This window comes from Tachyglossus aculeatus, chromosome 16, assembly GCF_015852505.1.
Source record: "Tachyglossus aculeatus isolate mTacAcu1 chromosome 16, mTacAcu1.pri, whole genome shotgun sequence".
Taxonomy (NCBI): domain Eukaryota; kingdom Metazoa; phylum Chordata; class Mammalia; order Monotremata; family Tachyglossidae; genus Tachyglossus; species Tachyglossus aculeatus.
Genome location: NC_052081.1, coordinates 22,111,180 through 22,243,055, shown reverse-complemented (window position 1 = coordinate 22,243,055; position 131,876 = coordinate 22,111,180). Strand labels below are relative to the sequence as shown.

The 131,876-nt window shown below is 44.0% G+C and overlaps 1 protein-coding gene across 1 annotated transcript; it reads right to left on the bottom strand.

Annotated features, from left to right (window-relative positions):
- Nucleotides 1–29,141: 29,141 nt before the first annotated feature.
- Nucleotides 29,142–83,777, bottom strand: GPR26 (G protein-coupled receptor 26). Its single transcript, XM_038758424.1, is given in 6 exon segments — nucleotides 29,142–29,365; nucleotides 47,098–47,102; nucleotides 49,072–49,089; nucleotides 50,460–50,558; nucleotides 83,111–83,594; nucleotides 83,597–83,777. Coding segments are annotated over 6 exon segments (1,011 nt in total).
- Between the last annotated feature and the right edge of the window lie 48,099 nt (nucleotides 83,778–131,876).

The following is a 131,876-nucleotide window of genomic DNA, read 5'->3' as shown; positions in this document are numbered from 1 at the left end:
GCCACCCTCAAACAAATAGTTAACACACTTTATTGTGGAGTATGGATCTCATTGTTGGGAAAGTTAGTTCTCAACTAGTTAAGTGTGAAAATGTTAAGGAGGTAATTGGGAGAGGAACCCTTAGAACTGGCTTTTCAGGCTAGGAATGCCTGTAGAGGTGGTGATTTAATTACTGTATTAGAAATTCTACTGCATCAGCTGTAGATTTTGTTGAATTGCTAAAAGAGGTATATTAGTGAGTTGAATACAGCTGTCATCTTTATATCTGGCAGGTATAAACATGATGGTTTGAACAAGGAAACTTGTCTTGATATGTTCACTATGAAACTAACAATGTGTGGTGAAAAAAGGGAATATAAAGGAAATTTACAGGTCCCTTTCTTGTATAATTTTGGATAAATAGGAATATGGAAATTTGGTGTAAGTAATTGTTGTTCTGGGTAAAAGTTAATACAAAAATTGGAAAAGAAAATTTGCAATGATAACTGAATCTGGATTTTTCATAATGGGAATTAAAGGAGAACCTAAAGAATCTGTGGTAGACACCAGCAAGCCTACCAGATTACACAAAATACTTAGGGAAAGGAACTGGGAATGGGACATCTCCTTATTTGACATGGGACTTTAGGTCCACCTAAAACCCCAGCTCTCAAAATGGCTATTAAGGGTTAACTGAAACAGAATTAGGCAGAGGAACTTTGTCAGTCATGAATCTTCAAACGTCTGTGATAAAGGGGCAGCTGCACACAAAGGAGAGATTTAATTTTTGATCATTACAAATTAAATGTATTAAAGTGGGGTTTATCTGTTCATCTTTGCTTGTTACATTGATCTTTTGGTTTAAGACGTTTTTAATATAAAATTTCCACTATGTTAAGTGTTAAAACAATGCAAGCCCTGCATGCTGTCTCTACTATAGCCTGGCAAATGGGCTAGAAGCAGATAAATGTTTCTCACTCTGTATGATGTATGATCATATGTAAAAGGAAGGGTCTGGATGTTTGTTTATTTTTGACCTTTCAATTGTGTTTCCTCTTAAGGGACTGGGGAAAGGTTCCAGGCATCATAACCCAAGGATTTTTATTGCTGTTATTATTGTGGTACTTGTTAAGCACTTACTATGTGTCAGGCACTGTTCTAAGTGCTGGGGTAGATTTGGATAATTGGGTTGATCACAGTCCCTGTCCCATACAGGGCTCACAGTCTTAATCCCCATTTTACAGATGAGGGAACTGCAATACAGAGAAGTTAAGCAACTTGTCCAATGTCACACAACAGACAAGTTGCAGAGCCGGGATTAGAATCCATGACCTTCTGACTCCCAGACCTGAGCTCTATCCTGTAAGCCATGCTGCTTCTCTTGAAAAGTAAAAGAAGGATATTAAGTGGAAATATGTGCCATTGTTAAATTTTACTGGGAAAGAGCAATTAGTTATCTGCCTAATAATTCTATGGTTAAGATGTATCTTCCTAAATTTTTGTCCAATAGGACATGTTGGCTTCCAGACAGGTCCAGAGAAGGAATCATCACTCAACTGCCTCCCAGAGAGTACATTTTCAATTTGAGTCTTATTGTGAAACATCAGGGAGGGGAACTTAATCCCACCAGACCACATAGTCCAGAGATTTTGGGCATCATCTGGATAACATAGGGATTGTCTCTATTTGTTGCTGAATTGTACTTTCTAAGTGCTTAGTATAGTGCTCTGCATACAGTAAGTGCTCAATAAATACAATTGAATGAATGAATGAATGAATAAAGATGGGGATTTCAAAACCTTAAGAGCATTTTTCTTTGATGGATTTTTTTTTGTAATGTTGGGATGATCTTTACTGGTAATTGTAAACAGAGACCAACTGAACATCCAGTGGGTAATGGAAGCAATAAGTGTATCAGTTGGAGCCCTTCCTCTACCCCATGGTAGTTCTGGTTGCCTTGCAAGTCCCCCTGCAAGTCCCCATGTTACTGATATGTTACTATTAGATTAATAGATCTAATGATTAAATCTGGATGCCATTAGATATGGATGCTTACCTATAGTTATGCCCTTATGTACTCTGGGACTCATTCCCATGGCCTGTAAGTTTAAACCATGCATGACCTTTAGCAAGTGAAGAGCCCCAGAAAAAGAGTAGGGGTGGTATATTACTGATAGCATAGGAAATGGAAAATCCGGGTCCATGGTTGTCACCCATCACCCTGATCCTCTCCCCTCTGTCAGTGCTCTGGCTAACCTGCTCACCCACATTTATGTCTGAGGGTTAGGGTGAGTCACCATGGCATGTTAGAAGGCTGGTGTGGTGGGGAGTGAAGTCAGGAAAGCACAGTTTCCCGAGGGCATGGATCAGTGGAGAAGACTAAAGGGAAAGAGGGTGGCTGGTCAGGCCCTGGTCAGAACAGCCTCTGTCTTTATGGCAAATCATTAGTTCTGAATAAACACAACACATACCTCTTGGAACCAACTTGGTAAGTGTGGATCCCTTAATCTGAAAGCCCACAAGGTCACTAACCCCAGAGGGATGGTGATGGGCAATAAGGACCTGTGGGCCCCTTAAGGTTGCTGACCTGGAGGGCTGGCAGTGAGAAAATTCTGATAGGTCTTGTCAGATGATTCCCCCTCCAACTATGGCCATGGAAGGGAAAACGATCAGGAAGTAGCAGGGTATATCTGGGGACGGGTCTCAATGAACTCTCTGTAGTAGGTTGGAACTCTGTCACACTGATGTGGCAAGTCACCTCTACCTAGAGTCAGGGATGTCCACTCTATCATACTCTATGTGGTTCTGAGTGACCGATAGCGCCTCCTCTCTGGAGCAAGGAGAAGTGAGTATCCTCTTGTGGAGGGAGTTTACTTGCCAGGTGATTTGAAAGGTAGCCCCTGGAGACAGCTGGTGTCTCCTTCCCAATTCCACCAGCTGGTAGAAGTTGGGCTGCATAAGTGTATTCCTCCTCCTGGCTGGGAAGCATTCATGGTGTTGGAGATAGGTGCCTCACTGCATGTAAGTAACTAAATAAGCATATTCTTCCCTAAAGGGAAGTTCAATTTGCCATGTGGAATAACTCTTGCATGACTTAGCCTTTCTGACTCCAGTCTGTCACTCTGGCCGCACTGATCCTTGAACTCATCCCTACGTAGACACTTGTGTCTACTCCAACACTTAACACAATGCCTGGCACAAGTAAGTGCTTAACAAATATCATAAAACAGTTAAAGGATAAGAGGAGGGAGATCAAACAAAGAGTATAGTGGAGTAGTCAGAGACATAGGAAGAGAGACAAGAGAGTGCTCTGTGGTCAAAACCAAGGCCAGAGACACTGTCTAAGTCAGGCCTGGCCAGCTCCATGAATTGAAGAGTTGCAAACCTTAATATGAATCACAACATGAAGGTAATATTTTGAAAGGGCAGAGGGAGTGTCTATGGGTGGGACAGAGCAGTTGTTCCAAGGAGGGTTATTGAAGTGGCAAGCAGAGGCCGTAAGCAAAAGAGGTGAGGAAGGAGCTGGAGTTGGGGCAGAGGGAGATGCCAGACCCCTCCCGAACTGAGCCTGCTAAAGATGGGGCCACTGTTGCTACAGCAAAAAGGCTGGAGCAGCACCACACTGCACCCTTCCACAATAGTAGTGATGTCAAAACAAATGATAGAGCACATGGGAAGCAGCAGTGTGTAGTGGATAAAGCACGGGCCTGGGAGTCAGAAGGTCAAGTGTTCTCATCCTGACTCTGCCACTTGTCTTATGAGTGGCCTTGGGCAAATCAATTCACTCCTCTGGGCCTCAGCTACCTCATCTGTAAAATGGGGATTATGACTGTAAACCCCATGAGGGACAGGGACTGTGTCCAACTCAATTTGCTTGTATCCACCCCAGTGCTTAATACAGTGCCTGACACACAGTAAGTACTTAACCAATGCCACAGTTATTATTATTACATATGTGTAAACTGCACAGCAACTGACGAGGAGATCCATGATGCTTAGGAGCCTCAGTTTTTTCTAAGAGAAGAAACTAATTGATAGGGTCAGTGGCTATTTAGAGATAAAGTAAGGCTGGAGCCCTTCAACTGTGGTATTTCTTTAATGCTTACTATGTGCCAAGCAGAGTACTAAGCACTGGAGTAGATAAAAGATAATCAAGTCCCACATGGGGCTCAAAATTTAAGTAGGCAGGAGAACAGGTATTGAATGCCCATTTTGCAGATGAGGGAACTGGGGCACAGAAAAAGTTGAGTGACTTACCCAAGGTTACACAGCATGTGAGTGGCAGAGCCAGGAATAGAACCCAGGTCCCCTGACTCCCAGGCTCATGCTCTTACTACTAGGTCACATTGCTTCCCCTTAGGCTTAATTATGAGGAAGCCACTGTTGGCTTTGGAGAGTATTGTTTCATTTGAGACCAGAAGCAAGAAGGGAGTTAATGGAGAAGAATCAGGCCGTTCAAGTTGGGACAAGAAAGGGTGGAGGAAGATGGGTGTGTTTGCTGGAGAGTGTGAAAATGTCAACGGAAAGGTTTTTGTTTCGTTTTGTATATTAGAGATGAGCATGTTTAAAGGCAGAGGGGAAGTAGCCTGATGGAGAGTGTAACTAAACAAGCATTTAAACAAGCAAGGGTGGGAGCAAGCATTTTTGGGAGGGTGAGAGAGGAAGGGGTACATGGCACGGTAGAGGGGGTAGATTTCATTTCATATATGAACTTCGGTACTCATTTCTCCCCTGTACCTGTAGCACGTATATACCTATGTTTAAACTTCATTGCTTCCCCCTGCTTTTAATATATTTTAGTGTCTGTCTCCCTTGAGGGCAGGGATCATGTCTAATAATTTCATTTTACTTTCCCAAGTGCCTAGTATAGGTGCTTCACGCAGAAAAGCCACCCAATAAAAGCTATCCATTGATCAATTTATTTTAATATCTGACAGGAAATATTGAGGTAGCTGAGAAGAGGAGAATATTTTATTTAGCATGAGTCACATTAAAATGCAATATTGTCAAGCATCAGTACTAAGAGCTAAATTAAATTCTGAAAATTTGGAGCTCATGCACACATTTAAGTCAAATTCCTGAGTAATGAATGATGGAAAAAAGAATTTAAATGAATTTGTGAATTACAATCCTGGTTCCAACAAGTAAAAAATGTATTATTCATTGAGTAGTGCATTGCAAATAATCTTACATTACATTTATTTTCTGAGTTCAAGTTATGATAAAATAAAATACAATTCTATAAAATGATGTGGTTTTCAACAAGCCCAATTGGCTAGAAGAGTATTTATAAACTCATATAAACTCATATCATCTGTAAAATTGGGATTAAGACTGTGACCCTGCTGTGGGACAGAGACTGGGTCCAACCTGATAACCTTGTATCTTGTGTACTTGACACATAGCAAGCATTTAACATAAACCAATATTATTATTATTATTGTTATTGTATCACTGTAGAATCCACCACTCCCTCTTTATCCAAACTGCTACCTACTTCAGGTCCCCACTTGACTACTGCATCAACTTCTTTGCTTACCTCCCTGCATCCAGTCTTTTCCCTCTCCACTCCATACTTCACTCTTCTGCTTGGATAATTTTTCTTAAAAAAGCTCTGTCCACAATTTCCCCTCTTCCCAAAAACCTTCAATGATTGCCAATCCATTTCTGCATCGAGCAGAAACTCCTTACCATTGGCTTTAAGGCTCTACCTTAAATCAGCTCTAACCAGCTCTACCATTCCTGACTCACCTTGCATGCAACCTGACCCACATTGCCTCTCTTCTAATCCCAATGTACTCCCTGTACCCAAATCTTTTCTTTTTTTGCTGCTGACCCCTTGCCCAACTGGCCTCTTTGACCATTTATAGATCCATTTATTCAATTTTTTTTGTACATTCAAAGTAAGCACTCAATAAATTTGATTGATTGATTGATACTGCTACCACTATTGTTACTCCTACTGCTACAGTTACTACTGTTACTACTACTAGTACTACTGATTCTATTCCTACAAATACTCTTGATACTATTACTCCTATTCTTGCTACTACTACTGTTGCTAACTTCACTGTACCTTGATCTTGTCTAACTTGCAGCTGACCCCTCACCCACGTACTGCTCTGGCCTGAAACGTCCTCCCTTCTCCAATCCAACAAACAATTACTATCCTCCCCATCACAACTTTATTGAAGGCACATATCCTCCAAGAGGCCTTCCCTGTCTAAGCCCCCCTTTCCTCTTCTCCCACTCCTTCTGTGTCTCCCTGACTTGCTCCCTTTGTTCTCCCCTCCTCCTAGCCCCACAGCACTTATGTACATATCTGTAATTTATTCATTTATATTAAAGTCTGTCTCCCCACATTCTAGACTATAAGCTCGTTCAGGGAATATGTCCATTTATTGTTGTATTGTATTGTACTGCACACAGTTAACACTCAATAAATATAATTGAATTGAATAGTACTTATTGAGTATTTACCATAAGCAGAGTTTATAGAAGGAAACAGGCAAATCCTCATATGATTCATACAATTTTTAATGGTATTTAAGCACTTATTTTTTAATGGTATTTAAGCACTTATTAATTGATTGGCTACCAATCAATCTGCGCATCAGGCAGAAACTCCTCACCCTCGGCTTCAAGGCTCTCCATCACCTCGCCCCCTCCTACCTCACCTCCCTTCTCTCCTTCTACAGCCCAGCCTGCACCCTCCGCTCCTCTGCCACTAATCTTCTCACCGTGCCTCGTTCTCGCCCGTCCCGCCATCGACCCCCGGCCCACATCATCCCCCTGGCCTGGAATGCCCTCCCTCTGCCCATCCGCCAAGCTAGCTCTCTTCCTCCCTTCAAGGCCCTACTGAGAGCTCACCTCCTCCAGGAGGCCTTCCCAGACTGAGCCCCTTCCTTCCTCTCCCCCTTGTCCCCCTCTCCATCCCCCTCATCTTACCACCTTCCCTTCCCCACAGCACCTGTATATATGTATATATGCTTGTACATATTTATTACTCTATTTTACTTGTACATATCTATTCTATTTATTTTATTTTGTTAGTACATTTGGTTTTGTTCTCTGTCTCCCCATTTTAGACTGTGAGCCCACTGTTGGGTAGGGACTGTCTCTATATGTTGCCAACTTGTACTTCCCAAGTGCTTAGCACAGTGCTCTGCACACAGTAGGCGCTCAATAAATACAATTGATTGATTGATTGATTATTATGTGGCAGACACTATATACTAAATGCTGGGGTAGATGCAAGATAGCCAGGTTGGACACTGTCCCAGTCTCACATAGGACACACAGTTTTAATCCCCGTTTTTCAGATGAAGTAACTGAGGCACAGATAAGTTAAATGTCTTGCCCAAGGTTACATAGCAGACAAGTGGTAGAGCTGGGATTTACTAGTCAGTCAATTGATCAAAAGTATTTGAGTGCCTGCTCTGTTGAGAGCACTACACTAAATGCCTGGGAAATACTTTAAAATTAATAGACATGATCCCGGCCCTTAGGGAATATACAGTCTAATACACAGCACAGACTCTAAAAGAAATTATCAGTCAAATAAAATGAATAGAGTGTGGAGATGTGTAGAACAGTGCTCCCAGAGTATGAGTACACAATTGCTTTGGAAGCATGGAAGAGTTGAAGAGGCAGTAGGGGTCCTATAAAATGGGGAGATTAGAAATTTTTTGGTGAAGACTCCTGGTGAAGATGTGACTTCAGAAGGGCTTTGAAGATAGGGTGAGAGGCAGTCTGTCAGCTATGAAGTGGGAGGGGGTTCCAGGAATAAGGGAGGTTAGGAGCAACAGCTGCAAAAAAGATGAGAATGAGACACAGTGAATAGGTGAGCTGTAAAGAAACAAAGGGTATGAGCTGGGTGTAGTGGGATGAGTGGATAAGAAGTGGGGAGATAATTGGGTGTCTTAAAACCAATGATCAAAAGTTTCTGCTTGATGCAGAGGCAGATGGGTAACCACTGGAGGGTTTTTTTTTTTATATGTGGGGAGATTGATGGTTTACAAAAATGAGTACTGTGGCAGAATGAAATATGCAGCAGCCATGGGATTCAAAATTCTGGGGGAGGCAGCTCCAGGGCTTCCAGTTCTGGGTGGACTTAGAAAAATGTCTAGCTCCCAACTGTCTCAGCTACTACTTACCCCAGGCCTGGCTGGATCACAATGAGGATTCCCAGGAGGGTCTTTGAGCTATTCAGCCTAGTTAGGGGGTATGAGGTTAACACAGCTGGTACCCTGGGATATTGATTTAAAGCCTCCCTCACACGGCCTCCTTCTAAAAACATTCAAGGCTAATGATTAGTCCTGTAAGTTTTCTCTTATCCAGCTCTCTGGTTAGGGGAAACAGTAAGGTGTAGCAGATAGAGCACGGGCCCAAGAGTCAGAAAGTATTGAGTTCTAATCCCACTCCACCACTTATCTACTGTGTAGCCTTGGGCACGTCACTTCACTCCTCTGTGTTTTAGTTACCTCAGCTGTAAAATGGGGATTAAGACTGTGAGCCTCATGTGGGACAGGGACTTTGTCCATCCTGATATGCTTGTATCCACCCCAGTGCTTAGTACATTGCCTGGAACATAGTAGGTGTTTAATAAATACTACAATTATTATTATTATTAACTCACCATCACCCTTGACATGAAGACAGCAATCAATAAAAGTGGCATCATTAAGACTCCTCTTCTTCCTCCATGTCCTCTCCCTCCTCCTCCCTTCCCTAGACTGTGAGCAAGTCTCACGGCTTTGGTTTTTAACCAAGAGCAGAGGTTTGGAAGTTTGGGTACAGAGGAGAAAAAGTGAGAAGAAGGAAACTGGGGGGGGTGGGAGAGTGTTTTCAGTTAGGGAAAGAGAGGAGAGAATGGGCTGGAGACCCTCAGTGCTATGTGATGACATCATTATGTCACATTGACATAGTATGTCTGCTGTGTAGTGTCATCTGAGGGGCAGAGCGAATTGCTTTGGTTGTTTCAGTCTTGTCAGGCAAGCAGAAATGTGAGATCGCATATGTGTGGAGAGTTTGGGTTTAGCAAAATAAATTTGGGAGTTAGCCTCATAGGGTTGATAGCTGAAGCCATCTAAGTGGACTATCTTTCAAGTGAGTGACTAAAAGGTGATATAAGTAGGTGTCCCAGGGAATGAGTCTGTCAGACTCAGAAAGAATGTCCAGAGGGGTGGAGGGAAATGAGGAGAACATGGTGTTGGGAAGCCTAAAATGAGATTAACAGCAGGAGGGGATGGACACACACAAAGAAACCTAGGGGACACCCACACCAGGAAAGTGGGACGCAGAGAGAGAGTTGGCAAAAAAAGCCTGAGAAAGATTAGCCAGAGAGATAGGAGGAGAATCTTGAGAGAAACTGTCAGTAAAACTAGTCATCCTAGGAGATAGTCATTCTAGGAGAAGGGAGTGGTTTCTCCCCACTCAAGTCCATAATTCACTTTGCTGCCTAGATCATCTTTTTTGTAGGACATGTCAACCCCCTACTCAAAAATCTCGAGTTGTTGCTCATCCATCTCCATATCAAACAAATACACCTCACCATTGGCTTTAAAGCACTCCATTGCACTCCACTGCATCCCCCTACCTCCCCTTGCTTTTCTCCTTCTACAACCCAGCCCACATACTTCACTTCTGTGGTTCTAACCTTCTCAGTGTGCCTTGATCTCGCCTGTCTCACTGACAGTCTCTGGCACACATCCTGCCTCTGGCCTGGAATGCCCTCCCTCCTGAATTCTGACAGACAATTACACTCCCCACCTTCAAAGCTTTATTGAAGGCACATCTTCTCCAACAGGTCTTCCCAGACTAAGCTTCACTTTTCCTCATCTCCCACTCCCTTCTGCATCACCCTGACCTGCTCCCTTTGCTCTTCCCCAATCCCCACCAGCCCCACAGCACTTATATATATATATGTATAATTGTACTTATTTGTATTGATGTCTGTCTCCCCACCTCTAGACTGTGAACCTTTGTGGGCAGGAATGCCATTATTTATTGTTATACTGTACCTTTCCAAGCATTAGCAGTAAGTGTTTAATCAATAAGACTTAATGAATGAATGAATGGTCCTCAGAATCAAAATCAGCCAAGAGGCAGAGGAGCATTAGGAAAGAATAGAGTCTGTTAGATTTAACTGGCAAGGAGCGGGCAATTGCTGATCTCTGCAAGAGAATTCTAATCAATCAATCATATTTATTGAGAACTTACTGTGTGCAGAGCACTGTACTAAGTGCTTGGGAAGTACAAGTTGGCAACATATAGAGACAGTCCCTACCCAACAGTGGGCTCACTGTCTAGAAAGGGGAGACAGAGAACAAAACCAAACATATTAACAAAATGAAATAAATAGAATAGATATGTACAAGTAAAATAAATAAATAAATAAATAGAGTAATAAATATGTACAAACATATATACAGGTGCTGTGGGGAAGGGAAGGAGGTAAGATGGGGGGATAGAGAGGGAGACGAGGGGGAGAGGAAGGAGGGGGCTCAGTGTGGGAAGGCCTCCTGGAGGAGGTGAGCTCTCAGTAGGGCCTTGAAGGGAGGAAGAGAGCTACCTTGGTGGATGTGGGGAGGGAGGGCATTCCAGGCCAGGGGGATGACGTGGGCCAGGCATCGACGGTGGGACAGGTGAGAGCAAGGCACAGTGAGGAGATTAGTGGCAGAGGAGTGGAGGGTGCGGACTGGGCTGTAGAAGGAGAGAAGGGAGGTGAGGTAGGAGGGGGCGAGGTGATGGAGAGACTTGAAGCCGAGGGTGAGGAGTTTCTGCCTGATGTGCAGATTGATTGGTAGCCACTGGAGATTTTTGAGGAGGGGAGTAACATGCCCACAGCATTTCTGGACAAAGACAATCCGGGCAGCAGCATGAAGTATGGATTGAAGTGGGGAGAGACACGAGGATGGGAAATCAGAGAGAAGGCTGATACAGTAGTCCAGATGGGATAGGATGAGAGCTTGAACGAACAGGGTAGTGGTTTGGATGGAGAGGAAAGGACGGATCTTGGCAATGTTGCGGAGCTGAGACCGGCAGGTTTTGGTGACGGCTTGGATGTGAGGGGTGAATGAGAGAGCGGAGTCGAGGATGACTCCAAGGTTGTGGGCTTGTGAGACGGGAAGGATGGTAGTGCCATCAACAGTGATGGCAAAGTCAGGGAGAGGGCAGGGTTTGGGAGGGAAGACAAGGAGTTCAGTCTTGGACATGTTGAGTTTTAGGTGGTGGGCAGACATCCAGATGGAGATGTCCTGAAGGCAGGAGGAGATGCGAGCCTGGAGGGAGGGGGAGAGAGCAGGGGCAGAGATGTAGATTTGGGTGTCATCAGCGTAGAGATGATAGTTGAAGCCGTGGGAGCGAATGAGCTCACAAAGGGAGAGAGTGTAGATCGAGAACAGAAGGGGACCAAGAACTGAACCTTGGGGAACCCCCACAGTATGGGGATGGGAGGGGAAGGAGGAGCCTGCAAAAGAGACTGAGAATGAATGACCGGTGAGATAAGAGGAGAACCGGGAGAGGATGGAGTCTGTGAAGCCAAGGTTGGCTAGCATGTTGAGGAGAAGGGGGTGGTCCACAGTGTCGAAGACAGCTGAGAGGTCGAGGAGGATTAGGATAGAGTATGAGCCGTTCGATTTGGCAAGCAGGAGGTCATTGGTGACCTTTGAGAGGGCAATTTCCATGGAATGTAGGGGACGGAAGCCCGACTGGAGGGGGTCGAGGAGAGAGTTGGTGTTGAGGAATTCGAGGCAGCGCATGTAGACAACTCATTCAAGGAGTTTGGAAAGGAATGGTAGGAGGGATATGGGGCAATAACTAGAAGGTGAGGCGGGGCCAAGAGAGGGCTTTTTTAGGATGGGAGAGACATGGGCATGTTTGAAGGCAGAGGGGAAGGAACCAGTGGAGAGTGAGCGGTTGAAGATGGAAGTTAAGGAGGGGAGAAGGGATGGAACGAGAGAGTTCATGAGATGAGAGGGAATGGGGTCAGAAGCACAGGTGACCAGAGTAGCACTTGAGAGGAGGGAGGAGAGCTCCTCTGAGGATACTGCTGGGAAGGGTGGGAGAGTAGCAGATTGTGTTGAGAGTCGAGGGGTTGGAGAAGCGGGTGGAGTGACTTTGGGGAGGTCGGACCTGATGGATTGAATTTTGTTAATGAAGTAGGAGGCCAGATCGTTGGGGGTGAGGGAAGGAGGAGGGGGAGGAACCGGGGGCCTGAGAAGGGAGTTGAATATACGGAACAGCTGACGGGGATGCTAGGTGGAGCAATGAGGGAGGAAACCTGATTTTTGAGAATCAAGAAAGGATTTGGAAGAGAGGATGTGAAGGAAGTAGGTTTATACAGCCCTTTAAATGAGATGGGACAGGGCCAGTAGGAGGGAGATGGAGGTGATAGTTGAATGGTGCAGTGGGGTCAAAAGAGGGTTTTTTTAGAATGAGGAGTCATAGCCTTAATTAATCTGGAAGAGTGTCCTTTCAGAACTGCTTCCATTCAATGAGTGGAGGTTTCACTGTGAGAATAAGTTTGTTCACCTGCACAGGAGAGGATCCTTGCCTGACTGGGAGGAGATGGACATTTGATCAGTTAACTGGCTGGAGAAGAGCTCCTGGCAGAAGCAACATTGGCCTTAGAGTAACAGCTTTGTTTCTGGAGATCTACTCTTTCTTTTCAACATTTCCTAAGAAGTTCCCTTATGTGAAGCTCTAGGTCTGATGACCAGAGACTTCCCCTCAGAACGGGAATGCAGCTAACCCCATTCACAGTCCTGGAGGTTGGGCCACCAATTTGTGGCAGAGGAATGTCAAGGAACACTCCTCTTAAGACAGTGAAGAAATACAGCAATAAAAGGCAGGAGTAGAGCCCCGGCCTGGCTTCTGTCCCTCTTCCCCTCTCTCCTTCCCCCAAACCCAGTCCCTTAAACAATTACACTGCCTTCCCAAGAACCAGCATCAACTCTCCACTGCACCATCAAGGAGACTTCAACCCATCCTGCCTTCAACCACGGAGGCAGGAAAAAAGAACAACACCAACAGCATGAGGCCTACATAGGACCACAGAAAGACGGGGGGGAGTGATCACAGTGTCTGTTGGTCTGCCTTGGACTCTGAGCCACAAGGAGCCTGAGTTTCTTCTCCTCTAGCCACAGCACCATACTGATTTTGGTTTTTAATTTGTGAAATCATTCCTGGCTTTTATGTTGTTTCATTGTTTTACTGCTTCATTGCTTCTGAAATATCTGTCACAAGTCCCCTCTACCAGTTATAGTTTTAGATTGTGAAGGACAAGGATTGTGTTTAATTCCCCCTTTGTGTTCTTTCCCAGTGCTTGATAAAGGCTGTACATATGGTAAATACTTAATAAAAATTATTTCTACCACATGATGAGCATGATACTTTGCGACTCCCCCCACCCCCCCGGCCCCGGAAGTGGGATTAGAACCCATGATCTCTTGCTGAGTGCTTTCGTAACTCCTTAAAATCAGTCCATTTACTGAGCGTGCTCGGAAATCCGTCAAATCACAGATTTGACGATTGAACGAAATCAGCCTATTTACTGAGTGTCCCTAAATCCGTCAGATTCTCCTATTTACTGAGCGCTTTTGGCAATTTGTCAACGGTGGTATTTGTTAAACGCTTACTAGGTGCTGAGCATTGTTGTAAGCGCTGAGAAATCGTCATGACTGAACTCCTTAAAATCAACCTATTTCCTGAGCGCTCTTGTAAATCTGTAAAGTCAGCTATTTACTGAGCGCGCCTAAATCTGTAAGATCCTCCTGTTTACTGACCGCTTCCGGAAATCTGTCAAATCGTCCTATTTACTGAGCGCTCGTAAATCCCTAAAACCGTAATGACTGAGCACTTTCGTAACTTTTTAAAATCAGCCCATTTACTGAGAGGTCTCGTAAATCCCTAAAATCAGCCTATTTACTGAACGCTTTCATAAATCCGTCAAATCGTCCTATTTACTGAGCGCTCTCGTAAGTGTTTTGTTGTCTGTCTCCCTCTTCTAGCCTGTGAGCCCGTTGTTGGGTAGGGACTGTCCCTATATGTTGCTGACTTGTACTTCCCAAGCGCTTAGTACAGTGCTCTGCACACAGTAAGCGCTCAATAAATGTGATTGAATGAATGAATGAATGAATGACTGTCTACGGAAACTGGAATTTCCTGCAGAAAGAGAAAGTTGCTGTTTTTTTTTTAAAAGCCACAATGGCTTTTCGGGTAGAATATTTCTTTCAACATTCTAAAAATTTCTCCATTTGTCTTCTTACCATACTTCTCAGAGAATACACTTCCTTGTAGATAGGAATAGGAGATGGCATCCCTAAGGAAATATATCTCATTTTTATCCCAACTTCCTTTGATAGTAGTAAATAAATTTTCCTCACCCTGCTCCTAGGAAATTATTAAATTGGAAAACATTTTTGCCTTCACTCTTCTGAGGTGTAATGAATTTTTATTATTCTTGAGCATGATTGTGATTGCACAGCCATGATTACTTAAATAGAATAATTGGCTATTACTGGCCTGAAGGAAAGTCTAAAATAGATAGTGATGGATCTTATATATTTTAATACAACTCAAATATGGTGTAGACATGCTTTAGATAATAACAGTGGTATTCATCAAGTGCTTCCTGTGTGCTAAGCACTAAGGTAGGTATAAGACAGTCAGATCAGACAGTCCTTATCTCATATGGGTCTCTGTCACCCACCATCTGAGGATGCGTTCAGGAACCAGAGAGGCGAGAGAAAGAAGCCAGAGACAAGGGCTGAGCCGTCCAAAATTTACTACACGTTGTGAATTGTATTTCCCTTTGGGGATAGATATAATTATTAATTATTTTGAAGATGGTGGATTGAACTTCCCTTTCAGGAGGAATATGATTATTTAATTATATTGGAGCTTCCCTACTGGGAAGCTGTGTACTGGGAACTGTATACTTATGCATTACTCACGCATGTTGAAACACCTAGCTCCTGCCCGTGAATGCTTCCCACACAGGAGGAATCCCCTTATGCATTTCTCGCCTGTGGTGAAGGACCTAGTTCTCACCCATGAACACTCCCCACTCGGAAGAATTCACCTATGCATCACTTGCTTGTGGGAGGTCGGTGTTTCACCACATGCAAGTGATGCAACACTGACCTCCCAACCATGAACACTTCCCACTCAGGAGGAATCCATTTATGCTTTACACACCTGTGGTGAAGCACCATAGCTTCCAGCCCCATGAGGGTTCAGTGGGACACTCATCCCATAGCTCCTCACTTGGTGCAGGCAGAGCAGGCATCCCATGCTCTGGGCAGAAGTGACACACAGCCGGCTGTGACAAGTTTTGATCCGCTGCCTGTAAGGTCAGAAGCAGCAGGTGTTACCTAAACCCTCAGGCCATTCCAGATTCCAGCCTCAACTTGTCCAATCTCTGCCATTCCCTCCTCCTTCATACCTTATTTGATTGTAATTGGGGTGAGGGACACCTTCTGTATTCCTGGCCTGGGATGTCCACCTAGCAGTTTCAGTTGCAGGGGCAGTGTCCCATCTGCACTTCTGGGTTCCACTTTTCTAGCTCAGGAAATCATGGTTAGGGTTTTGACCTTGAGATGGCCAGTGCCCAGCTTCACCTTGGCACAGACTCACTGGCTAAAAGGGAGAGAATAGGTATTTTCTCCTTATTTTACTGATGATGAAATTGAGGTTCAGAGAGTTTAGTATCATGCCCAAGGTCACACGACAGGCAGGTGGTGGAGCCAGAACTAGAACCCAGGCAACCTTAGTCAGGTACTCTTTCCGCAGATGGATATTATCATCCAGAAGTACATATTCAGTGGTAATAGTCATGTTGGGCTGAAAGATATGAGCCTTAACTTTGTGTAACTTAACTTTAAAGCTTTAAACCCTTTAAAAGGTAATCTCCAGAGGGGCAGAAGAAAGGTTTTACTCTATTTGTAATCTCTTGAAATTGATATGCACCTGTGTTCTTTTATTCAGAGAAGTAACTTTATAGTAATGACACTTGGTCCTGGGCATCACTTAGAGAAATCCTTAACACAGAAGAAGAAGCAAGATTGTATGGGAAAGCTTGAGATAGTAGGAAAGCCACAAGGGAAAGAAAGACTTTGTAAGATACCCAGCTCATTGGGAGGGCTCAATAATAATTTTGGACACGATGGTAGTTGATGGGTGAGATGGCTACTATCAAGATGAAAGAGGAAATGTCAGGGAATTTGGTATACAATTGGAGAGATCTTAATATCAGGGAAAAGTGCTGTTTGTAAATTATTGAAACCATAAGGATAGCTAGTGGTTATTCCAATAATGAGCAAAGCTTTTCCTTGATTTTGAATTGACAATGATCAGTTTCATTACATTTTTTCCTTAGATGTAGGCACCATCTGCTGCTGTATTTTCTCTATCCTTCTGTCATAGTCACAAGTACGTAATTATCATACTCCTACTCATTTACACACATCTTGTTGGGGAAAGGCCAACAGGACTTAACAAGACTGGATAGAGACAGGAATCAAGGATAAGATCAATGTTACAGGCTTTGGAGACAGGGAGGATAGTAGTGGGGTTTTTTGTTCATTTGTTTTTATGGTATTTGTTAAGCACTTACTATGTGCCAGGCATTACACTAAGCAATGGGTTAGATACAAACAGGTTGGATGCCTGCCTTCTGCCTGCCAAACAAAAATAAAGCAACCTGGATATCCATGAACCAAACAGTGGCCTCTTACTTTCTGTGTCATGGAGTGACATAGGAACCCTAAGGATGTATGGATCATGGCTGCCATGATCCACATAAATAAATGAATATATATATATATATATATATATATATATATATATATATATATATATATATATATATATGTAGACATAAACACAGTAAGTGCTCAATCCGAAACTAAGCACAACAGATACTCTGTAATTCTGTAATTTATTTTGTTTTAGATTGTAAACTCCTTCAGGACAGGGATGGAGTCTTATAATCCTATTGAATTCTCCCAAAGGCTTAATACAGTCTTCTGTACACAGTAGGTGCTTAATAAATTTTACTGATTGATGGGTTGGTTCCTTAATGAAACTGATTAAATATTTTTTGAACCAGAGCCCTGTGCTGCAGCTCTGTTTGTAATGGCTTGTGTCTTGTGAATTCATATCAAATGTTGCAGTATATTTTTATGATAGAATTGATGGATAATACAGAAAATAAATATTGTGAATTTGTTTAATAAAATCTCCTGTTTTAAAACGTGATCCTATAATTCAATGACCCTGTGTGGGCAAGATAAAAGTTTAGATTTAAACATGTTTCAAGTGCTGAAAAATCAAGATGTTTAAGAGAATCAAACACACACACACACACACACACACACACACACACACACACACACACACACACACACGTGTATTTATGCTTTTCACCCAGGACAGTGTTCCCACTAGACTCCATCCCTGTCCTTAAGGAGTTTACAATCTAAAACAAAATAAATTACAGAATTGCAGAGTATCTGTTCTGCTTAGTTTACTGTCACATAGTAAAGCTTTAGTAAATTTTAAAAATCTAAATATTCTTTAAACAACAAATTAAAATGATAAATTCAGACTCATTCCGGACTTTCAAGTTTTAGTTCAAAATGTATAGACCATTATGCTTATGCATTAACATTAACAGATAAATGGATGTGTAGAGAAGCAGCATGGCATAGTGGATAGAATATAGGCCTGGGATTCAGAAGGCTCTAATCCAGGCCCTGCCATTTGTCTGCTATGTGACCTTGGGCCAATCACTTCACTTTTCTGTGCCTCACTTACTTCATCTGTAAAATGGGGTAGAGACTTTGAGCCCTACATGGGACAGGGACTATGTCCAACTTGATTTACCTGTATTTACCTCAGCATTTAGTACAGTGCCTGTCACATAGTAAATGTTTAAAAATATCATCATTATTATTACCTAGGCAGCAAACATATTTTATGCCAGTTGTATTCAATGAAACCAATTCAAAATGTTTTGGTCTTTGTAAATAAATAGTTTGAAATTTCATTTTCTCATTCAAAAGGTGCACAGGTAAAAATTTTCTGAAAGTAAAATAAAAAAATGTTAAAAAAGTTAGGGTGCATTTCAGTGATCTTTCAGACTCTGCTTAGCACATTTACAGTATATGCTATAGTAGCTGGGAACACCAATAATGCAATTGCAAATTCCAAACGTTCCATAAATTTGAAGTGCTTATAGTTTTGATTTAGGAACACTCTAAGGGTTAAGATATCAGATTTCCTCTGGGGAAAAAACTCTATCTTTGATTTATATTTGATGGGTTAAAATTCAGTTTAAAATTTAAATCCTCAAAATTATTAGCCAAGTTTTGCCTCTACACCTGGTTTGGTGCAACAAGTAAATTTGAAAATATGATAGTGGGTTCTGCTCCTGAAGAAGAAGTTTCTTCCTCAAAATGCTGAGGAATGCCCACCTTGATAGCAGTATCTAAATTTGTCCTTCTGGATGGTTCTAATAAAACAGAAATAGCATTCTAGACCCTTATTTTTTAAAAAATCCCAAGAATGAATAAGGGCAGTAGAAGGCACCTTTATTAATCATTTCTGTCTGTCAAGGAACAGTGATCTTAGATTTCTCAAGTTATCCTATGGGAAACCCCTCATTAGTCTAGCAAAACATAAACTGCACTTATGTTGCCAAATTCTGGATAACAAAGTATTTTGTCATGAAATTATACTTTTTATGTATGGAAAGATTTCATTTTGAGATTAAATTTGGATGACAAGATTTCAAATTGATTTGGGTTAATAGTTTTTCATATGAATAATACATTTAAAATACATCTAGCAATCTAGCAATAGGGATACATGAAATGAAAGATGAGAACACAAGACGTTTTTGTCTATTATGTTTTCAAAAACAGTTCTGTAAACTATTCTTCAATATTTGGACTCTGGGTTCTTTGATACCAAATGCAATAATACCTCTTTACAAACTACATAAAATTGCTATGCATGCATGATATAATGTTGCAGTGATGCTGTACATTGGCTTTTCAAAACAAATGTGAATGATGGTGTAATTACTATCAAATGAATTAATAATCTTCATTATGAAAAGTCCCAAATTATGGAGGTGCATGAAAAGCTTTTAAGAATGTTAGCTAGAATTATAGTATTGAATATTTTTGATGCTAACATATTTACATATTCATAAGCACACATTTGCATAATTTGTTTATCAATCAATCGATTGTATTTATTGAGCACTTACTGTGTGCAGAGCACTGTACTAAGCACTTGGGAAGTACAAGTCGGCAGCACATAGAGACAGTCCCTACCCAATAGCGGGCTCACAGTCTAGAAGGGGGAGACAGAGAACAAAACCAAACATACTAACAAAATAAAATAAATAGAATAGATATGTATAAGTAAGATAAATAAATAAATAAATAGAATAATAAATATATACAAACATATATGCATAAATACAGGTCCTGTGGGGAAGGGAAGGAGGTAAGATGGGGGGATGGAGAAGGGGATGACGGGGAGAGGAAGGAAGGGGCTCAGTCTGGGAAGGCCTCCTGGAGGAGGTGAGCTCTCAGTAGGGCCTTGAAGGGAGGAAGAGAGCTAGCTTGGCGGATGGGCAGAGGGAGGGCATTCCCGGCCCGGGGGATGACGTGGGCCGGGGGTCGATGGCGGGACAGGCAAGAATGAGGCACGGTGAGAAGATTAGCGGCAGAAGAGTGGAGGGTGTGGGGTGGGCTGTAGAAGGAGAGAAGGGAGGTGAGGTAGGAGGGGGCAAGGTGATGGAGAGACTTGAAGCCCAGGGTGAGGAGCTTCTGCCTGATGCGCAGATTGATTGGTAGCCACTGGAGATTTTTGAGGAGGGGAGTAACATGCCCAGAGTGTTTCTGGACAAAGACAATCTGGCCAGCAGCATGAAGTATGGATTGAAGTGGGGAGAGACACAAGGATGGGAGATCAGAGAGAAGGCTGATGCAGTAGTCCAGACGGGATAGGATGAGAGCTTGAACAAACAGGGTAGAGGTTTGGATGGAGAGGAAAGGGCAGATCTTGGCAATGTTGTGAAGCTGAGACTGGCAGATTTTGGTGACAGCTTGGATGTGAGGGGTGAATGAGAGAGCGGAGTCGAGGATGACACCAAGGTTGCGAGCTTGTGAGATGGGAAGGATGGTAGTGCCGTCAACAGAGATGGGAAAGTCAGGGAGAGGGCAGGGTTTGGGAGGGAAGACAAAGAGTTCAGTCTTGGAGATGTTGAGTTTTAGGTGGTGGGCAGACATCCAGATGGAGATGTCCTGAAGGCAGGAGGAGATGCGAGCCTGGAGAGAAGGGGAGAGAGCAGGGGTAGAGATGTAGATCAGGGTGTCATTAGCATAGAGATGATTGTTGAAGCCATGGGAGCAAATGAGGTCACCAAGGGAGTGCGTGTAGATCGAGAACAGAAGGGGACCAAGCACTGAACCCTGGGGAACCCCCACAGTAAGGGGATGGGAGGGGGAGGAGGAGCCTGCAAAAGAGACTGAGAATGAACGACCGGAGAGATAAAAGGAGAACCAGGAGAGGACCGAGTCTGTGAAGCCAAGGTCGGATAGCATGTTGAGGAGAAGGGGGTGGTCCACAGTTTTGAAGGCAGCTGAGAGGTCGAGGAGGATTAGAATAGAGTAGGAGCCATTGGATTTGGCAAGCAGGAGGTCATTGGTGACCCTTGAGAGGGCTGTTTCCTCTCAAGCGCTTAGTGCAGTGCTCTGCACACAGTAAGCGCTCAATAAATATGATAAATAAATAAATACGATTGATGATGTTTCCGTGGAATGTAGGGGATGGAAGCCAGACTGGAGGGGGTCGAGGAGAGAGTTGGTGTTGAGGAATTAGAGGCAGTGCGTGTAGACAACTCGTTCAAGGAGTTTGGAAAGGAATAGTAGGAGGGATATGGGGCCATAACTAGAAGGTGAGGTGGAGTCAAGAGAGGGTTTTTTTATGATGGGAAAGACATGGGCATGTTTAAAGGCAGAGGGGAAGGAACCAGTGGAGAGTGAGAGGTTGAAGATGGAAGTTAAGGAGGGGAGAAGGGATGGAGCAAGAGATTTCATGAGATGAGAGGGAATGGGGTCTGAAGCACAGGTGGCCGGAGTAGCACTTGAGAGGAGGGAAGAGCACTCCTCTGAGGATACTGCTGGGAAGGATGGGAGAGTAGCAGAGAGTGTTGAGAGCCGGGGGGTTGGAGAAGGTGGCGGGAGTGACTTTGGGGAGGTCGGACCGGATGGATTTAATTTTGTTAATGAAGTAGGAGGCCAGATCATTGGGGGTGAGGGAAGGAGGAGGGGGATGAATTGGGAACCTGAGAAGGGAGTTGAATGTACAGAAGAGCTGGTGGGGATGATGGGCATGGGTGTCAATAAGGGAGGAGAAATAGTTTTGTCTGGCAGAGGAGAGGGCTGAGTTAAGGCAGGAAAGGATAAACTTGAAGTGAACGAGGTTGGCATGGTGTTTAAACTTTTGCCAGCAGTGTTAGGCAGCTCGAGCATAAGAGCGAAGGAGGCGGACAGTGGCAGTGATCCAGGGCTGCGGCTTAGTGGTAGGAGAGTGGCAAAGGGAAAGTGGAGCAAGTGAGTCTAGCTGAGTTGAAAGGGTAGAGTTGAGAGCAGTAATCTGATCATCAAGACTGGGCAGAGAGGAGAGGGAGGCGAGGTGGGGTGTGAGGCACTCAGAAAGATGGATGGGGTTAAGAGAGTGGAGATCTCTGTGAGGGAGTAATATAGATTTACAGGGGAAAGGAGTGTGAGTGAGGAGGCAGGTGAGAAGATTACGATCAGAGAGAGGGATTTCGGAGTTGGTGAGGGTGGACACAGTGCAGCGATAGGAGATGATGAGGTCGAGGGTATGACCAAGTTGGTGAGAGGGTGAGGTGGGGTGGAGCAAGAGGTTGGCAGCATCGAGGAGAGATAGAAGGCAGGCAACAGAGGAGTCATCAGGGATATCCATGTGGATGTTGAAGTCTCCGAGGATCAGAGTGGGCATGGAAAAGGAGAGAAGGAAGGTGAGGAAGGGGTCAAAATCGTTAAAGAAGTTGGAGGTGGGGCCGGGGGGTCAGTAGATGATGGCTACAAGAATCTGGAGCGGGTGGTAGAGGCGAATAATGTGGGCTTCAAAGGAAGGGAAGAAAGGGGGAGGAGGAATAGTGTGAAAGCAACATTGGGGGGCAAGAAGGAAACCGACACCTCCTCCTTTTCTGGTGAGTCTGTGGGAGTGGGAGAAGAAGAGGCCTCCACCGGGGAGAGCAGCAGAAGAGACCGTGTCGTCCGGAGACAACCATGTTTCAGTTAGGGCGAGGAGGAGTAGAGAGCTGGAAAGGAATAGGTTCAGGATGAAAGGGATCTTACTTAGAATGGAGCGGGGGTTCCAGAAGCCACACTTGGCAGTAGCTGCCGAGAGAGGGGAGGGAGGGGGAAGGGTGCGAGGGGTGGGGAGGGTTTGGATTGGGATGAGTTGGCGGGGGCCTAGGCAGGGAGAGTGGGAAGAGGGGTGGCGATGGGAAAGGAGAACTGGGATGGGGTGGGGGCGGGGAGAAGGGGAGGGAGGGGGCTAGGAGGGAGGAGCGGAGGACTGGCGCTGGTACAGAGGGATCCTTGGTAGGGGGTGAGGGGGAGTGGTCTTGGTGGGGGAGAGGGAGGGAAAAAGCTGGGTTTGAGAGGGGAAGGGGAAGGTGAGGAATGGGAATGGCAGTTGGGAGCAAGGGATTTGAAAGTTCACGGTGAGGTCAGCAGGGTGAGTGACAGTACAGCGGGAGGTTAACAATTGAGATGCAGAAGCGATGAAACAGTAGCAATGATAGAAGTAGCCATGGCATCACAGGGGGTAGTTAAACAATTACCATGGTACAGCAATAATGATGATCATTGGGAGATATAAAGATGTATAACTGAACAGAGCTTAGTGCTTAGAACAGTGCTTGGCACATAATAAGAGCTTAACAAAGAACAGTGCTTTGCACATAATAAGTGTTTAGTAAATGCCATTATTATTATTATTATTATTATTATTATTATTATTATTATTATCAGTGATGGCAACTTTTTCTAAAATTATTTTTTCCCCTACCCTGAACATTTTCACTCACTTCCTTTGTGGATATATGCTAGTACTTGGCATCAGCTACATGCATGGGATCAGTGTGTAGCAAAGATTATCTTCATTGTCCTCACAGGAAAAATACATTTATTGTCATCTGCAGCAGCAGTGACAGCAACCAAAAAACATTTAATAAGCACCTATTGTGTTCACAGCTCTGTGTTAGGTGCTTGGAAATACATATTAGAAGTAAAACATGCCATCCCTGCCCTGGAAAAGCTTACAGTGTAGTGGGTGAGTCTGATTTAATTGCCAATCTCATAATAGGTTAAAAAAGAGTTTAGATACACATGATAAAGAGAATAGTAAGCAATTCAATCAATAAATAAATTATATACATGAGTACTGAGGAGGCTGACGGGGAGACATGACCTGGAAGGGGAAAGAAGAAGAATGTTCATTGGGAAATGCCTCATGGAGGAGATTCCATTTAAGGCAGGCAATGAAGTTTGGGGAGCGTCTTGGTTTGATGAATTTGGGTGGTACAAGGGAGGGGTTATTCCATGCAGGGGAGAATATGATCGAAGGGTTGAAAACAGGAGAATCTGATAAAGGTACAGCTAGTATTATGAACATTATCAACAATAAAATGGTGACCCCATTTGGTCTAATGGAAAAAGCATGGGCCTAGGAGTCAGAGTCAGGTTCTAATTCTGACTCCACCACTTATCTGCTGCTTGACCTTGGGCAAATCACTTAACTTCTCTGTGCCTCAATTACCTCATCTGTAAAATGGGGATTAAGACTATGAGGCCTACATGGGACAGGGACTGTATCCAACTTGTTTATCTTGTATCTGTCCCAGCACTTAGTACAATGCCTGATAAAGATGAGCGATTAACAAATTACCATAAAAGTATCAATCAAAGGTATTTACTGAGTGCCTCCCATTCTAAAACTTTGTGTACACAGAGTAGTAGGAATAGTGTTTATTGAGTGCTTATTGTGTGCAGAGCACTGTACTGAGCATTGAAAAAGAAATCACAGGTGGGAATTAAACACTATCCCTATTCCTCAAAGGGAAGACATGAATCCTACCCTCAAATAATTTACAATCTAGAGGGGGAGACAGACACTAAAATGATTTGCAGGTATGAGAGAGAAGGATAAGTGTATACATATACACTTATATGTATGGGTAATGGGAATGGGTAATGCCTTAGGTAATAGGGTATGGTTATATAAGATGTGGTATAACAATAATGATAATGATAATAATAAATATAATAATAAAAATAGTATTTGTTAAATGCTTATTATGTACCAGGGACTGTACTAAGAGCTGGGGTAGACACCAGCAAATCGGGTTAGACACAGTCCCTGTCCCATGGGTGGTTCACAGTCTCAATCACCATTTTACAGATGAGGTAGCTGAGGCACCTAGAAGTGAAGTGACATGCCCAAGGTCACACAGCAGACAAGTGACAGAGCCTGGATTAGAACCCATGACCTACTTACTCCAGGGCCTGTGCTCTACCCACTATACCATGAAGATATATATACAACAGTATTGTACTCTCCAAAACACTTAGTACATTGCTCTCCCCACAGTATACGCTCAATAAATACCATTGATGTGTACATATGTACTACAGGTGGTTTTGAGCACACAAGTTAAGAGGAGGCACACAATAATGAGGCGACAGGGGGTATAAACAGGGGAGATGTGAAATCGATCAGGAAGGCTTGGGAATATGAAGGAGGTAAGAGCTCAAGGCAGGTTATAAAGTATGAGCAATAGGTTTGCATACTGAGTAGGTGAGCTTGAGAGAAACAAAGACTGGGAATGTAAGAATGTAGTGGGAGAGGAGAGTACATAAGTAGGAGGGACAGAACTGATTGAGTGCCTTAAAAAGACAATGGTCAGGAGTTTTAGTTTGATGGAGGGAGGAAAGAGTAACCACTGAAAGTTTTTGAGGAGTGAGGAGATGTGTAAAGAATGACATTTTAGAAAGGTAATCTGAACATCAGAGTGAAATGTGGCCTGTAGATGGGGAAGTAGTCTGGAAAAATTCTGTTGGTTCTTGAATCATGTACCCTTCTGTCCTAAGAATGGTTAATACAAATACATCCTGTAAATAATGGAAATCCATGCCTCTTAAGAGTGTTGCCTGTAATCTTGTTTTGTTTATACATGTGATATTCCACTTTGTTCATGATTGCCAAACCTCATTTCCTGGTCCCATCACTTTCAATACTTGACTCTGTTTCTTTGTTCTTTGTAGATATGGAAGGAGTCAGAGAAGTGGAAAATAGAAACATCTGCTTGGCTTGATAATAGATCCCCTTGGAATAGAAAATTTGGGAGCTATTATACTGGAACATCTGACTGATGCTTTGACCACCAAAAGTGGTCATCTTTTCTTCATTTCTACATTTTTGGTTGGAGGGACAAAATTAAAGAGATAATAGATTCATAATATGAATGCTCTGGAGAGTAAAACCCTAGCATTTAATTTCATGCTGGATAAACTTTTCTGACCTCACACATCAGGTGGGTTAAGTACTTGTAAATTACCCTTCATACTCATTTTGTTCAAATGGACAAAAAATGATAGTGGATCAGAGCATCTGAAGTTATCCTTGTTATATAATTCTGCTGAAGAAATCAAAGAAGAAATCCAACAGTAGAACTAGACAAAATAAACAGTAATCTGAAAGTGGATGAATGTTCTCTGGTTTTAATTTGTTTTCATAAACATATTGTACAGGATAAGAAACGGTTTTACTCAAAGTCCACTTCTGAAATTATTTCAGTATCCTCCTGCCAACAGTTTGGATGGGATAATGCAGTATGTGTTTCAAGAAAATCCATTGCAGTTCCCATTTAGAGCTTTATCGGAGCCTAAAAGTCTAAAGCAAAAATTTAAAGACTAAGCTAGTAGTTCCACCCCTAAAATCAGGTTATAGTTGAATAGAGGTCAAAATCTTTTAAACTAGGCTTTGGGATGGAATTCTTCCCTCAGCAGAGGATAAGAAATGTTTAGCTGTGGCCATAACCCTGTGCAAGTGAGTCATCTCCTTCAAGCCTAAACCCACTGGAAACATATGATCAGAAACAGATAGAAGCCAAAAGTAAATTAATCTTTTAAAACATTGCTGTATTTTCTTTAAAAATATAATTACCACTCTCGAGTCCCAAATTATAGAAGGCAGTCTAATCATCTGCCTTGAATTAACATGACAATTTTGGAACTCTATGGGAGCTGCAGTATTTCAAGAAGTTTCTTTAAATCTTTAAAATAATTTCCATTGAGCTAAACAGTATATACAGATGCGTATTTAGAATGTAATACAGTGATCAATTTCAATCTGCAAAATGCATAATTAATGTACTCTGTATGAAACTGAAATTTGTAGGATTTGTGGAAAGTCTTTTCTTGGAAAAAAAAAGGCAAGCTGTAGTTAGTCAAAATTGCAACAAGCATCCTTTTCATTGTTAGATGTAACTGTCTCTGCTTTATTAAACATAGTAAAAGCTCCCAAGAACATAATCAGGTTAAATAGTTTACCACACAAACGTTTACTGGTAAGGTCCTATTTAGCTTTCCCTTGGGATCCTAGTAACTGCTAGTGTTGAGACCAAAATTGCAGAAGCTACAGAAGTTCATTCAGCCCTGGGGGTTATTTTAAGCTATCTTGAAAAAGAAATGTGTCAAATAATTAAAAATGCATTAATATATACAAAGAGGCCTATGGGAAATTGAATTGTCAACAATATCATCACTTTCTCTCTAAAAAACGCAACCAAAATGAGACAACTAATATGAAAAAATGGAGAATGGCTTATTGCTCACAATGACAAGCCACTGAGGACTGAGAATGATGTACATTTGCTGCAAAATTAAGCAGTTATCTGTTTCCTTCCTTTCTAGTAGTGTTTGTAAAAATTCTTTGGGTAGCCAGCTGACCATGAAGAAACAAAATCACAACACTTAGTTAATATACCCTATTGACTTCACAGACAGCTCCACAGCTCCACTGCTAGAGTAGCATGATAATCAAAGAACAAATGGATTTGTGCAAAACTCTGAATAAATGAGTAACTGTGGATGACTATATAAAGTTTTGGAGATTTTACAGTTTAGCCCTTATGGATCTTAAACCTATGAGTAGACTTTTTTTGTCTCTTAGTGCTTCCTTAATGACCTTTTTAATCACGATCTATTCAAGCCTTTAAATCAAGTCCTTTAGATCAATCAATCAATTGCATTTATTGAGTGCTTACTGTGTGCAGAGCACTATACTAAGCCCTTGGAAGAGAATAACACAGAAATATAGCAAGACACATTCCCTGCACACAACAAACTGACAGTAAAGAACAGGATGCTTCTATATGCTATATTTGAGAAAAGTATGAGATTGATAAATTAAATTAAAATGAGGTAGACAATTCAACTGGTTATTTAGAATACATACAAGGTTTTTTTTAAATAAATTGTAATGACAACAATTAAGAATGGCTGATCATTGTTAATACAATTATAATTTCCCATTTCCTGTAGGTTTAAATGAATCATTAAAAAGATATTGAATAAGTTATTGGGTACCCTTAGGGGCTTGGTGTCATCAGTTTGGTCTCTTGCCTATCAGGACTTTTGATAAATTTCTGATGCTGTCAAATCAATCAATCAATCAAAGTCCTAAACAGGAATTTCTCTTCTTGCAAAGCTAAGAGGAGCTCTGAGCTTATTATCCAACTAATTCAGGCTACTTCCCCTTATTAAATAGAGGATTTTTGACCTAGATTATCCAAATTGGCTGTTTACAAGGATCCAGGTCCTAGAATAATTGCTCCCCTCATCACTTAAAAATGATGATTGCCAGATTATCCAGACAATGGAAACCAAAACATAGAGTTTAGCTTTCATTATTCCAAAAAACCTTTTGTCTGAATCTGGATAACTGAGACCTAAAGATATTTTGGGGTCTTAATTACTCAGTTACTTGACAGCTTTCATCTGCAGACGGGTAACCTATCTTTTGGCAAAGACAGTTAAATGACCTGGACTGCTTCTCTGGAAACTATCGTTTGAGGCCTGGCATTTTAGTCAGCCAGTGACTGACAAACAGGATTGTGTTGGGATATGAAAAATCTTATTGAAGCTACATAAACCTTTTCAAAATTTAAATTGGGATTTCAACCCCAGTGATTTGGAGCAGAACCAGGGGCACTGGATCTCTTTTCTGGGCTATTAAAATGTATGCTGGTCTTTTGGGAAAAAGGCTACATTACCCGTTTTCTTCAGAAATCCCTAGACTAAGCCACCAAGATATTTGGAGTCACTCTACTGGGTTAACACTCTACTGGGATAGTCAACCCAAAAGGGTTTGATGAATAATTAACCCTGAACTATCAAGTAAGCATGATTCAATCACATATTGCTCCAGTATTCATGCATTCATTCATTCATTCATTCATTCATCACTGTCACTGATATGGACATGTAGGCTTGTAAGAGTAAAAAAATGCCACAAAACACTAACATACTTTTACAACATCTTTAAAGTTTGTTAAAAGCTTATAGTAATTTACAAAATCTCTTCTAGTAATAGTTTTCAATCAAAAACCTATTTTCACAAATTTTTCCTATACATATATATTTTCTAAGGTTGTCATAGTTTGCATATGTATATGACAAACTTAGAAAATGTATATGACAATTTTAGAAAATCTATCTTCTTTTTATTACTTAAGACATATATGAAGTCATCAAAAATTTCAAAACTTGAGAAATTGGCTTTTTAAGATTATGTACTGGTCAATCTATTCCCTCTCAAAACAGTTTTAGAAAGTACTAGGCACCAACTGAGTGTTGAAAAAGTGGGCAAAAGTGGGCAACAGGAAACCACTAGAACTTCTAACCTCAAGTAAACCAAAGTTTAGTAAATTGATGTTCCCAGTGTAAGTAGGTGAACTGATGATGATTAGTTAGCATAGGTCAGTTACTTTCCAATCCTTCAATTATTTTCCTGACACACTGGTTCCTCTAGGACTTCTTCAGTTACTCACTGATTTGTAAAATATTCTGACTGTAGGCTTTACCTGGGAGACCTGAAGAATTGATGGAACTCTTTTTGAGGATCCTGTTCAGGATATCCTTCCAGGTCTTCTTGTGCTGATATCGCAATCAAGAGTACACAAAAGGGTCTGATGCGGCCTTGCTGTAAGTCAAGCACTTTGAGAGTATTCCCCAGTAAGAATCATTGTGGATGGTGGATACCAATCCTATCAGTCAGACAAGATAAGGGAACAATATTAGTGCAGGAGAAATATATTGAGAAAGCAAAATATTTCACTTGACCTCAAACCCAGGCAAACTACAGATGTTCCCAATTATGGAGAAAAATATTTTTATTGTTCTTCTTCTGTAGATTTATAATTCAGCAAGAGATATGTTTATAACTGAATAGCCTTCAGGGTACAGGTAGGTTGTAAGTGGATCAATTTGTAGGGATGCAATAACTTCTTCAGACTGCTAACTTCTATTTGTTTTTAGAAAGGATTAAATATTTTTTGTCTGTAAGCAAATTTGGTAACTGTACTATGTACTTGGTGCCTTGAGCATATCTACTTATGTGTTTGGCACATAGCAAACACCTAACAAATACCAAAATTATCATTATCTAATAAAACAATCATAATACACTTCCAAAAAGTTAGCAATTCACTCTTTTTTCATTCCTAGAAAGATTTACCCATTTCCTATAAGGCTGCACTTTCTCAGACTTTCATTTATTCATTCATTCAGTTTTACTTTTTGAGTACTTACTGTGTGTGGAGCACTGTACTAAGTGCTTAGGAGAGTTCAGTATAACAATAAACAGAAACGTTTCCTGCCCACAAGGAGCTCACAGTCTAGAGGTGGGGAGACAGACATTAATACAAATAAATAAATTACAGATATGTTCCAAAGTGCTGTGGTGCTAGGAGAGGGAATGAATAACAGGAGCAAGTCAGAGTAATGCAGAAGGGAGTAGGAGAAGAGGAAAGGAGGATTTAATCAGGGAAGATCTCTTGGAGGAGACGTGTCTTCAGTGAGGGTTTGAAGGGGGAGGGGAGAGTAATTGTCTGTCGAATCTGAGGAGGGAGAGTATTCCAGACCAGAGGCAGGACATTGGTGAGGGGGTGGAGATAGAGGTTCCATGAGAAGGTTGACATTAGAAGAGTGAGTGTGCGGGCTGGGTTGTAGTAGGAGAGTAGCGAGGTGAGGTAGGAGAGGGCAAGATGATTTAAAGCCAATGGTGAGGAGCTTTTATTTGATGTGAAGGCTCATTCATTCAATCATATTTATTAAGCACTTACTGTGTGCAGAGCACTGTACTAAGAGCTTGGGAAAGTACCATACAACAATAAATAGTGACAATCCCTGCCCACAATTAGCTCACAGTCTACATGGGGAGAGACAGACATAAATACAAATAAACAGACATCAATACAAATAAACAAAATTACAGATATATACATAAGTGCTGTGGGGCTGAGGGTGGGGAAGAGCAAAGGGAGCAAATCAGGATGACACAGAAGGGAGTGGGAGATGAGGAAAAGTGGGGCTTACTCTGGTAAGGCTTCTTGGAAGAGATGTGTCTTCACTAAGGTGGCCAGACTATTTGTCTGGCAGATTTGAGGAGGGAGGACATTCCAGGCCAGAGGCAGGATGTAGGCCAGGGCCAGGCTCGAGATAGGTGAGACAGAGGCCCAGTGAGAAGGCTAGCATCAGAGGAGCCAAGTATGTGTGCTGGGTTGTAGGAGAGAAGCAAGGTGAGGTAGGAGGGGTTAAGGTGTTGAAATGCTTTAAAGCCAATGGTGAGTAGTTTTTGTTTGATATGGAGGTGTACAGGCAACCACTGGAAATTTCTGAGGATAGGGCATGACATGTTCTGAATGCTTCTGTAGAAGTGTGATCCAGGCAGCAGAGTGAAGTTTGGACTGGAGTGGGGAGAGGCAGGAGGTTGGGAGGTCGGCAAGGAGGCTGATGCAGTAATGTAAGTGGGATAGGATGAGTGACTGCATTAACGTGGTAGCAGTTTGGATGGAGAGGAAAGGGTGGATTTTTTGCAATGTTATGAAGGTGGAACCAACAGGATTTGGTGACAGATTGAACGTGTGGGTTGAATGAGAGAGGAGTGAAGAACAATGCCAAATCTTTGGGCTTGTGACACGAGAAAGGAGGTGTAGTCATCTACAGTGATGAAAAAGTCAGGGAGAAGACAGGGTTTGGACAGGAAGATAAGGAGCTCTGTTTTAAACTTGTTAAGTTTGAGGTGATGAGAGCACATCCAAGTAGAGATGTCTTGAAGATAGGAGGAGATGCAAGCCCAGAGAGAGGGAGAGAAATAAGGGGATGAGATGTAGATTTAGGTGTCATCTTTACAGGGATGGTAGTTTAAGCCATGGGAGCAAATGAGTTCTCCAAGGGAAGGAGTGTAGATGGAGAATGAATAAATGAACTTGTCATAAGACTAGTTGAAAGGCAAACTGTTGGTTCATAAATGACACAGATGAAAGAGTTTAGGTTGCCTGAACTGTTTGTGTCATTGCTTAGGCATTACTAAATATGTGGGAACAGGGATTGGTTATTTAAAATGCTTTAAAATCTGACAGTTCCCAAAACTGTAAGGAAAATTCATTTTTCAGAAGAGGTTGAATAATCAAAAGTCAAAATTATTGAAACTGAAACTTTTTTCATATGGTATGGAGACCCTTGAACTGTAATGAAAAACTAGCCTGAATGGAAAGAGAGTGACACTGAATGACCTGAAGGGTTTTCCTAGATAGAGGAAAGAAGGGAAGTGCTGAGAACAGGATGTAAATTGGGGTTTGGTTGGGAAGAGGTTAGTAGCTCGCCTGGGCAGGCCAGGCAAAGGTGTTCTCAATCATGCTCCATGCTGGAGAGTACATTCTTTTCATCCCTCTATTATTTTCAATGAATTAATCATTCAATCAATCAATCAGTAGTATTCACTGAATATTTCACTGCATGTAGAGCACCCACTAAGCACTTGTGAGAAAGACATGACCTCTGCTCTCAAGGTACATAGAATCGAGCAGGGAAGGCAGACAGGAATTAGAGAAAGCAGGAAGAGAAGAATGAAAAGATGGATGAGGATAATTTATGCATATAAATTCTGAGAGTGGTTGTGGGAACATAAATCTGGAGGTGACCGAGATTGAGAGAAGAAAAATTAAGTCATGAAGGATGTGGTATTTCAGAAAATTTTTTAATACGGCTAGAGTTGTAATCTAGTCGATTTAGATTACAAAATCTAATTTTGTAATCTAGCCAAGGGAGGGACTTACAGGTGGGAGTAAGGGGTAAGCAGGAGATCCATAAAATTAGAACCATTATACATGGTCTCCCTAAATTCTCCCCCTGCTCCTCTATAGTCCCTTCCTCCTCCAGTCTCCTCTTTGACTCCCAATCTTCCCAGCAGTATCTCAAGAGGAGATCTCCTGCCTCCCCTCAAAATCTTCCCCTCCATCTGAGCTTCTGAACCCATCCATTCCTACTTTAACAAAACAACTGCCCCTCCCATCTTGCCTCCCTGACTTATCATCTTCAATCATTCACTTTTTCCACTGCTTTCAAGCATGCCCGTGTACCTCTTTCCTAAACAAAACCCCTCCTTTGACTCTACAGCTCCCTCCTGTTATTGCCCCATCTCCCTACTATCAATCATCTCCAAACTCCAGTCCATACTTCACTCTGCTGCCTGGATCATTTTACTGAAAAAATGTTCAGACCGTATCCCCCCACTTCCCCTCCAGTGGTTGCCAATCCACCTCTGTATCAAATAGAAACTCTTTACTATTGGCTTTAAAGCACCTGATCAGCTCTGTCCCTCCTACCTAACCTTACTGATCTCCTACTACAATCTAACTCGAAAAGCTGCTGTTTGAACACCAACTTATTCTCTCTATCTTGGACTCATCTATTCCTACAACTGACCCTAATGCCCATATTCTTCCTCCGCTGTATATCCTACAGTTCATTACTGTCTCCACCTTCAAATCTTTCCTAAAATCACTTCTCCTCCAAGAGGCCTTCCCAGAAAATGCTCTTTATTTCCCCTATATTGCCCCTCCCCCACGTGTCAACTATGCACTTCTCTCAAAATCCACCCCTCCCACCTGTTCATTAAATGCAAGACTTTAGAGAAAGAGAGAGATCAGGGCTGGAGATGTAGATTTGGGAATCAGCTGTAGAGATGGTAGTTGAAGCCATGGGAGCAAGTGATTTCTCCATGGAATGGGTGTAGATGGAGAATAGAAGGGGATGAAGAACTGAACCTTGGGAAGAGGGAAGAAGGGAAGGGGCAAGTGTTTTGATAAGGTGCAAAAGGATGGGGTTGGATGTGCAGGTGGAGTAGTAGTAGTAGTAGTAGTAGTAGTAGTAGTAGTAGTAGTAGTAGTGGTAGTAGTAGTAGTAGTAGTAGTAGTAGTAGTAGTAGTAGTTCAGAATGCAGATGTTCCTCATTCCCATGCCAACCAAATAAGGTATAGAGGAGCAGCGGGGAGGGGAAGAAGAAGGACAGGTAATAAGTACCTGCCACCTCTGATGTTCTGTACAGTGGATTGAGAGTTACAGCAGCTGGCTGTGGGTCATCCCGGCCCAGACTGTGGGATGCCCACTCTTTCTGCAACAAGTGAGGAGCCATGGGACAGGTAAGTGTCCCGCTGAATGCTTGTGAGGCTGGAATCTAGGGTGCTTCACCACATATATGTAACAGATAAATGAACTCTTCCCAAGTGGGAAGCATTCATGGGCAGGAGCTAGGCACTTTTCCACGAGCAAGTAACTAAATAAGTGTATTCCTCCTGAGAGAGAAGCCTTCAGTTTGAGTGGATGCAGGGCATTGTAAGGCTCAGGATACCAAACTAAAATAAGTGTATTGCTATCTATAGGGAAGTTCAATTTATTAGGTAGAATAAATTTTGCACAGTTCAGTCTTTCTGACTCTTGTCCTTAACTCCCACTGTGCCAATCTTCAAACCTGTCCCTGCGAGATGGGTGAGACAAATGAAGACTAAGAAAATAGCCATTGCTTCTTGGAATCTAACAATTTTACATAAAGAGGAAAACAGTCATTGATTTATAAAGAGGACAGCTTGGCCAGGTTAGGAGACGATATCGTAGCACACACTAAGCAAGAGTAGACTAACTGATGGTTTCTCATAAGTAGGCACTGGATTCAGGAGGTCTTCCCTCTTCATAATGATGACTATCAAGAGTTAGATTTGCAATATGACAATTACTAATATCAGACCTCCCAGCTCTGTTCTGAGGTATAAGTGAAAAAATCTCCGATGGTGCCCGTCAACCTACGAATCAAGCAAAAACTCACTCTTGGCTTCAAGGCTCTCCATCACCTTGCCCCCTCCTAGCTCACCTCCCTTCTCTCCTTCTACAGCCCAGCCCAAACCCTCCACTCCTCTGCTGCTAACCTCCTCACTGTACCTCGTTTCTCACCTGTCCCGCTGTTGACCCCTGGCCCACATCCTTCCCCTGGCCTGGAATGCCCTCCCTCCACACATCCGCCAAACTAGCTCTCTCTCACCCTTAAAAGTCCTACTGAGAGCTCACCTTCTCCAGGAGGCCTTCCCAGACTGAGCCCCCTTTTTCCTCTCCTCTTCCCTTCCCCCCCCGCCCTACGTCATTCCCCTCCCCACAGCACTTGTAAATATTTGTACAGATTCATTACTCTATTCAGGCAATGGAGTGCTGCTGGCAGAAATCCAGACATCAGGACAACCTCGTCCATCTCTAACCCAACCTCACCCGCTCTAACTGGAGGCCTTCCCAGACTGAGCCCCTTCCTTCCTCTCCCCCTCCTCTCCCTCCCCACCCCCCCGCCTTACCTCCTTCCCCTCCTCAAAGCACCTGTATATATGTATATGTGTTTGTATGTATATATTACTCTATTTTATTTGTACATATTTATTCTATTTATTTTATTTTGTTAATATATTTTGTTTTGTTCTCTGTCTCCCCCTTCTAGACAGTGAGCCCACTGTTGGGTAGGGACAGTCTCTATATGTTGCCAACTTGTACTTCCCAAGTGCTTAGTACAGTGCTGTGCACACAGTAAGCGCTCAATAAATACGATTGAATGAATGAATGAATGAATGAATTTTGTTAATGAGGTGCATATAGCTTTAATTCTATTTGCTCTGACGATTTTGACACCTGTCTACATGTTTTGTTTTGTTGTCTGTCTCCCCCTTCTAGACTGTTGTTGGGTAGGGGCCATCTCTATGTGTTGCTGATTTGTACTTCCCAAGTGCTTAGTACAGTGCTCCGCAAACAGTAAGCGCTCAATAAATATGATTGAATGAATGAATGAATGAATGAATGAATCTAATAATGCCAGACCTGCCTTTGAAACAAAAGCACTTTGCTACCATTGCAATGACAAACTGTGATGAAGAAGAAGGTCTCTAAGCCTATAAGCAATAAGAAATAAGCCGTAACTTATTATTAGAATATCAACATCAGATAAACCAACTTTAAAGGATGAGCTCAATATCAGAGTTGAAAGTGATGCCCACATGGAGGAAAGTCATTAGGCTTCATGAGATTGGCAAAGTCAACAGCACTGGTCTTCTTTTACTGAGTGAATGCACCTAACACCACCTCAGAATCACAACTACTGTCTTACACCAGCTAAACAAAAAAAGGCATCCATGATCCAAACAATGGCACTTTATTGATTACATAATAGCACAGCAGGAGAAGTGCAAGGATCAACATTAAGACTCCTAAAGAATTTACATAGACTTTCAAGAAAACATTTGATTGTATCAATAGATCTGGGCTTCCCTATAAAGTTCATCAATGTTCTGATACTATTTCATGACAGCATGACTATCTAGAATAGAGCTAAGTGTATTCTGTCTGATCCATTTCCATGGCCAACTGAGTAAGGCCAAGTAGGTGGAGTTGGAACAGTCCTGTTCAATTCATTCCATAGAGCCATGCCGGAAGATGCAAGAGACCTGGATGCAGATATTAACCTTTTTCATCTCTGTGGAAAATTAACATCCTCCAAGCATCAACCAAGATTCCATAGACAGTCATTTAAGAATTACTGTATGCGGATGGCTGCACTCTCAAGTCACACACCTAAAAAGTTACGCAAATATCTGTAAACCATATCAGCAAATCTGTCAGGTATTATCTAGCTCCCACCCATGAACACTTCCCATTTGGGAGCAGTTCATTTATGTGTTACTTCAATGTATCAAACCACCTTACCTCCTGCCCATGAATGCTTCCCACTCAGGGGGAATTCACTTATGTCTTACTTGCACATAGTGATGCTTCCCATTTGAGGGGAGTTAACTTATATTTTACATGCATTTAACTCCCGCCTATGAATGCTTCCCGCTTGGGAGGTAATGCATTGGCCCGCAGTAGGATAGCCACACACACAAAACTAAAAATTTTTATTGGCAACAGGAAGCCAAAACAGTCACAGAATTCTATGTAGGAAGCTCACTAACAAATGATGCAATGTTATATGTTAGACAAAGGAGAAAGCTGAATCAAGAAGACCAACACACCTTTGGAAGACTATCAAAATGTGGAAGATGTATTGAACCAGTTCCTAAGCCCAACTTTCTCTATGGTTGTGAGAGCTAGATCACACACACAGGTGCCACATCCTGCTCTTTGAGTAGTTCTACTGGCTTCTTTCGTAGGCCATACTCTGCTGCTGAGTAAAACAAGATCACCAACAACTATGTTCTGGAAAGAAGTCAGCCTCCTAGAAGCTATGTTCACTTAAATACAGCTGCACTGTGAGAAGAATGAACAACAAGCAGGATATCCAAGTGACTGATAAATGGAGAGCTGAAACTGGGAAACTGAAACAAGGAGGATGGAGGAAACATTTTAAGAATAGAGTGAAACAAAAGGCTCAGATAGAATGTATCCCAGTTGAAAATCGGGAGTCAGTTCCTGAGAATAGACCAGTATGGTATACTGTTATCAAGAAAGGAAGCATTCTTTTTCAGCAAAAGCTTTATAAGGTGTGATGAGCAAGAGTGAATCCATCTTGTAACTCAGAAGCCATTTTATAAGAGACTGTTCTTGTGGCCCCATGAACAACAACATCGAAGAAGGAATTTGAAGGTGAACTGAATTGTCCTGCTGTGAGGCAGAAGAAAGACTACTGGAAGTGACATGGTATAAGCTACCTTGCAAAAACAACCTGCAGAGTGGGAGCTGGAGGGAGGAGTAGCAGTCCTCCCTGTCTTTACCCAGTAATGGGCTTGAGTAGGCAGGCAATCAAAGCAGTGAATCAGAACACACCACAACCCCCTGAAACATGAGTGGACATCAGCGCTTAGTACAGTGTCTGTTAAGTAATCACTGAACAATGACCATAATTATTATAATAATAATTACTATTATTAATAAAAGGGGGAAAGAACCAGACTCGGGCAGCAACAAAGCCACCTAAGACTTACACCAAGATACCTACAAGATACCTATGGTTTAGCCGCCAGGAACCATCTAAGACTTGAACAAGGAAGCTTCACTGTAGGCATCTGGACTCCGGGAACTCCTCCGACTTAGGACTATCTGTATGAACTTGGGGCAGATATTCGGATGGGTAGCTATATATATATATATATATATATATATATGCATTGTGTATATGCATTTTCCCTCTCAATTGGACCAAGAACTGAATAAAACTTCAATAAAACTCAATAAAACTTCAAATAAAATAAAATAAATAAGAATTTAATTTAAAAAATTGAATAGAATTGAATAAAAGAAACAGCATGGCATAGTGGATAGAGCCTGGGCCTGGGACTCAGAAGGACATGGGTTCTAATCCAGACTCCTCCACTTGTCTGCTGTGTGGCCTTGGGCACATCACTTCACTTCCCTGTGCCTAAGTTGCCTCATCTGTAAAATGGGGATAAAAACTGTGAGCCCTATGCTGGACAGGGACTGTCCAACCTGATTTGCTTGCATGCAGTGCTTAGTACAGTGCCTGGCACACAGTAAGTGCTTAACAAATACCATAATTATTATAAAACTTTCCACTGTATATAGTGGTGATTTGGTTTCACTTTGAACTTGTCTCAGAGTTTGTGACCCAACGGGAACTATCGATTAATTAGGGCTGCACAGTAGGTGAGGTGCATCCTTGGATCTCATCTCAGGGCCTGGTTGAGGTGCATCGTTAGATCTCAACCCAAGGGCTGGGTGAGGTTCATCTTTGGATTTCATCCCAGGGGAGTAGGAATCTGGGTGTGGTGAATCCGTAGAAGCCTGTGTGAGGCCCAGCAAAGCAAGGATCTCAGTCAGGACTCATGACACAAGATATGACCAACAGAGAAACAAAAGAGAAAATCATGCCAGGCATTGTAAACATCACACATGACAAAACAACAGTGGACAACCTTTTTGTGAGCACTACGTGGCCAGGACAGGATGGTCCCACATTGGTCTTTTCAGTAACACACACACTTGTTGTTGAATTTCACCATCAGTAGTCTCTTCTTCTATCAAGACAACTATATTTAGAGGCATTTACATGCAAATGATTGTGATACTCTTTGCAGCTTCAGTGCACAATTCTTTCCTGACAATCAGTTTGAAGAAAGCACAAGGTATGTGCCATCCTACACTTGGAAAACCCCACACACATCAAAGTTTTTTTTTTTTTTAATCAGCAACATAGAACTTTAAAAAGTCACCAAAATCTGCTCCCAGGCCATGTACCTGAGCTTAATACAGTGTTTTGCACATAGTAAGCACTTAATAAATGCCATCATTATATGTACTATGCACTGTTGTACAGAGAGATACAAAGAAGGATAAAGAAGGCCAGCAAAGCCCAGGAAGACTGCAAGGCAGAATGTAGCAACAAAAGGACATCAAGCTCTATACCTAGTTGAAATTCTAGAAGTCTGCCATTGTATCCAACCTTGTATCCTACCTCAGACCTACAACAGAATACACATCCTGTTCTTAAAGCCATTGGTTCAGAGTCATGAATGAACTAAAATAATAATAATAATAATAATGGTACTTATTAAGCACTTACTATGTGCAAAGCACTGTTCTAAGCACTGGGGTAGATACGAGGTAATCAGGTTGTCCCACGAGGGGCTCACAGTCTTAATCCCCATTTTACAGATGATTTAACTAAGGCACAGAGAAGTTCAGTGACTTGCCCAAAGTCACACAGCTGACAGGTGGTGGAGCTGGGATTAGAACCCACGTCCTCTGACTCCCAAGCCCATCCTCTTTCCACTAGGCCATGCTGCTTCTGATCATGATCACTATACTCATCATGATAGGACAAAATAACCAACAATGAGATACTGGAATCCAATCAGTTGATCAACACTGAAGCAGTGGACAGAGCAACACACAGAGTGAAGACACACACTCTGGCACATAGTAAGTGCTTAAAAAGTACTATAATAATAGCTATTGTTATTTTTAAAATATATGACAGCAAGATGCCCAAGTAAGTGCTGTGCAGAAAAATGAAAGGAGGCACACAAAACTCTGGATGGTAGAAAGGCAGAAAAGTAGAAAGGTAGAGAGGTAGTGTGGTCTAGTGGATACAGCACAAGCCCTGGGGTCAGGAGGGCCTGAGTTCTAATCCCAGCTCTACCACTTGCCTGCAAAGGGCTGGGGTTTAAGTTGCAGGGGGAGGGAGTGGATTTTGAGAGGAGGCAGGAGATCTTGAGGTATTGCTGAAAGTAAGAAGCACAATAAGGAAGAGTAGCATAACATGACCTAGTGGAGAAAATGCAGGCCTGGGAGTCAGAGGACCTGAGTTCTAACCTGATTCTGCCACGTACCTGTGTATGACCTTGAGCAAATCACTTAACTTCTCTGTGCCTCAGTTACCTCATCTGTAAAATGGGGACTCAGTACCCATTCTCCCTCCCACTTAGACTGTGAGCCCCATGTGGGAGAGGGATTTTGTCCAACAATTCATTCATTCAATCATATTTACTGAGTACTTACTATGTGTAGAGCATTATACTAAGCATTTGGGAGGTAAAATACAACAATAGACAGACATACTGCCTTCACACATTCCCTTTAATAGTCTGTATCTATCCAAGCACTTGATACAGTGCTTGGAACAGAACAAGCCCTCAACAAATACCACAATTACTATTGTTATTTTTATTCTAGGCAGTTGGGGGAGCCAGACAGAAAGTAAAGACTTCCTCATTGCAAATCTGACACTTGAATTGTTTTGCTCAGAAGCTGCGAGACCTCTCCAGAAGAAGTGTCTGTCTCTGGGAGCTCTCCTTCGTCCGTTAGTCTAATTCCATTCATTGCTACAATATGGACTCCATATCTGGCCAATTCACAAACTACAAGCACTGTGCTTTTTAGGGAACGATTGACATTGTCATTGACCTGTAGTATCCTGTATGCCATGATTTAATGGTTGTGGTCTCTCTCTGTTAATGTTAATGCAAGATTAAAGATAGCCAGGCATGGCTATCTAATTTTGAGTTTGGTGAGGTATACTATGTTTAGGATATCTCTCACCCCTCCCTCATTCAAAGTGAGATGTGCATCCCTAAATAGGGCTCTTCAAAAACCCAGGAAGTCTCTGAGTGATGCAGCTGCTTCATCAGTGATTGAACAATCCATGACCTGAATCACATAGCTGCATGGAATTTTTGCTTAGGGGTGGAGTAGGAGTTGGGGTGCTTTTTCTGTAGTGGTGATGATTTGCTGAAAACCATCCACACTCTCTTACACAAACTTCTGGTTTTCAACAGGGAGCTTAGGGGACATTCTGTAACTGTGGAACAGAAATCTACTGCACCCTTTACAGAAGTAGACACTATTGTGACATATTTTGCTTTTTACACCATTTTTGAGTGTTGCTCTCACATCTGCTGTGTAAACCATTGGGATGTATTTTATTTCCTTCACTAATTTATACATTTACATATTATATCTTATTACAGTTATAATTCTTTAAACTACTTAATAAAGGACTATAAAAACTGGGCCATTATGGAGGCCTTTTAAATACTGGAAAAATGGGACAGTGAGATTGTTGTATGTTATTTATAATAAGGGGGAAGAAAGATGTAGAAGTTCAGAGGTTGGGGGTTGGGGAGTGGGGAATGGGCGAATGTGTCACTCTTACTAGGAGACTGGACAGGAAAATCTGTCTCCATCCTTCCCAGTCTAGAATCCCAGAACCCCAGAATCCCACTGTACATCTTGGTCCCCAGAACTTCTTTTCCATCCTCTGTAGCACAGGGGTTTTAAGGAATAATTTTTACAGTTAAAGTCTGAATAAATGGAAAAGCATTTGGATCTTATTTCTTGCACAAATCTATAAGCCTGGAGGGAATATAATGCTCAAACATCTGCTTGAGACTTTCCTCAAAATTAGGAACAGTGAGAAAATGCCATGGATTTCTGAGATGTCACTGTGAAACCATTTCCAAGATGAAAGAGGAAAGAACTCTCTGTGAAACCTTTGTGGAATTTATCTAATAAACTCATTTTCAGGAACGAAGATAATTATCCAGATCAACAGGCTATACCAAGCACCAAAGACTTTGAGACAATAGGTTAGGCACTGCTAAAAGCAGATAACAAATGTTTTTGAGACACATATTCAAGAAAATGGACAAATGATCATGAATTGCTTTAAATTTCAGCATAGTATTATAGCTGACAACAAATCAGAACAAAATAAAAAAAAATACATGCCAGCCTACACTCGAGAAAACCAGAGATTTTCAATGGTAATACAGAACCCAAATCTATCAAGTAATTCTGCTGCAGAACTGTGGACTCTCCAATCATGCATAGATGGACTGAGTTAGAAAATGGACTCAAAAAGACTTTATTGGCAATCTACAGTATTGAATAAGGAGACAATGATGGATCAAGCTCCAGACAAAATTGAAAGTTAGAAGTGAATTATGTCACTGTGCTTAACCTTCTCCATGGCTGTGAAACCTGTACATACTACAGAACAGATCCAAATTACTGAGTAGATTCACAAGTGTCACATGTCCATCCTACTCAACACAAAATGGAAGAGCAAAATTACCCACAGTGAGACCCTGGAATGCAGGATGCCCACCATCACAGCAACCCAGCTCCATCAAGTAGGACATGTAATGAGAAAGGATGGCAGCAGGATCCCCAAGCAGCCTCTGTATGGAGAACTGAAATAGAATGTTCACAAAGTGGGCATGCACAATATACGACAAAATAAATGTCTCCAATAATGTGACACAGAACTGGACTTTTAGGAGACAACCCAAACCAACCCAACAGCCTGATGGGCAACAATCAGGAAATGGCTTTATCTTCTTGAGCAAAGTTTGTGAAGATTGTATACTGAGACACAGGCTCACAAATAGACACTGACCTTGTAGAGGCAGCAAAAACATTCTTTATGGACACCAAATGTGAAGGAGAGTGCTGATATCTCATTGAAGCTTCATAGCCTAATGGAAAGAGCATGAGCCTGAGAGTCAAAGGACCTGGATTCTAATCTAAACTCTTTTAATCTGTCTGTGTAAATTACTGTACACATTTGGGGGAAGAAAACAGAAATAGAGACTTCATATGCTTAGTCAGTACCACAGATGGGTTGCTTCTTTCTGAGCTATTCTGGGCAATGATTATTTTGTCCAGATTTCTCAGGCCACCATCAGGATAGCTCTCTGTTCACCTTAAAATATCACTAGTTTAAAGCTATCTTGAGGATGCCCAAATATAGTTCAAAGTAGCTAATGGAGACTATCTCACACTGAATTTTCATGTGTCTATATACATATCTGGTCAGAGAGCCCACATTAACTAGTGATGTCAAATATTTTGTAAGGCTAATCAACACTGGGTAGAGGTCTTAATGGTGTCTGAGGGATCTGATATCCTACAGAGAGAAGCTGTGTGGCTTAGTGGAAGGAGCACTGGCATGGGAGTCAGAGGTCATGGGTTCTAATCCCGGCTCTGTCATTTGTCAGCTGTGTGACTATGGGCAAATCACTTAACTTCTCTGCACCATAGTTATCTCATCTGTAAAATGGGGATTAAGACTGTGAGCTCCACATGGGATAACCTGATTATCTTGTATCTACCCCAGCACTTAGAACTTAGTACTTAGTAAGCTCTTAACAAATACTATTATTATTATTATTATTATGCCTGTTGTCCCTTGCTGTAGTATAAAGCCCTATTGTGATTCTTTGAGCTTAAAGAAAATGATGTTCTTCAACAGTCAGTATTTAAGGACTCCAGCTAGGAGCTTGCCATCAACAGAAAGAAGTGAGATGCCACAATTGTTTTCAGTCAGTTCTTTCCACTGCCTGCATACCTGTAGTCTTTCCTCTTGTTTTCCATATGTATAGAAAAGAGTTTGAGTAGCATGATCTTTACTTTCTGGTATCTCAGTCCATATACCATCAAATCTAGGAACTTTGCCATTCTTCATAGCTTTGACTGAAGTAGAGGCATCATATGTTTTGGAGTGAAAATTTAGTTTTCACACTTTGAAATTAAAATCATTCTCCATGAATTATCCTCATAAATGGAAGAAGTATTCAAGAGATCATTAAAATGTGTCTAGAGTTTCCCATTTGTCTTTTTTGAGGGTGGAGTTATATCTACTTTTAACTGATGCATTGGGAGTGTGGAGTCATATGTACTCTTTAAGAATATTTAGGAGACCTTGATTTAGCTTTGCATCTTTTTATTCTTGGCAATCTTCCACTTGTCACCCATGCTTCTCAGTTTGTTCTTATTTTTGCCACAGACTTTGATAAGCATCTCTAGTCAGAAACATGAGAACTTCAAGATTTTTGCTGATATATAGTTTGTTTCACTGCAATTTTATTGGCATCAATGTTACTCACACCAAACCAGTCTTTGTTTGGATACTGGTCCCCATAATTCTTTTAAATTTCCATTCCTGCAATTTACCTGTGGTCCCTACCCTTAAATCTGTTGGGAAGATGGGACAATGGAAGAGACATTTCCCTCCTAGTTCCTTTTCCTTGCTTGATTCCAACCTATACTTATGAGGTAATGTATCTGTCTACAGCACAGAAACCATATAGCCAATGTAAAGTCTACATTGGCACACAGAGCTAAGTGCTGTCTCAGAATTCTTCTAACTAAGCAGTACATTGATCAATGATGCAGCAGTAGACAAGGAAGTAGAGAGACGAATCATGCAAGCCTCCATATCCATCTGGAGAACATCAAGCAGAGTTTGGTGGCAGAGTAGTATTAAGTTTTAAAACAAACTAAGAATTTCTTAGCTACGGTGCTCTAGTCTTTTTTATGCCTGTGAGATCTAGCTGCCCACCCCCTACTCTTCACCCCCTATAAGTGCCATATTTGCCTTGAGCTATTCTCCTAGTGTCACTTTTGAAAACACAACATCAAATGAAAAGACTATGATTCCAACAATGAAATTATGGCATGAAGCCAATGTATAAAAGCTGAACTATGCTCACCTCACCATATCTTCACTGGGCTCACTGGCACATGTGAGAAAGAATAGGATAAAGTAAGATATCCATATAGCTGCTGTAAGGGGAACTGAAATTGGATAAGCCAAAATAAGGACAGAGAAAACATTTTAAGTTAGTCAGTAAAACAGAGCCCCAACTGGAAACCAGGAGACAACCATGGCAGATAATCTAGCATGTTGCACTGCAATCAAGGAAAAATCAGCTGTTTTTGAACAAAAAAGGCAAAAAAGAAACCAGGACCAAGTGCTGCACAACAAAGGAGAGTCTGTTTATGTGCACAGCTATGTGACTTTGACCAAGTCACCTAACTTCTCTGTGCCTCAGTTACCTTATCTGTAAAATTGGGATTAAGACTGTAAGCCCCATGTAGGACAACATAATTACTTTGTATCTACCCCAGTGCTTAGAACAATGCTTGTCACATAGAAAGCCTGTAACAAATGCCATTATTATTATTATTATTATTATTATTATTATTATTATTATTATTATTATTACGATCAGGACTATGAGTCTCCATTGGCCTTTGTAGCCACATATGTACCCAAAGATAATTGTCACAGTCACTGATATTAAGGAAACACAGTAACACAATGATATCTTATTATGTGGACACTTCTGGGAAGGGTCTAGCCAGAATAAAATTGGTATATGTATCTGTCCAATTGTTAGAAAAAATACTTCATGAAAGACGATGTAGCTTTTGACCTGGACATGGTACTATGGACATGATTTTGTAGATAGAAAGTTTCAGGAGAAATGCAGAAAGTAGATCCAAGACTTGTGCCAAGTCTTCATTGACCTGCCAGAGACTTTCAGCTTAGTAAATCATACTGGCCTGTAGGTTGTTTGAAACAGCTTTGGCTCTTTGAAAAATATCCAGACAACATGCAGCCGCTCCACAGTAGAATGGCAACCAGAGCTCTGGATCAAGGCTCTTCTCTGAACACTTTGCTTTCCCAAATGGCATCAAACAAGGTTGCAACCACTCACTGACACTGTACACAGTTATGTTCATGGCCTCGCCGATAGATGCACTTCCAAGTGTGCAACACCAATATGCAATATCACTTAGATGGTGGACTTCTGAATTTGCAGCAACTTTGTGCAACAGCAAAGGTGACAAAATCATCCATGAGTTACAATTTGTAGTTGATTGCACTATAGTGACCAACACTCTTGAAAAGAGACAATTGCTCACTGTTTAATTATCATAAGCTGTTATTTAATTAAAGTCATTCTGCTGTCAGAAACAGAGAACTGTACTGGCACAAAATATCAAGAATCTCATCACAAACCCCAAGGTTCTGCTACATTACTGGATCATAGGCAGTGAGATGATGATGATGATCAGAACTCAGCTGCAGTGGGATGTTCATCTGGCTTGAATGAACAGTAGAAGAAGGCCAAAGATGATTTTTAGGCAATCCTAAACTTGGAACATGTTACAAAGGTAGACAGAGGAGAGGATCCAAGGCTCTATTAAGGCTATCCCCCATTGACTCTTGTGCTTGAGAACTGCACACTGGGCAGATTCTTCCAGGTATCTGATCTGCCATTTAAGCTATTCTGCCTTAAGAGGATAAAACACACTGCTTCAGTAAAGGTGAAAAGTTGAAGATGAAAGATAGCATTAAAAGCTGCACAGCAACTAATGCCAACCTTCAGGCTCACAGTTGTTGGTTAGTTGTGGGCAGAGCCTGGACTCTATGTGCACTGTGAAAAAAACAAAAAGTGACAGGACCAAGGAACATCATTCATCTTCTGCATCAAGTCTTCATCAATGTCATCATCATCATCATCATCATCATTTGGGCCCAGCCTGCAGATATTTTGTAGAGTAACCTGAACACTACACACTATTTATGATTGTATGGGTAAAAGAGATCAATTAATTAATCAGTCAATCAATCAATAGTATTTATTGAGCATTTACTGTGTACAGAACACTGTACTAAGTGCTTGGGAAAGTACAATGTAACTATATAACAGACACATCCCTTGTCCACAACAAATTAACAGTCTGTAGGGAAATATAAACATCAATATAAATAAATAAATTTTGGATAGGTATGTAAGTGCTGTGGGGTTGGGAGGGAGAGTGAATAAAGGGAGCAAGTCAGGGTGACACAGAAGGGAGTGTAAGAAAAGGAACTGAGAGCTTAGTCAGGGAAGGCCTCTAGAAGGAGTCACACTTCTATTTTCTGGTGGGGAAAATAATTGTCTGAAGGATATGAAGAAGGAGGGCATTCCAGACCAGAGACAGGTCACTGGTGAGAGGATGGCAGTAAGATAGATGAGATCAAGGTACATCAATAAGGTTGGCATTATAGGACAAAGTATGTGGGCTGGATTGTAGTAGAAGAATGGCAAGATATGTTTTGTTTTTAATTATTCAGATTCTTTCTTCTCCATCCAAACTCTTACCATGCTGATCCAAACACTTACCCTGTTCCTCCTTAACTACTGCATCTGCCTCCTTGCTAACCTTCTGGCATCCTGTCTTTTCCCACTCCATTCCATACTTCACTTTGCTGTATGGATCATTAAAAAAAAAAACCCAAAACCCTTCAGTCCATGTCTCTCCATTCTTCAGGAATCTCCAATGGCTGCCCATCCACCACCACATCAGACAGAAACTCTTTACAATCAGCTTTAAAGCATTCAATCAGCTCTCCCCATCCTACCTCACTTTATTTATCTCCAACAATAGCCCAGCCTACACTCTCCACTCTTCTTCACCATTTTACTCTCTATGCCCTGATCTCATTTATCTTGTCACTTACCCCTTTCCCACATCCTCCCGCTGGCCTGGAACTCCCTCTAATTTCATATACACCAGACTGCCACTCTACCAATCTTCAAATCATTATTAAGGTCACATCTTCTCCAAGAGCTCTTCCCCAGTTAAGCCCTCTTTTTCTCAGCTCACTCTCCCTTCTGTGTCATCTATGCACTTGGATCTGTGACCTTGCAGCTTTTGATGTTCACCCCACCCACATTCCGACAGCACTTATGTACATTTCTTTAAATTGTATATTATAAATTACTTATCCATTCATATTAATGTCTGTCTCTCCCTCTAGACCGTAAACTCATTATGGGCAGGGAACATTGCTGCTAATTCTGTAGTACTCTCCCAAGTGCTCAGTACAATGCTCTGCCCATAGTAAGTGCACAATAAATACCACTGATTTGCGTGTAGGGCTATCAAGGATAGATTTGTCATTTTTCCCCCAGAAATTTTCTGTTTCAAATATTTGATCACAAGTCTCTTGGGGCAAACTTACTTCTGAGCTGCTATGGGTATATACAGAATCCTGCCACATGAGTCTCTACTATGTGATGAGGTGCTTAGATAGTTAGCAAGGAGGAAACTACAGTGGAGAAATCTACTTCTAGGGCATCAACACTGAACTAGCTTCAGAGAATAAGCTAAGCAAGGCATCACCTCAGGAACCATGTAGAAATTTCCAAAGATGGCTGCCTGGAGCTTCCAATAAATGGTGGCTGCATGTTTTCTTTTAAAACTGATAATGCCACTGCCCTTCTCAAAGATGGGATGGCTATGCCACTGACTTTCTTAAAGATAGTGTGAGGAGGGACTTGGTTAATTGATGGGGCCCAAAATGGAACCTCAGAACCAAGATGCTCAGAACACCCTGTCAAAAGGTGGCTGAAGAGAAGCACTCCACAGCAAAACGTCATTACATTATGATGTGATGGTGACATGCAGCATGACAGATGCCTAATGTCTACAGTGAGCCTACAACAACCTCCTTTCTCTTCAAATTCCCTGCCAAGAGAAGCTAGAGAGATCTGGCCTGCACACACTCTGCTTATTCCTCCCCAGTGATATGTTAATCATCAGCAGTGTTTTGAATACTGAACTTGAATTTCAAAATTTTAATGCATTTTCATGTGGTGCATCAAATTACATTTTGATCTTAAAGTTTGTTAAAATAGGTCATTTGCAGAGTTTCTTATAATAAGTTTTGGAATTTGGAGAAAAAATATAGCATCAGCTTTGAAAAGATGGAATATTCTATCATTAGGGTGTTGTGCAATCAACTTAAAATATACCTAACCACGTCTATGCTCTTCTTCTCCTCTTCGATGTGCAGGGGGATTGTGCTGTAATAAAGTATTACCTGTGTTACACCATAAGGAGAAATACCCCCACTTGTCACTTCCTGAGAAACACAGCCCTCAGGAGCTTCCAACTACAGTCTGGAATTGCCAGGACTTGACAGCAAGACAACTCATACTCCTTGTACACAGAGAGCTTCCCTTCTAAAGGGGGAAATGGAGATAGACAATTTATCATGGAGTGGAATCAGAACAAATACATTTGAATGTTAAATGGAATTAATATAGGAGCCATTAGTGGGGCTGAAGATTATAGTAGAGGATGGGACATTTTGGAGATGATGTATCTCTTGGAGTCACTATGAATCAGACATGACTAGACAGCATTCAAGAGAGAGAGATAAACTAACATATACACATAAGTCCTGTGGATGAGTATGTATAAATGCATAGATTATAGTAACAGTATTTACTAAATGCTTTCTATGTGCCAAGCCTTGTGCCAATCCCTGGGATAGATTCAGGATATCAGATCCTACTCATCCCCTGTCTCATAAAGGTCTCACTATTAAAGGGGAAGGGAGAAACAGGATTCAATCCCCCTTTTTACATATAAGGAAACTGAGACACAGAGAAATTAGGTGACATAGGTACACAGCAGACACATGGCTGAGCTGGAATTGGAATCTGGGTCTCCTGAATTCCAGACCTGTACTTTTTCACTGGAGAGATGATCAGAGATTGCTTTCTGACCTCCTAAACTCCTGCCTCTCCCCGCTCCAGTCCATACTTCACTTCGTTGTTCAGATTATCTTTCTACAGAAACATTCAGGACATGTCACCCCTTCTTCAAAAATCTCCAGGGGTTGCCTGTTCACCTTCATATCGAACAAAACCTCCTCACCATTGGCTTTAAAGCTCTCCATCACCTTGCCCCCTCCTACCTCACTTCCCTTCTCACCTTCTATAATCCAGCCCACACACTTCACTTCTCTGGTGCTAACCTTTTCACTGTGCCTCGAGCATGCCTGTCTCACCACTGATCCCTGGCCCACATCCTACCTCTGACCTGGAACATTCTCCCTCCTCAAATCTGACAGACAATTACTCTCTCACCCACCCCCGCTTCAAAGTCTTACTGAAGGTGCATTGCATCTCCTCCAAGAGGTCTTCTCAGACTAAGCCCCACTTTTCCTCATCTCCCACTCCATTCCATGTCAACCTGACTCACTCCCTTTGCTCTTCCTCTCTCTCCCCACCCCACAGCATTTATGTATATGTCTGTAATTTTATTTATTTATATTGATGCATGTTTACTTTATTGATGTCTGTCTCCTCCCCATAGACTGTGAGCTTGTTGTGGGCAGGGATTGTCTCTCTTTATTGCTGTATTGTACTTTCCCAAGCACTTAGTACAGAGCTCTGCACACAGTAAGGTCTCAATAAATATGAATGAATGAATGAATGAATGAATCCCTCTCCAGCAGTTTGCTATTCAAACACATCACTCTGCCACTGGAGAGATTCATATTCTGGGTTCTCCTGAGTGTAAAGCTGAGAAGGACATTCTGTGCCATTCCATGAGAGAATCTGACATCTACTTAGATGTCAGGATCAAAAGGAAAGTTAATCATTGTGTAGTTAGTAATAAAAGATAAAGTGTAAATATCTTCAAGATCTCAGTCATACATTTTGATTAACCTTGTAAATACATAACAGTGCAGAACACAAAACAAATGTACCAATAAAGATACTGATTTTCTTGGTTGCTCTTTGCCTCCGCCTCTTTTGTTCATCTCGGCAGCATTCTCTCACACTGTGTGATATTGAATATGAACAAAAATATGATCTTGTAAATAATGCCAATACTATCAGAGTGCGTAACTATTTATTCTATGTATAGAAACCCCATGATCAGTTTATTCAGTACATGTTGCAGAAGCAATCAATCAATTAATCAATTATTAAGTGATTTCTATATGCAAAGCACTGTATTAAGTGTTTAGGAGAGTCCAGTGCAACAGTTAGCAGACATCTTCTCTTTCCCCAACAAGAACTTCTCCCCCATGATCTCAAATTGTTTCCTATTTAAAAAAATATTTGCTCGTTTGCCTTTTATAAATCATTCATTTCCTGTAGGTCAAATTCTTAAGGCCTTTCAATTATTCATTCACTCATACAACACTAATCTTGGCTAGTAGATAGCTTCATTTCACTGCTTAGGAACTCAGTTCATACAGAAGTTAAATCACTTGTCCTGTGGCAGGGCTGAGAATAGAACTGGAATCTTGATATCCAATTTTCTGGCCAGTAGCACCAGAACTGGCACAAAGGACTTTAGGATGAATCATAAAATTCCAGTTAACTGCAGATGACTTCCTGTTTCTTGAAGTGACAGAAAAGTATATGACCTACTTATGATTACATATTAACATAATTAAAAATAATCAAAAGAAGCCATAAAATTGTTGTCATCCCTAGAATTTAAATTTGTATAGTCTCATGCAATAAATCATATGCACATTGTCTCTGTCTCCATTCTAAGTTTCTTTATACATAATTCCAAACTGAGAAGCAGGAAAATACAGGATTGCAATATGAAGCATAGAACATCAAGTTTTTTTTGTTATTGTTGTTGTTTAGCTATTAATGGTACTTGTTCATTGATTCATTCAATCATATTTATTGAGTGCTTACTGTAAGCAGAGCTTAGTACAGTCTAAGCACTTAGGTGAGTACAATACAAGAATAAACAGACACATTCCCTGCCCACAACTTGAGTACAGTATTTATTATGTGCCAGGCACTTTACTAAGTGCTGGGGTAGACACAGTCCATGTCCTACATGGGTCTCACAGTCTGAAGCCCCATTTTACAGATGAGGTAACTGAGACACAGAGAAGTTAAGTGATTTGCTTAAGGTCACACTGCAGACAAGTAATGGAACTGCTATTAGAACCCAGTTCCTCTGACTTCTAGGTTCATGCTCTTTCCACTAGACCATGTTACTTCAGTTAAAGTAGGAGAAACAATACAATGTGAAGACCATATTTTGAAATTATCCAGCAGTAAGAATAACACTGCCTGTCTGAATAGAGAAATGGTTAAGTTAATTTGTAATACTTTATTTCAGAATGACATTTGCCACTGTAATGCATGAATACTCATAATTTTCAATTTAGTAAATTGATTCTCAATAATTACAATAATAATAATGATAATGGTACTTAAGCACTTACTATGTGCCAAGCACTGTTCTGAGCACTGGGGTAGTTCATCAATTGTCATCAATTGTATTTATTGAGCGCTTACTGTGTGCAGAACACTGTACTAAGCGCTTAGGTTGTCCCACGGGGTGCTCACAATCTTCATCCCCATTTTCCAGATGAGGGAATTGAGGCCCAGAGGAGTGTGCCCAAAGTCACACAGCTGAGAAGTGGCGGAGCTGGGATTTGAACCCATGACCTCTGACTCCAAATCCCAGGCTCTTTCAACTGAGCCATGCTGCTTCTGTAGTTACAAGGTAATCAGGTTGGACACAGTCCCTGTCCCACATGGGACTAACACTCTAAATCCCCATTTTACAGATGAGGCAACTGAGGCCCAGAAAAGTTGTAGATTGCCCAAGGTCACAGAGCAGACATGTGGCAGAGCCAGGATTAGAAATCACATCCTCTGTCTTCCAGGCTTGTGCTTTATCCAGTGTGGCTTAGTAGATAATCATATTTCTTGTTGCAAATGGACAATTACATTTTAATGAAAGCCTCTGAAATGCTTTGAGTTCATTTCTTCTCCAATTTATTTCCATCATGTGTCGGTGTTTGAAGGAACTGTTCTGAAATATGTTGTCTCAATACTTTTTTTTCATTTTATGAAAATGGATTTAAAAAGCAAAGTTCAAATCTGGTTATCTAAACTAATGGGAATAGATAATATCCTAGAAATAGACAGTTCGAATGGCCAAGTCTAATATTATTGGTCATCTTGATTGGTCAAATTGGTCATCATTGGTCATACTGGTCTGCCCAATTTTATTCAGTTATCTGATTTTTTTAAATTTTAATTATCAGAACAATCTTGGTTCAGGTGAGCAGTTAATTGGGATAGCCACTATTTACATAAGGAAACGGCACCTTACCTTTTGCTTTCAAATATGTCCACTTCTTCCTTACCCCCTCAAAACCCTCTCTTGACCCCACTGCACTACCTAACTATCAATCAGTTCATCTCCATCTTCCTATTCTTGCCCAAACTCCCCCCTCCTCCCCCTCTCCATCCCCCCGGCCTTACCTCCTTCCCTTCCCCACAGCACCTGTATATATGTATATATGTTTGTACGTATTTATTACTCAAAATCTCCAGTGGCTACCAATCAATCTGCGCATCGGGCAGAAACTCCTCATCCTGGGCTTCAAGGCTCTCCATCACCTCGCCCCCTCCTACCTCACCTCCCTTCTCTCCTTCTACAGCCCACCCCACAACCTCCGCTCCTCTGCTGCTAATCTCCTCACCGTACCTCGTTCTTGTCTGTCCCACCATCGACCCCCAGCCCACATCATCCCCCGGGCCTGGAATGCCCTCCCTCTGCCCATCTGCCAAGCTAGCTCTCTTCCTCCCTTCAAGGCCCTACTGAGAGCTCACCTCCTCCAGGAGGCCTTCCCAGACTGAGCCCTTTCCTTCCTCTCCCCCTCGTCCCCCTCTCCATCCCCCCATCTTACCTCCTTCCCTTCCCCACAACACCTGTATATATGTATATATGTTTGTACATATTTATTACTCTATTTATTTATTTATTTACTTATTTATTTATTTATTTATTTATCTCTCACTCCATCCCTTCTCCCCTCCTTAACTTCCATCTTCAACCGCTCACTCTCCACTGGTTCCTTCCCCTCTGCGTTCAAACATGCCCATGTCTCTCCCATCCTAAAAAAACCCTCTAAAAAAACCCTCTCTTGACCCCACCTCACTTTCTAGTCATCGCCCCATATCCCTCCTACCATTCCTTTCCAAACTCCTTGAACGAGTTGTCTACACGCACTGCCTAGAATTCCTCAACAACAACTCTCTCCTCGACCCCCTCCAGTCTGGCTTCCATCCCCTACATTCCACAGAAACTGCCCTCTCAAAGGTCACCAATGACCTCCTGCTTGCCAAATCCAACGGCTCATACTCTGTCCTAATCCTCCTCGACCTCTCAGCTGCCTTCGACACTGTGGACCACCCCCCTCTCCTCAACACGTTATCTGACTTTGGCTTCACAGACTCCGTCCTCTCCTGGTTCTCCTCTTATCTCTCCGGTCCTTCTTTCTCAGTCTCTTTTACAGGCTCCTCCTCCCCCTCCCTTCCTCTTACTGGGGGGGTTCCCCAAGGTTCAGTGCTTGGTCCCCTTCTGTTCTCAATCTACACTCACTCCCTTGGTGACCTCATTCGCTCCCACGGCTTCAACTATCATCTCTACGCTGATGACACCCAGATCTACATCTCTGCCCCTGCTCTCTCCCCCTCTCTCCAGGCTCGCATCTCCTCCTGCCTTCAGGACATCTCCATCTGGATGTCTGCCTGCCACCTAAAGCTCAACATGTCCAAGACTGAACTCCTTGTCTTCCCTCCCAAACCTTGTCCTCTCCCTGACTTTCCCATCTCTGTTGACGGCACTACCATCCTTCCCGTCTCACAAGCCCGCAACCTTGGTGTCATCCTCGACTTGGGTCTCTCATTCACTCCTCACATCCAAGCTGTCACCAAAACCTGCCGGTCTCAGCTCCGCAACATTGCCAAGATCCGCCCTATCCTCTCCATCCATACCACTACCCTGCTCATTCAAGCTCTCATCCTATCCCGTCTGGACTACTGCATCAGCCTTCTCTCTGATCTCCCATCCTTGTGTCTCTCTCCACTTCAATCCATACTTCATGCTGCTGCCCGGATTATCTTTGTCCAGAAACGCTCTGGGCATATTACTCCCCTCCTCAACAATCTCCAGTGGCTACCAATCAATCTGCGCATCAGGCAGAAACTCCTCACCCTGGGCTTCAAGGCTCTCCATCACCTCGCCCCCTCCTACCTCACCTCCCTTCTCTCCTTCTATAGCCCAGCCCACACCCTCCACTCCTCCGCCGCTAATCTCCTCACCGTACCTCGTTCTCGCCTGTCCCGCCATCGACCCCCGGCCCACGTCATCCCCCGGGCCTGGAATGCCCTCCCTCTGCCCATCCGCCAAGCTAGCTCTCTTCCTCCCTTCAAGGCCCTGCTGAGAGCTCACCTCCTCCAGGAGGCCTTCCCAGACTGAGCCCCTTCCTTCCTCTCCCCCTCGTCCCCCTCTCCATCCCCCATCTTACCTCCTTCCCTTCCCCACAGCACCTGTGTTTATGTATATATGTTTGTACATATTTATTACTCTATTTATTTATTTATTTATTTACTTTGCTTGTACATATCTATTCTATTTATTTTATTTTGTTAGTATGTTTGGTTTTGTTCTCTGTCTCCCCCTTTTAGACTGTGAGCCCACTGTTGGGTAGGGACTGTCTCTATATGTTGCCAATTTGTACTTCCCAAGCACTTAGTACAGTGCTCTGCACATAGTAAGCGCTCAATAAATACGATTGATGATGATGATGATGATTTATTTATTTTACTTGTACATATCTATTCTATTTATTTTATTTTGTTAGTATGTTTGGTTTTGTTCTCTGTCTCCAACTTTTAGACTGTGAGCCCACTGCTGGGTAGGGACTGTCTCTATCTGTTACCAACTGTACTTCCCAAGTGCTTAGTACAGTGGTCTGCACACAGTAAGCGCTCAATAAATATGATTGATGATGATGGTGATGATGTGGAGCTCCCAGTCTTAACCCCCATTTTACAGATGCGATAACTGAGGCTCAGAGAAGTTAAGTGACTTGCCCAAGATCACACAGCAGACATGAGGCGGAGCCAGGATTCAAACCCATGACCTCTGACTCCAAAGCCCATGCTCTTTCCACTGAGCTCAACTCTCTCTCTTCTGTACTTTTGCATCATCTGCTTCTATGACAATTTTACATAGATGACCTACAGGCATCACAAGTTCAACATATCCAAATTCTCTCTTCCACCTATCCTTCCTATGACTGTTGACAATACCACCATTCTTCCTGTCTCTAAGGTTCACAACCTTGGCATTATCCTTGATTATTCTCTTTCAACTTTCATTTTCAATCTGTCACCAAATCTTTTTAGCTCTTCCTCCATAACATTTTCAGAATCTAATCTTTCCTTTCATACAAACTTCCACCATGCTGGTCCAAGAACTTGTCATATCCCATCTCAACTACTACATCAGCCTCCTCCTAGACCTCCCTGACTCCAGACTTGCCCCTCTGCAATTCATTCATTCAGCTTCACTCAGTAGCCCAGATTATTTATCTAAAATATCTTTCCCCACTCCTCAAGTACCTCCAATGGTTGTCTATTCCACACTGCACTGAGCAGAAACTCCTAACTACTGGCTTTAAGGCATTTAATTAGTTCTCTTTTCCCTATTAGCCTCATTCCTCTCCCAACTTGGCTGCTTCACTCTAATTAAGCCAACCTACTCACTGTGCCTTATTCTCACCTCTCTAGCTACCAACTTCTTGCTCAATTCTCTCCTTTGGCCTGGAACTCTCCTGAAATAAAATCAAGGTGAAGTAGTAGTAGTTGTAGTAGTAGCACCAGCAGCAGTAGCAGTAATAACATTTAGTGAGCACCCACTTGGTGTGGCCCACTATACTGGGCCCCTGGGAAGAAAAGAATAACAAAGTGACTAATTACCTGCCCACAAGGAGTTTAGAGAAGGTAGTTGAAGTCATGGAAGCAAATGACTTCTCCCGGGGAGTGAGTGTAGATGGAGAATAGAAGGGGACACAGAACTGAACTTTGACAGACTCCTGTAGCTAGGGAGTGGGACACGAGGAGTAATCTGCTAAAGAGACTGAGAATAAGCATTCGAAGTGATAGAAGGAGAACCAGGAGAGGATGGTGTCAGTGAAGCCAAGGTTTTAATGACAGGAGAAGGGGATGGCCCATGGTTTAGAAGGCAGATGAGAGGTAGAGGAGGATTAGATGGGAGTAGAGGCCATTGGATTTAGCAATGACTGAATAGACTCATGATCTCTCTCTCTCCTCTCTCCTCTCTTTGGAGTATTCCTCTCACACTTCAGACTTTATACTCCATTTCTGTCCTACCCTTATTTGTCACTGTAGTGTGTGTTCTTACTAAGTGACTTGGGTTATTTGGCAGAAATGGAAACCCTCACAGAAGAGTACAGGGAGCTCATGAAGGAAAATGGGTGGACCATCATTTGCTGGGGTAGTGAATTGCTATGGGGAGCATGGGAAGATCAGAAAGCATTAGATGCAGAGCCGAAGGTGGCCAAGATTAAGCCTGGAAAAAGAACGGAAGTCATCATCAGCCTCCTTTTGTTTGCCTTATCCATAGGAATGACAGGAACCCTTACGAGAGTCTGTGGTCAGAGCCATGACTGAAGTTCATCCAGAAGACCGGAGACCCCCATGTAGTGTCTGGTCTCCCTTGGAGGACTTAATAGGAACCATCGAACTGTGGAGTTTACACAATATGCTCATGATGGGAGAAGGAACTCCGGATCCCCTAGGGGAAGTAGTGACATAGATTGTTTGAGCGGCATCCTGCAGTGGCCCCCAGTTCCTTGTAATGGTATTAGCTTATACCTGAGGAGCAGACTGGACAGAAACATCCTCCCAGAGCTTATTGGTGCAGTCAGAGAAAGGCTGGAGTATTCACGTGGGGGACCCTCAGGCGCTTCTTAATTTGATGGCAATGTTGATGGGAAAGAATGACTTCCCTCATCCCCCCACAAGGGGTTTTCCCCTGGACCACCCACAGGGAAAGCCCTGGACAAATTAGATCATCAAGTAGAAACCTCACAGCCCCTGATTTGTGGGCTTGAATCCCATCATTGCCCTCTGGGTTGTATGGCTTAATGCTGTCCGGAGGATTAACAATTTGTGTGTGCTCTCTTTTAAGGAGCAGAACAGGCTGTAGAAATGTGTTGAGTGCATCCTTAAATGCTTGTGTCTATGTAAGAGCTTGTGTGGAATGAGTAATGTTTCAATGAACTGGCCAGTGGTATGAAAGTGGTGTTTAATAATAATGATGGCATTTATTAAGCACTTACTATGTGCAAAGCACTGTTCTAAGCACTGGGGAGGTTACAAGGTGATCAGGTTGTCCCATGGCAGGTTCACAGTCTTCATCCCCATTTTACAGATGGGGTCACCAGGGCACAGAGAAGTTAAGCGACTTGCCCAAAGTCACACAGCTGACAAGTGGCGGAGCCGGGTTTGTTGGGTTTAGCGGAGAAATTCCTAAGAAATTCCTACCCTAAATTGGGTAACTCCATAGTTTGAGAGCATGACTGGAGCTATCACTTTAGAAGGTCAAAAGGGAAAATTTGTTGGAGGTAGGGATCCCCCCTCTAGTGTTGTGCCGAGAATCAGTGAGTGAGACCCAGGTAGTAATTTAGAAGTGGATTTTATTAGCGCGCGGCTGCAAGGGGCCAGGAACCCAGATCAAGCAGCACCGATCCCATTCTCACTGTGTCTTTTATTGAGTTACAGCAACATGGGAGGGAGCATTTAGGAATTTCAGGAATCCAATTAGGACCGACAGGATGCTGTAAATTCTCTGTTTTTACTGCCTTGTAAAGGTTGTTGTTATCTGCCATATGGCCTTGTATAAATAGGTGTGTAAATTCTGTTATCTTCTGTTGTCACTGTCTTGTCAGGATGTCATCTGACCTGCGACCTTACATAGATAAGTGTTACTTGTTTAATGGCCTTGAAGGCATCTGTTGCAGACAATACAAAAAGGAGTTGTTCTCTCAGCCTGCACAAAATGGAGTCAGTCATGTCAAGTCCGCTAGTGGACAACAGGGATGGCTTTTTTCAGGCAGGTCAGGGTGGGGGAGGCCTTTGTTAGGCAGGTTTTGTGGCGGGAAGTTTTGGCGGGCATTCTTCTTCCATGAAGAAGGGTGTACAAAGGGATGGGAGGAAGGGATGGGAAAACAAAATGGAGATCAGACAAACCCGATCACAACATTCCCCACTTCTTATGGACAGAGTGTCAAACCCTTGACACATTTTTGGCGACATCGTCATACCGGCCAAAGGGCTCAGTTTGTAGGGATTGATAGTGGAGATCCCTAATGAGGAGCAGCTTAACAGAGTTGATGTGGGACTTAACAAATTCTAGGAGGTGATTCACTAAGCAGGGTCCGGCGAGCAGGGCAACTACGAGGAGAAACAAGGGGCCAGCTAGGGCAGACACAAGCGTGGTTAACCACGGAGATGTCCGGAAAAGACTCTGGTACCAGGTTAAATTTTTCCTCACCCGAGAGAGGCTCTCCTGAACAACTCCAGAGTTATTCGCATAAAAGCAGCAGGCCTCTCCCAGGGCGGCACAGAGGCCACCCTGTCTCAGAAACAATAAGTCCAAACCCCTCCGGTTCTGGAGGACCATCTCCGCTAGGGAGTCAACCTGTCGCTCCAGAGTGGAAATGGAGTGCTCAAGGTGGGTGAGGTCAGTATCCACCTGGGTGCTGAGTTCTCTGTAGCTTGCCTCCCCCCACACCAGTGCGGTAGTGTCCAGGGCGGCAGAACCCGCTAAACCCAACCCCACTAGAATGGGGATGAACAGTGGGGCAACCCGCTTATGACAGAGGGACCAATCCTCCCGCAGGGAAAAGTGGTCCCACCCATCAGCACCAGGCAACAAGGACACTCTGGGGACGATGGAGACTAGCACACAGAGAGGGCCACTGGGGTGAGCAAGGAAAACTCGGGCTGAAACACATCGAGTGATTCCGTCCAAACACGCCCATCAGGTGCCCGGTGGGGCGGGGAAGTAAGCAGAACCGGAGGAGGACCGGACCATCACATTGAGGGAGCAAACAGGCGAGTATGGGGAGGCATGGAGGTTCGTGTTATCCGAGATTAAGTAAACCCTAGAGCCCTGGACGTCCCCTAGAGTCAACCCTGGCTGGTCCCATTCACAGTTGTCAGAATCGGAGGTGGTAGACACAGGGTTATTGATAGCCACTCCAACATAGTATGGAGGCTGGGCATCCATGCATAGCCAACAGCTTAGGCCCAGGTCCGGTTGAGTGGAGTTGATCACCCCCTAAACGGCCTGTAAGAGGCCCATGACTGAAGGATGAGGGGGTTTCTGGCTGGAGGACCCCCCCTCACCTGGCTCTGGAGAGACAATTTCCCCGGCGGGTGTCTGAGGGGGTGGGACAGCGGAGGACGGGGCCCGAGGTAAGGACTGGGCAGTGGAGGACGGGGCCCGAGGTATGGACTGGACAGTGGAGGACGGGGCCCGAGGTAAGGACTGGACAGTGGAGGACAGGGCCCAAGGACTAGGGAAGATTTTGGGAGACAGAGCTGATTTCCCAAGGGGGCCGATTGGCAAGTAGGACGTTATGGGGGATTGCTTAGCAATGGTAAAGATAATCCCAGGGTCCGCCCAGGCCCTATTTCTGCCATCTAATCTCATGCCCCCCGAATGGGGAGTATTCCAGAACCTACTCTCAGGGTCGCGAAGGGTGAGAAACAAGGTTGTGGATATGGGGGTTGGGTCCTTTTGGATAGTCAAGTGCGGATCTGTCCCCACGCGGCCTTCTTTGGCCCCACAAGCCGCCCCGTGGAACGAAGATACTACAATGGCAGTCACACAGGCGCATTTCGGGCAGAAATGGGACGACCTATCCAGGAAACTGGCATCCCAGCCATCTGTAAGGAACCCCGGGCACATTCTTACTTCAGAAAACGGATTACTACAAGGGGAAGCGCCTCCGATCGAGGTGGGGAAGAGGGAGCATAAATCCAACCGGAAATACCGGCCATCATTCAAACCTTGGTCCATGGGTCCATGTACCTTCTTCTGCATAGAATGTCCAGAGTACCTGATCCCCCTTCTTCATCGTCCAGGTGTTTTTGGGTTTTGGGACATGAGGGTTGAATGACATCGAGGGAGAGGGGGTCATTAGGGAGACAAGGAGGAGGAAATGCGGGAGAGTCTTAGCTTTAGGGGGTCGGCCTGTGCCTCCGCCTTCCATGTCGGGGCCGCAGCAGGTTTCACTCGACTGTGATGGAGCCAGACAGGAACGGAGTCAACCTTGACGGCTGTTGGCGTGGTCAGGATGACGGTGTAAGGGCCCTTCCACTTAGGCTCCAAGTCGGACGCGGTGAATTTCTTGACCAGGACCGAGTCCCCGGATTGGAAGGCATGTGCGGGTGCAGAGGTGGGAACTGGCAGGGCGTTTTGGACAGATTTCAGGAGTGTTCCCTGTGTTTTCTGGAGACCCTGCAGGAACTTAATCTAGGAAGAATTAGTAGCGTCCGCCCTGAGTTCCTCCCTGATTAGGGGGAGGATTGGCGGGGGTCTACCAAACAGAATCTCAAAAGGTGCGAGACCCGACTTATTGGGGGTACATCGGCTTCGGAGTAGGGCCAGTGGGAGGAGCATGACCCAATTTTCCTGAGTTTCAAGGACCAGTTTGGTGAGGAATTCCTTAAGAGTTCGGTTGGTCCTTTCTACCTGACCTGAACTCTGTGGTTGATAGGCACAGTGTAATTTCCATTCTATTCCTAAAGCTTTGCCTATGCCTTGGGACACTTTGGCTATGAATGCTGGACCATTTTCAGACCCGAGTCCCAGTGGGAGACCAAATCAATCAATCGTATTTATTGAGCGCTTACTATGTGCAGAGCACTGTACTAAGCGCTTGGGAAGTACAAATTGGCATCACATAGAGACAGTCCCTACCCAACAGTGGGCTCACAGTCTAAAAGGGGGAGACAGAGAACAGAACCAAACATACCAACAAAATAAAATAAGTAGGATAGAAATGTACAAGTAAAATAAATAAATAAATAAATAAATAGAGTAATAAATATGTACAACCATACATACATATATACAGGTGCTGTGGGGAAGGGAAGGAGGTAAGACGGGGGGATGGAGAGGGGGATGAGGGGGAGAGGAAAGAAGGGGCTCAGTCTGGGAAGGCCTCCTGGAGGAGGTGAGCTCTCAGCAGGGCCTTGAAGGGAGGAAGAGAGCTAGCTTGGCGGATGGGCAGAGGGAGGGCATTCCAGGCCCGGAGGATGACGTGGGCCGGGGGTCGATGGCGGGACAGGCGAGAGCGAGGTACAGTGAGGAGATTAGTGGTGGAGGAGCGGAGGGTGCGGGCTGGGCAGTAGAAGGAGAGAAGGGAGGTGAGGTAGGAGGGGGCGAGGTGATGGAGAGCCTTGAAGCCCAGGGTGAGGAGTTTCTGCCTGATGCGCAGATTGATCGGTAGCCATTGGAGGTTTTTGAGGAGGGGAGTAATATGTCCAGAGCATTTCTGGACAAAGATAATCCGGGCAGCAGCATGAAGTATGGATTGAAGTGGAGAGAGACACGAGGATGGGAGATCAGAGAGAAGGCTGGTGCAGTAGTCCAGACGGGATAGGATGAGAGCTTGAATGAGCAGGGTAGCGGTTTGGATGGAGAGGAAAGGGCGGATCTTGGCAATGTTGCGGAGCTGAGACCGGCAGGTTTTGGTGACGGCTTGGATGTGAGGGGTGAATGAGAGAGCGGAGTCGAGGATGACACCAAGGTTGCGGGCTTGTGAGACGGGAAGGATGGTAGTGCCGTCAACAGAGATGGGAAAGTCAGGGAGAGGACAAGGTTTGGGAGGGAAGGCAAGGAGCTCAGTCTTCGACATGTTGAGCTTTAGGTGGCGGGCGGACATCCAGATGGAGATGTCCTGAAGGCAGGAGGAGATGCGAGCCTGGAGGGAGGGGGAGAGAGCAGGGGCAGAGATGTAGATCTGGGTGTCATCAGCGTAGAGATGATAGTTGAAGCCGTGGGAGCAAATGAGGTCACCAAGGGAGTGAGTGTATATTGAGAACAGAAGGGGACCAAGCACTGAACCTTGGGGAACCCCCACAGTAAGAGGATGGGAGGGGGAGGAGGAGCCTGCAAAAGAGACTGAGAAAGAACGACCGGAGAGATAAGAGGAGAACCAGGAGAGGACGGAGTCTGTGAAGCCAAGGTCAGATAACGTGTTGAGGAGAAGGGGGTGGTCCACAGTGTCAAAGGCAGCTGAGAGGTCGAGGAGGATTAGGACAGAGTATGAGCCGTTGGATTTGGCAAGCAGGAGGTCATTGGTGACCTTTGAGAGGGCAGTTTCCGTGGAATGAAGGGGACGGAAGCCAGACTGGAGGGGGTCGACGAGAGAGTTGTTGTTGAGGAATTCTAGGCAGCGCGTGTAGACAACTCGTTCAAGGAGTTTGGAAAGGAATGGTAGGAGGGAGATGGGGTGATAACTAGAAGGTGAGGTGGGGTCAAGAGAGGGTTTTTTTAGGATGGGAGAGACATGGGCATGTTTGAAGGCAGAGGGGAAGGAACCAGTGGAGAGTGAGCGGTTGAAGATGAAAGTTAAGGAGGGGAGAAGGGATGGAGCGAGAGATTTCATAAGATGAGAGGGAATGGGGTCAGAGGCACAGGTGGCCGGAGTAGCATTTGAGAGGAGGGAGGAGAGTTCCTCTGAGGATACCGCTGGGAAGGATGGGAGAGTAGCAGAGAGTGTTGAGAGCCGGGGGGTTGGAGAAAGGGGGGAAGAGACTTTGGGGAGGTCGGACCTGATGGATTTAATTTTGTTAATGAAGTAGGAGGCCAGATCGTTGGGGGTGAGGGAAGGAGGAGGGGGAGGAACCGGGGGCCTGAGAAGGGAGTTGAATGTACGGAAGAGCTGGCGGGGGTGATGGGCATGGGTGTCAATAAGGGAGGAGTGTCAATAAGGGAGGAGAAATAGTTTTGTCTGGCAGAAGAGAGGGCTGAGTTAAGGCAGGAAAGGATAAACTTGAAGTGAACGAGGTTGGCATGGTGTTTAGACTTTCGCCAGCAGCGTTCGGCAGCTCGAGCATAAGAGCGAAGGAGGCGGACAGTGGCAGTGATCCAGGGCTGTGGGTTAGTGGTGCGAGAGCGGCGAAGGGAAAGGGGAGCGAGCGAGTCTAGCTGAGTAGAAAGGGTAGAGTTGAGAGCAGTAATCTGATCATCAAGACTGGGTAGAGAGGAGAGGGCGGCGAGGTGGGGTGTGAGGCGCTCCGAAAGATGGGTGGGGTCCAGAGAGCGGAGATCTCTGTGAGGGAGTAATACGGATTTACAGGGGAAAGGAGTGTGAGTGAGGAGGCAGGTGAGAAGATTATGATCAGAGAGAGGGATCACAGAGTTGGTGAGGGTGGACACAGTGCAGCGGTAGGAGATGATGAGGTCGAGGGTATGACCAAGTTGGTGAGTGGGTGAGGTGGGGTGGAGGAAGAGGTTGGCAGCGTCAAGGAGAGATAGAAGGCGGGCGGCAGAGGAGTCGTTAGGGATATCCATGTGGATATTGAAGTCTCCGAGGGTCAGAGTGGGCATGGAGAAGGAGAGAAGGAATGTGAGGAAGGGGTCAAAGTCGTTAAAGAAGTTGGAAGTGGGGCCCGGAGGGCGGTAGATGACGGCTACAAGAATCTGGAGGGGGTGGTAGAGGCGAATAATGTGGGCTTCAAAGGAAGGGAAGGAAAGGGAAGGGGGAGGAGGGATAGTGCGAAAGCGACATCGGGGGGCGAGAAGGAAACCGACACCTCCTCCTTTTCCGGTGAGTCTGGGGGAGTGGGAGAAGAAGAGGCCTGCACTGCAGAGAGCAGCAGAAGAGACCGTGTCGTCCGGCGACAGCCATGTTTCAGTTAGGGCGAGGAGGAGTAGAGAACTGGAAAGGAAAAGGTCCAGGATGAAAGGGATTTTACTTAAAACGGAGCGGGGGTTCCAGAGGCCACACTTGGCATCAGCTGTCAAGGGTGGGGAGGGAGGGGTAAGGGTGCGAGGGGTGGGGAGGGTTTGGATTGGGATGAGTTGGAGGGGGCCTGGGCGGGGAGAGTGGGAAGGGGGGTGGCGATGGGAAAGGAGAACTGGGATGGGGTGGGGACGGGGAGAAGGGGAGGAGGGGGGCCGGGAGGGAGAAGGGGAGGACCTGCGCTGGTACAGAGTAATCCTTGGTAGGGGTTGAGGGGGAGCGGTCTTGGTGGGTGAGAGGGAGGGAAACAGCTGGGTGGGAGAGGGGAAGGGGAAGGTGAGGAATGGGAATGGCAGTTGGGAGCAAGGGAACTGAAAGTTCATGGTGAGGTCAGCAGGGCGAGTGACAGTACCGCGGGGGGTTAACAATTGAGATGCAGAAGCAATCGCGGGAGAAGTTCATTTAGAATCTTTTTCACCACTACCATGGCTGTTTCGTGTTTAACTGGGAAAGCTTCTACCCACCCTGAAAAAGTGTCAACAAATACCAGGAGGTATCGATAGCCTGCCGCGGGGGGTTTCACCTCCGTAAAGTCTACCTCCCAGTTTTCTCCTGGCTGCAATCCCGGCAATCTGACTCCTGAGGGAGCAGCCTTCCCCTGCTTCACATTTACCTGTGCACATGTTCCACACCAGGTGGTTATGCTAGCTAAGGGGCTGTCCAAGTGTGGGATAAAGTACCTATCTCTCAACAACAAGCCCATCTTTCGTGCCCCCAGATGGGTGATCTGGTGTAGCCGTGTGATCCATTCTCTCCCTACCACCTCAGGGACAAAAATTCTTCCTTCTGGAAGGACCCACCATCCTGACCCGTCTCTAGTCCCCCCTTTTTGTTTTGCGAAGGAATCATCCAAGGGGGAGTAGTGAGGGGCCGGTGTATCATTAGGGTCAAAAATGGGGCATAAGGGGGCAACGCCGGGAGGGGACTTTGCTGCCTCTCGGGCAGCCTCATCCGCCGCCTGATTGCCAATGGCCTCGGGTGAGTACCCGTGCTGGTGCCCGGGGCGATGGATGCTGGCCACCCGGGCCAGCATCCAGACCGCGTCTAGTAAAGACAAAATCTCCTCCTTATTTTTAATGGTTTTTCCCGCCGAGGTTAAGAGCCCACCCAACAAGTTTACCCCGGCTTTGGGTATAATCAGGAATTTTCCCGAGAAGTTTGACCCTAGGTATTCTAGTTCTAAGGTCTCTGTAACAGGGACCGGGAAGTTCTCCCTCTGCACCCCTGAGATCCCAATGATTTCCCTCTCGATTCTGGCCCCGATCGGCAGTCTGGTTAGAGACGATCGGGTAGCGCCCGTGCCTATCAAAAGGATATAATATTGTTAATCTTGTTTTTCTCTGCCCACCCTCAAATTTGTCACGGGCTCAGGGTGGGCTTGTTCTATGGGCTCCTGATCCCCCTAGTCTTCCCCCTCCACGAAGGAATTACTAAAATTATCTCCTGTCCCTTCTCTTTCTTCTTCACACACACTTACTCTAACCTTCATACACATACGATTTCCTTCAGAGGCAATCTCTCCACCCCTCATTCCCCCCTTATGGGACACCTGCTTCACAGGGTGTAGATGCCTGAGCAGACAATTTCCTTCAACTGCAATTGCTTCACTTTCCCTTTTCTTTCTTCCCTTTTCCTTCATATACCTAGAACTCTTTTCTTTTTCCCGCTGAGGACACCCTCTTTTCTTATGCCCCTGCCGGATGCAGGCGTAATAAGTCATGATCGACTTTGCGGCCGCCTGCACGATTTATATCATAATCTTTCTTTGCTTTTCCTTTTGTTTTGGAGTCTGCAACATCACTTTGGCGTGCCGGGTTTTCTCTTTCTTCCCCCTCTATCTTTCTTCTCATCTATTTCCTTCAGCACAAATTTACCCACCGACGGCCGCCAGACTGCGGCATACACAAATTCCCCATCATTCCGGGGTTCCCTCATAATTACATAGATGTTCAATTCTTGGCAAACCCAGTCCTTGGAGGATCCGTACTTTGGCCAGAAGACGTTCCCTCTGAGGTGGGCACCAGCCCAAGTTAGGCAGTAATATGTAATTATTTAATAATAATTTTTATAATTAATTTCTTCTCTTTTCTCTTATACTTTGGAAGTTCATCGGACTGCTTTCCGGAATTTCTGGGAGGGACTTCCCACCACTCGGTTTTGACTGAGATTTTTCCTTTTCCCACCTTCGTTTCCTCAAGTCAAACAGACACTCCTGTCACTTTCTAATATCTAGAAAACTTTAACCGTGCACCAACCACGGTACCAAGCGCTTATGGAACCACGTACAATGATAAGTATCCTCCCCCGTCCATATTTTGGAGGTCCATCCCAATACTCAAATCTGGGTACCTTTAATGGGGCCTACGCCACTCGACTCTCTCTGAGAGTCCAGGGCGGGCCCTCAAACTGCGGGACGTCTCGAAGGGCGCCTGGGCTACAAGGAGGGGGAAGATCATTCTCCTGGGACTCCTGGAGGACTTTTTTTGGGGGGGTGTCCCTGGAAGGGGGCCCTTTTTTAGGTTGGGCAAAAAGAACTCGGATGCCCCTTTTCAGGGAGCAGTTTTTCAACCAGGGAGGGGGGTGGGTGATGAGGTCCAGCCAAACGTCAATATAGGGGAACTGATCAGGGTGGCCGGGGGTCCCAGTCACAATTCTCCAAACCTTGTTTACAATTTGCTTATCAAAACTACCCTGAGGGGGCCACCCCACCCCGAGGGTGGGCCACTCATTCATGCAAAATAGAATGAGCTTCTGTATCTTTAGGGTAATCCCATAATCATACCCATCCCGGTATCCTTTTTTTAAAGTGACTGAGCATACAGTTCAAAGGCGTTTCTGGCGCGCTGGCTGAACCTCCCATTCATACAGCACAGAGACACAAACAAACAACAACCTGGAGGCGAACACATCCTTCCAGTAGACATTGGAGAAGTTGCCCTGAAGATATTCGTCCCCGATCCAGGTGGAAACCTGCCTGGCAGTCTGTGAGCAAGGAGGTTTCAGACAGAGGATCGTAAAACAGAATTTCCTAAAGGCAACGCTTCCACATATAGAACAGATTCACAGACAACCGCGGAACCTGAACCAGAACCAGAATCGGGCAGTGACCCAACGTCTTGGGGTGCCCTGGGAATCGAGGCGCAAAGCGCTAACTGCCGCATCCAGCACTCGTTCCCTCCAGAAAACAGAAACCAGGTTACCTCCGGAAGTTGTTGATCGTTGCCGATCCCAGGATCCACCAGGCTGAAATGAGGATCAGTCGGCGTCAGGGGACAGTTTAGACCTCTCAGCCTTGAGTTCCGGGGCCCTGGAACGTCTCAGGGGCCGGCCCTCCTAGAAGTCAGAGCAGAATGGTCTCCTTCCCCCGAGGCCGAGGTCCTCCCAGGTTGGATCTCCACGGTGACACGGGACACCGTGCATCTCACTGGGGCCTCCAAATGTTGTGCCGAGAATCAGCGAGTGAAACCCAGGTAGTAATTTAGAAGTGGATTTTATTAGCGCGGGGCTGCAAGGGGCCAGGAACCCAGATCAAGCAGCACCGATCCCATTCTCACTGTGTCTTTTATTGAGTTACAGCAACATGGGAGGGAGCATTTAGGAATTTCAGGAATCCAATTAGGACCCCCAGGATGCTGTAAATTCTCTGTTTTTACTGCCTTGTAAAGGTTGTAGTTATCTGCCCTATGGCCTTGTATAAATAGGTGTGTAAATTCTGTTATCTTCTGTTGTCACTGTCTTGTCAGGATGTCATCTGACCTACGACCTTACATAGATAAGTGTTACTTGTTTAATGGCCTTGAAGGCATCTGTTGCAGACAGTACAAAAAGGAGTTGTTCTCTCAGCCTGCACAAAATGGAGTCAGTCATGTCAAGTCCGCTAGTGGACAACAGGGATGGCTTTTTTCAGGCAGGTCAGGGTGGGGGAGGCCTTTGTTAGGCAGGTTTTGTGGCGGGAAGTTTTGGCGGGCATTCTTCTTCCATGAAGAAGGGTGTACAAAGGGATGGGAGGAAGGGATGGGAAAACAAAATGGAGATCAGACAAACCCGATCACAACACTAGCAACATGACTAAGAATTTTACAGCTAGACCTTCTCTATTAAGAAGCACTCCCTCATCAAGATGGGAGGTGTGTGGGTCACCAATAGCAAGGAACAGTTAGGTACCATTGTTTTCCTTTATGATGTAGCACTTGCACTGAGATGGGTAAATAAACTGGCTAATCTGATAAAGGAGTTAGTTAAACTAACCAGCTAGAGACTAGAAGTCTGCACCATCAACTCATCACCTTGCAGAATGAAGGGGTCTGGGCTTCCTTTGGTGCTATTGGAACTAAGTGCTGTAAACTAGCAAATCCTGCCTGCCAGTTATGGAGCCCGCGACCTCAGAGGGGTCTAACTGGTGGGACTGGCCCGAATTGGGTACCTGGGGCTTGGGAAAATTGGGACCCACATCGCAGTTAATCCTATCTGTGTTCCTGTTGTTGTTTTCCTTGTTTTGTGTAATCTGCTTAATTTCCTGCTGCCTGCCTCTATGCAGGGGCTGCCTGAGATCAAAAGATAACCACACCCCCAATACTAGTACTAATTCACAAAAATCTGCATACTTATGGGCACGGGGTGGAGTGAAGCGTACAGTTTGCACTTGGCAAACACTGTGTTTAATTAATGCCTTTTGCCATATCGCTTCCTGTGATCATAGGTGAGCCACACTGACTTAGCAAAGATCTAAATGTTGATACAACAGCAGGGGTCCAGGCGAGGAGTCTTCTAAGAGCAGAAGACAATGGAGCTGTAATTAGTTGATTAGGGCCATTTATGCAGAAGAAGCTCGATGACCCCTAATGGTCAACCAGTATTGTATAAACTCCTGTCTCTGCTGCTTGCTGTTATCCAAAAGATCTACAAAGACATCCGGAGCAGAGGGGGCCTTCCGAGGGGATGCCTGCTCTGGTCTCACCCCGTTCTTGGCTGCTTGCTGTCCTCCAAAGAAAGGGTGGAGACAGCCCGGCAGAAGACCTCTTGGCCGGGGATGCCCCTGCCTGTCTGACTATTAAGAACCTGAACACTGGATGGGACTGATCATCCCATGGTAGGAAATTCTCAATGCCCCTGGGCTGAAGACTTAACAGAAGCAGGATCCTTAACTATTGATGTTTTTCTGTATGCTAATACATGTTTTCTTTCTGTGATACTGAATATCAAGGTTTTTTCAGTGTATAAAGCTGAGTCACAAATCCCATTGTCCCTAATTGGTTCTATTGGGATGTAACGACACACCCATAATTTATTTATTCATATTAATGTCTATCTCAGTGGGGAAGAAGTCATTGGAGAATAGCCAGTTGAAGGTGTCAGTCAATGAGGAAAGAAGGAAGGATCAAATGTCTGTTAAGTTGAGAAAGGTTGGGATTTAAGGCGCAGGAAGAGGGGATAGATTTTGAGAGGAGGCAGGAGATCTCCTAATGAGATATTGCTGCAAGTAAGAAGCACGCCAACACAACAAGGTAAAGTAGTGGAAAGAGCACAGGCCTAGGAGTCAGAGGTCCTGGGTTCTAATCCTGGCTCTGCCATGTACCTTCTGTATGACCTGTGCAAGTCTCCTAACTTCTCTGTGTCTCAGTTTCCTCATCTACAGAATAGGGATTAAATAATTGTTTTCCAACCTACTTAGTCTGTAAGATCCACTTGGTAATGATAATAATTATGGTGGTATTTGTTAAGCACTTACTATGTGCAGGGCACTGTTCTAAGTGCTGGGGGGGATACAAGGTGAACAGGTTGTCCCACTTGGGTCTCACAGTCATAATCCCCATTTTACAGATGAGGTAACTGAGGCACAGAGAAGTTAAGTGATTTGCTCAAGGTCACACAGCTGACAAGTGGCAGAGCTGAGATTCGAACCCATGACCTCTGACTCCCAAGCCCGTGCCCTTTCCACTGAACCACGTTGCTTCCCCAAGGTACCTGATTATCTTGTATCTACCCCAGCGATTAGTACCGTATTTGGCACACTGTAGGTGCTTAACAAATATCACGATTATTATTAGTATCATTTTCATTATGATTTGAACCTGAATATCTTGGAAAATCTCTGCTTTTGGAGATTCAGTACATAAGCATGCTTTGGAAATCTGTTAAAATGTTGATATATTTCCTTTGGGATTAAGAAGGGAGAATAACATGGTTAAAATTGAAATAATGAAGGCTAATGGAGTAAAGCTTCTGTATGTTACTTCATTCAATCGTATTTATTGAGCACTTATTGTGTACAGAGCTGTGTTATGTTATGGTACTGCACTTGGCAATGTGCTTTTATGGTAGAGTTGCAGCAGTCCATCACATTAAAATGGTAAAGGAAACCTGACCCAGTGTTTATGAAAAGACCTATGACGTAGCTGACAGATGTGTTGTCTGGAGTGGCTATTCAGAAAGATATGAAAGGAAGTAGGTAATAAAACTAATTAGCCTGAAAAAAGCTTTGATTCAATCATATTTATTTAATGCTTACTGTGTGCAAAGTAAGCTTCCTTTCCTTAAAATGAAGGAGTGAGGAGCTACCACCTCTATGCAGATGATTCCCAAATTTTTCCACCCCAACCCCTCTCCCCATCTGTAACATTGTATTTCCTCTTGCCTGCCAACATCTCCATATGGATGCTCCACTGAGACCTCAACCTCAATATGTTGAAAACTGCTCTCCACATCTTCCCTTCCTATTCCAATCTGCCACATAAATTTCTCACCTTGGCTGACAATGCCAGATTAAGCTGCAGCTATGATTTCCAGTTCTGCACTCTTTGGACAATCACTCTCTGCCAAGCCTCCTTGGACTTCACCATATTCCACTCAATTCCTCCCTGTACTCATCTAATTCCTCCTCTTTCTTCCCAACACCACCCCAAGCTCCTTTCTCTTGCACTGCACCCTGTCAACTCAATCCCATCCATCTCCACCACATTCCTCACACCTCTCCCTTTCCCAACTGACAGCCTCAGTCAGTTGCAGCCTGTGGCTCCTCCTGTATTGTGGGTAAACTTCTCTACATCCTCAACCTGTTCCTGACTCAGCCATGGCTCCTTCTCTCCATCAGTGAAAGCTGGTTTTCCCCAGATAACATCATCTCCCCTGCTGCTCTTTCCCAAGAGCTCCTCATCTTCTCCCACTCCCAAAAGCCCATTGGAAAGGAGGGGAAGAGTTGACATACTGGACCTTCTTGCTTCACAAATGCCATGTTCACACCATTCATTCCCCTCCATCTTCCCCTCTCTTTTCCTTCCATTGAAGCCCATGCCATCTTCCTCTAATACCCACTTGTAATACTATTTGCCACCATTAGCATTATTATTATTAATAATAATAATAATAATGATGATGGTATTTGTTAGGTGCTTACTACGTTCAAAGCACTGTTCTTTGGGGAGGATACAAGGCGATCAGGTTGTCCCACGTGGGGCTCACAATCTTAATCCCCGTTTTTTAGATGAGGTAACTGAGGCACAGAGAAGTTAAGTGACTTGTCTAAAGTCACACAGCTGACAGTTGGTGGAGCTGGGATTTGAACCTATGACTTCTGACTCCCAAGCCCATGCTCTTTCCACTGAGCTAAACTGCTTCTCTACTTATAGCTTGTGAATCTATGTCTCACACATCAAATGAAAAGTTTGGGGGAAAACTTTGTTTTGGATTCTACTAATCAAAACACTGATTTATGATCTACTCCTCCTGCTTCCTCCTCTGATTGGTTTCCTCCAGGCAGGATCTGGTTGGTGGATAACCAACCCCTCTAGGCTGTAAACTCATTATGGGCAGGGAATGTCTGTTATATTGTTATACTGTACTCTCCCAAGCACTTACTACAGTGGCTCTGCACACAGTAAGCACTCAGTAAATATGATTGACTGACTGACTGACTGACTTACCTGCCTATTGAGTGCTTACCATGACTAGGCCAGATCTGAATGGTAAGAAAAATTGCCTGTTGAGTCTGAGATGCCAGTGATGCAATCCCCTTTAGTTTTGATCATCGGAGGGTGGGGACTGTGGGCTTTCAGTGCCCAGTATATCTTGCTTCTCATGGCAGCAGGCACTCTGTTTCCCAGGTCTCCTGACTACCAGTCCAATGCTCTTTCTGTAGCAAAAGCAGAAACTCTGGCAAAGGAGATAACAGAAACGTAGGGAATGGGAGTGGGTAGCATCACTTGGGTAGTATTGCTGGATTTTTGGATAGGAAGAAAAAGATCCTGACAAAAATTCAATACCTTCTGAAGTAGTCCAATAATCAGCTGCAAACAAGTGAGAAGAAAAGCATAAAATATTAAAATGCCTGTTCCCCCTCCCACTTTGACTGCGAGCCTCATGTAGGACAAGGACTACATAATAATAATAATAATAATGGCATCTATTAAGTGCTTACTATGTGCAAAGCACTGTTCGAAGCGCTGGGGAGGTTACGAGGCAATCAGGTTGTCCCACGGGGGGCTCACAGTCTTCATCCCCATTTTACAGATGAGGTAACTGAGGCACAGAGAAGTGAAGCGCCTTGCCCAACTGGCAGAGCCGGGATTTGAACCCATGAACTCAGACTCCAAAGCCCGGGCTCTTTCCACTGAGCCACGCTGCCTGATTATCTTGTATCTACCCCTGTGCTTACTACATTGCTTGGCACATAACAAGTACCTAACTAATATTGTTATTATTGTTCATAATAAATATTAAATATCCTCAACCCCCCTGCCCAGAGATTGGATCTGGTAGATTTTTTGCTGCTTGCCTGTAAATCCCCATGAAAAACCTATGGCTTTTTTCTTTTCTGGGGGCAGGGCTGGGGAAGGGGAGAAGTGAACAGTCTGCCACCCAGGCTTCCAACTCCAGGAGAATTGAGTTAAATTGGTAGCCTCTGGTCCCATGAGAAATGGGAGTCAATATGTTGTCTCTGGGGGCACTGTTCTGCAGCAGAGGTAGTCCCACTCTACCTCCTTCTTCACCTTGGCCCCTCTTAACTTGAAGTGATGAAACCTAGGCTTCGTAGACCTGAGAAAAGGAATAGCATTTGGTGGAATCACCTATAAAATGTTCAATCCTGGGCGATTCTCCCAATAGAAAGGTCTCTGTTCCTACAGTTTAGATTAGCTTCATAGTACTCCATCATTTACCACCCCACCAAACCGCCTCAAATTTTCTGAACTATTTTGAATCCCTTCTCAAATTCCCTCTCTCCATCACCATCCCTACACTACCTTCAGTATCCATGTGGACGTTCCTGACAATCTTTCCACCACTCACTTCTCATTCCTCAACTCTGCTGATGTCCTGCTTCACTCTACCTTGCCCATTAACTAACTTGGTCTCACACTAGAGCTCATCATCTCTAGTTGTTATGCAATCTCTAACCTCACCAACCCTAAAATCCCACTCTCTCCTACTATCTCACATACCTCTTCGCTAATTAGAAACTGCCCTTTCCCCCCACAGTGAGACCTCTGATCTTTTTATCTCCTCCAGTTATCCCAAATCATAATGCCCCATTTGGTCTCACTATCCAACCTCTCTCTAGGCAGAAGTCCACACTCTCAATTCTGCCGAACTCAACTCCCTTATATCCCTGTCCCTCCATCAGTTTTAAACCATTAACCTACTTCCCTGGATCACCCCAGCAGCACACTTCCTCTGCTAAAGTGTGCACCTTCAAAGCAGTGTTGGCAGATATCCAGGCAACAGGCTCACCATGTCCATCTCAAATTCATCTTCACCAACTATAACATTACTCTCTCCTTTATCCAGCAACACTACTTCTCCTCCCATATTGCCTCCCATTCCCACTGACTGTGTTCTTTCTGACTTTCAACTGCCTCTTTAAATCCCCAGTGACCCCACCTCCCCCATCTCTTGCTCCTGGTGACCTTACCATGTATTTGATTACAAAGATTGAAACCAATAGGCTTAAACTCCTTAAAATCTTCTCCTGTCCTCCCCAGGATCAACACCCACCAAATCTTCCATCCACTCTCTCATCCTTCCTATTCAGGTCTCAAGAGATCACCCGCTTCTTTTCAAATTCTGCCCCTCATCTGCATCTAATTCCTTTGCACTTTATTAAATAATTTACCTTATTCCTTCTTCACCCCAACACCTGACTCCCAAGCTGCATGGCCTAATGGAAAGAGTATGGGTCTGGGAGTCATAGAACCCAGGTTCTAAGCCCGGGTCTGCCACATGTCACTTGTGATCTTGGACAAGTCACTTAACTTCTCTGTGCCTCAGTTACCCATCTGTAAAATGTAGATTAAATGCTACTCCCTCCTAATTAGACTGTGAGTCCCATGTGAGACAGGGACTGTGTTGAACCTGATTAACTTGTACCTACACCAGTGCTTAGGACAGAGCTTCGTACATACTAAGAGTTTAACAAGTGTTTTATTATAATTATCTTTAAAAAACTTTCTTAACCTCACTGCACCCCCCCCCAGCTATCCTATCTCAGTCCTATCGTTCCCTTTCAAACCCCTCAAATAATTGAGCGTCTTACTCCAAGTACACTAATGTTCTCCTTTTTGCCAAATTTAATGGACTCTATCCTAATTTTTTTCCCTCTGATCACCCATTGACACCTCTTCCTGACTTTCCCATCACTGAAGATGGCACTATCATCCTTCCCATCTCACAAGCCCACAACCTTGGTGTCATCCTCGACTCCGCTCTCTCGTTCACCCTACCCATTCAATCCGTCACCAAAACCTGCCGGTCTCACCTCCACAACAACGCCAAGGTCTGCCCTTTCCTCTCCATCCAAACCACTACCTTGCTGGTTCAGTCTCTCATCCTATCCCGACTGGATTATTGCATCAGCCTCCTCTCTGATCTCCCATCCTCCTGTCTCTCCCCACTTCAGTCTAAACTTCACTCTGCTGCCCGGATTATCTTTGTACAGAAACGCTCTGGGCATGTTACTGCCCTGCTTAAAAATCTCCAGTGGCTGCCTGTCAACCTACGAATCAAGCAAAAACTCCTCACTCAAGGCTCCCCATCACCTCGTCCCCTCCTACCTCACCTCCCTTCTCTCCTTCTACAGCCCAGCCCGCACCCTCCGCTCCTCTGCCACTGCTAACCTCCTCACTGTGCCTCGTTCTTGCCTGTCCCGCCATTGACCCCCAGCCCACGTCCTTCCCCAGGCCTGGAATGCCCTCCCTCCACACATCCGCCAAGCTAGCTCTCTTCCTCCCTTCAAAGCCCTACTGAGAGCTCACCTCCTCCAGGAGGCCTTCCCAGACTCAGCCCCCTTTTTCTCTCCTTCTCCTCATCCCCCCCATCCTACCTCCTTCCCCTCCGCACAGCACTTGTATATGTTTGTACAGATTTATTACTTTATTTTACTTGTATGTATTTACTATTCTATTTATTTTGTTAATGATATGCATATAGCTTAATTCTATTTGTCCTGACGATTTTGACACCTGTCCACATGTATTGTTTTGTTGTCTGTCTCCCCCTTCTAGACTGTGAGCCCGTTGTTGGGTAGGGACCGTCTCTATATGTTGCCAACTTGCACTTCCCAAGTGCTTAGTACAGTGCTCTGCACACAGAAAGCACTCAATAAATATGATTGAATGAATAAATGAATGAATTGTAGATCACCCCCTACTCCTAGAAGCCCTATCTAACCTTGGTTTCATTGTCCTTTCTGATCTCCCTCCTACATCTCTGGTAGCTCTATCTTAGTCCCTTTCACTGGATCTTCCTCTGCTCCTTGCCCTCTAACTGTGGTGATCCCTCAAATATCAGATATAAGTCCCCTTCTCTCCTCCATTTACTCTCTTAGGGAATTCATCTACTCCCTTGACTTCAACTACTATCTTTTCATGGATGATTCCCAAACTTACTTCTTCAGCCCTGACCTCCCTCCTTTTCTGCAATCTTACATTTTTCTCCTACCTTCAGAACATTTCTACTTGGATGCCCCAATAGCACCTCAGACTCAACATGTGCAAAATTGAACTCCTTACTTTCCCAACCAAATCCTCACCTATTCCTAACCTTCCCATCACTGTTGAAAACACCACCATCCTGCTTGTCTCACAAGTCTGCAGCCTTGGCATTATCCTTGACTCCTCTTTCTCCCTCGACCCACAAATACAGTCAGCAAATGAGTGCTATCTTAACAACATCTCCAAAATCAACCCTTGCTCTGCATCCAAACTGCTTCTATGATGTTCCAAGCATGCATCATATCCCATCTTGACTTCCACATCTGTCTCCTCACTGACCTGCCTGCATCCATCCTCTCTCCTTTCCAGTCAATATTTCATTCTGATGCTTGGATCAGCAGAGAGAAGCAGCTTGGCCTACTGGATAGAGCATGGGCTTGGGAGTCAGAAGGACCTGGGTTCTAATCTTGGCTCTGCCACCTGTCTGCTGTGTGACCTTGGGCAAGTCACTTCACTTCTCTATGCCTCAGTTACCTCATCTGTAAAATGGGGATTAAGACTGTGATCCCCATATGGGACAGAGACTGTATCCAACCTGGTTTGCTTATATCCATCCCAGGGCTCAGTACAATGCCTAGAACACAGTAAACACTTAACAAATACCACAATTATTATTATTATCTAAAATAATCATTCTGTACATATCTTCTGACTCTTTTTTATGGTATTTGTTAAGCACTTACTATGTGTCATGCACTGTACTAAGTGCTGGGATAGATACATGATGATCAGGATGCACACAGTCCATGTCCCACATGGGGCGCATAGTCTTAATCCCCATTTTACAGATAAGGTAACAGAGGCACAGAAAAATTAAGTGACTTCCTTAAAGTCACACATAGCAGGCAAGTGGCTGTCTTGACAAGCAGCATGGACTACTGGATAGAGCAAGGGCCTGGAAGTCAGAAAGACCAGTGTTCTAATCCTAGCTCCGTCACTTGTCTGCCATGTGACCTTGGGCAAGTCACTTAATTTCTCTGTGCCTCAGTTACCTTATCTGTAAAATGGAAATTTAGACTGTGAACTGTAGATGGGACATGGACTCTGACCAATCTGATTAGTTTGCATCTAACCCATTGCTTAAAACAGTGCCTGGTACAGAGCAACTGCTTAACAAATATCATAAAAAGAAAAATGGCAGAGCCGGGATTAAAACCCAGCTCCTCTGATGCCCAGGTCCATGCTCTTTCCACAAGGCCACCTAATTCTCATTGCTATATTGCTTCTCTTCAAACTTCTCCACCGGCTGTCCATCTACATTTTTAATAGTATTTGTTAAGCACTTACTCTGTACCAAGCACTGTAGTAAACTCTGGCATAAATAGAAGCTAGTCAGTTTGAACGCAGTCCATGTTCCACATGGGGCTCATAATCTTAATTCACATTTTACAGATGAGGTGGCTAATAATAATAACAATAATAATAATGGCATTTGTTAAGCACTTACTATGTGCAAAACACTGTTCCAAGTGCTGGAGGGAATACAAGGTGATCAGGTCACCCCACGTGGGGCTCACAGTCTTCATCCCCAATTTACACATGAGGTAACTGAAGCTCAGAGAAGTTAAGTGACTTACCCAAGGTCACACAGCAGACAAGTGGCAGATCTGGGATTAGAACCCAGGTCCTTCTGATTCCCTGGCCCATGATCTATCCACTAGACAACATTTCTCTTTGACTCTGAAGCCCTAAACTGAGGTATTATCTTTGATTCCTCATTTTCTTTCAGCTCTCACATTCAGTCCCTTGCTAAATCCTGTTGATTTCTCGCACAAAATTTCTATAAGTGACTACCAGGGGTAGGGGACTGAAATAATAACACATATTAGCCACAAAGACTGGAGAAGGCATAGGAACTGGAAAATTTTTAGGATTGCTATTGAAGTTTGGTTTATTACCAATGCTTATTCTCTTCACAGATACACTTTATTTTATTATTTTAACTAATTTGATTTAATTACAATTTTGTGTGTGTCATATATAACAAATTCTCATATTAAAATCATATAGTTCCTGAAAATTTCTGGCTTTCCCCCCACAGTTTAAAATTTTCTGGCAATTTTGCACCCTTAGTTTCAAAGAGATTAAAATCATATTCTCATCAGATACCATAATTAGCTACAAGAAAATTAATTCTTATGTGTTTCAATAATAATTTCCCCATAAGGATGGATAAGTAAAATGAAGAGAGAATTCACCCAATGTAAACAGTCCAACTGAAAAAAAAATGAAAATGATTTTTTTTCTTCAAAGTGTTTTTTTTTTTTAATCCAGACATCCAAATTGTTTTACCCACATGCCATTTTACTTTACTGGGGCAGGTATGGACTAGTGTTTTGGTGTCACTCACTGGCAACAAGGGCTCCAATACTGAGTAGAGTTAATTGGCGTGTCCAATCAAGTTGAAGGACAGAGGAGTAATAAATATTGGGAATAATCAAGCTTCAGTGATGTTGTAGCCAAAGAAATAGCCTGAGGGGAAGGAAAGTTAAACTTCATCTCAGTGTTATCCACCTCTAGCCTCTTAATCCAGGGTTTTGTAATTTTAAAAGGTTCTATGGCCTTTTAAATTGCAGAAAATGTGGCTGTTTAATGCTAACTCAAATTCGTAGCCTTTAAAAAGTCCTATGATAAGAGCAAAGAGGCTAAAGATAAAGGTCAGAGTAATTCTATTAAAAGCTCCAACTCTGAGAGATTTAAAACTTAGCCATCTTGTTATAGACCTCACTGATAAAGGTTGGGGATGATATGGATTTTTAAAATGGTTAGCGCAGGAAAGAGGGTAGAGGTGTTAAACAGAGGCTCTGGGACAGGCTGCTTGGGACAGACTCACTGAGAGGCAAACATCCAGGGTGGCAGGGGCACAATTGGCTACCTTGAACCCATGGCCTATTTGGCCCTGCAGGAAATCGGCCAATGGGATGATGACTGTCAGGGGTGTGCTGAGAACCTGGTGAGATAACAAATCAGGGGGATGTTAGCAGATGCTGGGAAGGGGACAGTTGAAAGAAATAGAGAAAGGTGCTGGAAAGGTGACCAGTCAGGAGTGGAAAATGTCTGGAAAGTCTACACATAACAAGGTGCCAACTCTTTATTTTGAGTGATGAACTTGGAGGGGAGTATTGATAGAGTGAGGAAGAAAATGGGGGAAGAGAAAATTCAAAAGGGGGAAATGAAAAGAGAGGAAAATAAAGGAAGAGGAAAAGAGATGCCCACTTCTGGCTTCTCAACCGTTTCCTGCCTCTAGCCTGGAATGTCTTCCCTCTTAATATCCCACAGATGATCACTCTCCCCACCTTCAAAGCCTTAGTAAAAGCACATTTCCACCAAGAGGCCTTCTCTGACTAAGCTCCTCATTTCATCTTCCCCCACTCCCTTCTGTGTCAACCTTGCACTAGGGTTTGCATCCCATATTCATCCATGCTCAGCCCCACAGCAACAAGCAGTATGGCCTAGTGGATAGAGTATGGGCCTTGAAGTAAGAAGGACCTGGATTCTAATCCTGGTTCTTCCCCTTGTCTGCTGTGTGACCTTGGGCAAGTCACTTAACTTTTCTGTGCCTCGATTCCCTCATCTGTAAAATGGACATTAAGACTATGAGTCCTGTGTGGGACAAGGATTGGATCCAAACTCATTATGTTGTATCTGCCCCAACACTTAAAACAGTGCCTGGCAGATAGTAAGTGCTTAATGGATACCATTGTTATTATTATTTATATCTACGTCTGTATCCCCCCTCTGGACTATAAGCTCCTTTTGGGCAGGGAATGTCTCCACCAACTCTGTCCATAGTAAGCACTCCATAAATAAAATTGTTTGGTTGATTTATTGACAGAAGGAGAAGTTGGGGAAGAGAGGGACAGAGCAGAAGCATGGTCTGGGCATCAGAAGACCTGGGTTCTAATTTAGCTCTGCCACCTATCTGCTGTGTGACCTTGGGCAAGTCACTGAACTTCTCTGGGCCTCAATTCTCTCATCTGTAAAATAGAGATTAAGACTGTGAGCTCCAAGTGGAACATGGACTGTATCCAACCTGCTTAGCTTGTATCTACCCCAGTGATTATTACAGTGCCTGGTACATAGTAAATGCTTAACCATTAAAAAAAAGAAAGAAAGAAAAAGAAAAGTGGAAAGGAGAGGATGAGAAAAGGTCTCTGGAAACTGTGTATTTTACTTCTAGCCTACTCTCCCAAGCCCTCAGTGAATTAATCTACCTTCCTGGCTATGTTTTCACATTTTCAGAAGATGAAAATGAAAATGAAAAAGAGGAGGAGGAAAATTTGTGATGTAAGGTTAGTACACAAAGTTGTAATTTTTGGTATCTATGAAGTTAATGTGCTATTCTATGGAAATATTGCTCATACCAGCCATTTTCTCCTTTTAGGCCATGAAGCAGAATACCTCTGTGTGCTTTAGACTTGAATTAGTTCAATGAATGGAAAAGAATAATTTAGCTAAAGTTATCACTCTCATATGAAAACTTCAAAGCAGCACCAAAATATGAGCACTTGACTCTACTTGTAAAATCAGGCCCAGTAACTGCAGTAACTGCGATGGTATAGAACTTAACCTTCTTCCTGTGGTGATAGTGTGACACAATGAATTGAAGCTCTATTCCCAGATATGGCAAAGAATCCCAGTGGGACCATAGATATTTATTTTGTGTATTGATTTCTCCTGCTGTAAAATGAGAAAGCAAATAGGAATTTAGTAAGATCCTGGTAATTAAATTAAAATACCTGAAGAGTAAAGAAGATGGGATTCCATTTACAAGTAAATTTTGTTGGTGGAATGTGGTAGATTCCTTTTTTCTATTATTTTCTCATTTTTACAGGAGTGAACATTTTTTAAAAGTACAATACACTTCATCTTATAGTACCCGGTTTTATAGCTCACAACTGTGACAAAGGGTCCTGAGAATACATAGATACTTGATGGGTAAAGAAAACCTCAATAGGCAGCTTCAGGATTATTTTTAGGGAAGACTGGCCTATTTTGAAAGTGCATTATCAAATGTATACACATAAATACCAAATGCGAGTTCAGGTGGCAAACAGCAATGATATCATTAATTACACAGGAAAGACAGAAATCACTTGATTTCCACCTGTTCCCCAAGAAGGTGGCAGCATAAGCAACATCAGTTTGAATGGTGTGGGTTAATAATTTTTATGTTTCCAATTCTACGTATCAGCAGTCACACACAGAGTGAGCTCAGAACATACTAACTAAAATTCCTGATGTCTTTGTCAGTGGAGTGCATACCTTTAATACTAATGATGGTATTTGTTAAGCATTTACTATGTGCCAATCACTGTTCTAAGCACTGGGTGTGAGGGGGAGACACAAGGTAATCAGGTTGTCCCACATGGGGCTCACAGTCTAAATCCCCATTTTGCAGATGAGGTAACTGAGGCCCAGAGAAGTTAAGTGACTTGCCCAGAGTCACACAGCTGACAAGTGGTGGAGTCATCATTAGAACCCATGACCTCTGACTCGTAAGCCCGTGCTCTTTCCACTGAGCCATGCTGCTTCTCTATTTCTTCCTTCACTTCCTCCTAGTTATGCATGATGTAGCTCTTCTGCTGAGGTATTCCCTAGCTGCCACCTCTCTGCTGTGCTTTTTCTTGCCCTTGGAGTCATATAGTTCATGTGCTTGCTGCTGCAAGACTGGAACAATGACCACCCTCACACTCTTTAGGAGCTGGACAGCAAAAGAGCTCCAGTCAACTCCAGTCCCAGTAGCTGATGCTCCCTCAAGGGGAACTAATGGGTGTGGTTGGACCCAGAAACTCGCTTGGGAGCTTTCAGTAGTTTCTTTTCCCCGGGGCCTGGAATGCCCTCCCTCTGCCCATTTGCCAAGATAGCTCTCTTCCTCCCTTCAAGGCCCTACTGAGAGCTCATCTCCTCCAGGAGGCCTTCCCAGACTGAGCCCCTTCCTTCCTCTCCCCCTCGACCCCCTCTCCATCCCCCACATTTTACCTCCTTCCCTTACCCACAACACCTGTATATATGTATATATGTTTGTACATATTTATTACTCTATTTATTTATTTTACTTGTACCTATCTATTCTATTCATTTTATTTTGTTAGTATGTTTGGTTTTGTTCTCTGTCTCCCCCTTCTAGACTGTGAGCCCACTGTTAGGTAGGGACTGTCTCTATATGTTGCCAGCTTGTACATCCCAAGCACTTAGTACAGTGCTCTGCACACAGTAAGCACTCAATAAATATGAGCCCCTTCTTGGCTCTCTTCATCTCCCATTCTTCCTCCACCCAGGACCTCCCTGCCCCTCATACTAGGGAAACGGTGCTCTACTGTCAAGAGTTTTATATAGTGTGGGGTCTAACCTTCCATCTAGCAATGTGCAAAAAGTGATTCTGCCTTCGTGGTGCCTCTGCCTTTCCTCGGGAAAGCAAAGATTTTCTTCTTATCACACTTGGAGATTGTAGGCCTTCTCCCCACTCCCCAGCACTGGGACAGTCCCCTATGACCCCTCACCTGGAATGGATGTCCACCAGCAGCATGAGGGTCTGCATGGTGATCACGTCGATGTGCTTGCAGTGGCAGCGGGCCACCTTGAGCACCTTGAGGGAGGTGAAGCATCGGACAAACAGGGAGAGGAGAAAGCTGAGGGCATGGAAGAGCCCGGTGAAGACCCCGAAGGCGGCATGCTCCTCTGGCAACTTGCTGCCCAGGGTGCAGGAGGCATAGAGCTGGTGGAAGCCCAGCCAGGAGCAGGTGGTGGCGGCTCCAGGGAAGCAGAGTGAGTGTAGCCACGTGTAGCCCAGGATGGCCGCTGCATCGTGGGGGCACATCTTGGCATGGTAGTGCAGTGGGAAGACCATGGCGACCCAGTGATCCAGGCTCAGGGCGGACATGCTCAGCATGGAGTTAGTGGTCAGGAAGGTCTCCAGGAAGCCCACGGCGCGGCACAGCTGGTCTCCCGTGGGCTGCTGCCGAGAGATGACCCCGGTGAGGGTCGGGGCATGTTCACGACGGTCACCAGCACGTTGCAGCAGGTCAGGTTGAGGATGAAGAGCCCCGGCACCTGCCGGCGGATGTCGGCGCTGCGCAGGAAGCAGATCAGCACCAGGGCGTTGGACAGCAGCGACAGGCCGATGATGCTCCCCAGAAGGCCGGCCAGGCTCGCGTCCCACAGGTCCATGGTGCGGCACGGCCCCCTCACAGCGCGGGCAGGGCCGAGAAAGCGCCCGCCGGGACCCCTGCCATGCCCCCGCCACTCCTCGCCCCTCCCTGCCCCTCCCTTTCCCCTGCCTCTCTTCCTCGCCTGCCCCGTCTCTTGGTCTCCCTTCCCCCGCTCCCGTCCTGGGCCGCTCCTTCTGACCACTGCCCTTCCTCCTCTGGCCCTGTCCCTTCTCCTTCCCCCCACCCCTGTTGTTCCCCCCCGCCCCTGCTTCCCTTCCTCCCACCAGGTAGCCTTTCCCCTCGCCCCTCATCTGCTGGCCCCACCCCCTCCCCCACCACCCTTCTCCCTCCCCTCCTCCACTGGGCCCGTCCCCTCTCCTTTCCCCCTATCTAACTTGCCCCCCTCGTCTCCTGTCCTCCCTGCCCAGCCCCCAAGCCCAGGAGGGCTTCTCAATCCGGGCCCGCTGCCAACGCCGGTTCGGGTACGTGACAGGTGATGTTAGGGTCTTCCCAGTGAGCAAGGATGTAGGAGGGCAGCGGGCCGGGCCAAGCCTCGGGGCCGGGCTGCCCGAAGATGCGACCACTGTGGAAAGGGCTCTAACCAGCTCCGGACCGGAGCCTCGCAGAACCGCCAGGCACGGCCTCGGAGCCAGTGCACCCAGCCTCACTCCATTCCGCCTTCTCCCTCCTCCCTCTCCATCTTCACCCCTCCTATCTCCCCTCATCTTCTCCTCTCCTCTCCTCCCCATCTCCCCAGGTCTCCCCTCGCCTTCTCAACTCCCCATGTCTCCCCTCTTCCCCGTCTGCCTTCCTCTTCTCCCCTTCTCCTTACCTCTACTCCCCATCTCCCCAACTCTCGCCTCTCCTTTCTACCTCCCCGCCTCCCATCTCTTCTTCCCATCTTCCCTCCACCCAACCTTTTTCCATCTCCTTCCACCTCTCCTACCCTCCTCCTCCTCCTCCTCTCAACCTGTCCCCTCCATCTCTCCACTCCCTTCCCTTTCCCCTCCTCTTTTCCCGTCTCCCCTCTGCTCATCCTCTCCCCTCCATCTCCCCTCCTCCCAACCTCTACTCCCCATCTCTCCTCCTCCCTCTCTACCTCCCCTCTTCCCCACCTCTCCTCACCCTCCCCCACCACCCCTCTTTTTCCTCTCCCGCTCCCTAGCTGCTCTGGTAGTTAATCTCTCCCTTAGTGAATGGGTCCCCCGCCCCGCCCCCCACCCCTCAGCCACACTGGGTACCGAAGAAAAGTCCTGGAGACCAGGTACTCCCCACCTCTCCCTCGCAGCGGTTCAGCTGAGGGAATGCCCCTGGGTGATGGGAAGGCTGGGGAGGGCAGGCTAAGTCCGAGATCAGCTCGCAATTGTTGCACACGCGTTGACAGCAGCCGTTAAAGCATGGCCTTTCTCTGCCAGAAATGCTTTCTGAGGCCGCGAACCATTTCAAAGACTCCAGCCTGTTGGCGGCGGCCACCGCTGCTGCGGTGCGGAAATCCTCCCGCCTTCTCGTCCTCGCAGGGATAGGAACTTGGACATGTAGACTCGCTATTCCTCAATCCCAAATTGTCAGTTTGGATTTAACCTGCGAAGCCCTAAATCGAAAGATCTGTAGGGGTGGGATTTCACCTGAAAACGATCAGATACATTTAACCATTTCTGAAACTTAAAACTATCTTGGATCCGAAATTCCTGGCTTGGGAGAGGGTACAATTGTTGAATACATCTGTGCGGGAGAGCGACAGTCCTTTTTCTAAAGCATAGAAGCCACAGGCTCCTGAGCGTGCTGACGGGTCCTGGACAGCAGCTCTTGACCACACAGTTCCAGAACAGATTCTGCCCAATGTTAAAAGCATCCACAAGGGATACTCTGGAAAGACAAGGATTGAGTGCAGTTTGCTCCTGTAGGAAAGACCCGCATTGACTCTACTAAGGCTTTATTTATTTACCTCTAAACAGGAATTACAATAGGTGCACACTACCATTAAGTGGTGTGAGCCTGAAGAGCAACAGGGTGCCTCTAGGGTGAAAGAAAATTCACTGTTTTGCTCTTCATGTCTTTGATTTTAAAGAGACTGAATTGAAGGATGGTTAAATAACTCTAACCATCTGCTTGTCAGAGCCAGAAAAGTCATTGCCTAAACAGTGCTTACTTTCTGAATAAATTAGACAATGAATATTCTGTTCATTCATTCATTCATTCAATCGTATTTATTGAGTGCTTACTGTGTGCAGGACACTGTACTAAGGGCTTGGGAAGTACAAGTTGGCAACGTAAAGAGACGGTCCCTACCCAAGAGCAGGCTCACCGTATAGAAGGGGGAGACAGACAACAAAACAAAACATGTGGACAGGTGTCAAGTCATTAGAACAAACAGAATTAAAGCTAAATGCACATCATTAATAAAATAAATAGAATAGTAAATATGTACAAGTAAAATAAATAGAGTACCAAATCTGTACAAACATATATACAGGTAATGTGGGAAGGGGAAGGAGGTAGGGATGGGGGTATGGGGAATGTAAGTATCTTCTTGTTCCTGTACCATATTTATCACTCTTATTTAATATCTGTTCAACACTGTTATACTAATCCCAAAACACCTTTCCTGCCCTCCAGGAACTTATCCTCTAAATCAATCAATCAATCAATCAATCGTATTTATTGAGTGCTTACTATGTGCAGAGCACTGTACTAAGTGCTTGGGAAGTACAAATTGGCATCACATAGAGACAGTCCCTACCCAACAGTGGGCTCACAGTCTAAAAGGGGGAGACAGAGAACAGAACCAAACATACCAACAAAATAAGATAAGTAGGATAGAAATGTACAAGTAAAATAAATAAATGAATAAATAAATAAATAGAGTAATAAATATGTACAACCATATATACATATATACAGGTGCTGTGGGGAAGGGAAGGAGGTAAGGCGGGGGGATGGAGAGGGGGACGAGGGGGAGAGGAAAGAAGGGGCTCAGTCTGGGAAGGCCTCCTGGAGGAGGTGAGCTCTCAGCAGGGCTTTGAAGGGAGGAAGAGAGCTAGCTTGGCGGATGGGCAGAGGGAGGGCATTCCAGGCCCGGGGGATGACGTGGGCCGGGGGTCGATGGCGGGACAGGCGAGAGCGAGGTACAGTGAGGAGATTAGTGGTGGAGGAGCGGAGGGTGCGGGCTGGGCAGTAGAAGGAGAGAAGGGAGGTGAGGTAGGAGGGGGCGAGGTGATGGAGAGCCTTGAAGCCCAGGGTGAGGAGTTTCTGCCTGATGCGCAGATTGATCGGTAGCCATTGGAGGTTTTTGAGGAGGGGAGTAATATGTCCAGAGCGTTTCTGGACAAAGATAATCTGGGCAGCAGCATGAAGTATGGATTGAAGTGGAGAGAGACAGGTTACCATTTTATAGAGCTTTCTTTTATTTTGATACATTTAATAATGCTTAAGAGGACAATTCTTATAGTCACAGCTGCTCAATATCTATATACTCTTAAAGGTAAATCTCTCTTGGATGAGGGTGAGAAGCCTACAGAGCCTGCCCTTCCCCCATTGTCACCAGCAGAGGAGCAATGGTCCATCTGTTCTGACTGGGAGGGAATGAGGTGTAGCTGCTGTACCATCTTGTCCTCGACAACCAGAATAATTAGACTGTCCTTCTGCAAGACGACCTTAATGGCATTGTCTTGGTCTTCATAGATGCTCTCATTCATGGTCATGAACTCTATTCTAGGTAGTGGGTTCTAATTCTGGCTCTGCCACTTGTCTGTTGTGTGACTTTGGGAAAGTCACTTAACTTCTTTAGGCCTCAGTTCTTTCATCTGTGAAATGGGAATTTAATATCGTGAGCCCCATGTGGGACATGGACTGTGTCCAACCTGCCTAGCTTGTATCTACCCCAGTGCTTAGAACAGTGCTTGACACATAGTAAACACTTAATAAATATTATTATTATTATACATTCAATCATATTTATTGAACACTTACTGTGTGCAAAGCACTGTATTAAGCACCTGGGAGTGTATAATACAACAATAAACAGACACATTCCCTGCCTATAATGAACTGACAGTCTAGAGAGGGAGATAGACATTAATATCACCAGGATCCACCCTTTTCTCTCCATCCAAACTGCTACCCTGCTGGTTCAATCTCTCATCCTATCCCGACTGGATTACTGCATCAGCCTCCTCTCTGATCTCCCATCCTCCTGTCTCTCCCCACTTCAATCTATACTTCACACTGCTGCCTGGATCATCTTTGTGCAGAAACACCCTGGGCATGTTACACCCCTCCTCAAAAATCTCCAGTGGCTACCAATTAACCTACGCATCAGGCAAAAACTCCTCGCTCTCGGCTTCAAGGCTCTCCATCACCTCGCCCCTTCCTACTTCACCTCCTTTCTTTCCTTCTACAGCCCAGCCTGAACCCTCCTCTCTTCTGCCTCTAACCTCCTCACTGTGCCTCATTCTTGCCTGTTCCACCTTTGACCCCCGGCCCACGTCCTCCCCCTGGCCTGGAATGCCCTCCCTCCGCACATCCGCCATGCTAGCTCTCTTCCTCCCTTCAAAGCCCTACTGAGAGCTCACCTCCTCCAGGAGGCCTTCCCAGACAGAGCCCCCTCCTTCCTCTCCCCCTCTTCCCCCTCCCCATCCCCCTACCTTACCTCCTTCCCCTCCCCACAGCACCTGTATATATGCTTGTACATATTTATTTATTACTCTACTTATTGTACTTGTACATATTTACTATTATATTTATTTTATTTTGTTAATATGTCTTGTTTTGTTGTCTGTCTCCCCCTTCTAGACTGTGAGCCCACTGTATGGTAGGGACCATCTTTATATGTTGCCAACTTGTACGTTCCAAGTGCTTAGTACGGTGTTCTGCACACAGTAAGCACTCAATAAATATGACTGAATGAAAGAATGAATCAATAATATAAGTAAATAAATTACAGATATGTACATAAGTGCTGTGGGGCTGGAAGGGGGATGAATAAAGGGAGCAAGTCAGGGTGACAAAGAGGAAAAGAGAGCTTAGTCAGAGAAAAACCCATTGAAAGAGATTTGCATTCAGTAAGGCTTTGAAGGGGGTGGGGAGAGTAATTGTCTGAATTGAGGAAGGAAGACATTCCAGGCCAGAGGCACGACATGGGTAAAGGGTCGATGGCTAGATAGATGAGACTGAAGTACAGTGAGAAGGTTGGTATTAGAGGAGCAAAGTGTGAGGGCTAGGTTGTAGGAGAGTAACAAAGTGAGGTAGGAGGGGGCAAGGTGATTGAGTGCTTTAAAGCCAACGGTGAGTTTTTGTTTGATGTGGAGGTGGATGGGTAACCACTGGAGTTTCTTGAGGAGTGGAGAGCATATCCTGAGCGTTTTTGTAGAAAAATGACCCCAGGAAAGTGGGGAGGGCAACTCACTGTCAGCAGGATGTGCACTTGGGTTAATTTTCCAGTAGTAGTAATGGTTTGCCCAGAGCCACCCATATCCTTGCCCAGTGTCCTAGACGCTAGCAGCAGCAACAGCAGCAGTAATGATGGTATTTATTGCAGGTTTATTGTGGGACAAGCACCAAGACAGATACAAGTTTAGATGGGACATCACTCTATACCACATGTGATTCAGAGTCCAAGTGGGAGGGAGAACAGGCATTTTAGCCCTATTTTACAGATAAAGGAACTGAGGCACAAAGAAGTTATGTGTCTGGCCCAAGCTGACAGGGCAGGTGAGAGATAGTGTCAGGACTGGGACCTGGGTAAGCACTAAGTCATGCTCCCTCCCAATGGACATCACTGCCCACGTCTGATTGTAATTCCATTGTTAAGTGAGTCCCCTCCCCTCTCCCCACAAGCACACATACAGTGTCACAGAGTTCACAGTGACTGCCACAGCTACTGTCTTCCCAAAGATCTGTATTATGTGGAGGCAGCCTGCTCCTGCTACTGCGGCTTCCAACCCTCCCACCAAGATGGAGCAAGACAGGGTGGGAAGGATGATGAAACCCCAGGAGGAAGCTGGGAGAAGCAGCACATGGTCCCATGGATTACTGGAGAAGGGGCTCAGAGATCCAGTCATTTGGGAAGCTAAAAGGCTCTTGTAGAGACTTACGAAAGACCAGCCTTCACTTTCATGTCACTACTTCAATTTAACAACCAGTGTGAAAATATTATTAATCTCAGTACGTAATCTGTTCCCTGAGAATAAGAGAGATGCCCTGGGGTCACTAAGGGAAGTTTCTAAGTGGCATTACAATGTGACAGTATGTAATCACTATATGAAAGTCAAAGGTTTTCTTAACACTGAGCATAATGCTGAATTTCTGATTAGGCCATACTTGTCAAATTCCAGAATACTTCCCCTGCATCATTTGGTAGCCTGATTTCACTAGAGTATAAAATCATAGTTTAATGCATTTCTCCTGAGGGAAGTTCAGAAAGTGAACATTTTGCTTCAGCATTCATCAGGTTTGATAATAATATTTCAAAGCATATCTCCTGCAAGAGGCCTTCCCTAACTAAACCCTCATTTCATCTTCTCCCACTCCCTTCTGCAACTTGGATTTGCATCCTTTATTCATCTCTCCCTCAGCCCCATAGCACTTCTGTACATATCTGTAATTTATTTGTTTATATTAATGTCTGCGTTCCCCACTTGGCCTGTAAACTCATTGTGGGTGGGGAACATGTCTACCAACTCTGTTATATTGTACTCTCCCAAGTGCTTAGTACAGTGCTCTACACACAGTAAGCATTTAATAAATATGATTGATTGATTGATGTTCACAGCTTTGTCTTCTATTTTGTCTTTTTAGGTTAATGAGTGTTCAAGGTAACATTCTTGATTAAAGCTCAGGAGTTTGATATAAATGATTTCCTTACTCTTGCACTGTCCCTCCGGTAGAGAGCAGGTACCATTATATCCCTGGATGGAGTAAATAACCCATGCAAAATCCCACAGCTTGCCAGAATAAACAAATAGCAAACCAAATATAAAGTCAAGGAACAGGCAGTCCTCAGACCTATGCCACGATCAATCCTGAAAATTGCATCTTTAAGTCAAAACCCTGTAAGGGTGAAACCAATTTTCCCACAGGAACAGTGTTATAAATGGAGAATCAGCTTCTGAACTAAGGTTGGAATACTGTACTTTTTCCAAAATTATCGCAAATTTTGTACTCCCTCAGTTGTGAGAAATATAACCTTAATGTATTTATATGGAGTCAAAGAATTAGCAGACATGTATTTCATCACAAATAAAAAGAGACATGGAGGAGAGGGATATCATGTGGAAAAGAAAGGCAGCTTTGAAGATGTAGGAGAGAGAAGTGAATGGGAACTATGGGGAAACTACTTGAGGGAAAGGAGAAACTGGTGACTCTATTTGCCCTGATTAACTTTTTTTAATGGGATTTTGTTAAGTGCTTACTATGTGCCAGGCACTGTTCTAAGTCTGGGATAGATACAAGCTAATCACATTTGACACAGTCTGTATTCCACATGAGGCTCACAGTCTTAATCCCCATTTTACAGATAACTGAAGTACAGAGTACTGTGGCTCATCGGAAAGAGCATGGGTTTGGGAGTCAGAGGACGTGGGTTCTAATACTGCCTCTGCCGCTTGTCAGCTGTGTGACCTTGGGCAAGCCACTTAACTTCTCTGTGCCTCAGTTCCCTCATCTGTAAAATGGGGGTGAAACCTGTGAGCCCCACGTGAGACAACCTGATTACCTTGTATCTACCCCAGTGCTTAGAATAGTGCCTGGCACATAGTAAACACTTAACAAATACCGTCATTGTTATTATTATTATTATTAGTGTTAAGTGACTCACCCAAGATCACACAACAGGCATGTGGCAGAGCCAGGATTAGAACACAGGTCTTGACTTCTAAGGCTGTGTTCTATCCACTAGGTTATACTGATTCTCTACCCCAGTGCTTAGAACACTGTTTAACGCATAGTAAGTGCTTACCAAATATCAGAAAATACAATTGTATACCATTCAATTCAATGGTATTTATCGAGTGCTTACTGTGTGCAGAGCACTGTAAAACATGCTTGGGAGAGCACAATACAACAGAGTTGGCAGACACAATCCCTTTCTACAATGAGTTTATAGTCTAGAGAGGGAGACAGATGTTAATATAAATAAATTATATAATTTAAAAATATGTACATAAGTGCTGTTGGGTTGAGGTGTGGCAAATATCAAATGTCCTAAGGCCACAGATCCAAGTGCATAGACTGATGGATGGATATACATATCCATCTTTCCTTCTTCCTATTTGTAAATTATCTCAGTGTTTGTTTCACTCCTAGATTACCGGATTAACACATCTTTGAGGGTAGGGATTGTGTTTATTAAACTGTAGTCTCACAATGTCTTAGTACTTAGTACTCTACTTAATTAACACTATTGATTGTTGATTTAACCTCTCTGTTCCTCAGTTTTTCATCTATGAAATTGGGGTATATACCTGCTTACCTTTTCGAGACTCACATGGAAATGAGACTGTGTCCACTTTTGATTATTTTTTTTCTACCTCAGCACTTAGCGCAGTGCTAGCAAGCATAACAATTACTTAATGAATATACCACAATTATTAAGACGCTCCTCAAAGAGCATAAAAGCAAGAGAAATGACTCCAGATATATCATGTTTCTAAATTATGATGATACCTGGCTCTAAAATCCCAAGTCAGCCTCTTTCTTTCTGGCTCATGTCCATTCCAAGGAGTAAATCAGTCCTAGAAGATTTAAAACAAATCACCTACAGCTTGAATACAGAAAATGCAACAGTATTTTGAAAAGGTGTGTTCTCTCAAAAAGCAACTTTGCAACATCCTTTTCACTGTGTCAGCAGGAAGATAATATATGATTTACTACCATATTTACTTCTGGGGAAGCAGTGTTGCCTAGTGGAAAGAGCACAGGCCTGGAAGTCAAAGGTCCTGGGTTCTAATCTTGGCTCTGCCACTTGTCTGCTGTGTGATCCTTGGGCAATCACTTAACTTCACTATGCCTCAGTCTTGGAACTGTAAATTGAGGATAAATCCTTGCCTTATGCCATCGAGTCATCTCTGACCCATAGCAATGCCATGGACAAGTCTCTCCCAGAACACCCCGCCTCCATTAGCAACCTCTCTGGTAGTATATCCATAGAATTTTCTTGGTAAATATACAGAAGCAGTTTACCATTGCCTCCTTCTGCACAGTAAACCTTAGTCTCCATCCTTGACTCTCTCCCATGTTGCTGCTGCCCAGCACAGATGAGTTTTGACTTGTAGTAGATTGCCTTCCACTCGCTAGCCACTGCCCAAGCTAGGAATGGAATGGAATTAACAGGTTTCTGCTTGACTCTCCCTCTCATAGTTGAGACTGGTAGAGTACTGGGAACTCTCCATGTGTGACCCTGAGAGGGGATTAAATCCTACTCCCTCCTACTTGGTCTGTGAATCCCCAAGTGGGACAGGGACTGCTTCCAACCTGATTGTCTGACTCTACTACAGTGCTTGGCACAGAGTAAACCCTTAACAAATACCACAGTTTTTATTTTTATTATACATATCTACAAAAGTACATTTACTTTGTTTTCTCTGGGATGCATATCAATGCAAAAGAAAATTAATGCAGTTTTTGTCAAAATTCCTTTTGTTAAAGAAATGTTACTGATCCTTAAATATTCTGATCATATCATTCTCACATTTTAAAGGCTCAAATCCCAAAAGCAAGGAATGCAAACAATATTAAGAAAATTGTTGTCTTCCGAACACTTGCTCATGTTGCCTACATATATAGTCCTCCTTTGTATTTGAAGTACATGCCACTGAGAGTGAAATCTACCTATGCTGCATGAGTGGATGAAAAGGCCAATCTAGTACCCACAGTCCCAGAGACATTGCACTCATAAAACATTTGTCTCATGCTTAGTGTTTTGCAGCATTTGGTGCTCTTTTCTCTATTTCCTCCTTGTTCGGCTGAAAAAGAACCACTCCATTTTGGATGACAGTGTACCATGCTGGTCCATCCTCTGCATTTGACTCCCAGCTTTCAGTTGGATGCAGCATTTTCTGAGGGTTTATTTTGCTGTATCCTTAAAATATTTTCTCTGCCCTCCTTGCTTTCCGTTTCCCAACTTGAACTCTGTATGCAGCAGCTGTTTGGGTATCGTGCTGTCACTCATTCTCCTTCCATGTCCAACCCAGCATAGCTCTGCTAAAGTGAGCATATCTTCAATAATCAAAGACTATTTTCAAGGTTCCTGATCTTGTTTCACTATTTGATATTGAGCATGGCCCACTGATGGAACAGCTCAAGGAATGAGATGTGGTTCCCGTATTGGGGTCAGTTCATTCAATCATATTTATTGAGTACTTACTGTGTGCAGAGCACTGTACTAAGAGCTTGGAAAGTACAATGCAGCAATACAGACAACCCCTGCCCACAATGGTCTTACAGTCTGGGGGGGTGGGGTAGACTGATATCAAAGCAAATAAACAAGCATCAGTATAAATAAATAGAATTATAGCTAGATGCATACATACATAAGTGCTGTGGAGTGGGGAGGGGAGAGCAAAGAGAGTGAGTTGAGGTGATGCTGAAGGGAGAGGGAGCCAAGGAAAAGGGGGCTTAGTCTGAGAAGGCCTCTTGGATGTTCCTTCAGTAGGGCTTTGAAGGGGGGAAGAATGATTGTTTGGTGGATTTGAGGAGGGAGGGCATTCCAAGGCCAGAAGTAGGACATAGGCCAGGGGTCAGCAGAGAGTCAGGCTAGATCAAGGCACAGTAAGAAGGTTAGCACCAGAAGAGTGAAATATGCGGGCAGAGTTGTAGAAGGAGAGAAACAGGTTAGGTAGGAGGGGGCAAGGTGATTTAAAGTCAATGGTGAGGAGTTTTTGTTTGATATGGAGGTGGATGAGAGATCACTGGAGATAGAGACCGCTGGAGATTTTTGAGGGGGTGGGGGTGACAAGTCCTGAATATTTCTGCAGAAAGATGTTATGGGCAGCAGAGTGAAGTATGGACTCGAGTGGGGAGAGGCAAGAGGTTGAAAGGTCAGCAAGGAGGCTGATGCAGTGATCTAGGCAGGATAGAATGAGTGATTGTACTAACATAGTGCAAGTTTGGATGGAGAGGAAAGAGAGGATTTTAGCAATGTTGTGAAGGTGGGATCGACAGAATTTGGTAATGGATTGAGTTTGTGGGTTGAATGAGAAAGAGAAGTCAAGGTTAACACCAAGGCCTCAATAATGTGTCCAATGGAATTGATCTATGGAGTAAAAATCTGTAATTGTTCAAATCCAGGCCAAAGTCAGAGCAGTGACATTTTCCTATTCACATTTACCTACCTATAGCTCTAACTGAAAGGTCCATGTGGGCTGTTGCTGTGGCTAAATTGACTGGATTCTCCTGCTCCCCTCTGCGCCCTTTGAATTCTGTTCTGAATGTCCAGAACAAAAGCCTATGCCAGGAGACACAGTGAAGCAAACTAATAGTAAGTGTCATTTGGAACATTAATAATTCAGGACACAAGCTCCCATAATGCACTACAGCGATGATCAGAGTACCCATCTATCAAGGGTTATATAATGAACAGAAAACATTTTGGACTTTCTAAATTGACCACTTACAGTGAATTATGGGGCTTGCATACTTTCTACTAAGATGCAAGATATCATCTAATGTAAGGCATAGCCTCAAAATGTGGAACCAAAAGTATCATTAAAGATATTAGTCTATTCAATGCCTATGTTGAAATAATTAAAGGGCATACAGCAACTTCATGAAACCTTAGAAATGAAATGCTAATACTCAGATACAAGTTTACTTCTTTCGCCTCTTTAATAGTTGGAAAACTGAAATACTCAGAAATACTCATAAACCTGCTGAGGTGCCAGAACTCACTTACAAATAAATTAAAAGTGCTATCAAAGTCATTGCTCATGAATCTGTGAAATTTACCTCTTGCTCTGCATTTAGAAAAATCAATCACATACTATAAGCCATACAATTTTCAAATAGAAAATGACTGCTGCCACAAACTGGTTTTAATGGCTTGTTACAGACAAATGCTGTCATTGCTTTGCTTGTGGGTTCAGTTATCTTGCAGAAAGAGCTAGCTACAAAGGCAATCATACTGAGACAGAGAGCAGTTGCACTGCTATCAATCAGTAGACCCTTATGCAGTAATTTAGTGTGCAAATGTAGCACTCATTTGTTCTTGTCTTTATCACCTGGAACACAGCCCTGTAAAAAGCACACAAGTGTAGAGAAGAGTAGCATGGGTTAGTAGATAGAGTCTGGGCCCAGGAGTCAGAAGGACATGGGTTCTAATCATGCCTCTGCCACTTGTCTGCTGTGAGACCTTAGGCATACCACTTCACTTCTCTTGCTTTAACTGCCTCATCTGTAAAATGGGAATTAACATTGTGAGCCCTACAGGGGACAAGGTCTGTGCCCAACCCGATTTGCTTATATCCACCCTAAAGCTTAGTACAGTGCCTGGCACGTAGTAAACATTTAACAAATACCATAAAAAATTCCATGGTGTTATAATTGCCCCACCCCACACCCCAAACTCTGGATGGTTCAGTCAGGTTCTTATTCCACAGACACCGTCAGGAATATCATAAAACACTCATTCATTCATTCATTCAATCGTATTTATTGAGCGCTTACTGTGTACAGAGCATTGTACTAAGCACTTGGGAAGTACAAGTTGGCAACATATAGAGACGGTCCCTACCCAACAGCGGGCTCATAAAGCAATATACTAAAGTATTTTCTGAAGAGATTGTGCGTGCACAGAATAACATAGACATAGACACAGAGAGTATTTATTCGACCACAGATGACACCTGTACTGCAATGACAGGGAGAGTGCTCATTCAGAGCAACTGAAGTACTTGATCTAGGGAGAAGTCCACTGGTTGCAGGGAATTGCTGCTCTTTTATATCATCTAAGCAATTAGTAGTGTTGTGCATTGTGGAGTTGATTAGATAAACGCCATCAACAATTCACTTGCAGCACCCAGCTAGAGGAGATGTTTGCTTACATTCCTCTGTGTTTTTAATACTTCGCTTTCTGGGGAAAGGTCCCAAACCCCAACTTCATGTATTCGTGGAGACTTAGGTTGAACCTGGCCACTAAGTATCCCTCCTTGGATACAGTGATTTTCTGGTTGGCTCCCCTTCATATGGCTGTTCAGCTCTACATGCATCTGCTAACAAGAAACATTGAAAATGAGAGGGGGGACGATGGAGGGACCTAGGGTAAGACTTAGGAAATTTAGTCTGGAAATCAAAGATCAATCCAGTAATGGAATTAGGGTTCCTTCCATCAGGGGAAGAGGGGCTAAGAGATCATCTGTTCCCTAACAATCAGTAAATCAGTAGTATTTATTGTGGACCTACTGAGTGGGAAGCACTGATTTCAATACTTGGGAGGGTATAACAAAAGCAAAAGCAAGGACCTTACAGTCTAAGAGGGGAGATAGGCATGCATTAAATAACTTGTAAATAGGGGGAGCAGGAGGAAATATAAAGATAATATAAGAATTATTGTGACTATAGTGGTTCATGTAAATGATTGAATATCAATAAAATAAAAAAGTGAGGTTGAGAATAAATACATAAATTCTAGAGGTGACTGACTTGACTTGGGATATTGGGGAAAGGAGAAAAACTAACTGCCAGAGGTAGGATTTTAGAAGAGTTTTTAAGATGGGGAGGGCTCTGAACCGGCCATTGAATGGGAAGGGAGTTTGAGAACATGGGAACAGTATTAGCAAGGGGTTGGAAGCTGGACAGTCAAGAGTGATGAACAGTTAGAAGTTTGTAAATAACAAGAGTGTAAGCTTCAAATTATCTACCTATTCTGTATGTTCTCTAAAGCATTGTAAGTATTGTTGATATCTAAACAAATTAGGATAGATTGACCATGGATGACTTTCCTTAAAGATCCCTCTCATGGAGACCCCATAACCTCTGTTCATAGCCCATTCCAACGTTTTATCAGTTTCAGAGTCAGGCCTCCTATTTCTAACTCAGTGAGGACCTCATAGAACTTTGATAGACCAGAGCTTCTCTATCACTTGCCAAAATCTTAGGATAAAAAGCCTTTCATCAGTTTTCAAGAAAGTAGATTAATTTATAAATATGATTAAAGAAGACCCTAATGGAGAGAGGAGTTCAAAGATGCTCAGAGTTATTCAGAAAAATAGTTAGCCTGTCCTGAAGTGTTTACAAAGAAAAGGTTACTGTTCAACTTCAATTAAACAAATTCTTCACTAAAATTGAAAAACCACTAGCCAATCAGTAGAGCATCCTACTAGTTCTGCAACTTCCTGGAAAGACTCAATCATCCAACACTTCATATTTATTTAATATTAGTACGTTGAGTTTTGAATTACATTACTAAGGATTAAACACTCATTTAGTGACATTTGCCATTACAGTGCTTAACTTGTGAAGGAATTTCATATTACTTTTCCAGAGGTTCTGAAATGGTTCTGTGTAAGGACAGTGGTCAGGGGCTTACACTAGTCCCTTTTGTTTAGACAGCTGTTTTGGCTTTAGACCTGCTTGAGTGCCTCATAACAGGAAAACCACAAGTATTGCATGCAAACTTCCTAAACCTGTGTGTTTGTGACTCTATCTTAAGTGAACAAAGAGTAACTCCACCTTAGAAAATGCTGAGAACACTATATACTTGTTTCAACTGCCAAGGCTGGTGGAACTGTTTGGTGAGGGTGTTGCTCACAAAGCCCCTGTTATCACCAACCACCAAGGAAGTCTGAATGGGGAGAATATTGGTGCCTGTTTGTAGAGACATAAGTGACTGTCCTATCATGTATCATGCACTTCGATCACGTGCGAAGCTCAGATGTCATACTATTCTGTATAAGGAAACTCCATGTTGTGTGGAGTTGAGTTGGTCTTGGCTAGCAGGGGAAATGCTGTATGACAAGCACTGCTCCATACTAGCACTCGTAGAAATAAACTTGGCTCTGATATATTCACTTTAACACAACGCAGAGTCCGTGAAGTTTTCTTTGGCAGATGTTAATTTATAAGCTGTCCTTCATAATCAAAGGAGATTCCTCTGATGGTGAAGTTCACCATAGGTGCCTGAGTGACTGAAAAGTAAAAAGCATAGAAAAAATAGAATGTTAGAAGGGCTTCGAAGAAAGGGAGAAGAGTGGTTTGGTGGATTTGATGGGGTAAAGAGTTTCAGGCATGAGAAAGGATGTGCATCATTGCTGGAGACAGGAGAGTGGGGAATAAGGCATAGGATAGGGAGGGGGTGGAACTTGTAAGCTTTAGAAGCTTGGGAGAAAGATATCTGAAGGCTGAGCAGCAGGGTCACAGACCCAGTGGGAATGGACTTGGGAGAACATGAAACAGAGAGGAAAGGAGATTATAATGTGGAGTGTAGTGGAAAAGAGTGACTAGGTAAAGGTAAAGGTAAAGAACTGATAAAATGTCTTGAAGACAATGGTCAGGAATTTCTGTTTGAAGTAACTAGCAATTAGCAACTATGGGAGATTTTTTTTTCTTTTTTTCTCTTTTTTGGTATTTGTTTCTGAAGGAGTGGTTCAGAAAGATGACCCTAACAGCAAATGAAGTATGGCCTAGAAAGAGAGATGATGGAGGCAGGGGGGACTAGTGAGGATGAAGATACAGTAGTCTTATCATGATATAGACCAGTGTGGTGACCATTTGGATGGAGAGGAAGGGATAGATCCAGGAAATGATGTGGAGAAAAACCTGAAAGGATTTAATCACAGACCAAATGTGAGAATTGAAAGAGAGTGAGGAGTCAAGAATAACACCAAGGTTACAGGGCTTTGGAGACAAGATGGGTTAGGCAGAGGAATGGATTTTGGTGGGAAGATGATTTCAGTTTTAGACATATTAAGTTTAAAGGTGCTGGCAGGGCATTCATGAGAAAATGTCCTGATGACAAGAGGAATTGTGAGATTGTAAAGAAAGAGGGAGTTTGAACAGATATCTTTCTTAGTCTTCCATGTATCTGAAGCCATTTCTTCATGGAGTGAATTTAAAGAAAGAAGAGTATCAGACCCAGCTCACAATTAGGGAGTTAAAGGTGAAAGAGGAGCCAGTGAAAGACATCGGGAGCTTGAAGAAAACTCATAGAAAACTGTCAATAAAACCAAGATTTGATAGCATTTCCAGGAGAAAGTAGTCCCTAGGGCCAAAGGCTGCTGGAACATATAGGAAGCTAGGATAGAGTATATTAGATTTGGCAAGTAATGTGTGACCTTGGAAAGTCTGGTCTTCATGGAGTCTTTACTCCATCTTTATCTTTTATTGTAGAGTCATCTCCGACCCATAGCAACACCATAGACATATCTCGCCCAGAATGCCCCATCTCCATCTGCAATCATTCTGTGTAGTGTATCCCTAGAGTTTTATTGGTGAAAAATATGGAAGTGGTTTACCATTGCCGCCTTCCACGTGGTAAACTTGAGTCAGTCTCCACCCTGGACTCTCTGCATGCAGCTGCTGTCCAACACAGGGGAGTTTTGACTTGTAGCAAATTGCCTTCGACTCACTAGCCACTGCTCAAGCTAGGAATGGATGGGTAATGCCTCGGCTTTACTCTCCCTCCTGAAGTCGAGACTGGTAGAGTACTGGAAACTCTCCAGATGTGACCCTGAGAGGGGAACCAGATTGTAGTTCAACATTATTTCTCCCTCCTTACTGACTCCATGCCCATTGCCCTAGCCTGTTGTTTCAAATGTTAAACTCCTTCTTCAACCCCTCCCTCCTGCCATTTCCTGCCCCTAAGGCCACATTCTTTATTGAGAAAATTGAAACTATCAGGCATGATCTCCCTAAAATCTCCCCCGTTCCTCTCCAGTCGCTCCCTCCTCCCGCTGCTTTGATTCTTCCATTTTTCCCATCAGGGATTTCGAGACGAGATCTCCTGTCTCTTCTCAAAATCCACCATGTCCATTTGCACCTCTGGCCCTATCCTTCACTCCTTATCAAAACACTTGCTTCTTCCCTTCTTCCTTACCTGACCACCATCTTCAACTCTTCACTCTCCAATGGCTTCTTTCCTACTACTTTCAAAAGAGCTCATGTCTTCCCTAGCCAAAAACAAATGAACAAACTAAGAACAAAAACCCTCCTTTAAGTCCAAGATTCTGTCCAGTTAATGCCTCATCTCCCTTCTGGAAAGTGAAGACAGTTGGGTGATTAAAAGGAATTCCTCCTATACTCTTCCAATCTTGGGGACATCCCACTTAGAAAACACACACACACCAAATACATACCCACAGTTTTCACCTCTATACTGCTTAAACATCAAAAACATTTTCCTCCTTTAAATTTGTTATCAGCTTAGTGACCCAAGTAAGGAATGGACAAGGTTCCTCCTGGGGATGAAGAGTTCTGGTGGGGAAGTGAGAAGAACCATAATTAACACCTATTCGTGATCATCACTGACCCCCAAAGAAGGGGAGGAGGAGGAGGCTGAGTGTGGGTGCATGGGAAGAGGGCGGAGGAGAGCATGGAAGGGTGTTAAAAAGAGTTTGTAGGGCGTTCAGTATCCTCTCTTGTGTGGTCCTACTCCTTGAAATTTAAAGGGCAGCATCTCCTCTAAGAGCCAGGTATGTGAGCACTGGCTGCCTTGCAGCAGCTGGTTTGAAAAAACAAACATAAACAAATGAACAAACAAACAAAAAAACCCCACCTTTCCATGGGTTCCCATCTTCCCATCTTCCCAGTTGGTATGTTGCTGAGGTTGAGAGGGGTGCAATTTGGGAGAGTTGGAAGAGACCCTTGTAAACCCAGGGACCTTGACTTAAACTCTTCGTGCCTTTACACTAATCTCCATATTATGGAGAGAGAGAGAGAGAGAGAGAGGGAGAGAGAGAGGAGAGAGAGAGAGAGAGAGAGAGAGAGAGAGAGAGAGGAGAGAGAGATAAGAGAGAGAGGGAGAGAGAGAGAAATAGAGAAGAGTTGGGGTTTCTGGTGAAGAGATATACATTTATTTATATAAATATATGTGCATTTATATGTTCACTTATAATTGTTCATTGCTTTCAAAGGTGATACTACTTATGGTGAGATTTTAACCCCATGTGTTTGTTTGTAGCTAAATGTCCTAAGGACATGCCCTGAACCTGAAAGATATTAATTGCTTTTATCATTTTGAAGTACAAATGTGAGATAACTGAGTATAGAAGCTACCATAGGACCAGCAAGAGCTTCTTATTAGCAGGCTCCCAACCAACTAATCAGTCAATCAATCAATGGTATTTATTGAGCACTTACTGAATGCAGATTCATTCATTCATTCATTCATTCATTCAATCGTATTTATTGAGCGCTTACTGAGTGCAGAGCACTGTACTAAGTGCTTGGGAAGTACAAGTTGGCAACATATAGAGACGGTCCCTACCCAACAGTGGGTTCACAGTCTAGAAGGGGGAGACAGACAACAAAACATATTAACAAAATAAAATAAGTAGAATAAATATGTACAAGTAAAATAGAGTAATAAATATGTACAAACATATATACATATATATAGGTGCTGGGGGAGGGGAAGGAGGTAAGGCGGGGGGATGGGGAGGGGGAGGAGGGGGAGAGGAAGGAGGGGCTCAGTCTGGGAAAGCCTCCTGGAGGAGGTGAGCTCTCAGTATGGCTTTGAAGGGAGGAAGAGAGATAGCTTGGCGGATGTGCGGAAGAAGGGCATTCCAGGCCAGGGGGAGGACATGGGCCGGGGGTTGAAGGCAGAACAGGCGACAACGAGGCACAGTGAGGAGGTTAGTGGTAGAGGAGTGGAGGGTGCGGGCTGGGCTGTAGAAAGAGAGAAGGGAGGTGAGGTAGGAGGGGGTGAGGTGATGGAGAGCCTTGAAGCCGAGACTGAGGAGTTTTCGCCCGATGCGTAGGTTGATCGGTAGCCACTGGAGATTTTTGAGGAGGGGAGTAACATGCCCAGAGCGCTTCTGCACAAAGACAATCCGGTCAGCAGCGTGAAGTATAGACTGAAGTGGGGAGAGACAGGAGGATAGGAGATTAGAGAGGAGGTTGATGCAGTAATCCAGTCGGGATAGGATGAGAGATTGAACCAGCACGGTAGCAGTTTGGATGGAGAGGAAAGGGCGGATCTTGGTGATGTTGCGTCAGAATTATTTCTCGGATGGGCTGTGACTTGAGCGGGATCACCCCAAATTTAATCTTACAGGCCTAGTGAGGTATATGAGAAAGCCAAGAAGTTGAGAAAGGAAGAGAGGGATTTTCAGGGAAGAAATAGTCAGACGTTTGAACACACCCTCCTATGTAGAAAAAGAGTAGGGACAGGCTGGGTAGGAAGGAGTTAGGGTAGTTAAACCTAGGTATCACTTAAGGTTGATTTCAATAAAAAGGTACCGGTTTCTCCCAAGGGAAGAAACTAACCTGTAGGCAAAGAAGCCACCCACTCAGAATTCAATTAACATGATGTCGGTCCTGAAGCCCTCCTGAGTTGTGGCCTAGTAGTTTCTAATCCTGCCACTTGCCTGCTGTATGACCTTAGGCAAGTCACTTATATTAGTTTCCTTATTATCATCATCAATCGTATTTATTGAGCGCTTACTGTGTGCAGAGCACTGTACTAAGCGCTTGGGAAGTACAAGTTGGCAACATAAAGAGACAGTCCCTACCCAACAGTGGGCTCACCATACCTTACCTTAGTTTCCTTTCTCCCACTTAGACCATGAGCCCCATATGGGACAGGGACTGTGTCCAACCTGATTATCTTGTATCTTTCCCAGCACTTAGGACAGTGTTTTGCATATATTAAATGCTTAACAAATACCAGTGTTATTATCATCATCATTATTAAGGGAAAAGCCATTCAGAGAGGAGACTCAGGAAGAAGGGGCATGTACAAACAAACAGGTGAAAAAATGGGGAACATGCTTTAAGGGGCTTTTGGAAACCATGAGGGTTGAAGGGAGAATTTGGGCCTAAAGGGGAAAAGCCAGATTCCCTTCCTATTTCGGATATAGGAGTCCCGGATCCTCCTTCTGGTTTCTGAAGAAAGGATCTAGAACACAGCCAGGACAGATCGGTAATAGAGTAAAGACCTTGGGCCTGGAAATCAGGAGACCTGGGTTCTAATCCTGGTTCCAACACTTGCCTACTCTTTCATTCATTCAGTTGTATTTATTAAGTGCTTACTGTGTGCAAAGCACTGTAATAAATGCTTGGGAGAGTGCAATATAACAATAAACAGACAAATTTCTTGCCCACAACGAGCTTACAGTCTAGAGGGAGTTTATGGTCTACATACACAATATTTGGATGCACCCTTGCTATAGTATGGCCTAATGGATAGAACTCTGTGACCTAGAGCATGTCACAACTTCTTTGTGCCTCCATTTCCTCATCTTATAATAGAATTAAATTACTTGCAGGCTCCCAATCAACTAATCAGTCAATCAATCAACGGTATTTATTGAGCACTTACTGAATGCAGATCCCTTGGGTAAGTCACAGTTCCCTCCTTCTTAGACTATGAACCCCTTGTCGACTGTAGAGACTGTATCAATCTGTTTGTATCGTATCTATGTCAAAACTTAATACAGTGTTTGACACATACTAAGCACTTAACAGATACCACCATTATTATTAATTCTCCAAGGAAATATTAAGATGAAATGAATCATTCAGTCAGACCTTAGAGTGCAGGGTCTTTAGGCCAGAGGGATCTTTAGGCTTGGATTTACCCCAAGCCTGGATAATCCACCTAGACACCCTCCTCTTCCACAAATCCACACCATAAACACTGGCCTCTCTGCATAAGCAGTAGGGCCTAGTGGATAGAGAGTCAGAAGGACCTGGGTTCTAACCCTGGCTCCACCACATGTCTGCTGTATGACTTTGGGCAAGTCACTTCAGTTACCTGTGTGCCTCAGTTACCTCATCTGTAAAATGGGGATGAAGACTGTGAGCCCCATGTGGGACAGGGTTTCTGTCCAACCTAATTAGCTTGCATCTACCCAGCACTTAAAACAGCCCTTAACAAATACCATCATTATTATTTTTATTAACTCCATCTCCCCTCTGACTTTCCTTTGATGTCATACCAGCTATTCCCATCTCTGGTTCATCCCTGATTCATCCCTGGTTCACCCATAGTATCCTCCCTTCACTCCTGGGTTTGTCCCTCTAGACTAAAATCATTGTGGACAGGAAATGTGTTTACCAACTCTGTTGTATTCTCCTAAGCACTTAGTACAGTGCTCTGCAACAGAAAGCACTCAAAAAAATACAATTGATTGCTTGATTTATTGATTCCTGCTGAGTCCTGTTGTGGAAATACAGACAACAGCACAACCTCAACCTCTTCAAATTTTTCATCACTGACTATAACTGTCCCTTCCTTTCCACTCTGTAACATTACTTCTCCTTAATCATTCATTCCCATGCCTATTGTCCTACCAATTGCTCCAGGACTTTAATTTCCTCTGCAAGCCTCCGGTACTTCCTCCTTCTCCACATTTGTTGACAAAATGTAAATCACTAGGAATGAGCTCCCCAAAGCTCCTCCTTCACCTCCTCTACTCCATCCCACCCCTGCATGCACTTCCTCATTCTTCCCAGCCATCTCCCAAAAGGAGAGAGATAGGAGTAACAACTCTGCCCTCTCCATTGAACTAAATTCCATCACTTCCCTATCCCTCTGTCAGTAATGCACCCCAACTCACACAGAGGCATGGCCTAGTAGTTAAAGCAGGGGGCAAGGAGTCTAAGGACTTGGGTTCTAATCCCAGCTCTGCCACTTTCCTGCTATGTGACCTTGGGCAGCTCAAAAAACGTCTCTGTGACTCAGTTTCCTCAACTGCAAAATGGGGATTCAAAACCTGTTCTCCCTCATATTTAAACTGTCAGCCCATGTGGGACAAGGACTATATTTAGCCTGATTAAGTTGTAACTACCCCAGAGTTTAAAACTGTTCTTTGCTCACAGTAAGCACTAAATATCATTTATCATCATCATCATCAATCGTATTTATTGAGCACTTACTATGTGCAGAGCACTGTACTAAGCGCTTGGGAAGTACAAATTGGCAACATATAGAGACAGTCCCTAACCAACAGTGGGTGGTAATAATGAAGATAATGATGAAACTGAGTAAGCACTTAACAAATACCATCATCATCATCATCATCATTATCCTCATCAATGGCATTTATTTAGCACTTACTGTGTGCAGATCACTGTATTAAATACTTGGGAGAGTACAATACAACTGAGTTGATAGACACATTCCCTGGCATTAAAAAAAATAAAACTCACAGCCCTGGCTGCCCTCTGCAGTACACTTGCACTAAACTTCCTTCACTCTTGTATTCAGGCCATGGAGTGCTGCTGGCAGAAATCCAGACATCAGGACAACCTCGTCCATCTCTAACCCAACCTCACCTGCTCTAACTGGAGGCCTTCCCAGACTGAGCCCCCTCCTTCCTCTCCCCCTCCTCCTCCTCCCCATCCCCCCTGCCTTACCTCCTTCCCCTCCCCACAGCACCTGTATATATGTATACATGTTTGTACGTATTTATTACTCTATTTATTTATTTTATTTGTACATGTTTATTCTACTTATTTTATTTTGTTAATATGTTTTGTTTTGTTGTCTGTCTCCCCCTTCTAGACTGTGAGCCCACTGTTGGGTAGGGACCGTCTCTATATGTTGCCAACTTGTATTTCCCAAGCGCTTAGTACAGTGCTCTGCACACAGTAAGTGCTCAGTAAATACGATTGAATGAATGAATGAATGAATGAATGAATAACACTGCGCACTCTTTCACCCAACAACAGTATTTCTCCAACCTTACTGACTCTCATGCCCATTGCCTGTACTACCAGTATCTGGCTTTTCACTCCCTCCCTGAACCTCCTGTCTCCCTGCCTCCCCCATTCCTTGCCCCTAACCTCTCCAGTCTTGTCCTCTTACTTTCCCCTCTTCAACTCTCCCATTATTCCTAACAGAGGAGTTCTCTTGCCTCCAATTATAATCTATCCCCTCCACCTATGCCTCCAACCCCACCACTTCTTCCTCTATTAAATCATTTGCCACTTCCGTTCTTCCCTCTCTGGCCACTATCTTCAACTGCCCAGTTACAACTTGCTCGTTCCCCACTGCTTTCAAACATGCTTATGCATCCCCATCTTAAAAAAAAACAACCTCCCTTGACATCATGGCATCCTTCAGTTAATCGTTTCATCTCCCTTTAATCATTCCTTTCCAAATTCCTTGAATGAATTGCTTAAATCCACTGTCTCCACTTCCTCTCCTCCAATCCTTTCCTTGACCCCCTGGCAATCTGGCTTCCACATCCTCTATGTCACAGAAACAGCACTTTCTAAGTCAGCAATGACCTTTTTGCCAAATTGAATGGTCTCTACTATACTCTGATCTTCCCTGACCTTTCAACTGCCTTTGATGCTATGAACCAGTTCCTTCTGGAAACTTTATCTAACTTTGGGTTCATTGACATTGTCCTCTCCTCATTCTATTTCAATCTCCCTGGTCACTCATTCTCAGTCTCTTTCATAGGATCCTCGCTTCCCACCTACTAACTATGAGAGTCCCTTGGCTCAGTTTTGGGTCACCTTCCATTCTCCATCTACAACCACTCCCCTGGAGAACTCATTTGATTCCATGGCTTCAACTACCACCCTACTTCTATTGGGAGAATTGAGTTAATAAGTAGGATGGAGAGAGCAGATTGATGTCTTAATGCTAATGGTTAGCAGATTCTGCTTGATGTGGAAAGGAATAGGCAATCTTTGGAAGGGACTCTTGTACAGAACACTGTTGTAGAAAAATGATCCAGGCAGCAGAGTGAAGTGAAAACTGGAATAGAGAGATTCTGGAAGCACAGATATCAGTGAAGAGGCTGATGCAGCAGTCAATCTGGAAGATAACAAATGCCTGGAGTAATGTGGTGGAAGTTTGGCTGAAAAGGAAGGGGCATGTTCTGGGGATGTTGTAGAGGAAGGTAACAGAGTGAATATGAGGGTTGAAAAAGAGGGGGATGTTAAGGTTGATGCCAGGTTAACAGGTTTGGGAGGCAGAGAGGATGGTGGGTTTATCAACAACTGTGATTTAGTCTTTTCTTAATGGTATTTGTAAAGTGCTTACAATGTGTCAATCACTGTACTAAGCAATGGAATAGATAAAGTTAATCAAATTGGATACTATACCTGTCCCACATGGGGTTCACTGGCCAAGTAGGAGGGAGAACAGGTATGTAATCCCCATTTTACTTATGAGGAAATTGAGACACAGAGAAGTTAAATTTCTGGACCAAGATCACACAGCAGGCTATTGGCAGAGCTGGGATTAGAACTCCCAGGCCCATGTTCTTTATTCCAGACCTAGCTGCTTCTCTGAACTTGGGTATGGTGGGTTAAGACTCCCCCAAAAGCACAATTGCAACACTCAATGGGGGATGTCCATGCACCTTTATCTAGACCAAAGATGTCCTACTGCCTCAGGTTGGAGTTGCCTTCGAGAGCAGGCAAGGTTTTTTATAGTAATTATCTCCTATTATTTTCCTACAATAAATCATTGTAAATCAGCCTGAATCAATGATCTTATTCTGAAAACAGTAATTTCTTCCTTCTCCAACCTAGAAAGAATTGAAACAGCAGCACAAGCAGAGTGATATTTCCATTGTTCACTTTACACTGAGGCCTACAGTGCAAGCTCCATGGCAATAGGATTCCAACAGCCCTGCTCTGGACCAGGGAGGACTCAAACCATGGCAGAGTGGAACCTGCTCAACTTTTAGAATGTGAGAAGGTCAATGCTGCTAATAAGGCTGTAACTTCATTGAGCATTGCTCTGAACTCTGAGGACTCTGAAATCCTGTTACTCTTTTCATGTTTATCAACAATCAAGCAATCAATAGAATTTGCTGAGTGCTTACTGTATGCAGAGCACTGTACTAAGTGCTTGGAAGAGGAGTATATAACAGGATTAGTAGATACTACTTTATTCTTCTTTCTTTTATACATCTATTGCCAACACCCTTTCCCTTTAACTCTTGGATTGTGAGCCTTGAGGTGGCTAAAAGGATGTGTCTATATCTCATCTGTTTACTTCTTTCCTAATGCTTAGTACAGTGCTTTTCACATAGTAAGCCCTTAATGAATACTATTACTCCTCCTCCTCCATTAGTGAAATAGCTTGGCATATTTACGCATATTTTAAAAGAGCATATTATATATACACCCAGAAAACAAAATTCAGGACCTCTGTGTTGCTGCTGTGCTCCTTCTTTAAATGTTGAGTTTGCTAACTGCAGGTTGATACATAAGCCCAGTTTTCTTCAGACTAATTGTCAAACCACAGAGGCTTGGCTGACTTTGAGAAGCAACTCATAATCATATGCAAAACAGTTTATGTGCATCTACTTAAAAAGCTTGATCATCAGCGTGAAAGTGATCCCATATGAGTGATTCAAGAACTCTTGCTATTCTCAACCTGTTAGATTACAAGAGTTTACCACAGAATTGCAATCATACACTGGCAACAGAATCTTGGTTCCTTGTTGCATCCTCTAGCATGGCTGCAGAGAATTGGCTGACTTGGCCTGGACTTAGTACATGTCTCCTTATACTTTAAGGAGGATGAAGGAAAAGGACAGGCAGAGCATCTTCACTGGACCAAGAGTGTTTTCATGGACTAGCCTGTCTAGGACCTTGCCAGCACTGAAGAGCAGTGAGTTTCTGGAGTCAGGTTTCTCCTCTCTTCTTGAAGATGGAAAAAGTAGTAGCAATGTGACCCTGTGGGTAGAACACAGGTTTGGAAGCTCAGAGGACCTGAGTTCTAATCCTTGCTCTGCCACTTCCCTGCTGAATGAACTTAGGCAAGGCACTTAGCCTCTCCGTGTCTCAGTTACCTAATCTGTAAAATGGGAATATAATACCTGTTCTCCTTCCCTGTTAGATTGTGAGCCCCATGTGGTTCAGGGACTGTGTCCAGTCTGCTCATTACAATTACTTATGTCAATGCTTAGTACAGCGCTTTGTACATAGTAAGTGCTTTACAAATAGAATAATAATAATAATAATTGTTATTAGTTATTATAATCATTTTTTAATTCCTTTGTTATTTCCTCATGCTCCATCTGTTGAGGAAGATCCTGTATAGACATTTGAGGTACATATTCATTCAGTCGTATTTATTGAGCGCTTACTGGGTGCAGAGCACTGTACTAAGCGCTTGGGAAGTACAAGGTGGCAACATATCAATAAAGAGAGAAAATCCCTGCCCACAGTGAGCTCACAGTCTTGCCACCCCACCATCATGTCACTGCAAAGAAAAGCCACAACAGGTTGTTGTCCACCCTAGCCGTGTACTCCAGTAGACCCAGCATTGACTGCATTTTCTTAGCATAACCGACTCCATTGTATGCAGGGTTTAACAACAGGATGTGTGAGGAATAGGCACCGGCCTCTCGGAGGATCCTGTAATCCAGGAGGGCTGACACTGATCAAAGTGGCTATGCCCTGTCTGAGAGACCCCATCCTGTGTGGGCAGTGTCTCCTGCTAACATCTCCTGTGAGCAGGGTGCAAAAGTTTCACGTGTGTGGGTATCCTTTGTGTAGCTCAGATGGGGAAACCAAAGAAAAGGGAAGAAGCGGCTGGGATCGGGGCTGTTCGTCACTCGTACATATCTTCTTTTTACTTTTAGATCTTAGTTGGAATATGGGAATTTATGGGAATTGTATCATTCTTCATGACTCTAACTGCAAAGGAGACTTCATCAGATGCTAGACATGACTAGTGGCAAGAACATGGGCTTGGGAGTCAGAGGTCATGGGTTCTAATCCCAGCTCTGCCACTTGTCTGCTGTGTGATCTTGGGTAAGTCACTTAACTTCTCTGTTCCTGTTACCTCAGCTGTAAAATAGGGATTAAGACTGCTCATAGTTTTAGTGTCCCCCATGTGGGACAACCTGATTACCTTGTATCTACCCCAGCGCTTAGAACAGTGCTAGGCACATAATAAGTGCTTAAATACCATCATCATTATTATTAGAGTTGTGTCTTTATATATTGCCAGGCTTCCTCAATGGTGACAGGATTGTTATATTGTTAGAGAAGCAGCATGGCTCAATGGAAAGAGCACGGGCTTGGGAGTCAGAGGTCATGAGTTCTAATTCTGGCTCTGCCACTTGTCAGCTGTGTGACTTTGGGCAAGTCACTTAACTTCCCTGGGCCTCAGTTCCCTCAGCTGTAAAATGGGAATTAAGACTGTGAGCCCCACATGGGACAACCTGATTACCTTGTATCCCCTCCAGTGCTTAGAACAGTGCTTGGCACATAGTAAGCGCTTAACAAATGCCATCATCATTATCATCATAGTTAAGATTACTTCTTTGCGTTCGCTATGTGTGGAGCAATCACTTTTCTTTAGTGCTACTGTGGTAGTGTATGTGTATACATGCACATTTTTGAGGTATAAATAGAAATCTTTGGTTTGGTTTTAATCTGTGCCACCTCCTATCTCTTCAGCCTTTCATTCATTCATTCAATCATATTCATCATACACTTACTGTGTGCAGAACACTGTACTAAGCACTTGGGAGAGCACACTACAACAAGCCTTGACACTGACCCCTTGTCACACATGCTCCTTAGCTTGTTCTGTATTGCATGATTCAGAATTTAATAAACATCCCTTTAGCTGAGGTTGTGTGGATCTATATGGTGGTCTTATAAAGTTTGCTTTGTTACAATAAGTACCTGTTTTTGTATTTATTTTCAACCAGTAAATTGAAGTTTTCCTCATTTTATGAAAAATTCAGGAAATGCCACAAGACATGGAAGATGCAGTCACAATCACTATTTTTATGGTATTTGTTAAATTGCTCACTATGTGCTAAGCACTGTACTACATGTTGGGATAGATACAAACAAATCAGGTTGGGCATAGACCATGTCCTACATGGGGCTCACAGTCTTAACCCCCAATTTACAGATGAGGTAACTGAGGTACAGAGAAGTTAAGTGACTTACCTTAGGTCACACAGCAGACAAGTGTTGGACCTGGAATTTGAACTTAGGTCCTTCTGACTCTTAGGCCCATACTCTATCCACTAGGTTATACTATTTATTGAATGCCTACAGAGTGCAGAATATTGCACTAGATGCTTGGGAGAGCACAAGAGAGATGGAAGAGTTGACCCCTATGCTTTTAATCTAAAAGGGAGACACAAAGGAAATGATTTACAGATAGGAGAAGACACTGGAAAGATGGACTTATGTATATGCAAATGCTTAAACAATAGAAGCAGTGTGGTTTAGTGGAAAGAGCACAGGCTTGGGAGCCAGAGGTTGTGGGTTCCAATCCTGGCTTTGCCACTTGTCAGCTGTGTGACTTTGGGCATGTCGCTTAACTTCTCTATGCCTCAGTTACCTCATCTATAAAATGGGGATTAAGACTGTGAATCCGTGTGGATCCTGATTACCTTGTATCTACCCCAGGCACTTATAACAGTGCTTGGCACATATTAAGCGCTTAACAAATACCAACATTATTATTATTATTAATAATAATAAAGTATATAAGTTAATATGAACAAGTGGCTTTGAATGCATAAATGTAGAGCTGAAGCAATACTATTGAGGCAATGAGATTTCAGGAGGGCTTTAAGGTTGTAGAGAACTAAAAGCAGCATTGCCTAGAGGAAAAGGCACTGGCCTGGGGGTCAGAGGACTGGTGTTCTAATCCTGTTCTGCCACTTGTCTGCAGTGTGACCTTGGGCAAATCACTTAACTTCTCTGTGCCTCACTTACCTCATTTGTAAAATGGGGATTAAGACTGGAGCCCCACATGAGACAACCTGATAACCTTTTATCTATACCAGTGCTTAGAACATAGTAAGTGCTTAACAAACACCAGCATTGTTATTATTATTAATAATAATAATAATAATAAAGTATTTGTCAATATTAACAAGTGGCTGGGAGTGCATGTGTAGAGCTGAAGCAATAGTGTTGAGGCGATGAGATTTCAGGAGGGCTTTAAGTTTGTGGAGAACTGAAAGCAGCATTCCAACTTGTACTTCCCAAGCGCTTAGTACAGTGCTCTGCACACAGTAAGTGCCAAAAAATACAATTGAATGAATGAATTGCCTAGTGGAAAGGGCACTAGCCTGGGAGTCAGAGGACTGGGATTCTAATCCCGCTCTGCCATTTGTCTGCAGTGTGACCTTGGGCAAATCACTTAACTTCTCTGTGCCTCAGTTACCTCATCTGTAAACTGAGAATTAAAACTATGAACCCTGTTTGGGACATGGACTGTGTCCAACCTGATTATCTTGTATCTACCTGTCAAGTCCCGAATGGCCAACTTGTTACATGAGATTATATTAGAGGGTTCATGTCTTGGGGCCACCTGTGGAATGATCATCACAACTTAGTCAGAAACTAGATACTTCAATTCCCAGCATGCAATCAATAGAAAATCAAAGATTCAGCCTATAGCAAAGAACACAACTGTACCCCGCCCAACCCGGGCTTAGAGTTTTCTTACCATGAGATAGATGATCAGTCCTGGCCGGTGTTCAAGTCCTTAATGAGCTGCAGCAGCAGGGGAGGTCCTGGCCTAAAAGGTCTCTTGGGCACAACTTGTCTCTGACTTCCTTTCAGAGGAAAGTGAGCAACAACATGGGTCTCGTCTTCCCCTCCTCTTATACTATTCTTGTTGACCATAACATTGAGCTTCTTCTGGGTACGAGCTAATCTATCACTAACAAATAGTTTGTTTGGTTTTTGCCATTTTGTGATGACAGTGCAGTTTTCTTTCTTCCAAGATTTTTGTTTCTTCTCTGGGTTTCCTTTCTTCTCCTATCTCTAAGCCAGGGTCATTCATTCATTCATTCAATCGTATTTATTGAGTGCTTACTGTGTGCAGAGCACTGTACTAAGTGCTTGGGAAGTACAAATTGGCAACATATAAAGACGGTCCCTACCCAACAATGGGCTCACAGTCTAGAAGGGGGAGACAGACAACAAAACAAAACAAGTAGACAGGTGTCAATACTGTCAGAATAAATAGAATTATAGCTATATACACATCATTAATACAAAAATATAGTACATAGGTACAAATAGAATAGAGTAATAAATATGTAGAAATATATACAAGTGCTGTGGGGAGAGAAAGGGGTAGGGAAGGGGGGAGGGGGGCGATGGGGAGAGAAGAAGGAGGAGGGGAGGAAAAAGGGAGGCTCAGTCTGGGAAGGCCTCCTGGAGGAGGTGAGCTCTCAACAGGGCTTTGAAGGAAGGAAGAGAGCTAGTTTGGTGGATGTGCGGAGGAAGGGCATTCCAAGCCAGAGGAAGGATGTGGGCTGGGTGTTGATGGTGGGAAAGGAGAGAATGAGGCACAGTGAGGAGGTTAGTGGCAGAGGAGCAGAGTATGGGAGCTGGGCTGTAGAATGAGATAAGGGAGGTGGGGCGAAGTCTCTCCATCACCTCGCCCCCTCCTACCTCACCTCCCTTCCCTCCTTCTACAGCCCAGCCCACACCCTCCACTCCTCTGCCACTAATCTCCTCACCGTGCCTCGTTCTCGCCTGTCCCGCCATCGACCTCCGGCCCATGTCATCCCCCTGGCCTGGAATGCTCTCCCTCTGCCCATCCGCCAAGCTAGCTCTCTTCATCCCTTCAAGGCCCTACTGAGAGCTCACCTCCTCCAGGAGGCCTTCCCAGACTGAGCCCCCTCCTTCCTCTCCCCCTCGACCCCTCTCCATCCGCCCATCTTACCTCCTTCCCTTCCCCACAGCACCTGTATATATGTATATATGTTTGTACATATTTATTACTCTATTTATTTACATATTTATTTTACTTGTACATATCTATTCTATTTATTTTATTTTGTTAATATGTTTGGTTTTGTTCTCTGTCTCCCCCTTCTAGACTGTGAGCCCACTGTTGGGTAGGGACTGTCTCTATATGTTGCCAACTTGTACTTCCCAAGTGCTTAGTACAGTACTCTGCACACAGTAAGCGCTCAATAAATACAATTGATTGAGTGATTGAGAGTGAGGAGTTTTTGCTTGATTCGAAGGTTGACAGGAAGCCACTGGAGATTTTTGAGGAGCGGAGTGACATGCCCAGAATGTTTCTGTACAAAGATAATCTGGGCAGCAGAGTGAAGTATAGACTGAAGTGGGGAGAGACAGGAGGATGGGAGATCAGAAAGGAGGCTGATGCAGTAATCCAGTCGGGATAGGACGAGAGATTGAACCAGCAAGGTAGAGGTTTCAATGGAGAGGAAAGGGAGGATCTTGGTGATGTTGTGGACGTGAGACCGGCAGGTTTTTGTGATGGATTGGATGTGTAGGGTGAATGAGAGAGCGGAGTCAAGGATGACAACAAGGTTGTGGGCCTGTGAGACGGGAAGGATGGTAGTGCCGTCTACAGTGATGGGAAACTCAGGGAGAGGATAGCGTTTGGGAAAGAAGATAAGGAGTTCAGTCTTGGACATATTGAGTTTTAGATGGCAGGCAGATATCCAGATGGAGATGTCCTGAAGTCAGGAGGAGACCCGAGCCTGAAGGGAGGGAGAGAGAGCAGGGGCAGAGATGTAGATTTGGGTGTCATCAGCATAGAGATGATAGTTGAAGCCATGGGATTGAATGAGTTTACCAAGGCAGTGAGTATAGATAGAGAACAGAAGAGGACCAAGAACTGACCCTTGAGGAACCCCTACAGTAAGAGGATGGGAGGGGGAGGAGGAGCCCACAAAGGAGACTGAAAATGAATGGCTAGAGAAATAAGAAAAGAACCAGGAGAGGATGGAGTCTGTGAAGCCAAGTTTGGATAGCGTATTGAGGAGAAGTGGGGGGTCCACAGTGTTAAAGGAAGCTGAGAGGTCGAGGAGGATTAGGACAGAGTAGGAGCCATTGGATTTGGCAAGAAGGAGGTCATTGGTGACCTTTGAGAGGGCAGTTTCAGTAGAGCATAGGGGACAGAAGCCAGATTGGAGGGGGTTTAGGAAAGAGTTAGAGTTGGGTCCCATCTACCTTAGCAGGATGTTATAAGCAGAAGGCTGGGGGTGGTGTTTGTTGAGGGAGTTAGTTTAGGAAGTGGATTAGGGATCCACTTAATGTTAAAAAGAGTTAGTCTCAAGAAATGGATCCAGGGGTCAAGTTAATCCTGGGGTTTTTAGCTTAGCCTATTTTCCTTCCACACTCCACCCTGGCCGTAACAAGACTGTGGTCCTGGCTCACTTCCATTGTCTGGGCTGTGAGTAGCCCTGTGGGGGCCACAAGCCTGACATCCCTTCCATAGAGGCAAAAAACAGAGTATTAGGCAAATCAATAGCCATAAAAATGCAAGGAATAAAACAATATGTATTATCATTTTGTCTTCTCTTGCAGCCTATCCGTCTGTATGGCTCCAATTACAGGAAGTGATATGCTGAGGGGCACTGAGTTTCCTATGTTGTTTTATGCAAAGTGCAAACCACACTTGTCACTACCCTAGTGATTAGTGTCATCCTCGACTCCGCTCTCTCATTCACCCCTCACATCCAAGCCGTGACCAAAATCTACCGGTCTCAGCCCCATAACATTGCCAAGATCCGCCCTTTCCTCTCCATCCCAACCGCTACCCTGCTCATTCAAGCTCTCATCCTACCCCGTCTGGACTACTGCATCAGCCTTCTCTCTGATCTCCCATCCTCGTGTCTCTCTCCACTTCAATCCATACTTCATGCTGCTGCCCAGATTATCTTTGTCCAGAAATGCTCTGGGCATGTTACTCCCCTCCTCAAAAATCTCCAGTGGCTACCAATCAATCTGCGCATCAGGCAGAAACTCCTCACCCTGGGCTTCAAGGCTCTCCATCACCTCGCCCCCTCCTACCTCACCTCCCTTCTCTCCTTCTACAGCCCAGCCTGCACCCTCTGCTCCTCCGCCGCTAATCTCCTCACCGTACCTCATTCTCGCCTGTCCCGCCATCGACCCCCGGCCCACGTCATCCCCCGGGCCTGGAATGCCCTCCCTCTGCCCATCCGCCAAGCTAGCTCTCTTCCTCCCTTCAAGGCCCTGCTGAGAGCTCACCTCCTCCAGGAGGCCTTCCCAGACTGAGCCCCTTCCTTCCTCTCCCCCTCATCCCCCTCTCCATCCCCCCCATCTTACCTCCTTCCCTTCCCCACAGCACCTGTATATATGTATATATGTTTGTACATATTTATTACTCTATTTATTTATTTATTTTTATTTGTACATATCTATTCTATTTATTTTATTTTGTTAGTATGTTTGGTTTTGTTCTCTGTCTCCCCCTTTTAGACTGTGAGCCCACTGTTGGGTAGGGACTGTCTCTATATGTTGCCAATTTGTACTTCCCAAGTGCTTAGTACAGTGCTCTCCACATAGTAAGCGCTCAATAAATACGATTGATGAGGATGATGATGATTAGTACAAAGCCGGGCATATAATAAGCACTAAATAAATACTATTAAAAAATCCTCCACAAGACTATCATCTGGAGATTTGAAAGAGGATATATGGAAAGAGAGCTGACCGTAATAAATACCAATGAAACTCACTGCTTTCTTTTGAAGAATGTAGCTAATAGTATACTACCTCATCACCATCATCATAAATGGTATTTATTGAGTGCTTATTATGTGCAGAACACTGTACTAAGAGTTTGGGAAAGTACAATACAGCAGATTTGGCAGACATGTTCCCTGTCCACACTGAGCTTATAGTCTAAAGGGGGAGAAAGACATTAATTTAAATACATCATTTATGATATTCATTCATTCAACTGTATTTATTGAGCACTTACTGTGTGCCGAGCACTGTACTAAGTGCTTGGGAGAGTACAATATAACAATAAACAGACACATTCCCTGCCCACCATGAACTTATAGTCTAGAGAAGGAGACAGACATTAATATCAATAGATAAACAGATATGTGCATAAGTACTGTGGGGCTGGGAGGGAGGATGAATAAAGGGAGCAAGTCATGGTGATGCAGAATGGAGTATATAATCACAATGTAGCTTTAGAACAAAGCAAATAATAAACAATAATGGTTGTATTTAAGTGCTTACTATGTGCCAGGCAGTGTACTAAGCATTGGGGTTGATTCAAGCAAATCGGGTTGGACACAGTCCCTGTCTCACGTGGGGCTCACAGTCCTAATTCCCATTTTCAGATGAGGTAACTGAGGCAGAGAAAAGTGAAGTGACTTGCCCAAGGCCACACAACAGAGAGGTGGCAGAGCTGGGATGGAGGCGGGATCATAACCTGTGACCTTCTGACTTCCAGGCCTGTGTTCTATTCACTATGCCAAGCCACTTGTAGCTCAGAAGATATTATCATTGAAGAATGACACATGCAGGAAACTTCTAAAAATTCTTCACCGTCTTCATTGACCTTACAAATTGGATTTGACCTACGAATAGAGCAGATCTCTGGAAATTGCTAAGGAAAATTCCCCGTCTCAAGCAACTTCCTAAAATCCTTAGGTTAGTCGATGACAGTCAGTCAAATAAGGGTTTGAAGATGCACTGTCTAATTATTTACCTTCAGAGCAAAGCAGGGTTACCTCACTGTGCCTCATTTTCATCTTTCCCACTGCTAACCTCTTGCTCACATCCTATCTCATGCTTCGAATTGCCTCCTCCATAACATCAGACAGATTGCTGCTCGTCCCACCTTCAATCAATCAATCAATCATATTTATTGAGCGCTTACTATGTGCAGAGCACTGTACTAAGCACTTGGGAAGTACAAATTGGCAAAATATAGAGACAGTCCCTACCCAACATTGGGCTCACAGTCTAAAAGGGGGAGACAGAGAAAAAAAAAACAACAAAAAACCAAACATACTAGCAAAATAAAATAAATAGAATAGATATGTACAAGTAAAATAAATAAATAAATAAATAGAGTAATAAATATGTACAAACATGTATACATATATACAGGTGCTGTGGGGAAGGGAAGGAGGCAAGATGGGGGGGACGGAGAGGGGGACGAGGGGGAGAGGAAGGAAGGGGCTCAGTCTGGGAAGGCCTCCTGGAGGAGGTGAGCTCTCAGCAGGGCCTTGAAGGGAGGAAGAGAGCTAGCTTGGTGGATGGGCAGAGGGAGGGTATTCCAGGCCCGGGGGATGATTTGGGCCGGGGGTCGATGGCGGGACAGGCGAAAATGAGGTACAGTGAGGAGATTAGTGGCAGAGGAGCGGAGGGTGCAGGCTGGGCTGTAGAAGGAGAGAATGGAGGTGAGGTAGGAGGGGGCGAGGTGATGGACAGCTTTGAAGCCCAGGGTGAGGAGTTTCTGCCCGATGCACAGATTGATTGGTAGCCACTGGAGATTATTGAGGAGGGGAGTAATATGCCCAGAGCGTTTCTGGACAAAGATAATCCGGGCAGCAGCATGAAGTATGGATTGAAGTGGAGAGAGACACGAGGATGGGAGATCAGAGAGAAGGCTGATGCAGTAGTCCAGACAGGATAGGATGAGAGCTTGAACGAGCAGGGTAGCGGTATGGATGGAGAGGAAAGGGCAGAGCTTGGCAATGTTGTGGAGCTGAGACCAGCAGGTTTTGGTGACGGCTTGGATGTGAGGGGTGAATGAGAGAGCGGAGTCGAGGATGACACCAAGGTTGCGGGCTTGTGAGCCGGGAAGGATGGTAGTGCCGTCAACAGAGATGGGAAAGTCAGGGAGAGGGCAAGGTTTGGGAGGGAAGACAAGGAGTTCAGTCTTCGACATGTTGAGCTTTAGGTGGCGGGCAGACATCCAGATGGAGATGTCCTGCAGGCAGGAGGAGATGCGAGCCTGGAGGGAGGGGGAGAGAGCAGGGGCAGAGATGTAGATCTGGGTGTCATCAGCGTAGAGATGATAATGGAAGCCGTGGGAGCGAATGAGGTCACCAAGGGAGTGCGTGTAGATCAAGAACCTTCAATGCCCTCCTGAAGTCATAGCTCTTCCAGGAGGACTTTCCTGGTTAATTTCTAACCTCTAATTTATATAACACCTCCAACTGCCACTTGAGAAGCAGCATGGTTCAGGGGATTAGAACATGGACCTAGGAGTCAGAAGGTCATGGGTTCTAATCCTGCCTCTATCACTTGTCTGCTGTGTGACCTTAATTTATCTGTGTCTCAGTTACCTCATCTATAAAAAGTGGGGATTTAGAGTGTGAACCCAATGTGGTACAGGGACTGTGTCCAACCTAATTAACTTGTATCTATCCCAGGTTTTAGAAGAATGCTCAGCACATAGTAAGATCCTAACAAGTACTATTTATCACTTGAGCAATCTCAATCTCCTAGAGCACTAATGCCCATATCTGATCAAGACTGTATTAAGAGAAGTCTAGGCCCTGGGCTAGTCCATCTACTGAGATTTCCCCCGTCACGTGACTCTCGATGATGTCATTGCAGTGCCACCATCCAGAGTGCCTGCAGAGATGGAAGGGAGCTGTGGGCAGCCCCCACAGCAGGTACCAGGGATGCCTCATGTCTATGGGGGAAGTAGTGAGGAGGGAGGGAGAACCAATTGTAGCATCATCTCCCTCTTATCATTCCTCTCAAAACACCTTGAGCGAGTTATCAATACCCAGTGCCTCCACTTCCTCTTCTCCAATTCTCTTTTTGACCTGAGTCTTGCTTCTGCTCCCATCACTCCAAAGAAACTACTCCTCAGATATCACCAATGATCTCCTTCTTGACAAATCCAACAACCTCTACTCCATCCTAATCCTCCGTGACCTCTCAGCTGCCTTCAACACTGTCAACCACCCTCTTCTCCTGGAAGCGTTATCCAACCTTGTCTTCACTGACATTGTTCTCTCCTTGTTTTCCTCCTATGTCTCTGGCCACTTCTTCTCAGTCTCTTTTCTGGGTTACTCTGCTGCTTTCTATCTCTAATTATGGGAGCCCCTCAAGGCTTAGGCCTGGGTCTCCCTTCTGTTCTCCATTTATACCTTCTACCCTGGAGAACTCACTTACTCCAGACTAAGGCCCCCACCCTTTTCCTCCCCTCCCCATCTCCCCGACTCCCACCCTCTGCTCTACCCACCTCCCTGCCCCACAGCACCTGTGTGTATATGTACATATTAATTATTCTATTTGTTTTATTAATGATGCATATATATCTATAATTCTATTTATTTATACTGATGCTATTTATGCCTATTTATTTGTTTTTATGTCTGTCTCCCCCCTTCTAGACTGTGAGCCCATCGTTGGGTAGGGATTGTCCCTATTTGTTGCTGAATTTTACTTTTCAAGCACTGAGTACTGTGCTTTGCACACAGTAAGCACTAAATAAATACGATTGAATGAATGAATGAATGAATTTACTTCTATGGTTTCAACTACCATCTCTATGTGGATAATTCCCATATCTACATTTCCAGCCCTGATCTTACTCCTTCTCTGCAGTCTCACATTTCCTCCTGCCTTCAAGATACCTAACTTCTATACCACTAACACCTCAAACTTCACAGATCCAAAACAGATCCCTCATCTGCCCACCCAAACCCTATCCTCTCCCTGATTTTCCCATCACTGTAGACAGCACCATCATCCTCCCTGCCTCACAAGTCCCTAACCTTGGTGTTATCATTGACTTAGCACTCCCATTCAACCAACATATTCAATTTGTCACCAAATTCTGTCAGTTAAACCTTCACAATATTGCCAAAATCCTCCCTTTCGTCTTCATCCAAACTGCTACAATGTTAATACAAGCATTTATCCTACCCCACATTGATTACAGCATCTGCCTTCTTGCTGACTTCCCTGCTTCCTGTCTTCTTACCAATCCAGTCGATACTTCACTTTGTGCCCAGATCGTTCTTCTACAGAGTCCCTCAGTCCATGTTTCTCCACTCCTCAAGAACCTCCAATGGTTGCCCCACCACCTCCACATAAAACAAATGTCTTTAAAGCACTCAATCATCTTGCCTCCTCCTATATCATCTCTGATTTCCTTACAACCCAGCACACTCTTTTTGTTATTCTATTGCCAACCTACTTGTTATCTAGATCTTTGTCTATATTGCTCTTGACCCTTAGTTCACATCCTGACTCTGGCCTGGAACTCCCTCCCACTTCACCTCCGACAGAAGAAAACTCTCTCAACCTTCATAGCCTTAATAAAATCACAAGCCCTACTGAAAGCTCACCTCCTCCAGGAGGCCTTCCCAGACTGAGCCCCCTTTTTCCTCTCCTCCCCATCTCCCCCGCCCTACCTCCTTCCCCTCCCCACAGCACCTGTACATATGTTTGTACAGATTTGTTACTCTATTTATTTTACTTGTACATATTTACTATTCTATGTATTTTGTTAATGATGTGCATCTAGCTTTATTTCTATTTATTCTGATGACTTGACACCTGTCCACATGTTTTGTTTTGTTGTCTGTCTCCCCCTTCTAGACTGCAAGCCCGCTGTTGGGTAGGGACCGTCTCTATATGTTGCCAACTCATACTTCCCAAGTGCTTAGTACAACGTTCTGCACACAGTAAGCACTCAATAAGTACTATTGAATGAATGAATGAACCATTCATTCATCACCCCTACATCAGCTTAAACAGCAAACACAATTTCGTCTTAAGTACTCTCCTAAGCAAAGAATCTTCATGCTCCTCCTTGGAATACAGAGCTAGGAGCAGGGGTGATAAACACCCATTTGTGGAGACTTTTAAAAGAACTGGGGATAAGTAAGCTCCTTTCTTGTGTTGCCCTATTCTAGCAGTTTGAAGGGTACCTTCCCATTTAGAAGTAGAAAAGGCAGGTAGGGGCTGGCCTTGAGGCAGAAGTATTGAGAAAAGTACTGTCTTCATTCATTCATTTATTCATTCATTCAGTCGTATTTATTGAGCACTTACTATGTGCAGAGCACTGTACTAAGAGCTTGGAAAGTACAATTCAGCAACAAGTGGAGACAATCCCTGCCCACAACATCCTCACAGTCTAGAAGGGGGAGACAGACATCAAAACAAGTAAACAGGCATCAATATAAATAAATAGAATTATAGATATATACACATCATTAATGAAATAAATAGAATTATGAATATGTACATATATACACACAAGTGCTGTGATGCGATGACAGGGGTACAGCAGAGGGAGGGAGTGGGGGCAATGGGGAGGGGAGGGGAGCAGAGGAAAAGGGGGGCTTAGTCTGGGAAGGCCTCCTGGAGGAGGTGAGCTTTTAGTAGGACTTTGAAGCGGGGAAGTGAGCTAGCTCGGGGTTTGTGTAATTTCATAAAGCCCCAAACAATGGTAATGCTGGCAGAGTCAAGAAGGGGCATGATTTGGGGGATCAGAAGAGGGCCCTGTAATTCAGAAGGCCTGAGCTTAAGTCCTTTGAGCCTCTGCATTAATCCAGTACTGTATCTTACATACCCCATTTCTTAAGCAACAAGTCATATTCATTTCTCCCTATTCATTTCTCTTCCTAGCTCTTCCTGTCACATCTAATAATAATAATGGTATTTGTTAGGTTCTTGCTATGTGCCAAGCAATGTTCTAAGTGCTGGGGAAGTTACAAGGTGATCGGGTTGTCCCATGGCGGGCTCATAGTTTTAATCCCCATTTTACAGATGAGGTAACTGAGGCACAGAGAAGTTAAGTGACTTGCCCAAAGTCACACAGCTGACAGTTGGCGGAGTCAGGATTTGAACCCATGACCTCTGACTCCAAAGCCCGTGCTCTTTCCAGTGAGCCGCGCTGCTTCTACTACCAATTCAACTGAATTCTCCCAACTATATAAGATAGTATTCAGAAAACTGTAAGCGTTCAATGAACACTATTGATTGATTTATTAATTCAAATTCTGTGCCCTGCTCCCAGATGGTCCCTGCCTTTCTAAACCTTGAAATCACCCGTTTTCCCCATCCCCCCAGAGCCTATTCTTCCTGGCCCTCCCAGCAATGGACCCTGCTGTCAACAGCATTGAAGAGGGGCTAGTTGCAACCCTCCACCCGTGAGCAGCTACTGCAGCAGTCATAACCTCAATTCCCTGGCCCCCTTGCAGGCCCACTTCTGTTCTGAATTAGAATGGAAGTGATCTTTACTCCTTTGACATGGAATATTTGGAAAGAAGAGAGCAATTAACTTTGGTGTAGAAAATCCCAGGCAACAAAAGACAAAAGATTTGTTGTCTTCCAACAAACCAGGAAAAGGTCCATGACAATTTTCAAGGCACTTCAAAGTTGACAGATAGCTAAGTGAAAAATGCCTCGGGCTGTCTTTCAAACCTGGATATTAGAGAGGAAAAGAAATAGATGTGTAGCTGCAATATCTTCTGAAATAAATGCAGCTTGGAAAATGTACCAATGCATTTTCCATAGACCAGTTATTTGGCAGAAAACTTTGTAAGCAGAAACGTCTGTTAGAGGAAGCTGGAATTTATGAAATTTGAGTCTTGGAATTTCTAAAACCAGAAGGGTAAGTACCATAAGTTGTTTAAAATGTTTCAACTTGGCTACCCAATTTGGGAAAATAATCACAATCACATTTTTCTTTTCCTAAGACACATTTTTGAGAGGATTCTAGGAAAGAATGTGGTTTTCCACACACCTTTACTAAGAATTAATCAGCTGCTTTGGGGTTCATTTGTTGAGTTAAGATCCACTTTCCTTCACTCTCCTGCAAAACAAATGTGGAAAAATACTCTGTCCCAGGGAGTGGCTGCTTGCCAAAGTGCCACAACATTGCCCAGTGATTGTGCCATGGACTGTATTTCTCCCGGTGGATTAAACAATAACCATTTAAATACTTTTCAATAGTTAAAGGCAAATGCATCAGTGATATTCTTCTCTGTGCTCAGACTCTGTTTTCCTTCTTAAAATATATTGGATAAATTCTGATAGAAAAAGTAAAGGAATATACTAATAACCTTTTGCAGAGCTTTATTTTAGTATAAAAGTGTCAACCCTAATCAAAAGGCCACTACGCTCCCTCAAGTTCTCATCATCTCACCAATACAGTTTTGTATCAGATTCTTCACTACCCCTTTGCTCCAGCCTTTCTCAGATTCAGTATGATTCACAGTCGCTTGGTATGAGTTGGGGGAGTTTTTCATAGTTCTTTTCAAAAATCAGGAGAAAAGAAAAAAACCCCTAAAAATAAAAAACAAAATCAATCAATCAGTCGCTGGCATTTAATGAGTGCCTACTATGTGCAGAGCAGTGTACAAAATGCATGGAAGTGTACAATGCAACAAAGTTGATAGATACATTCCCTGCCCACAAGGGAATAGCAGCGTGGCTTAGTGGAAAGAGCACGGGCTTGAGAGTCAGAGGTCATGGGTTCTAATCCCGGCTCCGCCACTTATCAGCTGTGTGACTTTGGGCAAGTCATTTAGCTTCTCTGTGCCTCAGTTAGCTCATCTGGAAAATGGGGATTAAGACTGTGAGCCCCATGTGGAACAACCTGATTACCTTGTATGTCCCCCAGCGCTTAGAACAGTGGTTGGCACATAATAAGTGCTTAACAAATACCAAAATTATTACTATTATTATTTAAGGAATTTACAGTCTACAGAGTTTCAGGTAAACTAGAAATAAAGGGTAGAAAGTGGTGCTTACGATAAAACAACCTGGAAATTAGAAACTACAACAAACAGGATACTTTTTTTCCCCTTTTCTAACGTACAACATGACTCCTTTTGTATATTCTGTCCTCAGCATTAGAAATTAAAGGTAATCAGAAGTAGTCCTCAGGTAACATAGAGAAAGGAATTTTGTCTTAAGTGCAGGGGTTCCACAAAAATGACCAGGCTCAGGAAGACACAGACACACATAGGGCTGGGGAGACAGACACTAGTCTCCTGTGTGACCTTGGGCAAGTCATTTAACTTTCTGTGCCTCAGTTACCTCATCTGTGAAATGGGGATGAAGACTGTGGGACAATCTGGTTCACTTTAAATTTATCCTCTCCTGCCTCTGACCTCTCTCTGACAGGCAAAACTATTTTTCTTCCCTTATTGTTACACATGCCCATCACCCCCATCAGCAGTTCCAGAAATTTAACTCCCTCTTCAGGCCCCCTGTTCCTCCCCCTCCTCTATCCCTCACCCTCAATGATCTGGCCACCTACTTTATTAGGAAAATTAACACCATCAGGTCTGAACTCCCAAAAGTTACCCTTCCACATTCTCCACCCCCACCCCCTGCTCTCAACCCCCTCCTCTACTTTCCCATCCTTCCCAGCAGTATCTTCAGAGGAAATCTCCTTCCTCCTCTCAAGTGCCACCCCATGTAACCTCCCCAGTGCTTAGAACAGTGCTTTGCATACAGTAAGTGCTTAATAAATGTCATTATTATTAATTAATCCATTCAACCGTATTTATTGAGCACTTACTGTGTGCAGAGCACTGTACTAAGCACTTGGAAAGTACAAGTTGGCAACATATAGAGACAGTCCCTACCCAACAGTGGGCTCACAGTCTAGAAGGGGGAGACAGACAACAAAACAGAACATATTAACAAAATAAAATAAATAGAATAAATATGTACAAGTAAAATAGAGTAATAAATATGTGCAAACATATATACAAATATACCCCATCCACCTGTGCTTCAGACCCCATTCCCTCTCATCTTACAAAAACTCTCACCCCTTCCCTCCTCCCCTTCTTAACTTCCACCTTGAACCGCTCACTCTCCAATGGCTTCTTCCCCTCTACCTTCAAACCTGCCCATTTCTCCCCCATCCTAAAAAAACCCTCTCTTGACCCCTCTGCCCCTTCCAGTTTTTGCCCTATTTCCCTCCTACCCTTCCTTTCCAAACTCCTAAAGTGAGTCATCTACACTCACTGCCTTGAATTCCTCAACTCCAACTCTCTCCTAGACCCCCTCCAATCTGGCTTCCATCCCCTACACTCCACCAAAATTGCCCTCTCAGTGGTCACCAGTTACCTCCTTCTTGTCGAATCCAATGGCTCCTACTCTGTGCTATCCTCCTCGACCTCTCAGCTGCCTTTGACACTGTCAACGAACCCCTTCTCCTCAACACGCTACCCAACCTTGACTTCACAGACTCCCTCCTCTCCCGGTTCTCCTCTTATCTCTCTGGCCATTCATTCTCATTCTCCTTCATGGGCTCCTCCTATCCCTTTAATGGTAGTGGTTCTTCAGGAGTCAGTTCTTAGTCCCCTTCTGTTCTCTATCTATACTCACTCCTTTGGTAAACTCATTCACTCTCATGGCTTCAACTATCATCTCTACACTGATGACACCCATATGTACATCTCCACCCCTGTTTTCTCTCCCTCCTTCCAGGCTTGTATCTCCTCCTGCCTTCAGGACATCTCCATCTGGATGTCTGCCCACCATCTAAAACTCAACATGTCCAAGACTGAGCTCCTTATCTTCCCTTTCATTCATTCATTCATTCATTCATTCATTCATTCATTCATTCAATCGTATTTATCAAGCACTTACTGTGTGCAGAGCATTGTACTAAGCACTTGGGAAGTACAAGTTGGCAACATATACAGACAGTCTCTACACAACAACAGGTTCACAGCATAGAAACCTGTCCTCTCCCTGTCTTTCCCATCACTGTGGAGGGCACTACCATCCTTCCCGTCTCAGAAGCCCACAACCTTGGTGTCATCCTTGACCCTGCTCTCTCATTCACCCCACACATCCAATCCATCACCAAAACTTGCTGATCTTACCTTCACAACATTGCCAAGATCCACCTTTTCCTCTCCTTCCAAACCGCTGCCTTGTTGGTACAATCTCTCATCATATCTCAACTGGATTACTGCATCAGCATCCTTTCTGATGTCACAACCACCTGTCTCTCCCTGCTTCAGTCTACACTTCACTCTGCTGCCCGGATTATCTTTCTACAGAAATGCTCTGGGCATGTCACTCCTCTACTCAAAAATCTCCAGTGGTTGCCTATCAACCTTCGCATGAAGCAGAAACTCCTCACTATTGGCTTCAAAGCTCTCCATCACCTTGCCCCCTCCTACCCCACCTCCCTTCTCTCCTTCTACACCCCAGCCTGCACACTCCACTCCTCTGCCACTAACCTCCTCACTGTGCCTTGTTCTCACCTGCCCCGCCGTCGACCCCTGGCCCACATCCTACCTCTGGCCAGGAATGCCCTCCTCCTCATGTCCACCAAACTGGTTCTCTTCCCCTCTTCAGAACCCTACTGAGAGCTCACCTCCTCCAGGAGGCCTTCCTAGACTAAGCCTCCCTTTTTCTCTCCTCCTCCTCCCTTTTCCTCTGCTCCTCCCCCCTTCCCCATCGCTCCACTCCCTCCCTCTGCTCTACCCCCTTCCTTGCCCCACAGCACTTGTGTATATTTGTACATATTTATTACTCTATTAATTTTATTAATGGTGTGCATATATCTATAATTCTATTTATCTATTTTGATGGTATTGATGCCTGTCTACTTTTTCTGTTTAGTTGTCTGTCTCCCCCTTCTAGACTGTGAGCCTGTTGTTGGGTGGGGATTGTCTCTATCTGTTGCTGAATTGTACTTTCCAAGCACTTAGTACAGTGCTCTGCCTACAGTAAGTGCCCAGTAAATAACGATTGAATGAATGAATTAACCTGATTGTCTTGTAACTACCAGTGCTTAGAACAGTGTTTAACAGTGCTTAACCCACCATCTGAAGGTCAAAATGTTATCTCGTGACTGCCTTAGGCAGCAAAGCGGAACTCAGAATCTTGGGCAGAACACGGCTTGCATGACCGGCTTACATTACCAAAGCTGCTGGAGACCCCAGGCCAGGAATGCAGAAGAAGCGTTCTCCCTTGCCCCCGTGCTAACCAAACAAGAGATGGAGGAAGAGGAGTGGGGGAACAGAGATTGGACAAGTGGATTCCAGAGGCCCAAATGGCCCAGAAGAAGGTAATAAATAGCAGCACCTCTGATGTTCTGGGCAGTGGATCGAGACTTGCAGCAGTCAGCTGCATTTTGCCTCTTCCCAGATGCCCCCTCTGTCTGCATCAAGTGAGAAGCTATGGGATAGGTGAGTGTCCTACTGAGAACTCATGGGGCTGAAAGCTAGGGTGCTTCACCATGTGCATGTAATGCATAAGTGAATTCCACTCCATGGGTAGGCGTTCATTGGTGGTAGCTAGGTGCTTCACCACATGTGAGTAATGCATAAGTGTATTCCTCCCAAGTAAATGACAGTTTTGAGAAGCAGTGTGGCTTAGTGGATAGAGCTCAGGCCTGGAAGTCAGAAGGATCCGGGCTCTATCCACTAACTTGTATCTACCCCAGCATTTAGAACAGTGCTTTGCACATAGTAAGTGCTTAACAAATACCATAATAATAATTATTATTATTGAATGTACCTCAGACACCTCAGACTTAACATGTCCAAAACAGAGCACCTCATCTTTCTACCCAAAGATGGGTTATTCCATTCCTTACTTTCCCCCTTACTGTAAACTACACCATCCTTCTCCTTGTCTCACAGACATGCAACCTTGGTATTATTTTCCACTTACTTTTCTCATTAAACCTGCATATTTAGTCTGTTGCCAAATCCTTCAGTTCTACCTCAACAACAACTCTAGAATCCAGCCCATCCTCTCTATCCAAATTACTACCACATTACCCCAAGCACTTATCCTATCCCACTTTGATTACTGTATCAGCCTCCTTGCTGACCCCCCTACCTCCTGTCTCTCCCTACCCCAGCCATACATCACTCAACTGTACAGATCATATTTCTAATAAAAATCATTCCCCCCTTTGCAAAACCTCCAATGGTTGCACACATCCACCTCTGCATCAAGCATAATCTCTTTACCATTCACTTTAAGGAACTAAATCTACTCTCTTCCACTGCCTATGCTCATTCCTCTCCTACTACTACTACTAATAATAATGGGTATTTGTAAAGCACTTACTATATGTCAAGCACTGTTCAAAACGCTGAGGTAGGGACAAGATTATCAGGTTATCCCATATGGGGCTCACAGTCTTAATCCCCATTTTACAGATGAGATAACTGAGGCACAGAAAAGTGAAGTGACTTGCCCAAAGTCACACAGCTGACAAGTGGTGGAGCTGGGATGGGAACCCACAACTTCTGACTCCCAAGCCTGTGCTTTTTCCACTACACCATGCTACTTCCCCATTACTACATCAACCCAGCCCCCGCACTTAGCTCCTCTAACACCAACCTATTTACTATGCCTTGGTCTTGTCTCCCCTAGCCATCAACCATTTGTTTAGTTCTCCCTCCTGTCTGGAACTTGCTCCTGCTTCATATCCAACAGATCAATCACTCAATTAATCAGTAGATCATATTTATTAAGTGCTTACTTGTGTGCAGTACAGATGCATTCCTGCCCACAATGATCTTATAGCCTAGATGGGGAAAAAGATATTAATATAGATAAATTATGGCTATATACATAAGTGCTATGGGGCTGGGGGGGAATGAGAAAAGGGAGCAAATCAGGGTGACAAAGAAGGAAGAAGAAAAAGAGGAAATGAGGCTTCAGGCAGGGAAGGCCTCTTGGAGAAGATGTGCCTTCTATAAGCCTTTGAAGTGGGGAGAGTAGATGTCTGTCAGATATGAAGAGGGAGGGCATTCCAGTCCAGGGACAGGATGCAGGTGAGAAGTTGGCAGTGAGATAGATGAGATCGAGGTACAGTGAGTAGGTTGGCATTAGACAAATGAAGTGTGCAGGCTGGGTTGTAGAAGAAGAGTAGGCAAGTGAGGTTGGAAGAGGCAAGGTGATTGGGTGCTTTAAAGTCAATGGTCAGAAGTTTCTGTTTGATGCAGAGGTGGATGGACAACCACTGGAGGTTCTTGAGTAGTGGGGAAACATTGAAAATTTTTGCAGAAAAATGATCTGACCAACAGAGTGAAATATGGACTGGAGTTGGTAGAGACAGAAGGCAGGGAGGAAAGCAAAGATGCTGATACAGGAATCAAGGTGGGATTGATAAGTGCTTGTACTAATGTAGTAGCAGTTTGGATGGAGAGGAAAGGGTGGATTTTAGTGACGTGAAGGTTGAACCGACAGGATTTAGTGATTGATTATGTGGGTTGAATGAGAAAGAGGAGTCAAGGATAATGCCAAGGCTTGTGAGACAGGAAGGATGGTGGTACTGTCTATAGGAATGGAAAAGTCAGAGGGAGGACATGCTTTGGATGGGAAGATAAGGAGTTCAATTTTGGACATGTTAAGTTTGAGGACAACACAGCAATATAAAACAGCCACATTCCCTTCCCACATGAAATTACAGCCTAGAGTAGGGAGAAAGATACCAATATAAATAATACCTCCCCATCCTAAAAGTAATCATCCTCTAATACCAATCTACTCACTGTACTTCCATCTGGTCTATCTCACTGCCAACCTCTCACCCACATACTGCCTTTGGCTTGGAATGCCCCTCCTCTTCATATCTGACAGACATTTACTCTCCCCACTGTCAAAGTAGAGATGTCTGGGAGGCAAGAGAAAAAGTGAGACTGCAGAGAGGGAGTGTCACTCGTCACCCAGGGGTGGGTTCGTTCAAGATTCAGTTTGGCGAAAGACAGAGACAAGGGACAGAAAGTCTGAGCTTTATACAAAATATATTTTGTGAAGCAAATTTAATTATTTGATTATCTTGGATGCAGCAACTTGAATTATTTGAATATTTGTGAATTGAACTTCCCTTTTAGTAGGAATATGATAATTTAATGATATTAGAAATTCCCTATTGGGAGGAATATGCTTATGTGTCATTCATGTGTGGCAAAACACCCAGGTCTCACCCGGGAGGAATTAATTTATGGTTTGTTTGCTTGTGGTGAGGCACCTAGCTCCCACCCATGAGCGTTTCCCACTTCGAAGGAATCCACTTACATGTTACACACCCATGGCGTGACAGCTAGCTCCCACCCAAGAGCACTTCTCATTTGGGAGGAATCCATCTGTGCATCACCCACCCGTGGTAAAGTGCCTAACTTCTAGCCCCGCGAGCGTTCAGCGGGACACTCACCCATCCCTTAGCTCCTCACTTGGTGCAGACAGAGCAGGCATCTCACTCTCAGGGCAGAAGTGACACACAGCTGCCTGCTGCAGGTCTCAATCTGCTGCACAGAAGTTCAGAGGCTGCAGGTAG